This window comes from Orcinus orca, chromosome 3 (assembly GCF_937001465.1).
Source record: "Orcinus orca chromosome 3, mOrcOrc1.1, whole genome shotgun sequence".
NCBI lineage: Eukaryota > Metazoa > Chordata > Mammalia > Artiodactyla > Delphinidae > Orcinus > Orcinus orca.
Window position 1 is genome coordinate 58,343,228 of NC_064561.1, and position 107,567 is coordinate 58,450,794.

Genomic DNA, 107,567 nt, shown 5'->3' on the forward strand with positions numbered 1-107,567 from the left:
CTGTCCCTACCCCGTGACTGCTTCTGGCTATAAACAGCCTGTTTATTAACCCCAGGAAACTGGCTCCTCCGCCACTTAGCTTTATCTCCTGGAATGGGCAGCCTTGGAGAGCAGGGGCTGCCCGGCCAAGAGTTTCCAGACGGGGAGGAGCAGCTGCTAGGAACTTGATGATCCTTAAAGAACTGTGCCAAAAGCAGCCACAGACAGTCCCCACTCCGTCTGCACTCCACCCCCTTGCAGACTTGCTCAAGTCAGCACGGTGGGTTAATAGGCCGGAAAAGCCCTTGACCCAATGGTTGCCACTTTAAGGGAATTAAAGTTTGATTCACTCATTATCTTCCCTAATGATCCCCATCATTAGATCAATGTGGTGACACCAAGTGAAATCATGGCTCTAAAGGCACTTGGCAAAATGAACCCCCCCTACCTCCAGTCCAGCACCTGAGAAGTTGTTCCCTCACCCAGTCCCTTATACCTCCCCCATCTCTCTGACCTCCATTCAATCGCTTATGGATTTTGTCCTAACACTCACCCACTACATGCTTACCACTACACACCAAGTCTCGGCTGTGAAATGAGGGTTATAATTGTATTGACCTACTAGGTTGCTGGAGGAATCAAATGAGATACTTTCTATAAAGTTTAGTACCACACCCGGCACCTCTCTGTACAAAATCAGTGTTAGCAACATCTATTGCCAGGTGTCTCTTGAAAAATTCCATAAAAGGCCTCCCACAATGTTCTTGTAAGTAACCTGGAGTGGGAATATTTTTGAATGGGGGACAAGAGATGAGGCAGGAACTGTCTGGGATTGGAACAGGAGGAAGTGGACTTCACCAGTAGCTTGAAGGACTGGAATGAGAACACCAAGAATGCTGGAATTTCTGGGAAAGGGAGGGCGTGTGCAAACACAAGAATTGGATGAAAGGTCATAGGACATTTACAACTCAGGAGAGAACAACAAACACCGGCTCATTCCAAGGCTAGTGGTGGGACACAGTGACCTTTCCAGGACACAGGAGCTTGTGGCTATAATTGAAAGGTGTTGAAAACTAGCTGAGCTCACAGCGCTCATCCTGCTGGTTGCCTCTGCAGAGTCGGTGCGTGTTGTGGTTCCCCCCTCCACTTTGCACTTCCAGAAACTTCTCCCAGTGTTCCCAATACTATTTCCCTACTCCCCATAGCCTTGGAATATGTCCCCAGCTCTTCCATTCTCTCTTATTCCCATTGAATCTATATATTTTTTAGTACTTTTATTCACATAAGTCATTATGATTGCATTCTTCTTATAAAATTAAAACTAAGGCTAAAATCCCATTTCACCCCTCTTGCTCTTCATTTTTTAAAATGAATGTTTATTGGGGTATAGTTGCTTTACAATGTTGTGTTAGTTTCTGCTGTACAGCACAGTGAATCAGCTATAAGTATACATATACCCCCTCTTTTTTGGATTTCCTTCCCATTTAGGTCACCTCTTGCTCTTCATTTTTCTCACAACTCTTTTCCTCCAGCATAATTAACAGTATGTTTATCCTTCCAGAATTTTCTCTGTGTGCACACACACCCACACACAATATTTAAAATATATGTGACAACATTTTTTGTTTAGCTTCTTTTCTTCTTTTTTAGTAAGTAGCACTACACATTATTATTATTGTGCTATAACTTGCTTTTCTCTCCCACTCTATGTTTTGGAAATCTGTCCATGTTAGCATTTTTTTATCTACTTAATTTTTAACCACTGCACAATGTGGCTGTTTCATGGTTTATTTATTCACTCCTCCCCTCACCCCACTTTTCACTGCTACAAACAATGCTGCTGTGAACATCCTTCATACACTTTCTTGTGCACTTGGGATTTTTTTTCTCTACAACAGAAATCTGACAGTGGAATTACAGGTTATCAGGGTACAAACATCCCCTGCTGAATCCTAAGTATAGATTCTCCCTGGCCTGCTCCCAGTCATTTCCACTGATTCTCGGGTACCACATCTAAATCACCAGCTTCCTGCTCCTAACTCCCCACTGAACATCTCTACCCAGAAGTCCCTCAGGTTCCTCAATCCTATATAGGAAAAGACACCTTCTCTCCCCATGGCCCCCTCCTGGTGTACACGCTTACATTCTCCCAGTTGCCCAAACGTGTAAACCGTAATGATGGTTCTCTCCTCTCTCCCCATTGTCTAATGAGATGTCATATCTTGTGGATTTTATCTCAGTAATGTCTTTCAGTTCTCATTTCTTCTCCGGTTACCTTTGGCCAGGATATTATTTTAACAATCCCCTAATAGTCTCCTTGTTCCCTTATGCAACGCATCACATTTATCTTCACAAAGCACAGGTGATGTCATTCTCTTTGGTTGGTTCCCCCCGCTATGAAACACAGTAGGATCTCCTTGGCTTGCTCTTCACAGGTTTCTCCAATCTGGCTCAGTTTTCTCCCTCTAGTTTTTCTCTCTCCAGATCCCTCCTCTTTCACCTGGAGTAACCTGAAGTGGGAATATCCAGGCACACCGATCCCCTTGCATTCCCAAATGTGCCCGTATTTCTTGCCTCCAAGACTTTGTTTCTCTGTTTCCTCTCCTAGAAGTCTCTCTCCTAGCTCTGCCTATTGAAGGTCTACCATTCCTTCTAGGACCTGCCAAATACACATTAAGGATGTGGGTTCCAGGGTTCTGACACAAGTAGCCAGTTTCTTAACCTCTCTAATCATCCATTTTCTTCCCTATTAAAAGGACATTAACACCTTCCAGATCTGTGGGGAACTTTTAGTTAGATTATGCATATAAAGGATTTAGCACAGTGCCTCTTGAGTAAATGCTAAATAAACCTTAACTCTTACTGGCATCATGCTTCTTTTATAAAGCTGTGCTTGGTCTCACCATCAAAGGGACTTTCTTGACTTCCTGCGCTCTCTTTATTCTAGTGGGCATCTAGTCATTCAGTTTCTTATGTCTAAGTCTGTCCTCACACCTGATAATGACCCCCTGAGGATCAGGGATCCTCTAATTCTTTTTTTTTTTAAATAAATTTATTTTTGGCCGCATTCGTTGATACACGCGGGCTTTTCTCTAGTTGCTGTGAGTCGGGGCTACGCTTCATTGTGGTGCGTGGGCTTCTCATTGCGGTGGCTTCTCTTGTAGTGGAGCACAGGCTCTAGGCATGTGGGCTTCAGTAATTGTGGCACGTGGGCTCAGTAGTTGTGGCACACGGGCTTAGTTGCTCCGCGGCATGTGGGATCTTCCTGGACCAGGGCTCGAAACTGTGTCCCCTGCAATGGCAGGCAGATTCTCAACCACTGAGCCACCAGGGAAGTCCCTCATTTTTAAAAAATAAATTTATTTATTTTTGGCTGCATTGGGTCTTCGCTGCTGTGCACGAGCTTTCTCTAGTTGTGGCGAGCGGGGGCTACTCTTCGTTGCGGTGCGCGGGCTTCTCATTGTGGTGGCTTCTCTTTGTTGCGGAGCACAGGCTCTGGGCGCGCAGGCTTCAGTAGCTGTGGCACATGGACTCAGTAGTTGTGGCGCACAGGCTTAGTTGCTCCATGGCATGTGGGAATCTTCCTAGACCAGGGCTCGAACCCATGTCCTCTGCATTGGCAGGCAAATTCTTAACCCCTGCACTACCAGGGAAGTCCCTTTGATTCATTTCTGCATGCCTCAGAGTGTCCCCAGCACAGTGCCTAGACCTGAACTGAATGTAAGGAGAATGCCAGTGTCAATGTGGAACTGCTGTGAAGGAAAGAGAGCCAGCTATATGGAACCAGAAGACAGCTTTGAATTCCACCTTGGCACTCACTGGTTGGTAAGAATCCATACACACCACCCAGTTTCTGTATCCATAAAATGAGGAAAATACTACCACCAGCCTCACAAGGTTGGGGTGAGCTTCTGTGTGCCAAAGAACTTTCTTTCTTCCTTTTTTTTTTTTCTTTCCTGAAAGCAAAAGAGTAAGAACTTTTTAGTTGTTTTTGTTTTTTGAATCTTAGTTTGTCTTCTCACAGTAGCCTGCTTCCCCCTTGTGGAAAAAATTCAAATTACATGTTAAAATCAGTCAATATAAATAATCTGGGAGCCAGAGGTTGATCTCAGCACTGTTTATATCACTGAAAAACTGAAAACAAACCAGGCCTTCAAACAGGAGTTTGGCTACATATACATGCACACGGGGGAAATTATCGAGCCATTTGAGTATAAGGAAATAGATGTCTAGGGTGTCCTTCTAAGTAAAACCCTAATTATAAACACACAAACTTTGCACAGTTTTGTAAGTGTCTACACACATGTGAAAGGACAGTACATTAAAAGTTAATAGTGCTTATGTTGGGTAGTGAAATTCAGTTGCTTTTCACCTTCTCTACTGTTGTATGTCTGAGTTGTTAACAATGACCTTATTGCTACTGGAAAATTTTAATTGTGGGGGAAACTATCTGTAAAACAAGAAACCCCTTAGTTACCTGTTGTGACAGGCCAGTCTGAATCAGGGAGTAGTCTGAGTCATGGATTCTAAAAATATTTCATGCTCCAATGCAGTGCATGCTCATACACAGCAAACCAGTGCTGAAGTCAACCCCAGATATGCGGATCCCATTGAGAGGCAGCATCAACAGTCAAATGATAACAGATAAATGTCTGCTCCTTGGGCCTGCTGCATGCAGAGACCCAGGCAGGAGAGGGTGGGAACAGCAAGCCAAGGGGAATAAAGGATCTTGGGCTGGAGTTCTGGGAGCCTCTCATAAGTGGGCCGATGGGAGCTGTGCATCCACGGTTCTTGGCCAGGCTGATCTGAAGTCCTGAATCTGACCCTCTGTTCCCAGCCCCAGTCAGACATGCAGCCTAGACAAAATCCCAGAACCGTCCAGGCCCTGCTGGAGACACTGACCAGTGAGCAAGTGTGTCCTCTAAGGCTCTAGTCTAGAGTGGGGGAACACTGGAGCATGAAGAGGACAAATGTGGTAAGTGTTGGAGACCAGGAGGACCTTTGGAGCTCAGGGGACAGAAGGAAACTCCTGGGAGTCAGGCGGCTGAGGAAGTTCCTGGAGGAGGTTGCAAATAAGTTGGATACACATTTGTTCAGCATTTTACCCAGGGTTTTTCAAAGATTCAGCACCCAAGGGCCACCTAATGGATAGCCAGAGCATTATAATATGAAGATTATACATTTTACGTTTTTTGTTAGTCACTATTTAAAACAAAATTTAAATTATATAAAAGTAATACTCTCCTATCAGTGAGAGGGACGATACTACTTTTAGTCTTTAACTGAAGTGTGTATATCTGGCTCCACGAGGGAAGGTCAGTTTTACTTCTGGTTGTTTTCTTTTTCTTTCTGCTGTATTAGAAAAATCTGAACTTAAAACTGTGGGTCATCAGTCACTGTGGAAAACAGTATGGTGGTTCCTCAAAAAATTAAACACAGAATTACCATATGATCCAGCAATTCCACTTTTAGGTATATACCTAAAAGAATTGGATGCAGGGACTCAGACTTGTGCTCTTAACCAGTGAGCAATACTACCTTCCCAGCTGTCCAGAGAGCTTTTAAAACTTGAATGACAAAAGCTGATTCCAGTAGTACCAGAGGGCCAGTGAATGTCATAACTGACAGTTACATTCAGTGGCTTCAAGGAGAACAGCCATTTACAGAGCCATGAATATATGAGGCAAGCTTAAGTGTAGGTGCTTGGTGTCTTCACTGCAAACAGAACCTCATTCTCCATTAAACAGGAAGTGTGATCTCAGAGTTCCAAGTCACAGACTTGTACAAGCAACAGAGTTAGCCTACTCTCCAGAGCTTATGACGTAGTGTCCTCCTGCCCTTTGCTTCTGTCCAGAACACTGAGAAATCAAGATAATATCTGCAAGCCAGGGAAATCTTTTTGTGTGTGTGTGTGGTACACGGGCCTCTCACTGCCGTGGCCTCTCCCATTGGGGAGCACAGGCTCCGGATGCGCAGGCCCAGCGGCCATGGCTCACAGGCCCAGCCGCTCCGTGGCACGTGGGATCCTCCCGGACTGGGGCACGAACCCGCGTCCCCTGCATCGGCAGGCGGACCCTCAACCACTGCACCACCAGAGAAGCCCCAGAGAAATCTTATAGAGTTCATTCCCGAATGCAAGGCTGGTCCAACATTCATAAATCAATGTAATTCATCCTATTAACAGACTAAATCAGAAAAACCATGAGATCATATCTACAGAGGCAGAAAATGTATTCAACAAAATTCAATACCTATATATGATTAAAAAAAAAAAGGAACTGAAGAGAAATGGCACATCCAGACAATGGAATATTATGCAGCACTAAAAAGAAATGACCTATCAAATCATGAAAAGACATGGAGGGAACTTAAGTGTATATTACTAAGTGAAGGAAGCCAATCTGAAAAGGCTATATACTGTGTGATTCCAACTATATGACATTCTGGAAAAGGTAAAACTATGGAGACATTTAAAAAAGATCAGTGGTTTCCAGGGGTTGGGGGAGGGAGGGATGCATTGGCAGAGTACTGAGGATTTTTTAGGGCAGTAAAACTATTCTATATGATACCATAATGGTGGATACATGTCATTATACATTTGTAAAAACCCACAGAATATATAGCATCAGGAGTAAACCATAATAGAAACTATGGACTTTGAGTGATTATGATATGTTCGTGTAGGTTCATCAATTATAGCAAATGTACCACTCTGGTAGGATATTAAGAGTGGTGGAGGCTGTGCCTGTGTAGCGGAACTGTACTTTCTTCTCAATTTTGCTGTGAACCTGAAATTACTCAAAAGAATCAAGTCCATTAAAAATAACTGGGGGACTTCCCTGGTGGCACAGTGGTTGAGAATCCGCCTGCCAATGCAGGGGACATAGGTTCGATCCCTGGTCCGGGAAGATCCCACATGCCAAGGAGCAACTAAGCCCGTGCGCCACAACTACTGAGCCTGTGCTCTAGAGGCTGTGAGCCACAACTACTGAAGCCCATGCACCTAGAGCCCGTGCTCCACAACAAGAGAATCCACCGCAATGAGAAGCCCACACACGGCAGCAAAGAGTAGCACACCCCTGCACCTAGAGAAAGCCCGCACGCAGCAAGGAAGACCCAACGCACCCAAAAATAAGCAAAAAACAAACAAACAAAAAACACCTGGGGATTTCCTTGGTGGTCAAGCAGTTAAGACTTCGCACTCCCAATGAAGGGGGCCTGGGTTCCATCCCTGGTCAGGGAACTAGATCCTGCATGCTGCAACTAAGGGCCCGCATACTGCAACTAAAGATCCCTCATGTTGCAACTAAAGATCCCACACATGGCAATGAAGATCCCGCGTGCCACAACTAAGACCCGGCACAGAAAAATAAATTTTTTTTTTAAAGTTAAAAAAAAAATAACTGGCACATCCATATAATGGAGTATTATCCAGCGACAAAAAGAAATGAGCTATCAAGCCACATAAAAGCATGGATGACTCTTAAATGTATATTGCTAGATGAAAGAAGCCAATCTGAAAAGGCAATATGCTGTATGATCCCATTTATATGACATAATGGAAAAGGAAAAACTATATGGACAGTAAAAACATCAGGGGTTTTCAGGGATGTTGAAAGAGGAGGAGAGAGTTGAATAGGTGACGTACAGATGATTTTTAGGGTGTGAAACTATTCTGTATGATACTATAATAATGGATGTACATGACACTATGAAATTGCCAAAGCCATAGAACTTAGCAGCACAAGAATTGAACCTTATGTAATCAATTTTTAAAAATAATTTAGGCAGGGACTTCCCTGGTGGCACAGTGGTTAAGAATCCACCTGCCAAGGAAGGGGACACGGGTTCGAGCCCCGGTCTGGGAAGATCCCACATGCCGCGGAGCAACTAAGCCCGTGCGCCACAACTACTGAAGGCCGCGCACCTAGAGCTCATGCTCTGCGACAAGAGAAGCCACGGCAAGGAGAAGCCCGCGCACTGCAACGAAGACTAGACCCCGCTCACCACAACTAGAGAAAGCCTGCGCGCGGCAATGAAGACCCAACACAGCCATGAATGAATAAATAAATAAATAAATAAATAATTTAAAAAAAATAATTTAGGCAGTAGGGGGATCTCATGATGGAATTTAAACTTTGATAAAAGAATCTCTGTATGAAATAACTTCACCGTAGGGAGTGATGGGAAAATAATAAACTTGGGATATGAGTGGAGAAGTAAGACCAAAGGCAAGTAAACTACACATAAGTACTGTACTCTGGTTGCTAAAGTTGTTTTCCACAGGGGTTCAGGTTAATAATCCTGAAACTACTACACATGCATACTGGAACTGAACAATTAAATAAATGGGTGGCACATGGTGCGACCCACGAGTGAGAGGTTACAGTTAAGCTAGTGGGGAAGGCTAGAAAGATCTACGTGATATTGGATTAGAGTTGGAGACATCAGTATGAAATCATGTTTAGCTTAATGGAGGTAGAGACGGATACATATACAGATATTTATAGGTATGTGTATATCCATGGGTTAGTATAAACACGTATGTATCTTGCTCTCTCAGCTGGGAGGGCCTAGAAGCTGTGACACTACAATACCAACAAGCACACCCAGCACTCAGATCTTGGTTTCATTTTTATATAGCAGCTTTATTGAGATTTAATTCACATACATAAAATTCACCTATTTAAAGTGTACATTTCAATGGTTTTAGTATGCATATTTAGTATATTTTAGTGTATTGTGGTGTGACCATCACCATGATCAATTTTAGAATATTTTCATCACCCCCAAAAGAAACTCTGGATCCATTATCAGTCACTCTCCATACCTCCCCAGCCCTCCCAGCCCTAGGCAACCACCAATATACTTGGACTCTGGATTTGCCTAATTTAGACATTTCACGTAAGTGGAATATTGCAACAGGCGGTCCTTGTGACTCGTTTGTTTCACTTAGCATAATTTTTCAAGGTTCATCCATAGTGTGGTATGCATTAGTGCTTTACTTCTTTTCATAGCCAAATAATATTCCATTGGAGGGATATGCCATATTTTATTTATCTATCCATAAGTTTATGAACAGTTAAGTTCTTTCACTTCTTGGGTATTATGAATAATGCTGCTATAAATATTTTGTGTACAAGTTTTTGTGTGGATATATGTTTCCATTTTTCTTGGATATATATCTAGAAGTGAATTAATCTTTTGAGGAACTTTCAGACTGTTTTCCAAAGCAGCTGCACTATTTCACCTTTTTATCAGCAAGGTAGTGTATGAGGGTTCTAATATCTATACATCCTTTCCAACAGTTACTGTTGTCCATCTTTTCAACTATAGCCATCTTCGTGGATATGAGATTGTACCTCACTGTGGTTTTGATTTGCATTTCCCCCGATGGCTAGTGATGTTCAGCATCTTTTCATGTGCTTATTGGTCATTTGTATATCTTCTTTGGAAAAATGTCTATTCAGATTCTATATCGTTTTTAAGTTGGGTTATTTTTCTTTTCAGTGGGAGTTCTTTATATACTGTAGATACAAGTCCCTTATCATATATATAATTTGCAAAATTTTTTCTCCCATTCTTTTCTTCCGTATCTATTCACTTACACGATGGTATCCTTTGAAGCACAAAATTTTTAAATTTTGATAATATCCAATTTATTTACTTTTTCACTTTGTTGCTTGTGCTTTTGGTGTCATATTTAAGTATCCATTGTCTACGTAAGGTCATGAGACACACCAGGCAAGCTGCCACTAGACTGGGATTATAACTTGATTTCAGAAGTAGCGGTATTCACACCTCCATGTTAAAATAAAGTTCATACCTTATATGTTAAATCCAAAGGTAGATGAATGAAAGTCTTAATTATGAAGAAATTTCAAGGGAAGAGATGAAGGAAGTAGCTGTCTTGATCTCCTCACCCCACCTCATTCACCTTCAATTTCCACTTTCAGCACCTTCAAACCCTGATAGAGTAAATGCTTTTGACTCTTATGATCAAATAATTTTCCTTTTCCCACATAGCTTCTGTTTGTCAGGGTTTCAAGATTATTTTATTTTTTTCACCAAGCAACCAAAAAGATATTTCTATTCCTGTCCTGTGTATTCAAGTTCAGACAAACAAACAATTTCCATGGGCAAAAACTTCTTCCAATCAGTAAATAAGGATTTTTCGTTGTTGTTAAGGTGTTGGATTATGTGAGATTTCTGTCACCCAGATCCAAAATTCTGTGATTCTGTTTCCACGGTGCTGTGATTTAAAAAATTCTAATCCATCGGTGGTTTAGTTGTCAAGGCAGTTATAGGCAGCCTCACCCAGTTCTCTGGGCTCTCTTGTATCTGGAATTTCAGACATGGTTGGTTGGTATTCCCAAGCCAAGTGACATCTTCTTAGAGAAAGTGAATACAGCCCACCTGTAGGTCTATGTGACCTACTTTATAAGGAGAAGACCACAAAAACCATCTTTGTGTTCCATAAGGCAGGCAAATTCCAGTGAGAAGAAAGGACATGAATAAAGTACCCTGGGTAAGTTTTTTTTTTAGAAAGAGAAATAGTCTATTAGCCACTAGACTCAGATGCCTTTGTGGGGAGAGATGCAAGTATGAATGGAGTGGTCAATATGGCCTTATCCATATTAGAATATATGGGACACATATTAGAATACAAGATGGTGACTCTTTCCAAGAGCCAAGGCTGCATGATGGTATAACTCCCTGGGAGGGGAGAAGACTCAGCAGATTTCTGCCCTGCAGCAGACCAGGGCCAGAAGGCAAACTGGTCACTCGGGGGAGAAAGAGATGGAGGTCTGGGTCTTTCATCAAGGTTTGTCCTACCCCAAGGGATTTTTCTGTTCTATCAGGTGAACAGAGGGTAAGACCCAGGCTTCAAATTATTTCTAAAATCACTCTAATCCCAGACTCATGCACTCCCGCCCCCACATGCTTCCCCTGCCTCCCCCTTCACATGTGCATTCCATCTTCTAACCTAACAGAAATATATCACAGAAAACCTTTCCTGCTCATGTGTTCACCTAGACACATCGACCCCCCAACGACTTCATGCCGTTCTTCATACCATCTTCTACAGGTGTATCATGCTTTAATCTTCATACACTTAGGTCTCCCCAATCCTGCCAACTCTCTTTTTCCATCATGTCCTGTGTATGGGGAGGTGTCAGGATGCTTCTCAAGTAATTTCTGTTAAAGGAAAAAGGAAGGGGCCCAGCACCCTCCTACCCTGCCTCTTTTGTTCCACTCTACAGGGCTGTCTTTGCAACTTCTAGAGAGTGATTCCACTTGTGGATTCTCTAGCATGTAGATCTAAAGTCAAGACTTTATATACCATTGATCCCATTATTTTAAGTAGTTTCTCTACTATTAACATATTACATTACTAGGGTATATTTGTTACAATAAGTGGACCAATGGTGATACATCATTATTAACTAAAGTCCGCACTTTATTCAGATTTCTTTAGTTTTTATCTGATGTCCTTTTTCTGTTCCAGGATTCCACCTAGGATACTACATTATATTTAGCCATCATGTCTCCTTAGGCTCCTCTTGGCTGAAGCAGTTTCTCTGACTTTCCTTGTTTTCATAACCTCAACAGTTTTTTGTTTTTTTTTTTTGCGGTATGTGGGCCTCTCACTGTCGTGGCCTCTCCCGTTGCAGAGCACAGGCTCCAGATGCGCAGGCTCAGCGGCCATGGCTCACGGGACCAGCCGCTCCGCGGCATGTGGGATCTACCCGGACCGGGGCACGAACCCGTGTCCCCTGCATCGGCAGGCGGACTCTCAACCACTGCGCCACCAGGGAAGCCCCACCTCAACAGTTTTGAGAAGTACTGGTCAGGGATTTTGTGGAATGTCCCCCTGTTGAGATTTTCTTGATGTTTTTCTCATGCTTAGACTGCAAAGGGAGGAAGACCACAGAGGTAAAGCACCATTTCATCATATTATATCAAGGGTTCATGCTATCAACATGACTTATCAGTGTTGATATTGACATTGGTCATCTGTCTAAGGTAGTGTTGGTCCATGTTTCTCCACTGTAAAGTTACTATTTCCCCATTTCTTTCCATACTATTCACTTTGGAAATCGCTAGGCATAGCATACACGTAAGGACTGAGAAGTTAGGCTCTCCATTTTTGAGGGCTGAGTATCTATTGATTTTTAAACTATTTGTTATTTGTTGCTCTAGGATTTAGACAATCTCTCTGTATCATAATTTCCTTCAGATTAATACTAACTTAATTCCAGTGATATATAGAAAATTTGCTCCACTCTGCCCACTTTTGTGCTACTATTTAATATATATTTTGTCTATGTATGTTAAAACCCAACAGTACAGTGTTATAATTGTTGCTTTATATAATTTTATGTCCTTTTGGCTGCACCACGGGGCACGTGGGATCTTAGTTCTCCGACCAGGAATCGAACCCATGCCCCCGGCATAGTGGAAGTGCCGAGTCTTAACCACTGGACCACCAGGGAAGTCCCTAATTTTATGTTTTTTGAAGAAACCAAGAGAAGAAAGGATGCACACAAATAATCTTTAAAAAAAACCCCAAACGTTTATCATTTCTGGTACACTTCAGTTCTTCCTGTGGTTTCAAGTTACCACCTATTGTCACATCCTTACTCCCCTAGAACTTCTTTCTTTCTCCCTTCCTTTGCACTGTAAAATATATTATACCTCTATATGTTATAGACCCAACACTTCAATCTTTAAAAACAGATTTATAGAGATATAGTTCACACACCACACAATTCACCCATTTAGAGTATAAAATTCAATGGTTTCGGTATATTTACAGACATGTGCAGCCATCTCCACAGTCAACATCAGAACATTTTCATCACCTCAGAAAGACATTTGATATCCTTTAGCCATAATCCCCTCATCTCCTCATCTCCGCCTCCAACCCTAAGCAACCACTAGTCTACTCTTTGTCTCTGCAGAATTGTCTATACTGGACAGTTCATATAAATTGAATCATGTGACACATAGTCTTTTGTGACTGGCTTCATTTACTTAGCATGTTTTCAAGCTTCATCTATGTTGTGTTGTGTATTTCATTCTGTTTTATGGGCGAATAATATTCCATTACATAGATATACCACATTTTGCTATTCATTCATCAGCTGGTGGACATTTAGGTGGTTTATACCTTTTAGTTATTGTGAAGAGTAGTGCTTTGAGCATTTGTATACAAGGTTTTACATGAACATATGTTTTCTTTCCTCTTGGGTATATACATAGGAGTGGAGTTGTTGGGTGCTATGGTAACTCTATGTTTGGTCATTTGAGGAACTTGCAGAGTGTTTTCCAAAGTGGCTGCATCATTTTACATTCCCACCAGCAAGCAATGCATGTTGCCTACAAGAAACTCACTTAAATATAAAGACACAGAGTAAAAGATAATTCCTCCCTCCCATCCCTATGACATTGCTGTCATTCCTTTCACTTACCCATAGGCTGTAATCAACCAATATACTGCCATTATTTTGAACAAACTTATTATTTAGATCAATTAAGACTAAGGAAAATAAAAAATTGTATTTTGCCTTAATTTATTCCTTCTCCAACACTCTTCCTTCCCTTACGTAGATCTTGAGTTTCTTTTCTTTTCTTTTATATATTTATTTTTGGCTGCGTTGGGTCATCATTGCTGCACGCCGGCTTTCTCTAGTTGTGGCGAGCTGGGGCTACTCTTTGTTGCGGTACCCGTGTTTCTCATTGCCGTGGCTTCTCTTGTTGCAGAGCAAGGGCTCTAGGCACGCGGGCTTCAGAAGTTGTGGCTCATGGGCTCTAGAGTGCAGGCTCAGTAGTTGTGGCGCATGGGCTTAGTTGCTCTGCGGCATGTGGGATCTTCCCGGACCAGGGATCGGACCCGTGTCCCCTGCATTGGCAGGTGGATTCTTAACCACTGTGCTACCAGGGAAGTCCCGAGATCTTGAGTTTCTGACCTCTATCATTTTCCTTCTTTCTGGGGAGATATTTTAACCTTTCTTGCAAGACAGGTCTACTGGCACCTCAAATTTTATTTGAGAGAGCATTTCTCCTTAAACTTTTGAAGGGTCTGGTATCTTTTTTCTGACACGACTCCTGACGCCAAATGTGCAGGTTTTTTCTACACTAATTCTCCAACACCAATTTTATGTTTACCTGGCTAGCAGTTTGGCCGAGTTTTTTGTTTGCTGTAGCTGTAGATGTGAGAGGTAAAATTTCCTCCGGTGTCCTTATTTTTGTCTCCTGTGTTATCTTTAGTTTTCTCTAAACACTTCTGCTCAAATAGCATCTGAGCTTTGCAGTTATTTTAGCTGCAACCCACTGTTATTATACAGGTTGACTGATGTGATGGTAAGATGTGGAGGGAGGAGAGCATTCTATAATCCTATGATTAGGCGCCAGTCTTTTAGTGAGGCTGTGACTTTTACAAGTGTTCTTAGCTTCTCCTGCCCCCCAGGTGAGACATGAAGGTTAAAGGGGGCCCGTGTTGGATATTTCTTTTCCTCCATGTCAAAGACTAGAGAGGGGCGTAGTGGAATATTTTCCTTCCCTCAAGTTAAAATAGTTTGTTTTGATGCAATCCCCTTCTTAAAAATAGTTCTTCCCTTAGGCTCTAGTGAAAACAGTTTCTTTGGATGCAAGTCCTATCTTAAAAAGAACAGAATCCTCTGGGTTTATTTCAAAATGGTTACATTTTTGCTCCCTCTGTCAGAGGCAGGAAGGAACTTTTTTCTGATTGTTACCTGAAGAACTTGGGGGGGGGTTCCTGGAGATGACTCATGAAAGTGTGGAGGTCCCCCTAAGACTGAACCCTCAGAGTTTTTAACTCTCAGTCTACTTCACGCTGAGTCTCCAGCCATCCATCAATTACAATCTAAGTGTTCCTACCTATACTGGCTCCTCTGGTGAGCTTGTTCCTAGTAACCTCTCAGTATCTTCCATTTTCTCTAGTTTTCAGGGAAGGAGTTTGTCCTGTAACCTAAATTCTCTACAGGAAGTGAGAAGAATTGTTGATTTCCAACTTTATCAGATTTTTTTTTTCTGGTTGTGAAGATGATAGTGACAAATTCTAAGATTTTTCTGTCAGATAAGAAACCAGAAGTCTGCTCAGTTCATTTTACTTCATTCTTTTTTTCTCTCTGCTCTCAGATCGTATCATCTCTAATGGTCTATTTTCAAATTCACTCATTCTTCTGCCAACTTAAATCTACTGTTGATCCCCTACAGTGAATCTTTATTTCAGGTATTGTACTTCTCAACTCCAGAATTCGTTTGGTTCTTTCAAATAATTTTATCTATTAACATTCTCTATTCATGAGTTACTTTCATGAACATAGTTTCCTTTAGCTTTTGAACATATTTATAATAGCTTTTTTGGGAGTTTTGCCTTAAAAGTTTAACATTTGGGCCTCCTCAAAGGTAGTTTCTATTGCCACTGTTTTTCCTGTACAAGGGATATACTATTCTGTTTCTTTGCATCTCTCATAGTTTTTGAGATACTATATTGTAGGAACTTTGGGTTCTGACACATCCCCTTCAGGGCTTGTGAATTTGCTCTGTTTTATTTTGTTAGTTTTTTAAAGTACCTTGCCTGGACTAATCTTGTGACGTCTATTTTCCTCCACCGTGTATAATCTCTGATGTTACTGCTCAGTTCCCCCATCTCCCACCCCAAGCCTGGCTTCCAAGAAGTCACCCCTGGGCCCAAATTATTGTAATGTTCAGCCAGTGATTGGTCAGAGGTGTCCCTAAGTTCCTTGAGCCAGTAAAGCTTCCACTCTCTGCTAATGGATCTGTGTGTGACTTAGAGAATTCTTTCAAGTCTGGCCTATGTTCTGTTAGTGACTATACCTTTCAAGTGCTTGCTCTGGTTGGTTCTGAGTGTGAAACCTAGATGTGTGCTCAGCCTTCCAGACAGGGATAACTGTGATCTTCCAGGGCACTTTTTAAGCTATTTCTCTGGTTCCCTCTGTTAAACTTTCAGGTGGCCTGCTATTTCATTTGTTGCTACTTATTTTATGGAATAGAATTCTAATTGCTTGCCACTAAGATCTCTGTTTTCAACAATGTCTGAAGTCAAGCATTCCTTCACACTGTGTACTAAATAAAGTCAGGTCCCTCTGTGGAGCTCTGGAGCTTCCAGTCCTTCCTCTTGCCTCTCTCCCTGGACAGATGTCTACACTATTGCATTGGAGCTGAGGAAGCTTCTCGGTTTCTCCTCTTGGCATGGAAACTCCTCCCTGCAAGTGGGATTTGGGAGGAGAAATGGAAGCCCGAGGTCTTTTTGATTTACTCCTCCCCGTATGGAACCTCTGCTCTGTAAATGGGAGTTTGGAAAATAGCCTGCTGTCCTTTCAGCTTTCGGTCCCCCATCACCCCCTGGCGTGGAACATTTGCCCTACAAACATAAAGCCTGGAGGGGGGTGGATCAGGGCCCCAGTATTCTTGGCCTACCTTGTCTTGGGTAGAGCTACTGTATAAGAAACAGCTAGGCTGGGAACGGGAGCCCAAGTCTTCTCAGTTGGAGCTGACTAAAATTGAGCTCCTGTAACATGGAGCTGGGGTGGGCAGATCCCACATGCCGCGGAGCAGTTGGGCCTGCATGTCCGGAGCCTGTGCTCCGCAACGGGAGAGGCCACAACAGTGAGAGGTCTGCATACTGCAAAAAAAAAAAAAAAAAAAAAAAGGGGGGGTAATTTAGTCACCAAAAACAACTATTTAAATTGTAGTGAGTGTTGTAAGAGGCCATGGCTACTTTCTTTTGCTCACTCTCATATGATATCTATCTCATATATACTTTATGTAAATAACAATACATTTACATACTCTTATCACTGATCAAGAGGTAGCAGGAGTCTTATATATGCCAACAAACAACAGGAAAAAAGTTTATTTTATACTTTAGAATTCTTATTTAGGATGCCCTATGTTTTGTTACAATTCATACTTTGTTAAAAGAAGAAAAAATAGGGAATTCCCTGGTGGTCCAGTGGTTAGGACTCTGCACTTTCACTGCCATGGCCTGGGTTCAATCTCTGGTTGGGGAATGAAGATCCTGCAAGCTGTGCAGCACAGCCAAAAAATTAAAAAAATTTAAAAATTAAAAAAAAGAAAAAATAGTATTATTTAATGTGGAAAATAATTGGTAATGGCATTCTACATATATAATGCTTATTTTATATTCGTAATTGTTAGCTTCACGTAAGCAATTCCAATACCTATATGATTTACGTTATGTGGTGCATAATGTAATGTAGAACAGTTTGGAATATAATGCTTTCATATTTTGCAGACTGTCCATATATGATTTTCTAATTTTGTTTTGACTAGCCAACTTATTAATATTTCAAAAGTCTTTGTAGTCCACAGTAAGCATGTATCCTTTAACAAGGAGGTGTACTTTCTGTAATATCTTCTAGAAATACTTTGGCATCACATCTGAAATATGATTTCTACAGAAACATAGCTACATACTTTTCTAAATTTGTTGAATTAATAGGCTTCTTCTTAAGACTTCTTGATACATAATAAGGTTTGATTTCTAATGAAGGCTTTCTGTCACTGTAATTTTTAGTTGAAGATATTCCCACATTAGTTTCTCTTTTAAGAAACTTTTTCTTTATGAGTCCTCTTATGGCGACAGAGGGCTGAGCTATGTCTGAAGGCTTTCCCACATTGATTGCATTCATAGGGTTTTTCTTCTGTGTGAGCTCTGTGGTGTATAATGAGGTCAGACTTCTCAGAAAAGGCTTTTTTACACACATTACATTCATAAGGTTTCTCCCCAGTATGGATTTTCTTATGTCTAATAAGGCAGGACACTTCACTGAAAGCTCTCTCACACCTGGTACACACATAAGGTTTCTCTCCTGTGTGTATTCTCCGATGTACAAAGAGGTGTGACTTCATGCTGAAGGCTCTCCCACATTCATCACACACATAGGGTTTCTCTCCAGTATGAGTCCTCTGGTGAATACTGAGGTGTGATTTTTGGAAAAAGGCTTTCCCACACTCATTACATTCATAGGGTTTCTCCCCAGTGTGAATTCTCTGATGTTCAATGAGGTGTGATTTATGGGAGAAAGCTTTTCTACATTCAGTACACTCATAAGGTTTCTCTAGAGTATGGATTCTCAGATGTATAACGAGATTTGATTTCTTGCTGAAGCCTTTACCACACTCAGTACATACAAAGGGCTTTTCTCCTGTATGAGTTCTCTTATGTATAATGAGGTCTGACTTCTGGAAGAAGGCTTTCCCACATTCACTACATTCATTTTTTCTTACATATCTTCTGTTACCACTAAATAAGTCTAAATAGTTAAAACTTCTACCATACGGGTCATGTCTTTGGAGTCTTTGTTTTGAAGAAACAAAGGCTGTGCTAAGATGACATCTATTTTCATGTGCATTACAATTGTTATGCTTTTCCTCCGTCACAGTTTTCTGGTCAATGAATGCAACATGCCTGAAAAGTGTTCCTTGGTTCTCTCGGTGCCTCTCCATGTGGTCATCAACTTGCCAGACTTTTTCTAGAAGGAAGCATAATAAACTATATGTTGGTGAATATTTCTGCTAATGTATTATGACTCATAGCTTTTTGCCCTATTGTGAGATTGAATCTTTACTTGCAGACCCAGTATCCATATCTAAAAGAAATACCAAGGCTAAATGGAATCTATACCCCTGAGCTTAGCAGGAAAGCCACAACTTTTAAAAAGCCTGTAGTAGTAGTAAAAGAACTAGATAATATGACAATGAACATAAATATATTTGACTATATGCAAACAAGACTTTGTAAACTGGGGAGAAAAATGGAAATAATGCCAAGAAGTAGTAAAAAGGAACAAAGAAGAACAGCTGCTACAGGGTCAATGGGAAGAGCCCATCTAGGAGAAATAAACGTGACTAGGGTAAAATGGTGATTAGAGGAAATAAAGGAAGGACTGGATGAGGAACAGAGAGATTTGAGCTAGTGTCTCATCAACTCATTGTTGGATTGCTGTAGTTTAATCTCCACTTGTCTCTTTGCTTCCAGTGTCTTTGAGCTCTTGTCTATTCATCCAGCAGCATGAAACTGATTTTATAAAACCATCAATTCTACTTGTAAACAGGAACACTTTTGTAGCCAGTATAATGGTAATTCATTCTTGTATAGGTGTGAGGGCGCAGGAATTCCTATGTCCAGTAAGAGGAAAATATGCCATAGGATAAGCCAAGCTTGCTTCAGGATTAGAGTCACTGCTAAATTCTGATTACTGAGTGTATCATATTATTCTATAATAGTTCATAGATACTGAATCAATCCTGACTTTTAAATGTTCTCCCTAACTTGCTTTCTACCTACCACAGATGGAAAATGAATTGTCATTAAGCACGTGGGCTCTGAATCCAGATTACAATCTTAGTTTCATCACTAATTAGATGTGTGGCACAAGTCAAGTTAATCTCTTTGGGCCTCAATTTCCCCTTCTATAAAAAAGGATAATAATAGCACCTATCTTACAGGGTTTTGTGAGGATTAAACGAGTCAATCGCTTTAAGTACTCAGAATACTGCCTAGCATGTAATGTTTCACTAGTTAGATATTATTATATTTATTATTACTGATCCTCAGACAACTATGTTCTTGCCACTTTCTGCTTTATATCATGTTTTCCAAGCATCTGGATTCTATTAATGTAATCTTAAGCAGTAGATTTCTCACCCTGTGTCTAAATTCCTATCAATCTTCATTTTCATCTATTGATATTTTATAAACTTCTGACAGTACCTGACTACTGTTACACTTATGCTACCTATATCCAGAGCAATAAAGGCACCCCTTGGCTCAGAATTTGACATTCCTACCGAGCTTCCTGGCCCAGTTCCCAACATGTAAGTCATCACTCTTTAAAGAAAGTGAGTAAATTTCTATTCTATATCTACCACTGGAACCCCAGAGGCTTCAACACATATCTTTTATCCCAGTGATACTGTGATTTATAATAAGAAATATATATTTCATCTTTGTCCCTGTTTCTGGCACAGAGCTCCAAAAACCCTTGTAATTTCCTAAGTGATGAGAGTTATAAAGGTGTCTTTTGTTATGTTAATAAGTGACTTACGGGAAGCATCTTAGGATTGGGGCTGGTTGCCAGTGGAGCCAACAATGTGATTAGAGGACTGGAACTTTCAGTTCCATGCCTCAACTTCCAGAGAGGGGAGAAGGGCTGGAGGCTGAAGTACTCACCAGTGGCCAATGATTTAATCAATCGTGCCTATGTAATGGAGCCTCCATAAAAACCCTAAAGGAGGGGGTTCAGAAAGTTCACAGGTTGGGGAACCAGAGTGCTTTCATGTACCACCATGCTGGGCCCCAAACTCCATGAGGCCAGAAGTTCCTTGAATTTGAACTTCTGGCCTCCATACCTGTAAGACAATTAATTTCTGTTGTTTTAAGCCTAGTTTGTGGTAATTTTTTTTTTTTTTGCTGTACGTGGGCCTCTCACTGTTGTGGCCTCTCCCGTTGCAGAGCACAGGCTCCGGATGCACAGGCTCAGCGGCCATGGCTCATGAGCCCAGCCGCTCTGCGGCATGTGGGATCTTCCCAGACCGAGGCATGAACCCGCGTCCCCTGCATTGGCAGGCGGACTCTCAACCACTGCGCCACCAGGGAAGCCCTGTGGTAATTTTTAAATTGCAGCCCTGGGAAATTAATACAATGTTAAAAAAAAAAAAAGACACTATGACAATGCAAGGGTGATGGTGGGTAGGCTACAATGCTAGAGAAATGAAGATCAAAAACTCTAGGTCCAACTCCAGTGACTTTTTAGCAGAGATAGAAAAATCCATCTTAAAATTCACATGGAATCTCAAGGGACTCCGAGTAGTGAAACACTCCAAAGAAAGAACAAAGTTGGATAACTAACACTTCCTGATTTTAAAACATACTACAAAGCCACAGTGATCAAGACAGTGTTGTCATGACATAAAGACAGATAGACAGACCAAAGGAATAGAATAGAGAGCCCAGAAATAAACCCTCATGTATATGGTTAAATGATTTTCTACAAGAGTAGCAAGATCATTCAATGGGGAATGGACAGTCTTTTCAATAAATGGTGCTAGGAAAACTGGATACCTACATGCAAAAGAATGAAGTTGTATCCTTATCTTATGTCATATACAAAAATTAACTGAAAATGGAGCAAAGACTTAAAGAGCTAAAATGATAAAACACTTATTTGGGACTTCCCTGGTGGTCCAGTAGTTAAGACTCCGCACTTCCACTGCAGGGGGTGCAGGTTCGATCCCTGATTGGGGAACTAATTTCCCACTTGACCACAGAGTGGCCAAAAAAAAAAAAGATAAAACACTTAGATGAAAATACAGAAAAAAGCCTCATGGAGTTGGATTTGGCAATGATTTCTTGGATATAACACCAAAAGCATAGGCAACAAAAGAAAAAATAGGTAAACTGGCAGGCAGACTATCAACCACTGTGCCACCAGGGAAGCCCCTGGATTTCATCAAAATTAAAACCTTTTGTGTGTCAAAGGACACTATTAAGGGAAATTGCTGGATCATGTGGTAATTCTCTATTCTCTATTTACATTTTTAAGGAATTCCCATGATATTTTCCACAGCTACTGCACAATTTTACATTCCCACAGAATGTGAGAAAATACTTGCAAATCATATATTTTGTAAAGGATTAATATCCAGAATATATAAAGAAACAACCCAGTTTTAAAATAGGCAAAGAGGGGGGCTTCCCTGGTGGCACAGTGGTTAAGAATCCACCTGCCAGTGCAGGGGACATGGGTTCGAGCCCTGGTCCGGGAAGATCCCACATACCACGGAGCAACTAAGCCCGTGTACCACAACTACTGAGCCTGCGCTCTAGAGCCCGCAAGCCACAACTACTAAAGCCCATGCGCCTAGAGCCTGTGCTCCACAACAAGAGAAGCCACCACAATGAGAAGCCCATGCACCACAAGGAAGAGTAGCCCCTGCTCACCACAACTAAAGAAAACTTGCGCAGCAACAAAGACCCAGTGCAGCCAAAAATAAAATAAAATAAATACATTAAAATAAAATAAAATAGGCAAAGAACTTGAATAGACACTTCTTCAAAGAAGATATACAAATGGCCAATAAGCACATGAAAAGATGCTCAACATCACTAATCACTAGGGAAATGCAAATCAAAACCATAATGAGATACACTTCATACCAATTAGGATGACTATTTATTTAAAAAAACTAGAAAATAACAAGTGTTGGTGAGGATGTGGAGAAATTGGAACACTTGTGCATTGTGGTGGGAATGTAAAATTGTGCAGTAGCTGTGGAAAATATCATGGGAATTCCTTAAAAATGTAAATAGAGAATTACCACATGATCCAGCAATTTCCCTTCTGAGTATGTACCTGAAAGAATTGAAAGCAGGGACTCAAACAGATATCTGTACACCAATGTTCATAGAAGGAATATTCACAACAACTAAAATGTAACAACTCAAATGTTCACTGGTAGATGAATGGATAAATAAAATGTGGTATATACAACAATGGAATATTATTCAGCCATAAAAAGGAATGACACTCTGACACATGCTACAATATAGATGAACTTTGAGATATTATGCTAAGTGAAATAAATCAGACACAAGAGGACAAATATTCTAAGATTCCACTTATATGAGGTATCTAGAATAGTCAAATTCGTAGCTATAGAAAGTAGAATAGTGGGTACCAGTGGCTAGGGGAAGGTGGAACAGAGTTATTGTTTAATGGTTTCAGTTTGTGATGATGAAAGAGTTCTAGAGATGGATGGTGGTAATGGTCTCACAACAATGTGAATATACTTAATACCACTAAACTCTACACTTTAAAATGGTTAAAATGGTAAATTTTATGTTGTCTATATTTTGTCACAATTTTAAAAAAATATCTTCTCAAGGTCCTAAATGAAGTTGATAGGGATCACAGGCAGAATACACCTGAAGGAGAAACTGTAACTCTCTAACAGCCATGCAAAAAAACCCACATTAATATGTGAAGGTGGTACACAGAAATGGTGTTCAGGTAGATATGAAACTTATGTTAACTGTCCCAAGTTATTTCCAAAGGTCCGAGGCCTTTAAGAAGAGAATCTGAAGCATATTTCTCAAAGATGCCAGCCCTCATTAACCAACTGTGAACTTCATTTCATTCACTTCCATCCACACAACTCTTCACCTGACTCACCTGGGTATCTCCAACTTGAGATTTCTCTCTCCACCATCCATGGTTCTTCTCCTTGTTCCAATTTGTAGATCAGAGCAGGCTTGGTGGTTTTATATCCTGTCAATGAGAAATGATAAGGGATTTGGACCTAGCTACTTGGGCTTCAGGTCCTTTGAACTCTCAGCTTCATCAGGGACTGCCTGATAAAGGTGCTCACTTGTACCTTAAAAAGAGGTTTTTTAAACAAACGTGTAGCCATATCCCCCCAAAGATTGTCAGTTGTCATCAACTGAGACTCAGAGCCACACTAGTAAAAGTATTTCAGAGGGCTGGCAATTTGGAGCAACTGAGAAGGGAAAAGCAGTCAACCAGGTGCATACCAATCAACACTGGGAAACGGTCCTCACCCACTGAGATGAGGTTGATATAGTTTTCCAGCATCACATCCCGGTACAGATCCCTCTGGGGAGGGTCCAGATACTGCCACTCCTCCTGGGTGAAATCCACAGCCACGTCCTTGAATGTTACTGGTCTCTGTAACGACACATTTCTATTCCAACTACAATGATCTATGATGCATAAAATGAAAAAAATGCATGGCAACTTGTTTCTAACCATGTTCATTAGTTGACAATGCTTCCCAAAATTTAGTCCCACTTCGTTTTTGGGGATATTACACTAAACTGGTCTCATTCTGTTTCCCCAGCACTGTGCTTTGATGCCTGTTTGTCTAGATTTATGTTCTATTTTGTGCATGACACAAAACTCATATTTGAAATACTTTATACTTGTGAAATAATTACCCATTAGGCCATTCATTTAATAATAAGTCATTAAACAAATATTTACTGAGTACCCACTACATGTCCAGAACTGACTGTCCTAAATGCAAAGGATCAAATATTGGAAGCTGATCCAATTTGCCAATATGTCAAGCCATAGAAAAAATGCTTACTCAGTGTCAAAAGTTATACAATGAGAAGGCACTGTTCAAACCGCTCTTGATAAGCTTTTTAACGAAGAATAAAACACTTTCTCAATGTTTCAAATTACAGTGTACTAAATATTTGTTTTTATTATTTTTCATTTCCCTATACTTGTATAACCAAGAGAGGATTCAATGTTCTGACAAAAAAGTTTAAGGTCACAGAATAATTATAACCAATGGGGAAAATCTCATTGATTATTAAGATTGCTTTGAACTATTTCAGCTCATGTGGTCATTTTTACAATCCTGTACTACTGGTCCTGTATAGCAAAACAAACTAACTCACCTGGGACTTGGTCATTTTCTGTAACCCTTGGGTGAAGGCAGAGATCTATGAAGACAGAGATAGGTTTAAGAGAATGAGCCATGTGAGACCAGGTATGACTTGAAGATTCCAGAATCACTGGTGTAATAAACCCTGACACAGGTGAGCATACCAACCCATACACAGCTGCCTCAACAGTTGGGTTGAAGAAGCCACTGTGGGAGAATTTCCCCCGGGGTCCTCCAGAATTCATTGAGAGAAAACCACAGATTTGCACTAAGATTTAGCTACAAGGATATCTGTTGTAGCACTTTTTAACAAACTTAAAGTTGGAGCAAATTAAAGAACTGGTTAGTCAAATAGATATATACCCCCCAAGTAAATTTGTAATCATCAAAAATGATGTTGTCAGAAATTTATCAAAATGTAAGTGGTAGTTGATGTACACCCTTCTCTGACCCTCTAGTCATGTGTTCTGTGGACTCCAACCAGGGCTGTAGGACTACAGATAGGCTACAGTTTGAAAGTAGGATGCACCAGTATTGGGTTCTCAGTGGGACCAAGGATCTAGGCAAAGACATCTATAGACTTGGAAATATAGTGTCCACATGGTGAGATTCATTCAACAGTCTGTCTGGAATCTGCCCCAGGGGAACTGAGGTGCAGGTCCCTGTGGTTTAAGCTGAGGAGGAGCAGAGTTCAGTCAAATGCTGTGTTTTAGGCTGGGAGACATGTTGTAAAAAGTAGGAGAGTTGGAAACAAATATCTGGGCTTGAATTTACCTGCTGTCTATTTGACCTTGAGCAAGTCACTTCACCTTCCTGAGCCTCAGTAAAATTGGAAATAATACCTGTGTTGTACCAGTGACTTTACCCACCCACCCCTTTTTAAATTAAGCTAACAAATATATTTTACAAAACAACCTAATGTTAATGTAGGTGTGTGTGTGTGTGTTTGTGTGTGTGTGTGCACACTCACGTCCATGCTAGCCGTTCCCTCTGGCCAGCACCCACTTCCACTATTTCATCAAGACTTTCGTCAGATACCAAGGAGGGCTCCCTGTCTACCTAATTTAAAATTAACCCTTCTCCCATTTCCCTTACCCTGATCTACTTTCTCTTTGTGTATAACACATCACCTTCTAGTATACTACATAATTTACTGATTTATTATGCTTATTGTTTATTGACTGTCTCTACTTAACTAAAACTAAAATTTCGTAAAGGCAGGGATTTTTGTCTGAATAGTCAATAGCCAGCACCAGGAAAGTGTTTGGCTCATAGATGCTCAAAAAAATAGTCATTGAAAAAAATACATATGTAGCTATAGTAAGTTTCATAAAACAGTGCTTATTACATGGGATACATATGTGATATTTTACAGTATTTTATTTTTTTAAATGTTCACATACAAGAGTACATACTATAGAATTCCATTTATATGATGTTCTATAAAGGCAAAATTAACCTGTAGAAAGTGGAAAACTGGTTGTTTCTCAGCATACGGGGGGAATGATTGACTGGGAAGGTTCAGAACTTTCTGGGGGATTAAAATGTTTTGTATTTTGATGGTGTGGTTGTTAAATGGGTGTATACAACAATTTTTACATTTTTATTCTCTGTAAGTTACGTGCAAATTATTCTACGTAAATTATAACCCAACTTTTAAAAAGCACTGGCAAATAAAAATACTAGTCTTTACTAACTGAACAGATTTCATCACCCATACTCACGACCGTACTGGGTTTCAACCCATAGTTTGAAAACCTGACTTACAGGGTTGCTGTGGGGTTAAAGCTAGACACCTTTGGAAAAGCAGGCAGCATTCCACCGGCAACAATTCAGACCTTCAGTAAAACCTGGTTCTCTTTCCACACCCCAGAGGGCATTAAACACTTGTGCGCTCCGGCCACTGGTGGATGAGCTCCGGGTCGCCACACCTGCAGAGCCCCTGCATCGCCCGATCCCCGACCCGCAAGAACGCAGTCCCGGGAGCCCGTCCACCCGGGGCTCACGGACTCGGGCTGGGAAGGGTCACTGTAGCTTTTGACACACGCCGGTCCACGCCTCTACCCCGAAGTCCGGCTGAGCTCTATTATTCCCCACCCGCCTCATACCCACGCCATCTTCCTCTGCACGGCGCACTTCCAGCCCCGACCGAGGCCAGCCAGGTGAAGGGCTTAACCTCTCGGGCCTCACCCCCGCGCGGGGTCACCACCGTGAGGACTTGGAGCGCACACATGCGCAGAAGAAGCCGCCTCGCGCGGGGCTCGCTGGAGCGTGTTCCCTCCGACTGCAAACTACATCTCCCAGAACGCCCGCCCTGAGGTGCCGCACACGCGCAGCGAGAGGCCAGGCGCGCGTGAGGTGTGGCCCCGGCGCGTTCCACCTGATTCCAGCACTGCGTTTCCCGCCCCGGTCCCCAACCCCCTTCCCGGCGAAAGGTCCACTGGGGGATGACGCACAGGCGCACTGTGCCCGGAGGCGTCCGTACCTACCCCGTTTGAAGAACTCTCCCGGCAGGATCGGCTTTCACTAGAAATTTGAGGACTTAACTCTGGAATTTGAGTTTGAACCCAAGGCTTTTCTTTGTGGGCCTGTGAGTATGAAGTTACGACAAAATGGGAAATACATCTTACAGATTTTATTAAAATGCCTGCAAATTGAAGCTAACAATGGTTGAAGTTAGTACTGAGTGGGATAATTCCGAAGAACACAAACAAATTTATATTGATTACACAAATATGATGACCAATAGCTAACTCGTCTGGGTAATATTTAAAGAGAAAAATTTGAAAAAGCTTGGAGACAGATTTACTTCTCAGGGGAGTTCAATATTAAGAAGGTGTGTTCCCGACCCTTTGGAGTCGGGCCCCAAGAAGGGTCTACTTCAGAAGCAAAAGAAAGCTTTATTCTGTGGTCAAAGAATGGAGAGGTGCAAACTGGCGCTCTAGAGCACATGTTCTGGAAAGACCATTAGCGGGGCTGCTTTATAGGGTTCTTGTCAGTGGCGGGCGCGGTGGAGATCTCCTGGGTGAGGGTTAGGCGTGTTGCTCACGCACCTCAGACTGAAGTGCCGGGTACAGCGTCTGCACACGACGGGCTGCTGCCGCCGCCATCTTGAATTAAATGTCCTGCGCAGGCTTCCGCTCACTTCAGGCCAAGATGGGGTGTCCAGCACAGCGCACGGCGCTTCTGCTCTGGGAGCTCTGATGCGATGGGTTAGGTGCAAGGCCTCTGCACACGGCCCTCTACAGGCCAGTGAAACTAGACTAAGCACAAAAGAAGAGGTTAGACCTTATCACTTAGATTCCATCTTATTTTTCCCAGGGGACCCTAGTGGCCTTCGGCAAAGTGGCAAATCCCCTCTCTTTCTTTTGACCTGCCCCTCATTCTTGACGGGTGCTGAGGGGCGAGGGTCTGTCTTCTGCAACTGCTTCCTGCCGAGTTTGGGTGTTGTCATAACCCCAGGTGGAGGAACACAACTTCTCCCCTGCTGCCTTGAGATATGTTTGATTGTGGACTGGCCTCAGCCCTGACTTCGTATCCCTGAGCGACCACCATTTGAAGTTTTATAGATTCTAATCTTTTGGAGACAAAGGACGCCAGACAATTTAAACTACATGGCCCAAATATGTATCAGCAAGAGGACAATGGTTCTTAAGGGGCCCAGGAAACGTAGAAACCAAGGATGCTGGGGAGGGCTTATTTTACCCTGTTCCAAAATTTGTTTGGCCAGATTAGGCTGGCTGGCTTCTGTTAACCAAGTTGGTTTTTCTAGTAGCCTGTCTACACTTTCTTTAATCAGGCCACTTACACTGATGTAAAAGCAACATGTTGTATTGACTTGCACAGACCCCCTCCCTCGTCAGCCAACAGATAATCTAGGGCAATCCAGTTATCCTAAAATTCCTATTGCTTGGCATATACAATTACTTATCTTTTGCCTTTTTTTGAAAAAGGAGTTTTAGGTTGGAGAGAGGTTCCCAAGAGTAGTGTGGAGCGGGGGGGTGGGGGTGGGGGATGGTGTCTGTTGTCTTGGGTTATTTCTCCAGAGGTTGGGGCTCAGGAGCCCTCTTCATTGGAGTGTGATGTACCCACGGAGTGATCCCCTGCAACTTCAGGGCAGAATGGGTGGTTAGGATCACTAAGTGCGGTCCGTTCCACTTAGGAGTGAGTTGATGTCTTGGGCTGCCTGTTTTCCATGTTTTTAGGTACACCCACTCTCCTGGCTGGAAGGGATGTAGGACCAGGTCAGTGTGTGCAGGCCGCTCATGGTTACCATATTCTGTGAGAGCTTTCATGGTTTCTCCTACGTGGAGAGCTTGAGTTGTTTCATTCCAAGGGGGTTAAGGTGTCCCTTCTTGGGCTTGGGGAATGGCTCTACCATTCATGAGTTCAGGTGCATTTAAGTTTAACTTATCCCCACCGGGGACTAACCACACGTAGAGCAGAGCAGTCAGAAGAATCTTCATCCAGTTTTCTTGACAGGCTGAGTGTAAGGTCCATTTTATGCCCAGGGCACTCACTATCCCCTTCGTCACTTGTAGGGATCCTGGGAGCCCAAACCTGGGGATTATTTCTTTTAGTAATGCCTTAGTCGCTTCAGCTGCCCTTTCAGTTCTAGTGGGGAATGCTTATATCTGAAATTGTCCGATATTCTCAGTGTGACAGTGAAATCTATCTGCCAGTGTTCTCCAGGGTCTGTCCCTCTGGTTTGAATGGGTCTTATCTGGGGGCCTCTGGGGGCTCTGGTGTTGGGGTTATTTATTGCACCATTGGGGCAGGTCTCAACTACCCAACCGTTTACGTTTTTCGTGCTTGGGGTCACCATGATCTCCACCAGCTAATTATCTAGGACTTCCCTCCCATAGTGAGATCCTTAATGGTCCTCCCTGATGGCTTGGCAAGCTACAGTTTGGGGCATTAACTAGCCACCCAGGACTCCCCAAATCCCTATTGAAGCCCCGTTTTGGGGTTTTGTCTAATATTTCTTTTGTGTAGATTGGGGAATAATTGGATGGATCTGACCTTCAAAGTATGAAGGGTAGTTGCCAAGTTACTGGTTCTAGGGCCACCTTTCTGGCAGTTGCATCCACCGTGTCGTTTCCCATTATCCTCTGCATCCTCCTTTTGGTGACCCCAGCAATGAATCATTGCCACCTTTTTTGGAATCTGTACTGCTTCTGAGAGTTTCAATATGCTTAAGCCGTGTACCAGCTGTTTATTCTCTGCAGTAAGCATAACTCTTTCCCTTCAAATAGCCCTGTGTCTGTGTAGGGTGGCATATGCATACCAGGAATCTGTGTAAATATTTAAGGCCTTCCCTGTCCTGAGCTCTAAGGCTTGGGTGAGGGCCATCAGTTTCACCTTTGGGGCTGAAGTCCCTGGGGGGTAGGCCTCTTCATTCTATGACTTGAGTCTGGGAGGTTATTGCATATCCCACCAGGCTTTTTCCCTCCCTCATAAAACTACTCCTCTTCAGCGTTTGGGAGACGCTTGATTCCTAGGTCGGTGTGACTGGGATAGACTGTGTCTATTGTTTCTATACACTCATGTTCTAAGGGCCCTGTTTCTGTAGGTAGTAAGATGGCAGGATTTAATGTACGACAGGTTTGACAGGTTTTTTGTTTTGTCTTGTTTTGTTTCTAGGCTGCGCCGTGCCCCAGTGAAAGTGCTGACTCCTAACCAGTGGACCACCAGGGAACTCCCAGTGTATGACAGGTTTTCATAGTAACCACTAAGGTATCCAAAAGTGTAGCCTGGACTTGAATTGACCTGTTCCCTTAGAGCTTACTAAATGCTTGAAACTGGTGTGGAGTTCATATGGTGATTTGCTGTCTGAACATTAACTTCTCAACCTCCTTTAGCGGGGTTGCAGTAGCTACTACTGCCCGGAGGCAAGGAGACCGTCCCTTAGCTGTTTGATCTAATTGTTCAGATCTGTCCAGGGAAATTTGTCCTCAGCCATTAACATTACCATCTTGTGCCCCCTGTCTAGGGGAATGCCAATCTCCAGTTTGTCTCCCATTAGGTGGATAGTAACTCCTAATTTATGTAAGATAGCCCGTCCTATCAGGGATATAGGACATTTGGGAATGTGTAGGAAGGAATGGGTGACGTGTTTGTCCAATTTGCATTTTAATGGCGCTATGAATGCCCGTTCTTGGGCCTTCCCTGATACTCCCATAATTTTACAACTCTTATGACTGAGTGCCTGATCTGGTGTTCAGAACTGAGAAAGTGGCACCAGTGTTGACTAAGAATTCAACAGACTTTTCCCCAGTGTCCAGTCTCAGACGGGGCTTCTCGGGGGTCAATTGGAGTGCTGGCTTAGGAGCCCCTGGCCCCATTATTCTTCATCTATTTGGACCATCTGCCTTCGAGGGTTGTGGCCGGGTTCTGCCATTTCCATCCACCTTGTGGGGGCGCTGAGGGCATTGTCTCTTCTAGTGTCCCTCTTGTTTACATATGGCGCACTGATTGGGTACTAGTTTTCTTGACTTGCTATACCTTGGTGGGGGCTGGGGATCACTCACCAGGTCGAGAATCTCTGTGGGTAGTTAGTTCAAATTCCCATGCCGTCTGGTTGACACTGAAGGGCAACAACCAGTAGGTGGGCTTGCCTCCAGGCCTTTTTATCCTCTATATTTTGGTTTTTAAATACCCAGTAGGCAACCTCAACCAGGTGAGAAGTACACCTAGTGTCGGGGGCACTTTGGGCCAGTTGACAGGTTTCTTTTCTGCTGCCTAGATTCCCTTTAGGAGTGATCTGTCCAGTCGAATTCAACGGCCACTATTTTCAACTCAGCATTGGTGTCTTTTCGAGGGACCAAAAACAAACAAAAAACCCCTTTTATTTACTTAGAAGTATTTGTCTGTCTCATCCTTGACTTTTAAATTTAATTCTCCGTATGTGCTTTTATTCCCCTCCTCCACCATGCCCAATCCCAAATTCCTTTTTTCATCTTTTGCAGTTTGCACTGTTTTAGTTATTTACTTCCCTAATCTAGATGTGGATATGTCTTTACATCTGTTATTAAAATAAGAGTCTTTGTTGGTGATGTCTGGGTCATGCTGTCATTGGTATTAAAAATGTTCTCGTTTTCATTATCTGAACTCTTAGAAAACATGGTCATAATAGTCACACTGTTAGAAATTAAACTAGTACTATATCAGTACAAAGCACAACAGTTAATCCACAGACAAGGCCACAGACTAATTATTAAAGCTTATGATTGCAGTGCACTTAAATTGTACACTTAAATTGTATCACTCCAGAGTGATGCAACAGTGGATAAACCATTTTTGTAAACTGCAAATCATGACTGCCAGCATCAACAGCCAAGGGAAGAAAAAAGCAATAGTAAAGACCAGGAAAGGCATAAAATCTTTGCCTTATCCACTTGAGAGGATAACAGTGTTGCTTACACCTTTACTTTTGGGACCACCTTATGGGTTTTGTACTTATTCTCCAACTTTCCCCAGCCATCCTCCCAAAGCAGGACTTTTGAAGTCCCTGGGAGGGATTTCCTGGGGCAGTTCCAGACAAAACTTTATGGTGGTTCATTCCACCTTAGTCTTCTCCTTTCATTTCTCCTTTTTTCTATCTGTCAATCCCCCTTCTCCTTCATTCTCCTTTGCCTCTGTCCTCAGTCTCTCACTCTCAGTCCCTCATTCTCCCCCCTTTTGTCCTCTAGTCTCCACTCTCTGTTCTTATGCCTTAGGTCTTTTTGTTCCTTAGGCTTCCTTTCTCTTTTTCTCAGTTTCTCCTTTATTTTGTGTTTCAGTCTCCTCTTCCCTGTCTCAATTTTCTTTTTTTTAAAAAATAATTTTATTGAAGTAATATTGTGTTAGTTTGTGCCTTACAGGAAAGCAGCGAAGTGATTCAGTTATGCATATATATATATATATATATATATATATATACACACATACTCTTTTTCCTATTCTTTTCCATTATCGTTTATTAAAGGATATTGACTATAGTTCCCCGTGCTATACAGTAGGACCTTGTTGTTTATCCATCAATTTTCCTTTTTTTCGTCAATCGCCCCCTGCGATTTATTACCATAATTGTAATTTCCCCTAGGAGGATTTCGTATAATAATTAGCATAAGTAACTGTTCATGCCCCTCTCTGCTGCCCAAGTTTTCCATCACTTTGCCCCTCTCCCACGCTGGAATCTCCTGGACCATTTAGCAGACCTTTTCAGTAGACTCTCCTACGAAAGGATTGCACCATTCCAAATTCCTCTTACACCAGTTACAGTCTTCCAGTAAAGTACTGCCCTACTGCAGTTCTTCCCCAATCCTGTAAAGTCTGCAATAGCTTCTACCTTACGCATTTGTATAATTCTCCTTTTTGTCATCTTTTCCCCCTCCCCTCGCTGCCGCGGTGGTACAGCCCAGCCTCAGGTTCCGAATAAACTGAATTCCTCTGCTTGTACGGAACTGGCCGGCCTTTCAAGATGGCGGCTCCCACTGAGACACAGCGCTTGGGGCCGGCCATGTTGCCTCCTGAACAAAGCCGCTCAGGGTGTGGAGCGGCCAAAATGCCCGGTACGGAACAGCGAAGGCCCGGGAGCCTCGTGCTTTGCTCACCCAGACAGGAAGCGGGAGAGTTCGCCGCTATGAATGTGACATCCGTACTGGGATAAGCTGTGGCAGGCGTTTTGGGACCTGATAATCGAGCTGGGGGTCAGAAGGGGGATTTATGGGTTGAGACCTGAGGAAGACTGAAATTGTTATTGGGACGGCGGTCCATGAGGGTCAGTAACTGAAGGTCTATGGGGTCAGTGGTGGGGAGTCTCTAGTATGAGTGTTGGGTATGTATGTGGATCAGTCATAGGGAGAGCTGTGTTATTTGTGGGTCAGGGACCGCGGGCCTGTGCGCTGATGGGGTATCCGTGTGGCCAGTGATTTGTGGACCTATATGGCCAGTGCTGTGATGGGAGTGGGGGTGGAGGTGCTCTTTGAGATTTCTGATTTCTGCACCTGGTGATTCAGTGAGTTTTAGAGGTTATTAATGGGGCCCAGAGCTGATACAGGTTAGTCCCAGTTTACTGGGAAATGCCTCACTTTACAGTCTGTGTAGGTCAGAGGCTACTCTCAAGGTGAAGCCCCTCCTCAGATGTTGTTTTCAAGCCATCATCTCTTTCCATCATTCATATCGTCACAGAAGAAAACATCCTTTGAATGTAAGACCAAACAAATCTAAAGGGACAGGATTATTACTGTCAATTCCGTCGAGCCAAAAACTACCAGGAACACTCTGTAGTTGAATAAGTTGGGTTTATTGCTCTTGCATCTAGTTAGGAACACGTACACAGTGGGGAGCGTTAAGGGTGTCTCGATAAGAGAATGTTAGAAAACACTTGTTATAGGATTTGGCCTTGTGTTAGGTGATTTTGAGGAGGGTGTAGGGAACGGGCCTAGCTCTGAATTGGATGTTGTCAGGAAGTGGGGTAATTCAGTGAGTGGAAACTTTAATCTTATCTAGAGAGAAGAATGACTAGGTTGAAGCTAAAGGTGTGATAGGTAAAAAAGTAGCAATCCTTCATGTTAGTTGGGAGAGGGGGATGTTTGGTATTTTGTGAATTGGAGAATGTTGATGTTTTGTCTGTGTTCAGGTATGATTTAAGAGAGGTGTTGTTTTTGTCTAGATCTGTCCTGGTCAGGGAGTGGCCTGTCTGATATAAGTGTTTCTTGTAATTGTTCGTGTTAAATAGGAGAGTTATGAGTGCCAGGCCAGTTCTCAGATAGGAAGGGCTGCTTTTTCTCTTTCTCATGTAAGATTTAATTTCAGCCCTGCCTCTTCCTCAGTTTATTGCAGTCCTTGTACATTCTGTTCAACAAACATTTATTAAATGCCTGCTGTTTACTTGTTGCAGAGCTGGGCGTCCAGAGATGAGCATGACTGTTTGATTGTTTTCTTCCAGATTTATTTTGACAAAGCCTGGGATACCCTATATGAAACAGTCTTCCTATCATGGAGAGGACTCACTTCCTCTAAATGAGTTCAGCCCATGTCTGCATGACCCATCCTGGGACTGAGAAGATTACCAGGTAACTATCTTGCTGCATTGTGGTATGTTCATGTTTAACAGTAGTTCCAACCTATAACTATATATTTTTTAATATAGAAACTGCACTATTAAAAATTAGCAATAAAAATTTAAACAGAAGACATCTTAAAATTAATAAAATCAACAATTTTAATCCATGAATACTGACTTGGCAAGAGAATTTGCCAAGTTAGGGGAAAACATGAAAGAGCTCTTAGGATTTTACTGGCTGCTTCTGTTTAGGGAATATGGGAATGCATATTCCCTAAACAGAAGCAGTTTTCTACTTCATCATTCCCATTCTTATTGCCAGGGATCTGCTCCATCTTCAGTTAAATCTTTACATATATATCCATGATTATTGTCTTATGGTAGTTCTGCATATAGAATAACAAATATAATTGTTGGTCCAAAGGGGAACAATAAGGTGTTAGTAAGTCAACAGAAAACATATCAGCATTCATCCAATTAAAAATACACCTTGTCCAAGTTCTGTGTGATCATATTATAATCACAAGAGGGCTTCCTTCACATGGTGGTTCGGTAAGGACTCTTCCGTAGGACCAAATGACCTTCTTCTACAGGGTGGCCTGTTATCCACGTGACTTTTGGTGGTAGTGTTTCTAGACTGGTGAATGTCAGTTCTGGCTCCAGGAGGCTCCATTCTATCTCCTAGTCCTGATTCCTCAGACCTTTTCCCTTTTGGAAGAGAAGCAGAAGATGACCAAGTCTCAGGTGAGTTGCTTGCTTACTTTGTACTTGATTTCCATACAATGAAATAGAAAAGAGTGGAAAGTCAAAAATTAGGATTAGGGAAAATGTAGAGAGAACGAAAGATAAAGACTTGAAAAGAGTTACTATGTAATATGCAGATTATATATTTTGAAACCACATGAAACCACTATTAAACTATAGTTCATATATATATATTCGTTATATATAAATTTCGAGAAGACACAGTGGAAAGTTAGAGAATATCATATGCATGATTTGCATTTTCATGTACCATTTGTTGAATAATCCACTTACTTGAAGTGGATGCTGCCTTGATTAAATTTCCATTTGTGATTAGGTCTCTTTTGCTTTCCTGTTCTCTTGCTGTGTTTGATTCTTTTTGCTGAAGATAGATCTTTACATCATTTTTCTCAATAGGCATAATGTAGAATTGGGAATGTAGTTTTGTATACTATGGTAAAAATGATGAGAATGATCAATTCAGATTGAACAGGAGCATACTATTACAGGGTCCAGTGTCATTCGAGGATGTGGCTATAGATTTCACCCAGGAGGAGTGGCAGCAACTGGACCCTGCTCAGAGGACCCTGTACAGGGATGTAATGCTGGAGAACTACAGCCACCTGGTCTCAGTGGGTAAGGATGGCTTCCCAACATAACGCAGAGTTAGCCAATCCAGTGCCTCTCACTGGAATTTGATTGAGTTGGGTGGGTTCTTGACCTACTTGTGACTTTTTGCTCTCTTTCTTCTCTCCAGTGGAAGGTCATTACTGTTCTGAGGGCCAGCTGGACAACTTCATTGTAGGGCTCCTAAAACTATCTTTTCTTCTTTCTTCAGTGTAGTCAACTCAATTCCTCAATTTTTTTTTATCATAGGGTATCCAGTTTCCAAACCAGGTGTCATATCTAAGTTGGAACAAGGAGAAGAGCCATGGATTATGAAGAGAGACATATCAAATTGGATCTATCCAGGTGAAAATCTGGCAGATGGAAGACAAAGGAAATGAAATATCAGTTTGTTTTTGTTTTTAATTGGTTGGCAATTAAGACTTACATTTCCACCCAGATTGATAACTCCTTTTCCTTCTTGCTCCTGTGCTGTGCGTGTAGTAGGTATTCGACAACTAGTTAATTCAGTAGTAGTGAGCCATGTACAGAAGAGAAATTTCTTATTGATCCACTCAACAATCATATCTTTAGTACCTTTCTAAAAGAGTCAAAGACAATAGAAGGCAAATGCTTTTCAGGAACATAGGTTATACATAGAAAGACAAGACATCAAGATTTACAGCTATATAAAATTGCATGTCCAATATAGTTACTGCTTCAGGGGTTCAGTGAAAATTATAGTCTAAAGAGATGTGGCATAATTTAAGAAGGCATTTTTCAAAGCATGAACCAGTTACTTTGAAGCATATCTGAAGTGTGGCTTAGGCAGAAGGAGGAAGGTGAGGGCGAGCTCTAGGAAAGGACATGTACAAATCCTTCGAGTTAGAAATCAACATGGCTTATCTGATAGAAATTTTCTAGGCTTACTTGACTTTAAATAAAAGATATTTATTGGGGAATAGTGGAATATAAAGTTGGTTACATATTGTGACTACAGCTATGTTTCACTAGCTGTACCCTGAAATTTTCTGTTATTATTTTTTTTAAGCAGCTTTGAGATATAATTCATATGCCATACAGTTCACCCATTTAAAGTCAGCAGTGGGTTTTAGGATATTCACAGATTTGTGCAACTGTCACCACAGTCTATTTTAAGACAGTTTTATCACCTCCAAAAGAAACCCTATACCCTTTAGCTATCACACCCCTTCTTCCCATCTCCCCAGCCCTAAGCAGTCACTAATCTGCTTTCTGTCTGTATTGATTTGCCTCATTCTTGATATTTCATATAAATGTATTCATATAATAAGTGGTCCTTTGTGACTGACTTCTTTCATAATGTTTTCAAGGTTCATCCACATTTTAGCATGTATCAGTACTTCATTCCTTTTTTGGCTGAATAATATTACATTGTATTGATATACTACATTTTCTTAATCCATTCATCAGTTGTTGGATATTTGGCTTGTTTCCACCTTTTAGCTACATGAATAATGCTACTATTAACATTCATGTACAAGTTTTTGTATAGACATATCTTTTTTTTTCCTTTGGTGTGTACCTAGGAGTAGAATTGCTGGGTAATATAGCAACTGTATGTTGAACCAAAACGGTCCCTGAAGACTAATTAGGTTGAGCATTTTTTCATGTGCTTATTGGCCATTTATTTATGTTCTTTGGAGAAATGTCTATTCAGATCACTTGTCCTTTTTTTTTGAAGTATAGTTAACTTACAATATTATCTTAGTTTCAAGTGTACAACATAGTGATTCAACATTTTAATAGATTATACTCCATTTAAAGTTATTACAAAATAATGGCTATATTTTCCTGTGCTGTACAATATATCCTTGTTTATTTATTTTATATATAGTAGTTTGTATCTCTTAATCCCCTATCCCTATCTTGCCCCCCATCCATTTTTGAATTATTTGTCTTTTATTATTGAATTATAAGAGCTCTTTATATAAAGTTCCTATATAGAACTTCCATGTAAAGTTTGTTATATAGATATAATTCTTTGTATAGAATTCTTATTTGATATAAATCTCTTATCAGATAAATGATTTGCACATACTTCCTCCCATGTTTTCTTTTTACTTTCTTGATTGTGTCATTGAAGCACACATTGAAGAGTTTTTAACTCTTTTTTTAAAATTTTTAAAAATTTTTGGCTGCATTGGGTCTTCATTGCCGAGCTCGGGCTTTCTGTAGTTGTGGCGAGCGGGGGCTACTCTTGGTTGTGGTGCGCAGGCTTCTCATTGTGGTGGCTTCTCTCCTTGCGGAGCACAGGCTCTAGGTGCCCAGGCTTCAGTAGTTGCAGCATGTGGGCTCAGTAGTTGTGGTGCATGGGCTTAGTTTCCCTGCGGCATGTGAGATCTTCCTGGACCAGAGATCGAACCCATGTCCCCTGCACTGGCAGGCAGATTCTTAACCACTGTGCAACGACGGAAGTCCCAAGAGTTTTTAATTTTGATGAAGTATAGTTTATCTATTTTTTTTTTTGTCGTTTGTGCTTTGGTGTCATATCCAAGAATCCATTGCCAAATCCAATGTCATGAAGATTTACCCCTATGTTTTTTTCCTGAGAGTTTTGTACTTTTAGCTCTCACATTTAGGTCTTTGATCTGATATTTTGAGTTAATTTTTGGATATGGTGTGGGGTAAGGGTCCAACTTCATTCTTTTGCCTGTGGTAATCCAGTTGTTCCAGCACCGTTTATTGAAAAGACTCTCCTTTTCCCATTGAATGGTCTTGGTACCCTTGCCAAAAATCAGTTGGCCATAAATGAAAGGGTTTATTTCTGGACTGTCTATACTATTCTGTTGATCTATATATCTGTTCTAAAGCCAATATCACACTCTCTTGATTACTGTTGTTTGTGGTAAGTTTTGAAATTGGGAAGTATCATTCTTCCAACATTGTTTTTCTTTTTCAGCATTGTTTTGGCTCTTCTGGGTCCATATGAATTTTAGAATCAGAGTATCAGTTTCCACAAATAAACGTCTTCAGATTCTGAAAGGGATTGGTTGGATTTGTAGATCGATTTGAGGAGTATTGCCATGTTAACAGTATTAAGTCTTCTGATCCCTGGAACATGAAATGTTTTTCCATTTATTTAGATCCTCTTTAACTTCTTTTAGCAATGTTTTATAGTTTTCAGAGTATAAGTTGTGCACATCTTTGTTAAACATACTTTTTAGTATTTTATTCTATTTGATACTATTGTAAATGAAATTGTTTCATTAACTTTATTTTTGGATTGTCCATTGCAAGTGCATAGAAATGCAATTGATTTTTGAATATTGGTCTGGGATCCTGCAAACTCACAAAGTTTACTGGTTCTAATAGTTTTTAGCTAATTCTTTAGGATTTTCCATATAAATGAATTTGTCATCTGTAAATAGAAATCATTTTAAATATCCCTTTACACATTGGATGCTTTTTATTTCTTTTCTTGGTTAACTACCCTGGCTAGAACCTCTAGTACAATGTTGAATAGAATGGAGAGTGGACATCCTTGTCTTGTTCCTGATCTTATGGGAAAAATCCAGTCTTTTACCATTAAGTTATGTTAGCTGTAGGTTGTCATGCCCTTTGCAGGTTGTGGAAGTTCCTTTCTATTCCTAGTTTGGTGAGTGTTTTTATCATGAAAATGTGTTGCATTTTGACAAATGTTCTTTCTGCATCTGTTGAAATGATCTATTTATGTGATGTGTTAATGAATTTTAAATAACAGATTTTTGGACAACAAACCAACCTTGTATTTCTGGATAAGTTCTACTTGGTGATGGTGTATAATTCTTTTTATATGCTGCTGGATTTGGTTTACTAGTTTTATTGGGGGTCTGCAAGACCACCTTCAGTTCTGCTGATTTGCTAGAAGGACTCACAGACTGAGAAAAACTGATACATTCATGGTTATGGTTTATTACAGTGATAGAATTTACCAGTCTAGATATGGACATTTCTTTGTGGGAAGATTTTTATTTATTAAGTTTCTTTCCTTGATGTGGATCTATGTAGATTATTTACTTTTTCTTGAGTCAGTTTTGGTAGGTTGTTTTTTTTTCCAAGGAATTTTTCCAGTTCATCTAAATTGTCATATGTATTGGTATAAATTTTTTTCATAATATTCCCTTTTTGTTCTTTTATGTCTATAGGATCTCTAGAGATGTTCTGTCTTTCATTCCTGACACTGATACTTTGTTTTCTTCTTTCCTTATCACTAGCTAAAACATAACAATTTCATTAATTTTTTTTCAAATAATCAGGTTTTGATTTCATTTATTTTTCTTTATTGTTTGTCTATCTTCTATTGATTTCCACTCTGATCTTTACTGTTTCCTGTCTTCTATTTATTTTAGGTTTAATTTGCTCTTTTTCTAGCTTCTTAAGGTAGAAGCTTAGATCATTAATTTGAACGCTTTATTGTTTTCTAGTATGAACATTTAAATATAGATAGTCCTTACTTTGTATGGTAGTGAGGGGCCGTAGAAATTACCATGGAAGCCAGAACTTTGCCAAGTAATTTTTATAATTGACGGGAAAAATTGTAATTGATTTTGACCTTTAAACATTTTTCGTCAAAACATTAAAAGTTATCTTGGGGACTTCCCTGGTGGTCTAGTGGTTAAGACTTTGCCTTCCAATGCAGGGGGTGCAGGTTCGATCCCTGGTTGGGGAGCTAAGATCCCACATGCCTTGTGGCCAAAAAACCAAAACATAAAACAGAAGCAGTATTATAACAAATTCAGTAAAGACTTAAAAAAAGAATGGTCCACATCAAAAAAAAAAAAAAAAAGAAAATTGAAAAAAAATGCTATCTTCCTGTTGGTTATAACTGTTTATAGAGATGAAAATGTAGTAAAACTAATACTTATTTACTACCCTGCAATTCAAAACATTGGAAGCATTGAAAATGTCTTTTGTTTCTTTTAAAAAACTCTATGTAGAGTGGTTTGAACAGTGCTTGCCTTCTTATAATTGTATAACTTATGATAAGGAGTTAACATGTTCTCTGTGCCTTAGTGAATTGTCATATTACTTTCTAAGGTTGGGTCAGCTTCCTACATTTTCTCTTTTGTGCTTTCAGTGTTGTGAAATATGTCGAAGGTAATGTGAAAATTTAGGCATCACTTTCTTTGAAATATTTTTATCCTTTCCATCACAACCCAGAAATTTATGTTGATAAGTTTGCCTTCACTAAGTTCCTCTGGCTGCATATCTAAAGTCTCATAAATAGTGGCAATGCCAACATGGTCAGCTATTTTCTAATCACATCCAGTGTTGTTATGTGTTGTTTCTTTGCTGCATTTACATCTTTGTTGGTCAGTTCCCTCTTTCAGTTACGCATTTTTGGATGATTAGGATAATTTGGATAATGTCACGTGGGTTTATCAATGGGATACAAGGAAGAAACAAACTACACACTTTGCTGTCTGTATATATATTGGACAACAGATGTGAAGTTAATAGTCACCAACAGACTTTGAAAGAAGTGAAATGATTGGGTACTGATCATGATGTGTATCTGTTATTTATTTAGTGATTTATGGACTGAAGAGCTAGCAGTGAAGTTTGTACTTTATGCTGTTAGACATACTGTGGTCATTAAAGTGTGAACTATGTTGTTGGCAGACTGGTGTTATTTAACTAAACTGTGGTAACTAAATTTCATGCTTGTTGAAATCTTGCAAAATGAGGATTACCTGCATATAATTTGTCCTCTAAGCATGAAGCTGTGTCCCACAATTTTTGATATTTTGTGTTTTCATTTTCATTTAATTCAAGTTATTTTCTAATTTCTCTTTGGACTTTTTGGCACATAGTTTATTTACAAATATGTTATTTAATTCCCAAATATTTGGGGAGATTTCTGATATTTCTTTTTGTTATTTATTTCTAATTTAGTTCCATTATGGTTGGAAAATATACTCTGTATGATTTCCATCCTTATAAAATTATTGCAGCTTGTTTTGAAGCCCAGTATATAGTCTATTCTGATGTTTGATTAATGTGTTCTTGAAATGAATGTGTGTTCTGTTGTTGGATGGGGTATCTGTAGATGTCAGTTAAGTCAAGTTCATTGATATTTACTGATTTTCTTTGTCTACTTGTTTTTTTAAAATATATTTTTAAAATATGACTTGAATTTTATTTATTTGTTAATTATTATTTTTTAAAATTTATTTTTGGCTGCGCTGGGTCTTTGTTGCTCCGCACAGGCTTTCTCTAGTTGCGGCGAGTGAGGGCTACTCTTTGTTGCGGTGGGTGGATTTCTCACTGTGGTGGCTTCTCTTGTCGAGGAGCATGGGCTCTAGGCGCACAGGCTTCAGTAGTTGCAGCACGTAGGCTCAGTACTTGTGGCTCGCGGGCTCTAGAGCACAGGCTCAGTAGTAGTGGCGCATGGACTTAGTCGCTCCGCGGCATGTGGGATCTTCCCAGACCAGGGCTCAAACCCGTGTCCCCTCCATTGGCAGGTGGATTCTTAACCACTGTGCCACCAGAGAAGTCCTTAATAGACCATTTTCATTCCCCTGTTTATTTTTTAGTTGGTAGTTGTGTGTGTGTGTGTGTGTGTGTGATGTTGCTATAGGGATTACAATATATTTATTTTCTTATAACCCACCTTATGTTGATACTGCTTTTTTTTCTCTCACAAATTATAGAAACTTGCACTAGCATAGCTCCATTTTCTGCCCTCCTGAACCACCTTGTGCTGTTTTGTTCTTTTAGTCATGTATGTTACGTTTGTATTTGTCATAACTTTGACAATATAGTGTTACTGTTTTTGCTTTAAAAAGTCTTTTGAAGAAATTAGAAGGAAATATTTTTTAAATTATACATATTTAAATCCTTTTTATTTACCCAAATAGTTTAAAATTTTTCTGTTGTTTTGTAGATTTGAGTTATCATCTGGTATTATTTGTTCAGCAGGAAAGGCTTTCTTTAGTATTTCTTATAGATCAGCTCTGTTGGTAACTTTTTTTGTTTATCTGGAAATGTTTTCATTTTCCCATTATTAAAGTTTCACTGAATTTAGAATTCTTGGTTGACAGGTTGCTTTCTTTTAGTATTTTGACTGTGTGTCATTCCAGTATTTCCTGACCTCAGTTTTTGTGTGTGTGTGTGTGTGTGTTGAAAATTCAGCCAACAGTACTGTTATTCTTTGATACATGATGTGTCATTTTTTTCCTGCTGCTTTGAAGATTTTTCTTTTTGCCTTTATTTTTCAGCAGTTTAATTCTGATTTGGCTGGTTGTATTGGTATCCTTCCTGTGGTCTGTTGAGCTTCTTCTATGTGCAAACTAATGTTTTCCACCGAATTTGGTAATTTTAAAGACATTTCTCCAGATTTCTTTTGGCTCTCCCCCCCACCCCTTTCTAAACTCCAATTACACGTATACTGGAATGCCTAACTGCTCCACAGATCTTGAGATTCTATTTTTTAAATAATTTTTCTTTTTGTTCTTTGGGCTGAATAATTTCTAGTGATATTTCTTCAAGTTTACTGATTCTGATTTTGCCTTCTGCTATCTCAAATCCACTAATGAGCCCATCTGGTGAAATCTTCATTTCAACTTTAGAATTTTCATTTGGTTCTTTTATTTTTTAATTTACATAAAATAAATGTTACTCTTTCTTTAAATTTTGAAAAAGGCATAGAGTAAGTTAACTGCCACCACAATCATGATACAGAAAATTTCCATTACTCTCAAAAATTCTTCTTCCTGCCTCTTATAGTCAAACTGGTTCTTTTATATTCTTCTTTCCTCTTTTGAAATTGTCAATTTATTCACTTGTTCCTTAGAATATTTTCCCTTAGTTTTTTGAATATGTTTATAATAGCTTCTTTAAAGTCTTTGCTAAATTCAACATTTGCACCCACTTGGAGTCAGTTTCTATTAACTGATTTTGTTCCTTAGTGTAGGTCACATTTTTTTCCTTATATGTGTAGTAATTTTTGGTTGAAAGCTCTACATTGTAGACAGTACGTTATAGCGTCTTTGGATCCTTTTGTTCCTTCTGAGAGTTTTTGTTTTAGAGGCACTTGCTTGGGCTTAAACTGTGACATCTTTCTGTCCTGTGGAGTGTCATCACTAATATCTCTGCTTAGTTTTGTTTGTTTGATTAAGCCTGGCTATAGATGTGAACTAATGATTTGGACAGGTTTATTAGACACCTAAAGCCAGTATAACTTTTACTTTTTGCCACCTGGATTGTGCATGTCTCAGAACACTTTAAAAGCATAGGAAATTTGCAAGTTTCCCCAGCCTTTCAATCACTGCTGGGCTCACTAGGGTCTCTTTTCACAAATATTTTAGCAGTCAGATAGGAATGTATGGCAAATTCATTATCTCAACCTTTCTATGATTCTTTTGCGTACAAATTCTCCTTGTTAAATTCCTAGCTGCTCTACTATCAGCATAAAACTGTATCCTGTGGATTTGTGTTCTCTCTCAATGCCCCATAAACTAGGGGTGCAAGACAGGAAAACCTTAGGAAAGAATGCCACAAACTCCCCATTCTTACCTAATGAAGTAGAAGTTTTTGACAAGTAAACACTTTTCACCTTGTGGCCTGCGTTTGGTAGTTTTCCAGTGCCCTGAATTGGTTGTTTTTAAAATTATTTTATTCAGTTTTATACTTGTTTTCTGAGGAGGGGAAGTCCGTGACTACCTCATGCCACCATTATCAGAAGTAAAGTCCATCTTTAGTTACTCACCCAATAAATTTACATGTTTTGTTGTGTTTTAAATGGGCCGTTGCCCGCCCAGTTCTCTGTCTTCATGGACCATCCTGGATCATCCATTTGTTTCACCTCTTCTGTCCTCTACTCAATCTTTGTATCTGTTTGATTTTATCTCTACAATTTTATTCTTTCAGACAGGGAGACTAGACTTGACACACATCAATTGGATACACTTGGAGATGTTTACTTTCATAAGGACATACTGGAAAGTGTCACAAGGGATCATTCATTGTACTCCGTTTTAAAGGTCTGGCAAGGCGACCAGCTGGAGAGAGATCAGGAAAATCAAGACAGACTTCTCAGGCAAGTCACAATCATCAACAACAAAACAGTTATTGAAGAGTCAAACTATACATATAATGCATTTGGAAAAATATTTCATAACTGCACAGACCTAGATACTTCAAGACAAAGACTGTATAAGTGTGATTCATTTGAAAAGAGCTTGGAACCTACTGTAAACCTATTCAGTTGTAATAGGGGTTATGCAAGAAAAAACACAGATGAGAATTTTGGATGTGGGAGAACACCTAGTTCTTCCTATTCTAAGCATGAAAAAATTCATAATAGAGTGAAACACTGTGCAGGTAGTCAGTATGGAAAATTCATCAGCGATAAACAATCTCTTATTCAATATGTGAATGTTGAAACTGGGGAGAAGATCTGTGTATGTATTGAATGTGGAAAATCTTTTCTCAAGAAGTCACAGCTCATTATACATCAAAGAATTCATACTGGAGAGAAACCTTATGGTTGTAGTGCTTGTGGGAAAGCCTTCAGTGAGAAATCACATCTCATTGTACATCAGAGGACACATACCGGGGAGAAACCTTACGAATGTTCTGAATGTGGAAAAGCCTTCTCTCAAAAATCATCCCTCATTATCCATCAGAGAGTTCATTCTGGTGAAAAACCATATGAATGTAGTGACTGTGGGAAAGCCTTCTCCCAGAAATCACCCCTCATTATACATCAGAGAATACATACTGGTGAAAAGCCATATAAATGTAATCAGTGTAGGAAGGCCTTCTCCCAGAAGTCACAGCTGATTATACATCATAGAGCTCATACTGGAGAGAAGCCCTATGAGTGTACTGAATGTGGAAAAGCCTTCTGTGAGAAGTCCCACCTCATCATACATAAAAGGATTCACACAGGGGAGAAACCCTACAAATGTGCTCAATGTGAGGAAACCTTCAGCAGAAAGTCAGAACTCATTATACATCGGATAATTCATACTGGGGAGAAACCTTATGAATGTACTGCATGTGGGAAGACCTTCTCCCGGAAGTCACAGCTCATTATACATCAGAGAACGCATACTGGAGAAAAGCCCTATAAATGCAGTGAATGTGGAAAAGCCTTCTGTCAGCAGTCACATCTCATTGGACATCAGAGGATTCACACAGGAGAAAAACCTTATGTTTGTACTGAATGTGGGAAAGCTTTCTCTCAAAAGTCTCACCTCCCAGGGCATCAGCGGATTCATACAGGAGAGAAACCTTATATATGTGTTGAATGTGGAAAAGCCTTTTCCCAGAAGTCAGACCTTGTTGTACATCAGAGAATTCATACTGGGGAGAAACCTTATCAATGTGCTGTATGTGGAAAAGCCTTCATCCAGAAATCACAACTCACTGTACATCAGAGAATTCATATAGTGGTGAAATCATAAGAATGGACTAAGCATAGAAAAGCCTTCAGTATCTGTTCAAGCCTTAATAAGTACAACAAAACTCACAGATTTAATGTGTTTCTAGGCATCTTTGTTGGTACTATTTTACAAATGAAATCATATTTCTAATGTAATTAATTTTTTTTATCAAAGATAATACAAGAGAATAAAAAAGTTTTGTTTATATAAATTTTCACTTTGGCATGTTAAACTTTTAAGATTTGGAACTGAATGATTAGCATAACAGAACAAATTACATATAGTCTATTTTGAAGTTACATGTTCCTGATTATACTACATAATAAGTTAGGCATGTGGTAATATTGTTAATGTTAGCCTCTCGTAATTGCGGCCATGCAGTAATTCCCCAAAGAGGACATGAAGAAAGCATGAGTCAAAAAGTGCCAAGACCTAGAAACTGCACTAAGGGGAGGGGACTTGACCATCAGACCCTAAAAGTATATGTAAAATTCTTCTTATACAATGATGGAAAGATGGGTTGAAAAGGTTCAATAAATGTGGTCTTTTTGTGTTTTTTAATTTTGATAATATAAGTTGATTTGTGTCTGTGGATGGACCCAGGACCTTGGAATTGACACTGCTTGCTCATTTCTCCCTTTTACCCCGCCCTTCTAGGAGCTTGGTGTGGTGGAAAGACATTGGTTCTAAAGTCAGATGGCCATGAGTTTTAACCCTTGTTCCCTTATTAATAGATTGTGTGACATCTATGAAGACCTTTTTAACCCTCAGTGTCTGTTTGCTCATCTGTATGTGAAATCCTGGCAGACAGCACATTTTTTTTTTTTTAGTTACTTCTGATATACATTTTAAAGTAATAACTAGAATTATGACTTATAACATTATACCAGAACATATAAGATTTTTAGAAATTTCATGTAATGTCTGAAACATTTATATTAACATATTTACATACAAATAACCCAAAGAAAGTTTAATATTAGTTGTTTTTTTTGTTTTTTTATACTGCAGGTTCTTATTAGACATCAATTTTATACACATCAGTGTATACATGTCAATCCCAATCGCCCAATTCAGCACACCACCATCCCCACCCCACCATGGTTTTCCGCCCTTGGTTTCCATACATTTGTTCTCTAAATCTGCAGACAGCACATTCTTAGCTAATATTTGTCCTGTTTATCCCTCTCTCTTCTCTTGAAATAGGCTACTAATTCCAATGTGCACACATTTAAATTTGATTTGCATTTAAGACACACTGCTTCTGATCGCAGATTTCCTGTCCTCTCCTTTGTCCATTTCACTGCCTTTGTGTCTGGTGATATAACTCATGCTATGTTAAAGAGACCTCAATTACTTTTCATTTATTTTATTTTGCAAACACATACAAATTGTGATATATCTGTATCTGTATCTAGTTCATTCTAATATATATATGGAAATACTAAGGGACAAGAATAGGCAAGTCACTCATTAAGAACAAATGTTAGAGAATTGATCAGACTAAGGTTTCCCACAAAGCTGTAGTAATGTAGGCAATATAGTATTGACACAAGAGTGACAAAAATAGTTGAATGAAATGAGAGCCTGAAAATGAAAAAATTATATATGAGTAACTTTATGACACAAGTGGTATTGTAATCAGAAGGGGAAAAATTATCTTTTTAATAAATTGTTCTGGGTCAATTAATCTAAATATAAATAGGAAATGCAAAATGACAAAGTTTCCAGGTAGTTATATAGGAGACTTTTCATAGCCTTAGGATAGGGAAAAATGTTTAACACTGTGCATGAAGAAAAGATTGATAAAATGGCTTATATTAATATTAAAATTTCTTCTGTGTTAAAAGAAGTGATTAGTTTGGAATAAACTTGGATGTATCTAGCAAAATTACATATGCAATTTCTAAACATTTTTAGGAATCTTCTAAAGATATGTTGGAGAAATATTAAGAGATGCATGCTTGGGACTTCCTTGGCAGCCCAGTAGTTAAGACTTCGCCTTCCAATGCAGGGGTGCAGCTTCGATCCTTGGTTGGGGAGCTAAGATCTCACATGTCTCAGGGCCAAAAAACCCAAAACGTAAAACAGAAGCAATATTGTAACAAATTCAATAAAGACATTAAAAATAGTCCACATCAAAAAAAATCTTAAAAAAAAAGAGGTGCATACTTATGTTTATTCATCATAGCACTATTCACAGCAGAAAAAAGACAGTAAACAGCCTGAATGATTATTGATAGAAAATGTTTAAATATAGTGTATCTGCACACTGGGGACCGTGCAACTCTAAAAAGGAATGAGATATGTCTTTTTATACTCTCCATTCATGTTCTTAAATAAAACAAGGCACAGAGAATTACAGTACACTGTCTTCTAAGAAAGACAGGTAGTGGTGGGAACAAGTGGACATATTTTCTTACATATAAGTACAGATGCTGAAAGGAAAGACCCAAATATTAATTAAAATGTTTTGTTCTAAGGTGACTGAACATGGTGGAAAGGATAGTGATATCCCTTAGACCTCTCATGAATGTAACTTGGTTTTGTATAATTGACTTTGGAACCATGTAAATAGTATAAATAGTAACAAAACAAAGTCAAAATGAAGTGACACCTAAAAATTTAGCAAAATGAAACTAAACACGTATAGCATTGGTGGTTAACCATACCGAGAACTAATTTCAAGTAACTTTAAACTGTTTGTCTGTTTTTCCTGGTGGGATATATCATAAGGATAAAGGAATGGCAAAGAAGGTTTTTTTCAGTAAGTGTTCTGTTACTCATAATACTGGTATTGATAATAATATTGGATACATATACAGAGAGAAGAAAAAAAATGAAGGAATGGATCAAATAAATACAGTAGTCCCCCCTTATCTATCTGCGGTTTCGCTTTCTGTGTTTTCAGTTACCTGTTGTCAACCTCCATCTAAAAATATTAAATGGAAAATTCTGTAAATACTTCGTAAATTGCACATCATACTGAGTAGTGTGAAGAAGTCTTTTACTGTCCCACTCCCTGGGACATAAATCATCTCTTTGTCCAGTGTATCCTGTCTGTGAAGTCACTTAGTAGTAATTTCGTTTATCAGATCAACTGTCATGGTATCACAGTGCTTGTGTTCAAGTAACGCTTATTTTACTTAGTAATGGCCATGAAGCACAATAGTAGTGATGCTGGCAATTAAGATATGCCAAAGAGAGGCTGTGAAATGTTTTCTTAAAGTGAAAAGGTAAAAGTTTTTGACTTAGTAAGGAAAGAAAAAAATTGTATGCTGAGATTGCTAAGACCTATGGTAAGAACAAATCTGTGAAATTATGAAGATGGAAAAATAATTCATGCTGGTTTTGCTGTCACACCTCAGACTTCAAAAGTTATGGCCACAGTGCATGATAAGTGCTTAAGTTAAGATGGAAAAGGCATTACATTTGTACAAGAAGATATTTTGAGAGAGAGGCCACATTCAGATAACTTTTATTACAGTATATTGTTATAATTGTTTAATTTTTATTTATTGTCTCTTATTGTGCCTAATTTGTAAATTAAACTATCATAGGATGTATGTATAGGAAAAAACAGAGCTCAATTTCAGGCATCCACTGCAGGTCTTGAAACATCCCCTGTGGTCAAGGGAGAACTACTGTAGTTATGAATGTCTTTAGGAACCAAAGATTTCAGGTGTATGATAAAAAATTACATACCAAAGATGTTAAGTAAAAACCTTATAATCCTAAATTTGTTTTTCTCCCTAGAGTTATTGAGATATAGTTGACATAGCATTATGTAAGTTTAAGGTGTACAAAGTGATAATTTGATACATGCAATATATATTTATAATGTGACATTTACCACAATATGGTTAGTCAACACCTTCATCACCTCACATAGTTATCATTTTATTTTTGTGGTGAGATCATTTAAGATTTACCCTCAGCAACTTTCAAGTATATGATACAGTATTGTTAGCTGTAGTCACCATACTATACAGTATATCCCCAGAACTTATTTATTATATAACTGGAAGTGTGTACCATTTGACCAGCATCTCATCTTCCCTGGCCCTCAGCCCCTGGCAGCCACCAAACTACTCTCAATTTCTATGAGTTTAGCATTTCCATATTTTATATATGTGGGGTCATTGAGTATTTATATTTCTCTATCTGACTTTACTTACCATAATGCCCTCAGGGTCCATCCATGTTGTCACAAACGGCAGGATTTCCTTTTTTCCCCAGTTTTATTGAGATATAACTGACATATAACAAACATTGTATAAGTTTAAGGTATACAGCATAATGATATGCATATATTGTGAAATGATTGCCACTGTAAATTTAGCTAACATCCATCACTTCATATAGCTACAGGTTTTTTTCCTGTGCTAAGAACTTTCAAGATTTACTCTGTTAGCAACTTGCAAACATATGATGCAGTATTGTTAACTATAGCCACCGTGCTGTACAGGAATTCCTTCATTTTTTATAGCTGAATTATATATATATATATATATATATATATATATAGTCATATGTAGTTTTTTAAAATAAATTAATTTATTTATTTATTTTTGGCTGCATTGGGTCTTGGTGGCTGTGCACGGGCTTTCTCTAGTTGCGGTGAGCAGGGGCTACTCTTTGTTGTGGTGCAGGGGCTTCCTTGTTGCAGTGGCTTTTCTTGTTGCAGTGGCTTCTCTTGTGGAGCACAGGCTCTAGGCACACGGGCTCAGTACTCGTGGCTTGTGGGCTCTAGAGCGCAGGCTCAATAGTTGTGGCGCATGGGCTTAGTTGCTCCGCGGCATGTGGGATCTTCCTGGACCAGGGCTTGAACCCGTGTCCCCTGCATTGGCAGGCAGATTCACCACTGTGCCACCAGGGAAGTCCTGTCATGTAGTTATAAAAATGACTATTGTGATTAATGCTGCAGTGAACATGGGGGTGTAGGTATCTCTTCAAGTAGTGATTTCACTTCCTTTTGATATATATGCCCACAAGCAGGACTTTTTTAGAAACCTCCATATGTTTTCCATAATAGCTGTGCTGATTTACATTCATACCAGTAGTGTATAGGGTTCCCCTTTCTCTGCATCGTTGCCAACATGTTATCTGTCTTTTTGATAATAGCCATTCTAACAGGTATGAGGTTAGAATGGTTTTGATTTGCTCTTTTCTGATGATTAGTGATGTTGACAACCTTTTCATATACCTGTTGACCATTTGGATGTCTTCTTTGGAAAAATGCCTGTTCAATTTCTCTGCCCATTTTATAATCAGGTTGTTTCTTTGCTATTGAGTTGTATGAGTTCCTTATATATTTTGGATATTAACTTCTTACCAGATCAATGATTTGCAAGTATTTCCCCCCCTTCCATAGGTTGTCTTTTATTTTGTTGATTATTTCCTTTTCAGAAGCCTTTTAATTAATTAATTAATTTAGATTTATAATTTTTATTTTTAAAACTTTTTATACATCTTTATTGGAGTATAACTGCTTCACAATGCTGTGTGAGTTTCTGTTGTACAACAAAGTGAATCAACCACATGCATACATATATGCCCATATCCCCTCCCTCTTGAGCCTCCCTCCCACCCTCCCTATCCTACCCCTCTAGGTCATCACAGAGCACCGAACTGATCCCTGTGCTATGCTGCTGCTTCCCACTAGCTATCTATTTTACATTTGGTAGTGTATATATGTCAGTGCTACTCTCACTTAACCCCAGCTTCCCCTCCCCTGCCACCCATGTCCTCAAGTCCATTCTCTATGTCTGCGTCTTTATTCCTGCCCTGCCATTAGGTTCATTAGTACCATTTTTATTTTAGATTCCATATATATGCATTAGCATACGGTATTAGTTTTTCTCTTTCTGACTTACTTCACTCTGTATGACATATACAATGGAATATTACTCAGCCCTAAAAAGAAACGAAATTGAGTTACTTGTAGTCAGAAGCTTTTTAGTTTGATGTAGTTCCACTTGTTTATTTTGTTTTTATTTCCTCTGCTCTCAGTGTCATATCCAAAAAAAATCATTGCCAAGACCAATGTCAAGGAGCTTTCCCCCTGTTTTCTTCTAGGAGTTATATGGTTTCAGGTAAATTTAGTCTTTAATCCATTTTGAGATAACTTTTGTGAGTAGTGTAAGGTAGGGGTCTAGTTTCATTCTTTTGAATGTGGATACCCAGTTTTCCCAGCACCATTTAATGAAGAGATTATCCCTTCTCCATCGTGTGTTCTTGAGGAAGATTAGCTGACTGTATGTGTATGGGTTTATGTCCGTGCTTTCTATTCTGTTCTGCTAGTTTATGTGTCTTTTTATGGCAGTACCATTCTGTTGATTACTATAGATTTGTAATATAATTTGACATCAGGAAATGTGTTGCCTCCAGCTTTGTTCTTTTTCAGTATTGCTTTGGCTATTCATTGTCTTTGTGGTTCCTGATGAATTCTAGGATTGTTTTTTCTATGTCTGTGAAAAATGCCAATGGAATTTTAATAGTGGGTGCATTGAAACTACAGATTGTTTTGCTACTATAGACATTTTAACAATATTAAATCTTCCAAGCTATGAACACAGATTATCTTTTCATTTATTTGTGTCCTCTTCAGTTTTTTAAATTGGTATCGTATAGTTTTCAGTTTACAGTTTGAGTTTATACCTAAGTATTTTATTGTTTTTGATGCTGTTGTAAATGGGATTTCTTTTTTTGGCCATGCTGTGTGGTTTGCAGGATCTTAGTTCCCTGACCAGGGATCGAACCCAGGCCTTCAGCAGTGAAAGCACTAAGTTCTAACCACTGGACTGCCAGGGAATTCCCTGGGATTGTTTTCTTACTTTCTCTTTCCAATAGTTCATTGTTTGTATATAGATGAATAACTGATTTTTGCATATTGATTTTGTATCCTTCAGCTTTTCTGAATTTGTTTATTATTTTAACAAGTTTTTTGGTAAAGTCTCTAGTTTTCTGTACAAGCATACTTTGCTTTATCATGCTTCACTTTATTATGTTTTGCAGATGTTGTGTTTTTCACAAACCAAAGGTTTGTGGCAAGCCTGTGTTGAGCAAATCTATTGGTGCCATTTTTTCAACAGTATTTGCTCACTTTTTGTCTCTGTGTCACATTTTGGTCATTCTTGCAGAATTAGAAGTGGAGCCTGAAGATGTGACTGAGGTGCTACAATCTCATGATAAAACTGTAACGGATGAGGAGTTGCTTCTTATGAATGAGCAAAAAAAATGGTTTCTTGAGATGGAATCTACTTCTGGTGAAGATGTTGTGAAGATTGTTGAAATGACAACAAAGGATTTAGAATATTACTTAAACTTAGTTGATAAAGCAGCGGCAGGGTTTGAGAGGATTAACTGCAACTTTGAAAGAAGTTCTGTGGGTAAAATGCTATCAAACATTGCATGCTACAGAGGAATCATACGTGAAGGAAGAGTCAATTAATGTGGCAAACTTCACTGTTGTCTTATTTTAAGAAATTGCCACAGTCACCCCGACCTCCAGCAGCCGCCACTGATCAGTCAGCAGCCATCAACATTGAGGCAAGACTCTCCATCAACAAAAAGTAAGACTCGCTGAAAGCTCAGATGGTGGTTAGCATTATTTAGCAATAAGTTATTTTTAAATTAAAGTATTACATGCTTTTAGATATAATGCTATTACATACTTAATAGACTACAGTATATATATATATATTTTACATCTTTATTGGAGTATAATTGCTTTACAATGGTGTGCTAGTTTCTGCTTTATAATAAAGTGAATCAGTTATACATATACATATGTTCCCATATCTCTTCCCTCTTGCGTCTCGCTCCCTCCCGCCCTCCCTATCCCACCGCTCTAGGTGGTCACAAAGCACCAAGCTGATCTCCCTGTGCTATGCGGCTGCTTCCCACTAGCTATCTATTTTACGTTTGGTGGTGTATATATGTCCATGCCACTCTCTCGCTTTGTCACACCTTACCCTTCCCCCTCCCCATATCCTCAAGTCCATTCTCTAGTAGGTCTGAGTCTTTATTCCTGTCTTACCCCTAGGTTCTTCATGACATTTTTTTCCCTTAAATTCCATATATGTGTTAGCATACGGTATTTGTCTTTCTTTTTCTGACTTATTTCACTCTGTATGACAGACTCTCGGTCCATCCACCTCATTACAAATAGCTCAATTTCGTTTCTTTTTATGGCTGAGTAATATTCCATTGTATATATGTGCCACATCTTCTTTATCCATTCATCCGATGATGGGCACTTAGGTTGTTTCCATCTCCTGGCTATTGTAAATAGAGCTGCAATTAACATTTTGGTACATGACTCTATTTTGAGCATAGCTTTTATATGTACTAGGAAACCAAAACATTTGTGCGACTCACTTTATTGCGCTCTTCACTTTATTGCAGTGGCCTGGAACTTTACCCTCAATATCTCTGAGGTATGCCTGTATATAAGGTCATGTCATCTGCGAACAGAGACACTTTTACTTTTTACTTTTCAATTTGGATGGCTGTTTTCTTTTTTTTTTGATTAATTGCTCTGGCTAGTACTTCTAGTACTATGTTCAGTAGAAGTGTCAAGAGTGGGCACATATTTGTGAGCTTTTCAGTTTTGCTTCTGTTATTGATTTCTTGTTTCATACCACTGTGGTCAGAAAAGACACTTGATATGGTTTCACTCTTCATAAATATACTATGACTTGTTTTGTGATCTATCTTATGATTTATCCTGGAGGATGTCCTGTGTGCCATTGGGAAGAATGTGTATTCCTTTGCTGTTGAATGAAATGTTGTGTATGTGTCCATTTGATTTAAAATGTAGTTCAAGTTCCTTTGTTGATTTTCTGTCTGGATGATCTATCCATTGTTGAAAGTGGGGTATTGAAGTCCTCTACTATTACTGTAGTTTTATTTCTCTCTTCAGACCTGTTAGTATTTGCCTAATATTTAGGTAGTCCGATGTTGGGTGTATATATATTTATAATATTGTATTATCTTGATTAATTGACCCTTTTATCATTATGTAATGAACTTTTTTGTCTCTGTTTCAGTTTTTAACTTATAGTATATTTTGTCTAATATAAGTATAGCTATGCTTGATCTCTTTTGGTTTCCATTTGCTTGGAATATCTTTTCCCATTCTGTAACTTTGAACCTATACATGTTCCTAAAGCTGAAGTGAGTCTCTTGTAGGCAGCATATTATTGGGTCTTGTTTTGTTGTTGTTTTTTAAATCTATTCAGCCACTGTATGCCTTTTGACTGGATAATTTAATCAATTTAAAGTAATTGTTGATCAGCAAAGATTTATTGATGCCATCTTATTGTTTCCTGACTGTCTTGTATTTCTATTTTTCTTTTTTTCCTCTCTTGCTGTCTTCCTTTGTTAATTGATGATTTTCCTTAGAGGTGTTCTTTGATTCCCCTCTCTTTATCTTTTGTGTATCTACGATAGGTTTTTGCTGTGATTATCATGAGGCTCACATAAAATATCTTATTCTATTGTAAGCTGATGATAACCTGGTTGCATACAAAACTACCCTTTACTCCCCCTCATTTTATGTTTTTAATGTAACAGTTTATGTCTTTTTATTTGTATATCCATTAACAAATTATTTTGGCTACAGGTATTTTTAATACTTTTATCTTTTTTAACCTTTCTACTGGAGTTAAGTGGTTAATACACCATTGTATGATAGTATTAGAATATTCCAAATTTGACTATGTACTTACCTTTACAATTGTGTTTTATATTTTCATGTTACTAGCTAGTATCCTTTCATTTCAGCTTAAAGAATTCCTTTTGGCATTTCTTGTAAAGCTGGTATAGTGGTGATGAACCTCCTCAGTTTTTGCTGTCTGGGAAAGTATCTCCCCTTCGTTTCTGAAAGGCAGCTTTGACAGGTGGCTCTTGTTTAGGACCTTGATCCAGTTTGAGGTAATTTTATATATGGTGTTAGATAAGGGTACAAATTCATCCTTTTGCATGTGGCTATCCAGTTTTCCCAACGCTATTTATTGAAAAAGACTGTTCTTTCCCCTTTTAATGGTCTTGGCATCTTTGTTGAGATCATTTGACCATATATGCAAGGGTTTATTTCTGTCCTCTCTGTTCTATTACGTTGGTTTATATGTCTGTTCTTATGCCAATACCACACTCTTTTGATTACAGTAGCTTTGTAATAAGTTTTGAAATCAGGATGTGTTAGACTTACAACATTGTTTTTCCTTTGAAGATTGTTTTGGTTATACAGTGTTTCCTGAGGTTACATATAAATTTTAGGATGGATTTTTCTATTTTGGCAAAAAGCATTATTGGAGTTTTGATGGAAATTACATTGAATCTGTAGACCACTTTGGATATTTACATCTTAACAGTATTAAATCTTCCAGTCCATGAATATGAGATTTCTTTCCATTTGTGTGTTTCTCTAATTTCTTTCAGCAGTGTTTTGTAGTTTTCCATGTACAAGTCTTGTCTCCTTGATTAACTTTAGTCCCGTGTATTTTATTCTTTTTCTTGCTACTATAAATGAAATTGTTTTCTTAATTTTATTCCTGTTTTCATACGTAAATGTTGTGCAGTCACTCAAACTGTTCAATTATCTGTGTATTTTATGCCCTCATAAGATCATGGAAATTCTCTATATTCAGATATTCTATTCATACAATTCAAATCAAAATAAAATTCCCATAACTATCCTTGTACCTTTAAATATCTAGAATCCTGAGCTTGGTGGTAAGAACATAACCTCACGTCTTCATAAAACCCATCGAGAGAGAAGACTTACAATCCTTCTGGGAAAACACTCTTTCCCAACCCCAAAATAATCTCAGATAGGCAGTAGAACACAGTGACCTTCTAAAATGAGGGGGGACAAATTCACATTTTGTGTAATATACACTACAATCAGTAATGCAATTAGTGACCATAAGCTTTCCAATGTACAATTTATTCAAAAGTCTGAAATGTTCAGTGGATAAGGAGACAGTTACATGCTAGAAAGATGTAATATTTTTTGCATGGTTTAATTAAAATATAAAGCTATTTGTCCAAATAAAAGCCATATTCATTATGTACTTGGTTTTTTTTTTTTTAAAGGTCACTGGTACATGTATAGTCTGGATATGCTGGTAGTATCAAAGTCAGTGCCTCTTCCCATGGCAATAACAATGCATTTAACATTAACTCATGGGTTAAATCTGAAAATGACTTCATAGCATTACTTTGGCTAGCACAACAATTTTAGACAACACTCAGATAAATATAGGTATTTGAAATGTGAAGCATTTATCTATGCAACTTAAATTGTGGTTGAAAACTATCAAATGAAAACTGAAAATAAAAGCACTTTACAGTAGAAAAGTTTTGTAAAGATAGGGTACTTTTTAAAGTCTTTATATCACATTGTTAGCAAATTTTGCTTTTAACACTATTATGGAATAGCCTACTTGTGTTAACAGATTTTTGAAATAAGAAAATAGTCAAGTGTGCCACAGGGTTTTCTAAATATCAAGCAACACACACTTATATATACAGCATCACTCAGTACCTGCAAAATGAATGTGAAGATTACAGGGTCTAATCTCTTATTCTACAATAATAAACAACAGAAACAACATCCTACCAGTGAAGGCAGAAAGTAGGACTTAGAAGAATCTAATCTCAATTGACTTTAAAGCATTCATATAAGAAATAAATGCATATTGCACAAACAATGAGAAAAAACTGTTCCTCCAAGCAACTCAGTTCCAGCTGGGGGACAACACAGCATTAGCCTGCACCTAACAACAATCTCAGAAGAGCACATGTTCTTTTCTGTAAATGATAAAGGTATGAAAATATAGAAATGTCTGCCACATGAAGAGTTACAAAGAAAAAATACAAACCCAAACTTAGATGTAAAGCAAAAAAAACTATTGAAAAACTGAAAACTGGCAGATCAAAAAATGCTGAATAACTGTCTTCTGTGAGAGCCGAAAGTTTTTGTTGACACAAAAGTATTTACGTACAACTAAGGCTTGCTGGTTAAATATCTGAGGCATATCTGGCCTTGAACACTTTCTTTATATGCTGGAGTTGTACACAAGTTTTCTCAGTTATTTAAAATAACTAAATGAAAAACCCCACTTCTCAGCAGCTGCATTAACATGAAACAATGACCTCGATACAAGGGAAAAAAAAGAAAAACAAAATGAAACAGAAATCCTAGATAAGTAGGCAATTGGCAGCATATCCAAAAATGATAGCCTCCAAGGATCCTTTCCAGTTTCCAGTGACTTTCAGTTATGGTCCATGGGATTGCAAATATGTACAATTCCGTTACTTGCTGCTTTTTATTTAATTTGGAAAGTTTGCTTATGACTCTGCTCAAGTGCCCATTTTCATCCTTTAGCCTCTGGTTGTCTGCTTTTAGATCTGTTAACATTTTGAGCTCTTCTTTCACTTGAGATATTCTTTTTAGAACTCTCTGTCCCCTTTTTTCCCAACTTCCAATAGTGACCTATCTGCAAATCTTTCTTGTCTCTGGTGGCCTTTTCTAATTGCAGTTTAAGATCTGTCAGTTTCATATATGTATCATGTAGCTATGCTTTCAGCTTTTCATTTTCAGTTCGAATTTGTTCATAAAGCTTTTTAAAGTCAGGTAAGTCATCCTTTTCTAGCCTGCTACTGTAAGTCTTTCTTTTTTTAAAGTAGCTGTATGATCCAGAGCAACCCAGCAAGGAATTAATACCAATCACTAGATGACATAGAACTTGTTTCACATCTAGAAATGGAATCCACCTAAGTTTCTTTCTTATTGGATCTCCCATCTGTATCTGATTGTTGTTCTATTTCATTTTCATCTCTATCTTGTGTCCAAAATGAAACTCCTATAGATCTTCTTTTCTCTCTTGGTCACTGTTGCTCTCTGATTGATTTAGGGTGTGCTTGTTTTCTCCTTTTTCTTCTCTCTTTTCTCCCTCTTTTTCATTTCCTTTTTTTAATCTTCTGGAATACACAGAAGTTATACCTACATGATTGTTTGGCCTGTTTAGATGACTTGAATCGTAGAGTGAACTGTTCATGGTAGAAAGTGAACAGGATGCCCTCACCCCCCACCCCGAGGTCCGTGGCGCAGGGTGACTCTGGTCGCTGGGCCTGCTTGCTCTGCAGGCCACGTGCTGTGCTTCCACCTCCCGCTCCTTCGCAGCTGCCCCAGCTCAGGACCAGGGCCACATGGTGAGTGAGGCGGGGTCTGGGGAAGGCAGTGCTGCCCAGGGACCCTGGGTCATCCTAGTTTTGGGAGGGGGTGCTCAGGAAGCAGGGGCCTGCGGGTCCCCAGGTGCGGTGGGGGAGGTGGGTACAGCACGGACCTAGCTGGTGGGTCAGGCATGGAGGCCACCATCTTCAGGGTGGAGGTCGTGCAAGGTGTGGCCCTGGAGGAGGGAGAGGTGGCGGGGATCCGGGAGGAGTTAGGGCTGCTGGTGGAGGACATCTTGCAAGTGGTGGAAGTGGTGGTGGAGGAGGAGCAGGAGGAGATGCAGGCAGAGGAGCGGGAGGAGAAGCCCCAGGAGCAGGGGCAGGAAGAGCCAGAACTGGAACCCACGACTGCCCGGCCCCTGCTGGAGGCACTGGGGGCCCTGCAGTTAGAGCTGAGCACTCTGAATGCCCAAGCCAGCAGGGCAAGTGCAAGATGAGTCAGAGCCGGAATCCTCAGTTGGATCGCAGAAGGGCCATCATCCAGGGCATTCCTGGCTTATGGGCCGGAGCCATTATGAACCACTCCCAGATATCGGCCATGATCAGTGACCAAGATGAAGACACGCTCAGCTGCATGATCAATTTGGAGGTGCAGGAACTGGGCCATCCCAGACACCACTGCAGGTTGATGTTTTTCTTTCGGAACAACACCTGCTGCTGGAATGACATGATCATTAAGGAGTATCACCTTAGCATTGCTGGATATAGGGCATCTCGTTCCACTCCCGTCCAGTGGTTCTGGGATTATGAATGAGGAGCCCCCAACTGCAGGCAGGACACCACCAGCCTTAACTTCCCCAACTGGTTGTCTGACCACAACTGCCCAGGGTCTAACAGGATTGCTGAGATCATCGGCGAGGAACTGTGGCCCAATCCCCTGCACTACTACCCTAGGGAGGAAGGCCCCACCAGGACAGACCCGGAGATGAAGGTGCCGGGGGAGCCTCAGAGTTTGGCCAAATAGCACAAGAGGCAGGAGGCATCTACAGATGCGGGAGACGCATGGATGTATCTACCTATGCGGTTCTGGTGCCCAGGGGAGAAACTAGGAAAAGATGGCCAGTGAAGGTTCCAGAGAGCTGGGCCCCACATGTGGGGAATGATGCCCAGAGAGACATAAACAAGCTAACAAGTTACAAAAAAAAAAAAAAGAAAGAAAGAAAGTGAACAGGATGGAGTGGTTGAACTTGAAGTGAGTTCTTGTCTGTAAGGCTGATAAATTTTTTTTCTTTTCCATTATGTTTTATTACAGGATATTGAATATAGTTCCCTGTGCAATACAGTAGAACCTTGTTATTTATCCATTCTATATATAGTAGTTTGCATCTGCTAATCCCAAACTCTCACTCCATCCCTCCCCACCCCTTCACCCCCGCTTGGCAACCACAAGTCTGTTCTCTATGTTTGTAAGTCTGTTTCTGTTTCATAGATAAGTTCATTTGTGTCATATTTTAGATTCCACATATAAGTGATGTCATATGGTATCTGTCTTTCTCTTTCTGACTTACTTTACATAGTATGATAATCTCTAGTTGCATCCATGTTGCTGCAAATGGCATTATTTCGTTCTTTTTTATGGCTGAGTAGTATTCCATTGTGTGTATATATATATATATATATATATACCACATCTTCTTTATCCATTCATCTGTCAGTGGACATTTAGGTTGCCTGTCTTGGCTATTGTAAATAATGCTGCTATGAACATACGGGTGCATGTATCTTTTCGAATTTAGTTTTGTCTAGGTATATGCCCAGGAATGGGATTGCTGGATCATATGACAACTCTATTTTTAGTTTTTTGAGGAACCTCCATGCTGTTTTCCATAGTGGCTGCACCAATTTACATCAGCAATGGTGTAAGAGGGTTCCCTTTTCTCCACACCCTCTCCAGCATTTATTACTTGTAGACTTTTTAATCACGGCCATTCTGATTGATGTGAGGTGGTACCTCATTGTAATTTTGATTTGCATTTCTCTAATAATTAGAATGTTGAGCATCTTTTCATGTGTCAGTTGGCCATCTGTATGTCTTCTTTGGAGAAACGTCTATTTAGCTCTTCTGCCCATTTTTTGACTGGGTTGGTTTTTTGTTATTGAGTTGTATGAGCTGTTTATATATTTTGGAATTAAGTCCTTGTCAGTCACATCATTTGCAAGTATTTTCTCCCCATCTGTAGGTTGTCTCTTTCCATTTTGTTTATGGTTTCCTTTGCTGTGCAAAAGCTTATAAGTTTGATTAGGTTGCATTTGTTTATTCTTTTATTTCTATTGCCTTGGGAGACAAGGCTGATAAATCTTATCATATGTTCTGGAGTACTTTTGTTCATATTTATCTTCTCTAGATGTTTCTGCTTCTTTCCTTCTTCCTTCTCTTTATCCTGCTTTCCTTTTCCCCCTTTTTCTTTTTCTTGTTCTCTGATTTGGGTACAATGACTTCTTCATATTGTTTTTTCAGCTTCCTAACGATCCGTCTATGCTGTGTTGATCTTCTAGACTGTCTTGCTTGTCTAGATCTTGCTTTTCTTTGCGTTTCAGACTCTTCATCTTTAATGGGGTGAAATATGACCTTCATGTCTCCTTGACCTCTACTGTGGAGGAAAGTGCCCCCAACAGTTGTAGTCAGGGTTATGTATTGCGAGGTTTTTGATTACTTATTCAATCTCCTTACTGGTTTTAAATCTATTGATTTTCTATTTCTTCATGATTTAGTACTGGTAAGTTTTGAGTTTCTAGGAATTTGTTTCATCTAGATTATTCAATTTGTTGGTGTACAGTTGTTCATAGTACTCTCTTACAATCTTTTTTAGCTCTGTAAAATCAGTTGTAATGTCCCCTCTTTCATTTCTGATTTTAGTTATTTGAATCTCTTCTCTTTTTTCTTAGTAAGTCTAGTTAAAGGTTTGCCAATTTTGTTGATCTTTTTGAAGAACAAACTCTTGGTTTCATTAATTTTCTCTGTTGGTTTTTATTGTCTATTTTGTTTACCTCTGCTCTAATCTTTATTATTCTTTTTCTTCTGGTAGAGCTAGGGAGCATACACTCTTAATTACCATTATACAGTGTTCTATCACTGTAGAATTACACTGTATTATGAGTCTGAGTTCTTAGATGACTGGTTAGATCAGAATTCTCTAAGAGTAGCAGACCTCCATGTGTGATACAACAACACTCCCCTAAGCATTCCTAATTTTCCTTGTTTTATTTCACTTTTTAAATGGTACTTTTGTCATATTGTAATTTATCTTGTTTATTGTTTATTGTCTATCCATTTTGGTAGCATTTAAGTATGAATGGAACAGGAATATTTAGCTGTATTAAAATGATATAGCTGAAGCTATAAAAGAGTGCGTGACACATTGTAGATGTTCACTGAATATTTGCTGAACAACTAAATGATAGAGTGAATGAACAGTTTTACTCATTTAATAACCTGAGTGGAATTACCCAAATTTTTTTTTTTTTTTTTTTTTTTTTGAGGTACACGGGCCTCTCACTGTTGTGGCCTCTCCCGTTGCGGAGCACAGGCTCCAGACACGCAGGCTCAGCGGCCATGGCTCACGGGCCCAGCCGCTCCGCGGCATGTGGGATCTTCCCGGACCGGGGCACGAACCTGTGTCCCCTGCATTGGCAGTCGGACTCTCAACCACTGTGCCACAGGGAAGCCCTACCCAAAATTTTATACATCAGAAAGCTTTTAAGGTGTGGGTAAGTTGGGAGTAAGAAAGATGAGAAGAGAAGGGAAGACCAGAAGAAAAAGGTATTTTCATTTTGGGGAGATAATCTAAATATTTCTTATTTGCTATAGTAATTGGTGAGAGTAGTGATAAATCTGTATACTAGTAAGAGGAGCATTCTCAAAAGCCCTAAAGTGAAAGTGAGTTGAAGAAGAACAAGAATGTCTGAAGTGGAATGAATGAGAGAAAGTGGTTTATAATGATGTCAAAAAAATTGAGGAAGATAATGTAGGGCATTTTAAGGCATGCTGTAGGGTTTTTTAAAAGCAGGTTTATTGAGGTTTAATAGACAAAAAATCGCACATATTTGGTAACATTGGTTTATGTATACACCAGTGAAACTATCACCACAGTCAAGAGAATGAAAACGTCCATCATCCCCCTAAGTTTCTTCTTATCGCTTGGAAATTAATTCCTCTTCCCCAACTGGCTCTCTGCCTCATCCCCAGGCAACGACTGACCTGTTTTCTGCCACTATATTTTCATTTGCATTTTCTAGAATTTGATATAAGAAGAATCATAACGTATGCACTCTTGTTTTTACTGATTTCTTTCACTCAGCATACTTATTTTGAATTTAATCCGATTTTCTATGTGTACCAAGAGTTCATTCCTTTCTGTTGCTGATTAGTATTCTATCGTATGGATGCCTGTGATGGACATTTGAGTTAATTTTAGTTTTTGGTTTTTACAAATAAAGCTGCTATGAACATTCCTGTACAAATGTTTGCATGCACATGTATTGGATGTTGTATGTTGTATTGTGCACATGCCTAATACTTAATTCTCTTGGATAAACATTAGGAGTGGCATGGCTGGATCATAGAGTCAGTGAATACTTAACCTGAGGAATTGCCTGTTTTCCAAAGGGATTGCACCATTTTACATTCCCACTAGCTGTGTGTAAAAGTTCATTTCTCTACATCCTTGCCAGTATTTGGTAATATTAGTTTTTAAAATTATAGTCATTTTAGTAAGTGATTAATGACATCTCATTATGATACCATAGCATTTCCCTGATGACTAATGATGTTGGGCATCTTTTCCTATTCTTATTTGCCATCAGTATATCTTTAGTGAAGTGTCTGTTTAAATCTTTTGGTCAGTTTTAAATAATTTCGTTGTTAGAGGTCTTCATATATTCTGACTGATGGTTCTTTATTAGATATATGACTTGGAAACAATTTCTCCTAGTCTGTGGCTTCTCTTTCTATTCTCTTTAATTGTGTCTTTTGAATACCAGAGGTCCAATTTATCATTTATTATTTTATGATTCATGCTTTTGGTATCAACTAAGAAATCTTTGCCTCATCCTAGGTCACAAAGGATTTCTCCTACATTTTATTCTAGGAGTTTTAGATTTTATATTTAGGGCTATGAGCCATTTTGAGTTAATTTTTTTGTATGTAGTATGAAGAATGGATTAAGGTTTCAATTTAAATTATGGATATCCAATTATTCCAGCACTATTTGTTGAAAAGGTGATTCTTTCCCCCACAGAATTGCCTTTGTTATTGTATCAGTTGGATCTATTTCTGAACTATCTATTCTGTTTCATTTATACATTTTTCTATCTTTACACCAATACCACACTCTTGATTATTGCAGTGTGTGTATAATAAGCCTTGAGATCAGGTAGTGTTAAGCCTCAAAGTTAATTTTTTTTTTTTTTGCTAAGTTGTTTTGGCGATTCTTGGTCCTTTTCCTTTCCGTGTGAATATAAAACTATCCTTCTCATACAGTGACAGTTTTATTTCTTTCCTTGTCAGTTTCTCCTCTAAAGCTTGCTGCTGTTTTGAATAGATTGCACTGAACTTATAAGTCAATTTGCAGAATTAGACATTATAAAAATAATGAGCTGACACATGAATGTGATGTAGCTCCTTTAAGTCATTCATTTCTGTTAGCATTGTTTTATAGTTTTCAGTGTACAGGTGTTTCACATCTTTTGTCAGATTTGCCCCCAAACCTTTCATACTTAAAAATTCTACTGTAGATGTTTTAAATTTTAATTTCTGGTTATTTATTGATTGTATATGGAAGTACAACTAATTATTGTATATTGATCTGGTATACTTCAACCTTCCTGAGCTTACTAATTAGTTCTAGTACCATTTTTTGGTAGAATACATTGGGTTTTCTGCATGGAAGATCATGTTATCTACAAGTGAATGTGGTTTTACCCTTTCCTTTCCCAACCAGACGGTTTTAATTTCTTTTTTGCCTTATTGCACTGACTAGAAACTCCAGTACAATGTTTAATAGAAGTTGTGGGAGTAATTCCTTCCACTTTTTTCTTCATTGTCAAGATTGTTTTAGCTATTCTAGGGCCTGTTTCTTTCCATGTAAGTTTTTTTTTCAAAACAAGCAACTTTTTTTTTTTTTTTTAATGCAGTACGCGGGCCTCTCACTGTTGTGGCCTCTCCCGTTGCGGAGCACAGGCTCCAGATGCGCAGGCTCAGCGGCCATGGCTCACGGGCCTAGCCGCTCCGCGACATGTGGGATCCTCCCAGACCCGGGCATGAACCCGTGTCCCCTGCATCAACAGGCGGACTCTCAACCATTGCGCCACCAGGGAAGCCCAACAAGCAACTTTTTATTGAAGTATAGTTGATATACAGTGTTGTGTTGGTTTCAGTTGTATAGCAAGATGATTCATTTATATATATATATGTATTCTTTTTCAGATTCTTTTCCATTATAGGGTATTACAAGATATTGAGTCTAGTTCCCTGTGCCATACAATAGGTCTTTGTTGTTTATCTGTTTTATATATAGTAGTGTCTATCTGTTAATCCTAAACTCCTAATATATTCCTCCCTACCTTTCCCCTTGATGACCATAAGTTTGTCTTCTATGTCTATAAGTCTATTTCTGTTTTGTAAATAAGTTCATTTGTATCTTTTTTTAGATTCCACATATAAGTCATATATTATGATATTTGTGTTTCTCTTTCTGACTTACTTCACTTAGTATGATAATCTCTAGATCCATCCTTGTTGCTGCAAATGGCATTATTTCATTCTTTTTTATGGCTGAGTAATATTCCATTGTATATATGTGCCACATCTTCTTTATCCATTCATCTGTTGATGGACAGTTAGGTTGTTTCCATGTGTTGGCTACTGTAAATAGTGCTGCTATGAACATTAGGGTGCATGTATCTTTTCAAATTAGAGTTTTCATCTTTTCTGGATATATGCCCAGGAGTGGGATTGCTGGATCATATGGGAACTCTATTTTTAGTTTTTTTAAGGAACACCGTATAAATTTTAAAATAATTTTGTCTAAGTCTACAAAAATCAAAACAAAACTTGCTGTCATTTTTAAGAGAAATTGCTTTAAGCCTATAGATCAATTTGGGCATCATTAACATCTTTATTGTTTATAGTCTTCATATCAGGGACCATGGTATATCTCTATTTATTTGATTTATTTTAATGACATTTTGTGATTTTCTTCCTAAAATCCTACATGTTTTGATAAGCATAAGCCTAAGTGTTTCAATTTCTTTGGAGTGATTAAAAATGGTACTGTTTTTATTTGTGTTTGCATGTTTTTATTAGTATAGAGAAATGTGATTGATTTTTGTGTTGCTCTTGTATCCTCTTACTTTGCTGAACTCACTTAGTTTTAGGCATAATATTGGTAAATTCCTTTGGATTTCCTACATAGACAATCATTCATGTCATTTGCATATAGGGACAGTTTTATTTCTTTCCTTTCTGATCTGTATGCTTCTAATTTTTCTTTCTTGTGTTATTTTGGTGGGTAGAATTTCCAGTATTATGTTGAAGGAGAATGGTGAGAGCAAACATCATTGTCTTGTTCCTGATCTAAGAGGGGAATCATTCAATCTTTCACCATTAAGTATTATATTTACTGTGGGCTGTATTTTTTTGATTTTTGTTTGTTTGGTATATGCTTTTCATTAAGTTAGGGAAATTCCTCTCCATTACTATTTTGCTGAGAATTTTTTTTTTATCATTCATGAGTATTGGATTTTTGTCAAATGCCTGTTCTGGGTCAATTGGTATAATCATTTACTTTTTCTTTGTATCTTGTTGGTTAATTTTCTATTTTGAGCCAGCTTTGAATACTTGGAATACATTTCACTTAGTCATAGTGTATAATTTTTTTTTATAGATTGTTGAATTTTGTTTGTTAATATTTTTTGAGGATTTTTATGTCTACGTTCATGGGAGATATTGATCTGTAGTTTTCTTTCACTGTACAGTCTTGGTATGGTTTTGGTAATAATTTCCTGATAAAATGATTTTGGGAGTATTCCCTCCTCTTCTATTTTCTGGAAGAGATTGTGTAAAATCAGTGTTAATTCTTTAAATTTTGGTAGAATTCTCCAGTACAACCATTCTTCCTTTTTTGTGAGGTCTTTAAAAATCAACTTTTTACATAGTTATAGGACGATGCAGATGATCTATTTCATCTTAGTTGAGTTTTGGTGTTTGAAGAAATGGTCCATTTCTTCTACCTTGCCAAATTTATGAGGCTGAAGTTGCTCATAATATTCTCACATTATCCTTTTAATGACTGCAAGATCTATAGTGACTTGTTAATATTTATCTCTACAATTTCCAACATCTTTTTCAATTCTGGTCTGTTTTTTCTTCTTTGACTGATTTTTCTCTTCATTATGAGTATCATTTTCCAGTTTCTGTACATGCCTGATAATTCTTGATTTAGTGGTAGACATTGTGAATTTTACCTTGTTGGATGATAGATACTTCTGTGTTCCAATACATATTTTTGAAACTTTTTTCTGTAGTTCAGTTAGGTTACTTGGAAACAATTGTTAGGTGGCACCAGAGCAAGATTTAAATATAGAGCTAATAATTTCCCACTATTGAGGCAAGACCCTTCTGTGTATTCTTCCCAGGGAATTGTAAAGTTTTCCAGTCTGGCTGGTGGGGACAGGCATTAATCTTGACTTTTTGTGAGCTTCAGTTACTGTTTCCTCCTTCCTTTCTGGTGTCTCTTTTCCCAGACTCTGATTTTCCTTACATATATGCACTGACCAGTACTCTCCTAAATACTAGAAGTGGACCCTCTGCAAGTCTCTGGAGCTCTCTTTGTGTGCAGCTTTCTCCTCTTTGGCTTCTGCTCTGTGAATAGAGCTGCCTTGGTCTTTCTGTACTATTAGTTCTTTCTCCTCCACTCTGGAAGTCTGTTGGCCCCTGCCTGGACTCTCTTGTCCTGTGTCATACCTAGAAGTGTTCTCAAGGCAGTAAACTAGGCAATCAGAGGGGTCACCTCAATTTGTTTCCCATCTCTCAAGGGTCACTGTCCTTCACAGCCTGATGTCTAATACCTTTAAAGCCATTGCTTCATACACTTCTCTGGTTTTTCCATTGGTTCAGGTGAAAGTTCCCATCCATTCCCTATTACTTCACTTTGATCAGAAACAGAAGTTTGGAATTGGTTTATAAAATTTAATTTTGTTTTATAATTATGTAAAATTTTTTGTGGTTACAAAGTCAAATCAACAGAACATGGTATATTCAAAGAAAATTAGGTATGATTTCTGTCCCTTCTATCTTATTTCCTTCCTCCCTGGGGTAGGAAGTGTCTAAGGTAGCCAGTTATTCCCACCTCCTGATATTCATGGCCTTTTGTAATACCCTCTGCATAAGTAAGCAGCTTCTAACCAATGGCATATGGCAACATAGAGGGGATGTCACTTATATATTGATAATAAGATTATAAAAGTTTGTGACTTCCATCTTGCTTACAGACTCTTCTCTTGACTCCATAGATAAGCAAGTTGTAAGTTGGATGGCAAAGTACTGTGGGTGGCTTCCTCTCAACATCCAGCAAGGACATGAATGCCCTTAGTCCAACAATCCTTGAGGCATTAAATTGTGCCAACAATCATGTAGTTGAGCTTGGAAATGACTCTCTCCCCATTTGAGTCTTCAGATGAAAGAGACCCCAGCCTGGGCCAATACCTTGATTATAGATTTGTAGAAGACCCCGAAGCAGAGGACTCAGATAATCCATGTCCAGATTCCTGGCCAACATAAACTGTGAAACAATAGATGTGTGTTGTTTTAAGCCACTAAGTTTTGGGGTAGGTTGCTACAATTCAATAGATAACTAATAATACCTTTTGTAGATTATATTTTATTTGATGGCTTATTCTTCCATCATTTGCTTTTTATTTTTAAGGTAAACATATACAGTTGATTTTCATTATTCACAGATTCTGTATCTGCAAATTCACCTACTTGCTAAAATGTATTTATAATCTCAAAATCGATACTCACAGTGCTTTTTTAGTCATTGGCAGACATGCACAGAGTAGCAAAAAACTTGAGTTACCACATGCGCACATTCCCGGCTGAGTTTAAACAAGGGGATGCTCTGCCTTCCTGTTTCAGCTCTCATACAGAGATGAACAGATGACGGGGATGGTAGGGGCAATTCAGTGTAGTGCAAGAAACTCCAGCTCTGGAGTCAGTTGGATAGGGTTTGAATCTAACTCTGGCCTTTGTTACTGGACCTCAGGCAAATTACTTAACTGTTCTGAACCTTGGGGTTGTTTTTTGGTAAAATAAAGAAAATAGAATCCACCAACATAAGTTGTTTTTAAGGTTATAATTTTAATTATACAAAGTTGTAGTTTAAGATTATAATCTATTTTATGTTGATTTATTCCCCTTTGGAGAAATGGTTCAGTATTCACTAATTCTGTGTTTGCAGCAACTTAACTGAACATAGCTACCATGAATAAGTAGAATTAACTGTATACATATTCACATTTTTAGAAAATAAATGGTAATAACAAACTATTTTCATTTTTTTCTACTTTTTTTCCCCTCATATAACATTATATCCTGAAGTTACCTCCATATTAGTACATAGAGACACTTCTCTCTGTCTCTCTCTTACAGCTGAATAGTACTGTTTTGTGTGTATACTGTAATTTATACAGCTAGACCTGTTAGTAGATGTTCGGGTTGACTGATGTCTTTTGGTATTAAAAATAGTAGCGCAATGAGTAACTTTTTTTTTTTTTTTTTGCCAATGTGTATTTGGGATATATTCCTGGAATGGAGTTTCTGAGTTAAAAGGCAAAAGCTTACATGTAGTGTTGTGGTTTTAGACGCTTTGATAATCCTCCCCTTAAGAGGTAGAGCTCAATTCCCATTCATTTGATTGTGGGCACCCTTAGTGATTCACTTTCAGGAAATAGAATACAAAAGAAGTAATGAGATGTCATTTTTAATTTAGGTTATAAGAAGACTATGGCTTTTATCTTGTGTGTGCTCTCTCACTATCTTTCCCTTGACTCACTGGTGTGGGTAGAAGCCCGCTTCCATACTAAGAGGGAGGCTTGAGAGGGAAGACCCCTACCATGTCATGAGGATAATAGAGTAGCCGAAGGAAATTCCCCCACGGTGAATAACTGAGCTTGGAAATTGAAATTCTGAGGCTTGTCATCAGCTACTTGATCGAGTTTAGAAGCATATCCTCCTCCAGTTCAGCCTTGAAATAATTGCAGCCCTGGCTGACAGCTTGACTGCAACCTCATGACAGACTAGACATGAACCACCCAGCTAAGCTATTCCCACATTCTCCAATCACAGAAACTATGAAACAGTTAACTACAAAAATGTATATAGTTTCAGACTGCTAAATTTCAGGTAATTTGTTACACAGCAATAGATAATGAATACATATAGTTTTGTTAACTATTGCTAAATCTTCTGTATAGGGGCTTCCAGGTTCCCATGACTCTGCTAACACTGTGTATTTCCAAACTAAGAATACTTTTTTTTTTAACAAGGTAATAGATGAGAAATAGTAAATTACTGTGGCTTTAATTTTTATTTCTTTTATTATAGGAGAGGACTCCTCTCTACCTTCTTTTTAAATTAAATATTAAAATAAGGACAGCTTCCCATCATGCTTAGGATAAAGAGCTAACATTTTCACAATTTCTACATGGCTCTGCACAATCTGATCCCTTCCCATATCAACTTCCACTGGTATCACTGCTTTAGGATTCTGAATTAATCATTACTATACCCTTAGTGCATAACACAGTGAGTGACTACAGTGTCTTACGCACAAGACGTTCAATAAAGATTGATGTAACTGTGGAAGTTTAAATTGGAGTGCTGTTGGTTGCCCATTTCTTACCCTCTTCTTTGTCTTGACGAAATTTAAGGCCTTTTTCCTCCCCTCATACTCCTAAATTTTGGCTTGCCCCCAAGTTTAAACATACATTAAAGGGTAAGGATATGTGCAACATCCTCCCTCAGCAGCTTACTCTCAGAATCCGAAGACCCTAGAAACATTTCCTGTTAAAGTACCCTGGTTTTGCCACTTGCACACCTCCATCTCTTGAAAGTTCCTGCTAACCCTTCTTACACCTCCCTACTAAAGAAAAGCCTTTTTCTGTTTGATTTGTTTGATTCTGTTTGATTTCTGTGAGGTGCTTGCAGCTTTCTGAGATTGGTGCGTACTCCCTATTGCAATAATCTTTCTGAAAAAAATCTCTTCATATCTAAATCCAGACATGTTTTTATTTGACATGGGAAACAAAACTGCTAATGTAAAATTGCTGCTCACTTAATTACACACAAGCCAGAAATCATGGCTGTTGTGAAATCTATGATGATTCAAAATTGTATCTATTTATGTACAGGAAACATCACTTTGTTAGTATGCCTTTTTTTTTTTAAGTAAAAAAGCTTGATGTAAGGTAAGGGTTATGATAAGTGTTTCGTTGGTTCTTTTTTTTTTAATCAAGTTATTTTTTTCCCTGAAGTCTAACCTCCTCACTCTCTTCCTCTCTTTTCTTTCCTTCTGTTGTTTTAGTCTCCTCCTTCTCGGTCTCAGTCTCCCGTGTTGTGTCCGGTTTCCCACTTCTGTTCCTGTGCTTCCATTTTTCACGCTTAAGTTTCCCATCTCTCTGTCTCCACAAGCTTCTCCTTCCCCCATTATTCTTGTTTTCTCCTAGTCTCTGATTCTCATCTCCTCTTCCCTCTCACTTTATTTTCTTCAGTCGACCTCTGCAACTTGTTACTGCAGTTGTAGTAGTTTCCCCTAGAGAATTCCATATAGTCGTTTTTAGCGTAAAGTTCATTATTTCTGTGTGTCCTCTTTCTCTGCTCCTCAGTGAACTCTTCCATCACTCTGGCCCCTTTTTCCCACAGTGGAATCTCCATTCCACGTTTTCACCCCTCTCAGCAAGTAGAATCGCCCGGTAGAGGGCTGTGCCATTTACAAACACTTTTAGGTAAAGTCTCCAATGAGAATATTTTACTGTTCTAAATTCTTCCTCTTCCACCAAATGAAGCTTTCTAATAGAGGACATTCACTCAAACTTCTTACCCAGTCCTCCTATAAAATCTCTCTGCAAAATTTTGCATGTTACTGGTTTGTATAATTCTCCTTTATGTCATCTTTTCCCCCTCCCCTCGCTGCCGCGGTGGTACAGCCCAGCCTCCGAATAAACCGAATTCCTCTACTTGTACGGAACCGGCCGGCCTCTCAAGATGGCGGCTCCCACTGAGACACAGCGCTTGGGAGCGGCCATATTGCCTCCTGAACAAAGCCGCCCAGGGTGCGGAGTGGGCAAAGCTGCCCGGTACCGAACAGCGCAGGCCCGGGAGCCCAGTGCTTTGCTCACCCAGACAGGAAGCGGGAGAGTTCGCCGCTATGGATGTGACAGCTGTCCCGGGTTAAGCCGTGACGGGCGTTTCTAGATCTGATAACGGAACTGCAGGTCAAAAGGCGGACATGTGTGGTGAGGAGTGAGTCTTTTGAATTGGTAATGGGACGGGAGGGGTCCGTGAGTGTCAGTGATTGGAGACTGATGAAGTCACTGGTGGGGAAGGTATGTAGGATTAGGGTTGGGCTTATTTGGGAGTCAGGGATGGGGTGAGCTGTGAGGTTAGTAATTGGATAACGGTGTGTCAGTGACGGGGTTGTCTGTGGGATCAGAAATGGTGTGTAGGGGGACTGACTGGTGATGACTGGCTCAGGGATTTAGGGGACTCTGAGGAATCAGTGATTGGTGAGGGAGGCTGTGGACTAAATGATGAGGGCATCCATGTGGCAGTCAGTGATGTGGTGGGCATGGGGCAAATCTGTGGGGTATGTGATTGCTAGGTCCGAGGATTCAGAGATTTGGAGGGAGCAGTAACGGGATCAGGGAATCTTGATGATCAGCCCTACTATTTTTACATACATTTTTTTACATACATTAAAATTTCCACAGGTCATACGCAACCTTAAAGGTCAAATCTCTTCTCAACCATTATGCCCTTAGTCTGGTGCCCCGCATAAAAATGATCATTTTGAAACAAGACCAAACAAATCAAAAAAGATAGGATTATTATGAAAAGTGTGATTTTCGTCCTACCTCTTTCTAAGTTTATTGAAATCATTTTATATTTTATTCAAGAAACATTTATTGAACACATGTTGGGTGCCCAGAGATAAGTATGACTATTTCTCATGGTTGTTTCCTTCCAGATCTATTTTGACAAAGCCTGGAATACCCCCTATAAAACAGTCTGTCTATCATGGGAGCACCCACTTCCTCTGAACCAGTTAAGTCTTACCTTACCTGACTTCTTCTGGGACTGAGAAGGATTTCCCAGGTATGTAACTTCTTACGTTAGGGTATATTCCGTTGTATCAGTGGTTCCAACATACCACCATTTTTATATGCAGACAACCATACTGTTGAAAGCAGCAATAAAAATTTAAACGGAAAACATCTTAAAATTAACATTTTGGTCCATGAATATTGATTGGCAGGAAAGTCTGCTGAGTTGAAGGAAAATATGAGAGCTCTTGGGAGATTATTAGAATTCAGCTGCTGATTCCTTTCTGGGGAATAAGGGAATACATTCCTCAGTTTTTCATTTGCTCATTACCCATTCTTATTGCCGGGGAGCTTCATCTTTGTGTGTGTGTGTGTGTGTGTGTGTGTGTGTGTGTGTATTGCCTTATGAAAACATTAGAGTGGAATTGCTGGTTCATAGTGGAGAAAATAAATTGTTAATAAATCAACAGGAAACATATGTTCACATCTATACAATTAAATTAAAAAACCTTGTCCAAGTTCTGTATGATCATAGTATGTAGTCACAAGAGGACTTCCTTCACATGATACGTGCTGATCTTTGTATAAAGACCGAACAGTCTTCTCCCACAGGTTGATCTACCTGACTTCTGTGGTAGTTGCTTCTAGACTGGTGAATGTGGAACCTGCAGTCTGCGTCTGATCTGTGAAAACATCCTTCTGATCACCAATTTTGCCTTTTCAGGCATCTACCTTTTTAGAAGAGAACAGAAAATGATGAAGTCCCAGGTGAGTTGCTTTAATTTTTAATTTCTTAAATTTCTTATTTTGGTTCTTCATACAATCAAATGGAAAAATGAAGATAGCTAAAATTAGGATCAGGGAAAGACAGCCAAAATAAAGATCCAGACCTAGAAAGAGTTGCTAGGTAATATGTAGACAGATACTTTCCCATGGGAAGAAATTATTTCTTGCCATATAAGACTAAGATTTCATTTTTGGGTCTTTCTCTAGGTGGTGGAGTGTGCAGTGTTCTCACCAACACTCCTGTGGTAAATGCAATTATAAATTTCTTGTAGTTGTATCACAGAATGATTTCTTTTAGAGGGAAGTTATCATAATGTCATAGCCAAACTCCTTAACTTTATCCTTTAGAGCTGGAGTCATCAAACTATTGCCTAAATTCAGTTCTCCAACTGTTTTTGTAAATAAAGTTTTATTGGCAACACAGCCATGCCATTTGTTTAGATATTGTCTATGGCTTTTTTTGTAGTACAATGGCACCATATGGCCTGCAATGCTGAAAATATATACTTTACTGAAAAAGTTTGTTGACCTCTTCTTTAGAGGACCAGATTGATTATAGAGGCTTCCTATTGGCCAGCTTTCTCTACCGATAAAGTCTAGATAATATAGGATGGATACGTTTTGAATGGTCTTCCAAAATACATATTTCTTTCAAAAAGTAGTTCTTGAAATATAATTGTCTGGCAGAGCTTTGGAGAGCAAGGGTCACTGAAGCTCTGTACCCTTTACTATGGTTTCAGAGTTTGTAGGATTACTATCTAACTTGGGGCTAGTTCCTTCTCTATGTTTCTGTTTTTAACAGTCTGTTATTTTTTCTCCCTGCCAATATTCACTATATATACGGTATAAAAATCTTTAACTATATAAAAAGATAAAAATTTAAACACTGAGGGACCTTTTAACTTAAACTCCCCTCCTCCTGAGATTATCAGTATTAACCATTTGTTTCTAACCTTGTGATGGAGCGTACATGTGTAATAGTACCAGTGCCAGGGGTGTCTCTTACTTTCTTGTTCCTTTTTTGGGGAAAAATAATGTTATAGTAAACATTCTGTTTTGCAACTTGATTTTTAACTTTACTGTCCAGTATAAAAATTTTTGTATGCATTTTGAATATCTTCCTATGCTGGTATATAGAATTCTCCTTTATTATTTTAGCAGATCCATAATATACCCTGTGGACTGGAATTGTTTCTTCATCTGTAAAATGGAGATTGTAATCCTCATAGGGTTGTTGTGGAAATTGAGTAAAAACCACACTTAGAACAGTAACTGGGGATGGTTTGTTTTATATTTAAGTATTAGCTATTATTATTATATCATCATTATTATTGTCAAATCTTGGAATCAGCTTTTGCATTAGGAGTTCTTATGTATATTTTACAGTGGAGCTTAACAAATGAGTTCTATTGTGAAAAGACAGGTTTTTTTCCTTTTTGGGTCTCAGTAGCTTTGGAGCTGTGCTGTCCAATATAGAGCCACCAGCCTCATGTGGTTATTGAGCACTTGAAATTGGCTAGTCTGAATTGAAGTGTGCTTTGAGTGTAAAGTACATAGTGGGTTTTGAAGATACAATTGCAGAAATTCATTAATAATTTTTAAAGATTGATTACATGTTGAAATGATATTTTGAATATACTGGGATAAATGTATATTATTGAAAATAATTTTTTGAATGTTGCTACTAGAAAATTTAAAATTACTTATCTGGTTGGCTTTATATTTCTGTTAGAGCTGCTTTAAAGATGAAAATGGATTTTTATTGGCCCAATAAATCCAACTATCATGGCTAATTAACTTGCTTATTAGCTCAGGAAGAAAGATTTATATTTTTTCCATACAGTCCAGAAGTGAAGTCATCATTTTCACACATATCTATCTTTCTTTTCTCCCTCTTAACACCTACTCCCCTTCCATTTCCTCCATCTCTTCCATTCTTCCAGTCACTCAAGCAGTAAAAACTGCTTGTAGCTGATTGGAAAGTACAATTTTCCACTTATTATGCACTATTTTACTCAAAATTAACAAAATTTATACATATTTAGTATATTAAAGCATTCTAGTATCATTGATAAAGCAAAGTTAGAATGTCAGCATTACGTTTATTAATTTTCTTATCAGAATGGTTTCCCTCTACATTCTACATTTATCTTCCTCATGTTACTGTTCTTTAGATCACAAGAATATTATTGACAGTGCACAAAACTGTTCTTAACTAAGCATGAAATTTATTTTATTCTCTATAATTTTCATTCATTCCTTTTTAGCAAACATTTCTTGAGTAGTCAGTATATGTCACAGGTGCTGGCTGGCTGTGAAATATCTCAAGAGTTACACATGGTTCTTTCTTGGGAAGAATGCAGAGAAAAATTGGGTGAACAGATGTGGAAACTAACATTAACACATAAAAGCTCTATAATAGACATGGGAGCAAGGGACTTTTATAGTCGATAAGGGGGAGCAGCCAGCTTTATAAATAAGTCAAGGATAAGAGTCTTAAAAGATTATTAAATTCTGGATCATGAAGGAAGTAGGATGAGGACAGGAAACAGCATTTGAAAAAGTAGAAAAGGCTGAGAATTTGAAGAAAACTAAAGCGGAGGGTGTCTCATGGCAAGTTTGTCTGAAGGCGGCATTAAGGTAATAAAATATAAAAGGTCTTGTTTACAGTATCAAGGAAGGCATTGTGGAATAAGTACAGTGGTCAAGAACCCAGCTACTGAGTCAGGACACCCGCTTTTAAATCTGACAGTTAATCAGTCATATATTCAGTGTAACCTCTGGCAAGAAGTGACTTAACCACTGTAATCCTCAATTCTCTCATATGTAAAGTGGGAAAACTAAAGGGGTTGTTATGGGAACAAACTGAATGCTTGGCAGCTTGATGGTGTGAATATGAGACTTGATGTGGGGTGAGAGAAACCTTAGCATTGAGATGATTGAGATGAGACTAATTATATATGCAAGGATGGACCCAAAGGAGTCTTTTAAGCAGGGGAATGTTGATATTTAATTTTTTTTTCATTCTGAAAGCAATATTTGATAATAATGGAATAATTAGGGGAAAACCCTCAAAAGTAGTTTAAAATAATACAAATCACTCAGATTCCACTATTAGGTGACAACTATTATGAACATACATAATGGTGGCATAATTAAAATAGTCAGTTTACCCTCCAGAAACACCTCTGGCTCTGCAGTTACCCAAGTCCTTTATTTCAGTGTCATGTCAATAATTTGTTATAGTTTTCTCGTGAATGTTTCCTGCATATTTCTTAAGTGTGTTTTTCAATATTGCTGTTATAATTGATGTATTTCATTATATTCCTAGCTATTGCATATATATAGGAGAACTGTTAGATTTAGAAGAAGCTAAGATTTCTTTCCTATGAAATGAGGGGATTGGATTAGAATCTTCAAGAACTCTGACATTCTCTGATTCTCTAAACGTGGCTTTTCTCTTTTTTATATGTTATACTTTAAAAATCCTTCTCTATAATTATTAATAAAGGGCTTCTCTCGTGATGCAGTAGTTAAGAACATGCCTGCCAATGCAGGGGACATGGGTTCGAGCCCTGGTCCAGGAAGATCCCACATGCCACGGAGCACCTAAGCCCGTGCGCCACAACTACTGAGCCTGCGCCCTAGAGCCTGCGAGCCACAACTGCTGAGCCCACGTGCCACAACTGCTGAAGTCTGTGACCCCTAGAGCCCATGCTCCACAACAAGAGAAGCCACCACGATGAGAAGCCCGTGCACCGCGAGGAAGAATAGCCCCTGCTCCCAGTAACTAGAGAAAGCCTGCATGCAGCAACAAAGACCCAATGCAGCCAAAAATAAATACATTAATTAAAAAAAATTATTAATAAAAAATCTTCCCAGCCAGGTTTTGTTTTGTTGTTATATAATTTTGGGTATTTTTAGAGTTTAAATTTTTACTCCATCCAGAATATATATTTTTCTCTTTTCCAAGACATAAGATATCATTGTATTAGTTATAATTGATGTATTTTATTATGGCAGCGAGGGCTGCCCTAACAGAATACCACACTGTGGGTTAAACAACAGAAATTTTTTGTGTCACAGTTCTGCAGACTAGAAGTCAAAACTTAAGGTATCAGCAAGACTGGTTCCTTCTGAGGGCTGTGAGAGAAGGATCTGTTCCAAGTCTCTCTCTTTGGCTTGTAGATAACTATCTTCTCCTCATGTCTCTTCATACTGTCTTCCCTCTGTGTGTGTGTTTCTCTCTGTTCAGATTTCTCCTTTTGATGTGGACCTCAGTCATATTGGGTTAGGGTCCACCCTAATAACCTCATATAACTAATTACATCTGCAGTAACCCTATTTCCAAATAAGGTCACATTCTGAGGTACTAGGGGTTAGGACTTCAACTTATGAATTTTCAGGGTATACAATTCAGCCTTTAACATATGGCTTCAACATTATTCTTTTCCTCTTAACTGTCCAGTTGTTTCAGTACTATTCATTGAATAATACATCTTCCTCTCAGCTGTGTGTTTTTTTTTATATTAAACTCAAATCTTTATGTAATGCTATTTCTTTTCTAATTTATTAGTGCACAGAGATACATTTTCATAGTTATATTCAGTGTGTACATATTAACTTATGCTGTTTTTCTTCATTTATTCTTTCATGTAAGTATTTCCACATGTTGAAAGAGCTGTATATTATTCCATCAAATTTAAGTAATTGTTTCCTTATTATTACATACTTGAATTGTTTTCCAAAATTCCTCTCAGCTGCTTTAATGCTGCCCTTAAATTACCATTTGTATTAGGTAGGCATTTTATGATTTACCTCTTCTGTTTTCCTGTACTGTCTGGGTCTTCTTGCCAAAGGCAGGATTTTACATTGGTTCTCCCAAATACTCTGATACAAAACTAGATGTAGGTATAGTTTTGCATACTATATTAGAGATGATAAGAATGATCACTTTAGATTAACAGGAATATACTGTTACAGGGGTTAGTATCATTCAAGGATGTGGCTGTGGATTTCACCCAGGAGGAGTGGCAGCAACTGGACCCTGCTCAGAAGACCCTGTACAGGGATGTGATGCTGGAGAACTACAGCCACCTGGTCTCAATGGGTAAGGATGACTTCCCTGTATAACTCAGACTTGTCCAATCAAGTGCCTTTCCTTATCAGTCTCTGTGGTTAGGTGGTTCCTGACATATATAATGACTTTCATGATCTTCGTACCTTCCCCAGTGGAGGTCATTACTTTGCTGAGGGCCAAATGTACTACTTCATTGTAGACCTCCTTAAACTGTACCTTCTCTTTTGCCTTCTGTGCAGTCTATCCCAGTTCCTCTGATTTCCATTTAATAGGGCATCCAGTTTCCAAACCAGATGTCATCTCCAAGTTGGAACAAGGAGAAGATCCATGGATCATGAAGAGAGACATACCAAATTGGATCTATCCATATGAAGATCAGGCAGATGGGCGACAAGGGAAGTGAAATATCAGGTTTTTTTTTAATTGATTGATGCCTGAGGCTTATGTTTCTCTCCTTAGTGAATTCTCTTATTCTTTGTTCCTATGCTGAGAATTTAGTAGGCATTCAACAAATAATTAATCAATTAAATAACTGTGAACCTTTATAGGGGATAGCTATTTTTTTATTGATTGTATGTGTATATATTATGTATTCAATATATATTTGTTTAATATATTTAATATATATTTAATGCATTTTATGAAAAGGCTTAATAGGCAATAGAAGGCAAATTCCTTCTAAGAACACAGGTTGCATTACAGAATTAAATGTCAAATACTGCAACTGTTTTTAAAAGTTCAGAGAAAATTAGAGTCTAAAGAAATGAAACAGAATTTGAAAAAGCATTTTTCAGAGCATGCAGCTGTAGCTGCTTTGAAAGATATATTGAGTATTGATGATGCTGAGAGAGGGAGGTGAAGACAAACTGTTGATGGGGGGTGGGCATGAAGAGTATATGAACAAAACCTTGAAGTTAGGGAAATATGCCTTTTCTGGGAGAACTTTGCTAGTTTTATTTGATAATGTAGAGAAAGAATTTATGGGGAACTGTGGAATTCAAGCTTGGATTCTTGGTGTGAATCTGATACTGAATCCACAGCAGGATTTTGGGTTTTTCTATTGTTTGTATTAGTCGTTATTTAAGAAAGTAGACTGAGGAGAGTTAAAGTATTTTGAATACAGAAGAGACCTTGTTTCTTTGGCTAGTGGTGGCAGGATAATACTAGTCAAGTATATATAGCAAATTATAAAATAAACGCATTTGAAAGGTGAAAAGCATTTCCCTTCAGAAAGCAGGAGAAATGGGAAGACTCTAGAAGAGTAATCCAAGATTAGAGTGATAATAACTCAGATAGTTTTCTATCTCCTTTAGGTATAGTTTTTCCATAAATATTTTGCTTTAACATCCTTGTCTAACCATTTCCCTCATCATACTATTTGCTGTCTGTCTTATGAAATGGCCTGTCTCATCCCTGTTTTGAGTTCATCACCTTCATTGGATCAGTCATTTTTTATGCTCCTCTGCATTCTATTAATTATTCTTTATGACTATTTTATTTTATCTTTCTTTCCTTTAGACAGGAAAAGTAACCTTGACAACACCCAATCATGTATTTTGGGGTCTGTTTCCTTCCATAATAAGATACTGAAAGGAGTCACAAAGGATGGTTCATTTTACTCCATATTAAAAGTCTGTCAAGGTGATGGCCACCTACAGAGATGTCAGAAAAACAGACTTTTCAGGCAAGTAACAGTCATCAACAACAAAACAATGACTGTGGAGTCAGACCACAAATATAACGCATTGGGCAAAATATTTCAAGAATGCATAGGGTCAGTTACTTCAAGACAAAGACCCCATAACTGTGATGCATTTAAAAATGACTTGAAATCTAGTATTGACCTACCTAGTTGTAATAAGAGCAATTCAGGAAAAAACCCTGATGAGAGTTTTGGATGTGGAAAATCATCCATCCATGGTGTGTCCAATCCTGATCTTGAGAAAATTCACAATCGAGTAATTCCCTGTGATGATAATGAGTGTGGAAACATTTTCAGCAAGAAACAATCCCTTATTCAGTATCAGAATGTTGAAACTAAGGAGAAAACCTGTGTATGTATTACATGTGGAAAAGCCTTTGCTAAGAAGTCACAGCTCATTGTACATCAACGAATTCATACTGGGAAGAAACCATACAATTGTGGTGCATGTGGGAAAGCTTTCAGTGAGAAGTTTCACCTTATTGTACATCAAAGAATTCATACTGGGGAGAAACCTTATGAATGTTCTGAATGTGGAAAAGCCTTCTCTCAAAAATCATCCCTCATTATACATCAAAGAGTTCATACTGGGGAAAAACCATATGAATGTAGTGACTGTGGGAAAGCCTTCTCCCAGAAATCACCCCTCATTATACATCAGAGAATTCACACTGGAGAGAAACCTTATGAATGTAGAGAGTGTGGTAAGGCCTTCTCCCAGAAGTCACAGCTGATTATACATCATAGAGCTCATACTGGAGAGAAGCCCTATGAGTGTACTGAATGTGGAAAAGCCTTCTGTGAGAAGTCCCACCTCATCATACATAAAAGGATTCACACTGGAGAGAAACCCTACAAATGTGCTCAATGTGAGGAAGCCTTCAGCAGGAAGACAGAACTCATTACACACCAGTTAATTCATACTGGGGAGAAACCTTACGAATGTACTGCATGTGGGAAGACCTTCTCCCGGAAGTCACAGCTCATTATACATCAGAGAACACATACTGGAGAAAAGCCCTATAAATGCAGTGAATGTGGAAAAGCCTTCTGTCAGAAATCACATCTCATTGGACATCAGAGGATTCACACAGGAGAAAAACCTTACGTTTGTACTGAATGTGGAAAAGCCTTCTCTCAAAAGTCTCACCTCCCAGGGCATCAGCGGATTCATACAGGAGAGAAACCTTATATATGTGCTGAATGTGGAAAGGCATTTTCTCAGAAGTCAGACCTTGTTTTACATCAGAGAATTCATACAGGGGAAAGACCTTATCAGTGTGCTGTATGTGGGAAAGCCTTCATCCAGAAATCACAACTCACTGTACATCAGAGAATTCACAGCAGTGGTAAAATCATAATAAACTAAAAACACAGACAAGCTTTCAGTATTAGCTCAAGCCTTAATAAACAACAGAAACGTGATTAGTTTGATAAATTTGTGGACAACATCTTTATAGAGAAAATTTTACAAGAGAATTCATGTCTGTAGTGTGGTGATACCTAACTCAGCAAAGATGATGGGAAATAATTACATAAATGAAGGACATTTCACCATGGCATGTAAAGCTTTTAAAGTCATGAACTGAATGGTCAGTAGAACAAATTATGTATATAGAATATTGTCAAATTACATATTCCTTATTATACCATAACAATAAACACATTGTGAAATTGCTAATATCAGCTTGCCATTATTTTGGCCATGTACAGTAATTCCCTATAAAGGACATGAAGAAAACTTGAGTTAAAAAAATCAATTCCTAGAAACTGTATTAATAAGGAGGGGCTTGGGAGTTCCCTGGTGGTAGGACTTGGTGCTTTCACTGCTGTGGCCCAGGTTCTATCCCTGGTCAGGGAACTAAGATCCTGCAAGCTGTGCAGAGCAGCCAAAAAAAAAAAAAAGGGGGGGGGTTGCTTAACATGATCCCTAAATATACATGTAAAATTCTTATACAAAGATGGAAAGATAGGTTGATCAGATTCAGTAAAGGTGATAATTATACATTTTCCCATCTCAAGCATATAAGTTGATCTGTATCTCTGGAAGGACCCTGGACCTTGAAATTGATGCTTCTTGACCAAATCTCCTCTTTACTCTCCCTTACTGGGAATTTGGTATAGTGGAAAGACTTTGGTACTGAACCAGATGGTTTGGGTTTTAATCCTGGCTCAACTACTCAAAAGATTGTGTGACTTCAGGCAAGCCTACTTTACCCATCTGAATATTTTTTCTTATTGGTAAATAAATGTACAGTGTAGAGCACACTTTCAGTTAATATTAGTTCTTTTCATTTTTCTATTGTCCTATAACAGGGTGCTAAGAATAATATGATACATCTGAACTTGCTTTACAGTCCAGATACTCTGTTTATGTACCCCATTCCTATGATTGATTGATTTAACTGTCTTTGACCATGGTAGTCTTGATTCCTGGTATGTTAAAGTGAGATTTTATTATACTTTTATTATTTTTTACATACATTTATATAAGCCGTTGTGTTTGCATATAAAGACCCTGTCTAATGTCACTTTAGTTCCTTTATGACCCCTGTCCTGCAGCTGCAACTGTTCTCCCCGGAACTGAGGACACTTAACAAAGGAAAACTCTTGGGGTAAGAATTCATGCCTGCCATAGATTTGAGAACTTAATACCTCTAAAATTTCTCCTGCCCTCCTTCCTGTGGTCCCACATATTCCTGCATGAGTGACTTAAAATGAGGACTCCTGCTGGAGCTGCTCTGCAGGAGAGCATACCTGGCAAGGATGAGGGTGTCTATATGGTAAAACATGGTTTACCCATGTTCACATTGTTCTTCCCTTAGTTCCTACTTGATTCCTTCACATTTCATGCCCACCTTATCCCCTTCCTGCATGGCTGAACTATCTATTATGAAACTGGGTGAGAATCTCTGCAGGGGAGAGGGCATACCTGATGGAGAGGGATGTGGGAACCTGTGTGGGCAAATTTCTGGTCTCATTATTAACACTGAGTTGATAGCACTGTCATCAAATATAACTGGCCATTCAGATCTGGGATAGAAGGCCTAAGAGTACACCTCATGGGTTGAGCTACTCTGAGGGTTCCTCATAGAAGATGTCCTAACTGGCTCTTATGGAGACATGAGAAGGACAAGGGATCATATTGGGAATATAGAGAAATTTAGTGAAGAGGGGGTTTTATATAGTGACAGGTATGGACCTTATATAGGTTTAACAAAGATTCACAGTTCCCACCTCATAGACTTCCCATTTGATCCTTCTACTGTTACAGCTCCTACGCAGCCTCATTGATCTGATAATGGGTTTCTATAAAAATCTCATTTCAGATTTAGCACCTCCTGGTTTAACATTTCACCAGCTTTTTTTTTTTCCCCAGCTTTTTACTAGAGGAGCTAGCCAGTGCAATGAGGCAAGAAAAAGAAGCAGTAGGCATATTCAGATTCTAAAGATACTTAAAAGTTATTGAAAAGATATGAATACAACTAAATTAAAAAGAAAAAAGCCAATTCTACAATATCTATTCCAGAAAAGAGAAGAGGAAGGATCCCTGACATATTTTATGAGTCTACCATTATCCTGATGCTAAAGCCAGACAGACATTACAAGAAAAAAAAAAATTAGTGACCAGTATTTCTCCTGAACATAGCCACAACTATCCTTAACAGACTATTTGCAAATCAAGTCTAGAAATATTTTGAAAAAAAAGTACATCATGGCTAAATAGAGTTTAATTCAAGAATGCAAGTTTGGTCCAATGTACAAAAAAAATTTGGTATAATTCAACATACCAATAGCCTAAAAAGAATAACTATATGGTCATTTCTATAGATGGGGGAAAATTATTTGACAAAAATTCCACATCAATTTAGAATAAAAACTCAGCAACTAGGAATAAAGGGCAGCTTTCTCAAATTGTTGAAGGACATCTATAGAACATCTAAAATTAGCATATTTAATGGTGAAAGACTAAATGTGTGCCCCAAGATTGGGAAATGTTAAAGATGTCTGTTCTGCTCTTCCTAGTGAATATTGTACTGGTGATCTTAGCCAGTGCAGTAGGGAAAACAAAATAAGGTGGGGGGTGGAGTGGAGTGGGGGGATGTGGAGCATACAGTCAGGAAAGGAAAATAAAATTGTCTTTATTTGCAGATAACATGGTCTTCTACACAGAAGATTTCAAAGACTACAAAAAAATCTACTAGACCTGATAAATGGGTTTCACAAAATATCTAAAAAAGTGAGGAGATATACTGTATTTACAGATAGAAAGATTCAATATTGACTGTTAAGATATCAGTTTTCCTCAAATTGATCTATATATTTATTGCAATCACCCACAAAAAATCTCAGCAGACATTTGTGTAGAATTCTACAATCTGATTCAAAAATGTACATGGAAATGCAAAAGACCTAGAATAAACAAGACATCTTTGGAAAGAAAGAAGAAGACTCATATTACCTGATTTCAAGGCTTATTATAAAGCTAGAGTAATCAAGTATATAGTATTGGCATAAGAATAGACAGGTCAATGAAACAATATAGTCTAGAAGTCAAACCACACATATGAATAACAGACTTTTAGCAAAGTTGTCAAGGTAACTCAATGGACAGAAGGTAGTCTTCAACAAACAATGCTGGAACATTTGGAAATCCACATGCGAAAACAAAGCAATACAAAAAACTCTTGATTTCTAGCTCATACTCATACTATATCTAAAAATCAACGTGAAAAAGGTCATGCGCATAAATGTAAACGTGGAAACTATAAAGTTCTAGAAGAAAACAAAGTAATTGTGACTTTCATTATGCGAAGATTTTTCAAAGACAAAAACCCCACAAAACATGACATTAAAAGCTGATAGAGTTCATTATAATAACATCTATTCTTCTAAATACAGTGTTAAGAAAATGCCTAGTTATACTACCCCAGTCATTAAGTTTAGACCACCTTCAGTGGACTTGGAAAGGGATCAGAACATACTGTTTTAAATTGTGAGTCTGTACTGTTCCATTCATACTTTTCATAAAGTCCTTAATATTTTACTAGTATTTCATCTTACACTGAAAAGAATGTTCCCCAACCACGTTAGCAGAATTACTAAATTATTTTGCTTATAGTATGCTTAAACAAACTTCAAATTTTCAACACTAATATTACTAAAACAGTAAAAACAATAGATGAACAAAGTCTGTTCTTATGTTGATTCCTTAGCTTTAATATTTTTCCATTGCAATGGCTATAAAAATTTAACCAAATTAAAAATAGTTACATTAATAAAAAAAAATAGTTACATTAATAAGCTAAAAATGCCAACAGGATAAGTATTCAAGGAGATATAGTCGGAAGATCTGTGAAAGCTCAACTTCCTCTTCTTTTATATATATATTTATTTATTTATTGGAGTATAATTGCTTTACAGTGTTGTGTTAATTTCTGCTGTACAACAAAGTGAATCAGCTATATGTATACATATATCCCTATATCCCCTCCCTCTTGAGCCTCCCACCCTCCCTATCCCACCCCTCTAGGTTGTCACAAAGCAACAAGTTGATCTCCCTGTACTATGCAGCAGCTTCCCACTAGTCATCCTTTTTACATTTGGTAGTGTGTATATGTCAATGCTACTCTCTCACTTCGTCCCAGCTTCCCCTTCCTCCCCTGTGTCCTCAAGTCCATTCTGTACGTCTGCATCTTTATTCCTGCCCTGCCACTAGGTTCATCGGTACCAGTTTTGTTTTGTTTTTCTTGATTCCATATGTGTGTGTTAGCATACGGTATTTGTTTTTCTCTTTCTGACTTACTTCACTCTGTATGACAGACTCTAGGTCCATCCACCTCATTACAAGTAACTCAGTTTCTTTCCGTTTTATGGCTGAGTAATATTCCATTGTATATATGTATCACATCTTCTTCATCCATTCATTTGTTGATGTACATTTAGGTTGCTTCCATGTCCTGGCTATTGTAAATAGTGCTGCAGTGAACATTGTGGTACATGTCTCTTTTTGAATTATGGTTTTCTCTGGGTATATGCCCAGTAGTGCGATCATATGGTAGTTCTATTTGTAGTTTTTTAAGGAACCTCCATACTGTTTTCCATAGTGGCTGTATCAATTTACATTCCCACCAACAGTGCAGGAGGGTTCCCTTGTCTCCACACCCTCTCCAACATTTATTGTTTCTAGATTTCTTGATGATGGCCATTCTGACCAGTGTGAGGTGATACCTCATTATGGTTTTGATGTTCATTTCTCTAATGATTAGTGATGTTGAGCATCTTTTCATGTGTTTGTTGGTAATCTGTATATCTACTTTGGAGAAGTGTCTATTTAGGTCTTCCACCCATTTTTGGATTGGGTTGTTTGTTTTTTTTGATATTGAGCTGCATGACCTGCTTGTATATTTTGGAGATTAATCCTTTGTCAGTTGCTTCATTTGCAAATATTTTCTCCTATTCTGAGGGTTGTCTTTTTGTCTTGTTTATGGTTTCCTTTGCTGTGCAAAAGCTTAAGATCCCACATGCCTCATGGCCAAAAAACCAAAAAACATAAAACAGAAGCAATATTGTAACGAATTCAATAAAAGACTTTAAAATTGGCCATTAAAAAAAACTTAAAAAAAAATGATCAACGTGAGGAAATATGTCAAGGGTTCATCTGCAAAGGTGACTTAGAAAGAGAATTTTGTGGGTAGAAAAAAACAGGAAGTTAAGGATTCTACATTTTAATGGCTTGTGCTCTAACTGGACTACAGAGGTTTTGATACATTTCTGCGATAGAGAAATACTCTATTTCTGACTTGGTGAGGAGACTGAAAATTTACAAAATTCTCTAGGAAATCATTGTTACTGTCCAGGAGCTAGTTTTGCAAATCTGGAGCTGTGGGGGATCTCAGGTAATCCTTGAGATGGTTATCTGTGGTCATTTCCAGTCTCCTAATGGACTGCACTTCTTTCTCACCATGAGGAGCTTCATCATCTTGTTGGTAATAGGCAGCACACCCATCATGGCCTATCTCTTTACCAATGCATGCTATTGTCATCACACCCTCCTCTCAGAATCTTTTCACCAGACCGAAGAGGGCATCTTTATAGAAAGGCTGATATCAACATTTTAAAACCAGAAAGCTGTTTTGAAAGTCAGCACACACTTTCCATTGTCAAAAGAAAACAAACAAACAAAAATTGTCTTTAATTCCTTTCCTTTATACCTAAAAGAAAATCAAGATACCAAAAATAAAGCAAAACAGAAACAAAGAGTAACTTAGTTTCCATTCATCAGAAATCATAATTCAAACCCAAATAGTCTGATGCCAGAATCTACACTCTTGACCACTGTGTTATGCTGCCCCTCTTGCCTCACTCTCCATTGTAGACTGTGTTTTGAACTAGTTCATGATTTGTGATGTCTGCGCAAAGGTGCTCCTTCTGTTTATTTATTTATTTATTTTTAAGTGGTTCTTGTGTAATCTTTTTTTTTGGGGGGCAATAAACCATACTCACTTATTATTAAAATTCTTTAAAGGATTTAGAATCTCTGGTTTTGAAAACTTCTACAGCATTGCAAAGCAAATCTCCACAAACTTAGATACAGGAATTAAAGACTGTTAGTCAACAAAAAAGAACATTATTCTCACATGAAGCTTCGGATAACTAGCCATTAACAAGGCAGACAATTTTAAAATCATTTTTCCCTTGTAACTGAATATTTTATAATATATAAACAAATGTTTGAATTGTATATAAATCTTGAAGCCATTTTTTGTTTTTTTATATGACCTCTGCAAGTTACAGGAAATGTTTGAGAAAACAATAAAATGCCATTGTGTATATTTACATTGAAAATTAAATTCAGACTTACATGATGTGTATAAAAAGTTAAATCTTTTCTAAAAAATTGTTCTATAAGAATCATCAGCTCTAGATGATTTATTCCAATGTTGTCAGTCCATAAAATACTATTAATAGCTCCAGTAACAGTTGCATCAACAGAAAAATTCTTCTTAAAATGCTCCTTCTATTTAGCCAAGATTTATTATTTAAAAAAACTCCTTTAAAAATCACTATTTTAATTGATTTAAAGATGTAGTCTTAATTCTTAAGTTTTGGTGTTCAGAACAGACCTCTCCTAGGTCCTGGAAATGAGATAGCTTGTTGATAAACATGGAAATCAAGTAGGATTTTTAAAAGAGCTCAGAGAATTGGTATCTGAAGAACATTGGGGAAGCCATTGATACTACACATTCAGTGAACTCCCTAAGCTCTGGCCCTCTAAGATTGAAGCATCTAGAAATATAGTCCCTTAGGAGGTGTGTACTGATTGATGATACTCTCTCTTTGTTGCAGGTGGTACCAACAGACACTGGCTCCAGATTTTGTTGAGATGATCAAGAGGAAATCTAATCTAATGCCTCATATTGCTTTGGGATTCCTTATCTAAGGAGATCCTTGGAGAGCTCCCAGGTATAGCTGTCTGAAGAGTGTCACATCATCCACAATTATACCTGCCAGAGGTAGGTCAAGCCAATTTTTGGAGGAGCCACGTGGTCATATAATGGCAAAACATGACCATGAACATATTGTAAGGCTCTTATACTATATATGAAGTTGTATATTACTTGTAGGTAGATTGGGGTGAGCTAAAGGTATATAGTACAAATGCTAAATAAACCACTAAAACAACAACACAATTATAGCTAATAATCCAAAACAGGTTAAAAAGGAATCAAAACAAACATTCAGTTGATCCAACAGAAGGCAGAAAAAAGAAAAAGAACAGATAGGACAAATAGAAAATAAAATGGAGATGATAGACTTAATCTAACAATGTAAATTATCACATTACATATAAGTCCAAACACACCAATTAAACGAAGAGGTTGTCGTATTGGCTAAAACAGCACAGCCCAACTATGTACTGCCTACAAAAAGCGTGCTTTAAATATAAAGACACAAATAGGCTATTTTTTTCCTGTACAAATGTTTGTTTTAAAATTTTTATTTTATATTGGACTATAGTTGATTTACAATGTTGTGTTAATTTCAGGTGTACAGCAAAGTGATTCTTTTATACATATACATATATCTATCCTTTTTCAAATTCTTTTACCCTTTAGGTTATTACAGAATATTGAGCAGAGTTCCCTGTGCTATACAGTAGGTTCTTGTTGGTTATCTATTTTAAATATAGTTGTGTATATATGTTAATCCCAAACTCCCAATTTATTCCTCCCCACCATCTCTCCCCTTTGGTAACCATAGGTTTCTTTTCTAAGCCTGTGAGTTTCTTTTTGTTTTGTAAATAAGTTCATTTGTATCTTTTTTTAGATTCCACATATAAGTGATATCATATGTTATTTGCCTTTCTCTGTCTGACATACTTCACCTAGTATGATAATCTCCAGGTCCATCCATGTTGCTGAAAATGGCATTATTTCATTCTTTTTAATGACTGAGTAATATTCCATTGTATATATGTACCACATCTTCTTTATCCGTTCATCTATCGATGGACATTAGGTTACTTCCATGTCTTGGCTATTGTAAACAGTGCTGCATGAACATTGGGGTGCATGTATCCTTTTGAACCATGGTTTTCTCCGGATATATGCCCAGGAGTGGGATTGCTGGATCATATGGTAGCTCTATTTTTAGTTTTTTAAGGAAGCTCCATACTGTTCTCCAGAGTGACTGTATCAATTTACATTCCCACCAACAGTGCAAGAGGGTTCCCTTTTCTCCACACCTTCTCCAGCATTTATTATTTGTAGACTTTTTGATGATGGCCATTCTGAATGGTGTGGGGTGATAGTTTTGATTTGTAGTTTTGATTTGCATTTCTCTAATAATTAGCAACATTGAGCATTGTTTCATGTGCTTCTTGGCCATCTGTATTTCTTCTTTGGAGAAATGTGTATTTAGGTCTTCTGCCCATTTTTTAATTGGGTTGTTTTTTTTTTGATATTGAGCCGAATGAGCACTTTGTAAATTTTGGAGATTAATCCCTTGTTGATCCCATCATTTGCAAGTATTTTCTCCCATTATGTGGATTGTCTCTTTGTTTTGTTTATGGTTTCCTTTGCTGTCCAAAAGCTTTTGAGTTTAATTAGGTCCCATTTGTTTATTTTTGTTTTTATTCCAATTACTCTAGGAGATGAATTGAAAAAGATACTCCTCTGATTTATGTCAGAGAGTGTTCTGCCTATGTTTTCCTCTAAGAGTTTTATAGTATCCCATCTTAAATTTAGGTCTTTAATCCATTTTGAGTCCATTTCTGTGTACAGTGTTAGAGAATGTTCTAATTTCATTCTTTTACAAGTAGCTGTCCAGTTTTCCCAGCACCATTTATTGAAGAGACTGTCATTTCTCCATTGTCTATTCTGCCTCCTTTGTCATAGATTAATTGGCAGTAGGTGCGTGGGCTTATTTTGGGGGTTTCTATCCTGTTCCATTGGTCTATATTTCTATTTTTGTGTCAGTACCATACTATTTTAATAATTATAGCTTTGTAGTAGAGTCTGAAGTCAGGGAGCCTGATTCCTCCAGCTCCATTTTTCTTTCTCAAGATTGCTTTGGCTATTTGGGGTCTTTTGTGTCTCCATACAAATTAAAATTTTTTTTGTTCTACTGTGAAAAATGCCATTTGTAATTTGATAGGGTTTGCATTGAATCTGTAGACTGCCTTGGGTAATATAGTCATTTTAACAATATTGATTCTTCCAATTCAAGAACATGGTATATCTTTCCATCTGTTTGTGTCATCTTCAATTTATTTCATCAGTGTCTTATAGTTTTTGGAGTACAGGTCTTCTGCCTCCTTTGGTATGTCTTTTATCCCTAGGTATTTTCTGCGCTGGGTCTGCATTGCTGCAGTTGGGCTTTCTCTAGTTGCAGGGAGCAGGGGCTACTCTTCGTTGCGGTGTGGGGGGCTTCTCATTTTGGTGGCTTCTTTTGTTGTGGAGTGCAGGCTTCAGTAGTTGTGGCACGTGGGCTCAGTAGCTGTGGCTTGTGGACTCTAGAGCGCAGGCTCAGTAGTTGTGGCGCACAGGCTTAGTTGCTCTGCAGCATGTGGGATCTTCCTGGACCAGGGCTCAAACCTGTGTCCCCTGCATTGGCAGGCGGATTCTTAACCACTGCGCCACCACGGAACCCACTGTTACCTTTTTGTTTCACTATTTTGAAGTGGGCATTATGCACAACTATTACCAGTCTTATTTATGTGCCTATTGATGTGGCAATATGTAGTCTTTGTGCATGCTGCTAGACACTACTTTTCCAAGTGAAACTCTGTTGTGTAATTTTTACATTTATAATTTTAATGTGATGATCACATTAAGGATTATATTAAGATGTAAATTTAGAACCTAATAAAATGAAGCATTTAGAAATTTGATGTTCTACACTTAACCTAGAGAGAGAAAAATGCTTATTTCCTTGTGAAAAATCTAAATTCCATCCTAACCTTCTGTGGTACATTAACTCCATGCTCTGAGGCACACTCTGTGGTGTCTAAGACATTCATAAACAGGTCAGGGTGTGTGTGTGTGTGTGTGTGTATGTGTGTGTGTGTGTCTGTGTGCACACACGTGTTGTTTGGTGGGGTAGGGTGTGTCATGATTAGTGATGATGAAAACGTTCCAATTCTTTCCCACTAGCTGGGTTATTTTTCCTCCCTTCCCACTCATTCCCCAGCCTTTCCCCACTCTTGTCCTTATTCTTCTGTAGATGCTGTATGACTGCCCCATGAATCTTCCCATCACTGAAGGCTGTATGATCCCTTTGCCCTGCAATGACATCATCAAGTCAAGCATTGTAGAATGGGGCTTCCTTCCATAAGATATCTACTCAGCAGGGAGAATTCACAGAGTTTAAAGGTTTTTTTGAGACCAATGAATACCATAGACTCAGGCAATCCTTAATTTGTTCCTTGGTCTTGCCATACCTGTCTGATGATCCATCTTAGCATAACTCTCAAACAACTGACACCTTCAAGCTCATCCAGTTCTGTGTACACTAGATGGGCCTAGTTTCTCTAGCATTCAAAAAACACTGTTTTCTGGAAAACGGTCTCATTTCCAAACACTTTCAGAGTGGGGCTATCTTCTGCAGGATGGGTGATCGTGATTCAGGACATGCATCAATTTTTATGTCTCTCAGTTTGAATTCAGCTCACTTCCTGAGTGCTACCTGGAGATGTGAGGAGATTTCTTTCCCAAGCCTGATAAAACTATGTTCTCCTTCAATCATCAGGTTTGCTAAGACCTTAACCCTCCTCTACTTTCCTCCTGTCTCCCACTTACTATAAAACAGCCAGGCATTCTGTGTTTCCTGCTGCTCCAGAGCCTTTTGCATGGAGAGAGGAAAGGAGAGTTAGTGGTCCATTGTACATTTTAAGGAAGATATGAGAAGTAGAGAGCAATTCTTATTCTCCCAGCCTACATCAGGAATGTAAGGGGGTCTGGAGGGCAGGTGGAAGCTATTCTACACCAAAATATTCGGGGTCACGGAGAATTCTTCCTTACCTTTCTAAACTTAGGACTCTCAAACTCCAGTTCCATTTTGGGGACATGAGAAGTTTGTTGCTTACTATTCCTGGAGGTTCAGTGGAAAATTCTGGCCCTTTGATGCCTGTGTAACCCCAACCATTCCAACCATGGCAGTATACAGTTCAAAATAATGATGGAACAGGGGGAGGGCTAAGTCCAGCTCCTGGGCATGGTATTTATCGGTTTTATCATTTTTCAAAGCTTCTGAATATATTTTTTTGGTTTTATAAGGGCGTATTATAATAAGTATTAAGCAGGATATCTTCAGAGAGATAAATAGAGCAACTTGAGATGGCAGTAGGTGCCATGCCACCATCACTGGCCCTTCCTAACCCTCATCAGCTTTAAGAAGTCAAAGCCAGCTCTCAATAAGAGATAAAACTGGCCTCTTTTTTTCTCCAAGCTCTAGATCTTCGGATACTCTAAACTTCTCACAAGTGCAGCAGAGACAAAGGACATTATTCTCCTTTTAGAAGAAACAAACATATTTGAGATCATGAGAAACTGAGCACATCCTCTTCAGTAATGAGAAATCCAGTTAATTTTCTCTAATTGTATGGAAACATTTGAGAGAAGTTTTGCTGGCAACAGGGAGGGAATAGAGGAGGAGTTTATGATTGACCAGAAGAAACACCCACCCCCAGAGACAGATCCTGGGGCAGGTATGAGGATGGTCTGTTAGACCTGGCATTCTTGGTCCAGGCTCCCTGATCAACTTCAAACACAGTAGCTCATTCTGCAAGCTCACAATTTTCATGAGTTTTATTATTCTGACTGTGACCTGCCTATTGTTTAGAGCATTTAGCAACTTAAGAGTCTACTTGTAGGTATCAAGATGTGTTCCTCAGCCCTTTCATTTCCACAGGGATGTTGGGATCTTTGTAATCACAGGAAAATATATCTTTGAACTCAGCCTGGGCCTTGAGTTCCTCAGGCAGACTTCCTTTCCTTGATTCTGTACATAATCCCATTTTTTCTTTAGGATCTAGCCAGTGACTGACTTATTCTTCTGAGTTTCAATATCCCCTTTGCCCATAGAGGCAGTTCTGACTTCTAGTGGATCTGAGCTCTGCACAGAAGTTGACAGTGTCTTGGTTTTGTGCCATGAATCCATGTTCTATCCAGTGGATGAAACCACTGGAGCACACACTTATTCCTGTTTTCCAAGTACTGTTTGGTGGACCCTATGATAGGTAGTAGGATGACTTGTTCCCAGGAGTCTCTGCAATTGGCTACCTGAGCAGACTCTCCTCCTTGGGGTCTCCAGTCTGCATTCCCTTCTTGCTCGTCTCCAGCTAAGGGTTTCCTAGGATACTTAGGACCTTTTCTCTATTAAGCTGGTGATAGATTCTTGTCCTGTTTGCTCCCCTCCCCAGCCTGAGCCTATGAGCAAAATTTTAGGGGGATGACCTCATGGCCATCTGGCCCTCTTCACCCACAGGTAAGCATGCAGAAAACTGATTTTTTCTTCTCCTTGATCTGCTTGAATGTTTCCTCCAAGGGACTTTGGAGCTTCAGCTATTTAGTCAGCCTTTTAAATATAGATGACTGAAGAGGGAAAGGTATCTTCAGAAGTGTGGGGTCAGGTAAGGAGATATGGTACAGAGGCAAAGGGGGCTTAGTTGTGAAATAGGGTCCAGGATCTGAGTGTTCTCTAGGGGTACAAAGGAAAAGGGAAGAGATGGTGTGAAAGAAAGTCCATGGATATTGTTGCATTCAGCGTTTAATGGAGCTCTGATGGAAGTAGGCCACCCAGTGTTGATGGTGAAAACAAGGAAACTGAGAAGGTGGTTCAGTCCAGTGGGAAGTTGGAGGCCAGAGTGTGTGATGACTTAGTGAATCCCAAAGGTGGTAGAGTCAAAACAACATTTCCCCCAGCTTCTCCCATAACAGAATATTTGCTTCTGTGCTTGCTCTGTTACACTCCTCAGAGCAGGATCTTGCTCTGACTGCTCTAGAAAGCCACATCAAAAGAGAGCTTGAGCAGGCGCCTGTAAGAGACCAGAGGTAAAAATAGCATCCAGGAGCAGAATGGGGACAAGCTGGCTTAGCAGGCCTGGCAAAGGTCACGTGTCTCCACATTCCTGTTCTCTCATTCCTATATCACTTAACCCAAGGCTTCCTTTCACTTTCCATTCTCTATGTGTCCCCTTTTTGTGCCATCCCCAGACTGCTATGGGGTCCTGGAATTCCAAGAAGCAAGCCGGGAAGAGGGATATGTGGAAAAATAAGAGATTAATCATTTCCAAAGAGAAAACTGGTGCCTTTAAGGGAAGCTCTCAAGTTAGGAAAATAGCCTATTGGTTGAAAGAAGGAGTAAGGGATCTTATAGGAGGCTTTGTAGAATGTTCAACTGAGAAAAGACTATTTCAAAATTTACCCTAAGAGCCCCAGGAATTAAGACTTAAGGTCAAAAGGTCAGTGAGAAAATCATAAGGCTGATATAGGTCCAATGCTGTCATTTACAAAGTGCTTCCATGCACATTGTTCCCAACTGATTATCACAACATTGCTGTGCTCTTGGCAAGCCAGATGCTCTCTCAAAGGATGAGTCTGAATATTAGGGAAGATAACAACTTGTACAAAGTCAGGCCCCAAAATGTTGCCTCCAAAACAACCTATATTGCTTCTACTATCTCACATCACCACCCTACCCCATGGACACGACCCACTGCCCAGCTCCACCAGTTTAAATTCTTGTGGAGGAGAGAGAAGGGATTAGAAGTGTCCCCAATTCTGATTTACTTCCAATGAGCTCTCCTCAGAGGGCTATGTTTTTTGAGGATTGGCTTTAGGAAGTGACATCCCAACAGTTGTGGACCTGAGACCATTTGCTCCACAATGAAAGGAGCAAAAAGGATATCAATGGGAGAGGCCTGGGTTGAACAGCAAAACCTTAGCTCTTAAAGTTCCCACTTTCTCTTCCTGCCACTGAGTTGATGCTGAAAGATAAGACAAGAAAAAAAATGAGAAGTGGGACTCATTTCTTATATTCCTTATTCTAAGCAAGCAGCAGACATTCATTAATGAGTAAAGTGACATTCTATATTGATAAAGTTGAGTCCTGTATTGTTTCCATGTTATTTATTTGTAAAGTAGATATGTTTTCTACTGATTCTCCTTTGTCAAAGAAGAATGACAAAGAATTCTTTGAGAAGAATCTTTCTCAAAGAATGGGCTTACTGCCTTTGGTCCTCAATTGGTATTTCAGATAGTAGTCCTCTACTGTAAAGGGGCACAGAAACTCACATTTTCTGGAACATGTTTGCTCCATTCTATAGGATTCTGCTCCATGAATAGAATCTGTATCAGAGGCTCAACATTGCTCTCTGGGTCAGCCCAAACACAAGAGAGAGGCTTGGCCAGGTAACACTATAATGGGAAAGCAGCTGCTGAACAAGCATTGAAGGCCTCTTCTCTTCATGTGCCCTGAACTCTCTTTATGATCCAATCCATGACCCATGAATCACAGCGTTTGGATTTTAACCTGGAACTCTTTACCACATCTAGGTAGATGGTCTGTGAACTTTGGATAGAAACTAGTCTCCACTATACCCCTTGTCCACCCAACCAGTTTTCCTAGTCAAATGATGTGCTAATCTCTCCTGAGAATTCCCATTCCTGTTATCTCTCCATTCCAATAATTGATTTAGAATAGTGGGAGTAGGAAAAGGAAAAATAAGAGTCAAGTTAGTCTCTTTTGTGGGCTGAGCCGAGTTCCCTTACCTGATTAATGTCTCTGCTTTTATTCAAACATTGGTAATTATGCACACCACTGGGTGCAGTAACAAGACAAAAAGGTGACCCCAACTTTGTACAAAAGTAAAAGATGGAACCAAGGTCCCAGGACTCACTAAAATGCAGAAACAACCAGCCAAAGTTCTCCATCATCTAAAACGCACTACCACTTCAGGAAGCTGAGCACAGAGACTACCCACTCCAGTCTGGAGTTCCAGACCTGCATCACAGAGCTATGGAACAGTCACAAAGGGTTCTGGAATGTGGGGGAGGGGAAAATGAGGAAGATGAACCCAATCCCCATCCCCTACTATCTAACCTAGCAGATCCCATCATGGCCCCTATATCTCTCCTGGTTTTTCCATTTTCTACCAACAACTTTTCAACCTATTTTATATATATGTGAACTGATTACTTTTGCTAGGCACACTTTTATGCCTTTCATGTGTATTTACTCATTTAATCCTCATTATAATCCTATTGTTTAAATACTATTACTGTCCCTATGTTAACTATAAGGAAACTAGGGAACATAGAATTTATGTTATTTGCTAAGGTTACACTGATAGCAAATAGCAGAGCCAGCATCCAAGCTGGGAACTCCAGCTCCAGTCACATTCTTTACCACCAAACTGTGTTGTGTAAAATATCATGGCAGTCTGGATCAACAGTCCAAATCAATGCAGTCAGACTTACCTCCATTTAGCACTTTGCACAGGATTTCAAACATACTCTTAATTGATATCCTTTCACCTGTGGCTCAGAACACTGTTCGAAGGCGTGAGACTCTGAGAGGAGGGACTTGCCTAGGGTCACAAATGTTAAAGAGCAGAGACAGATTTGAGCCCATGGCAGATTAGGGTACATTATTTTCTTCTGCATTTCTCAGAAGACAGGAGGAAACTGAGGCCAGGAGAGGTTAAATGAGTAACACTGTCCTGTCTCAAGCTGGTCCAGCTTGGCACTCTACATGTGATTGTTGCTAAACTTGTATAAAGTCCTAGTTAGTCCTTGTCTCTGTATTGAACATTTAGGTGAAACTTTACTCTTCAGACTCCTTGGGGGATAGGAGATTTTCTTACAGTCCAGGCAGATGCTATAGGAAGATAAGAGAATTAGGGAGATGAATGAGGCAGAGGGTGAGCAGGACAGAGGCTCTCTGTGAATTAGGGGATCTGGTAGGAGTGACTAGTGGACACGTTACCTGTCCTTACAGCTCACAGTAACTTTTGGGGAAGAGTGAACAGCATCCACTTAGTGCTATAGGCTTAAGAGTTTCCATCAGCACAACTGGGTTCAAATCCTAGCTCTGCAAGTCACTGAATCATAGATCATTCCATCTCTCAGGGTCCTGCTTTCTTTGTTTGTAAAATAGTGTTGATAGTATGACTGCTCACCAAAATGACGGTTTCACTAAGTAAGGTCGTCTATTATTTACCTTATAGGTGGTATAAAAGTTGCCGTCAATACATTTTATTTCTCTTCCCTACATCCTGTCTTTGTTGAACTCTTCCCTGATACTGATCTAGGGTAAGTATCAGTGAGATATTACTTCTTTGCAAAAGAGAAATGAAATGAAAAATAGTGGTTTTTTTCCTAAGACCACTTCATGACTGAAAAAAAGCTGTGCATATGTAATATATACAACTGGATGAGTTTGGAGATAATAGTGATGCTTTCTTTGAATGTCTTCTTAGCGTTGGGTGGTTTTATTAATCTTGCATGACTGGCAACAAGGCCTAACTTAGATATATTCAACAGAGAGAAAAGAACATTGGATATACAGGCAGAATGACTGTGAAAGAGAATAAAGATGTATTATGTACTGATGAGCAAGGATAAGAATGACAGGAAATTCATCAGTGGAAGTAATGCAAGTCAGAAGACAGCGGAGTAACTTCTTTACAGTACTGAAAAAAAAGAAAAAAGAATAACTGTCCATCTAGAATTCTTGATGCATCAGAAATACATTTTAAAAACAAAGGTGAAATTAAGATGTCTTCAGACCTACAAAAGCTGAAAGAAAATTTATCACCAACAGACATGCACTACAAGAGAGCTTAAAGAAAGCCCTGCAGTTGCAAGGAAAATAGAGGAGATGCAATCTGGATCTATAGGAGAAAAGAAAAGCATATAGATAAATATAAGACTTTTCCTCTTTATTTAAAAATCTCTTCAGAAGATAATTGACCTTTTAAGGCAAAAATAATAACAATGTAGTGAGGGTTTTCTAGCATATGTGTAAGTAATATGTATAACTTAATGTGTCTGCATAAGAGTGATACAAAGGCAAGGAGAAGATAAACGGAAGTATATTCTTGTGTGCTTCTTAAACTGTACCTAAAGTGGTACAATAGTTCCTGAATATAGTTTAAAATAAGTTAAAGATGTATGCTATAAATGTCTGGTTAAGAATACAAGAGCAAAACAGAATCATAAAAGAAATACTTGATTATTCCAAAAAAGACTGAATAAGAGAAAAAAAATAAATTGACCAAAAAGAATGAATAGTAAGTTGATAGATTTAAACACAAACATATCATTAATAGTATTAAATATAAATGATCCAAATGACCCAATTAAAAGCCAGAGATTTTCAAATTGGATAAAAAAACAATGCCCAACTATATGTTGTCTATAAGAAATTCATAAAGACCAGATTGATTAAAAATAACAGAATGAAAAAATATACCATGTGAACACTAATCCAAAGAAGGAGTAACTATATCAGGCAAATCAGATTTCAGAGCATGGAATATAACCAAGGATAAAAAGGGTCATTTCATAATGATAAAGGGGCCAATTTATTAAGGAAATGAAATAATACTAAATTTTTATGTACCAAATAACAGAGCTTCCAAATGCATGATGCAAAACTGATAGACCTGCAAGGAGAAATAGACAAATCCACAATTAAAAATATTTTAATAGCAATCTCTCAGTAATTGGTAGAACATGTAAAAAGAAGTTCTTTGAGAATATTGTAGAACTAAAAACACTCAACTATTTTAACCTAGTTGACAGTTATAGGACACTTCACCAAACATTTTTCTTACGTGTGCATGGAACGTTTACAAAGACAAATCATATTGTAAGCCATAACATTGAGAGACATAACCTTAGTTTATACTCTGATTAGCATGAACCTACTGAAAAAAATCAAGAGGCAAAGGAAGAAATCTAAATAGGTACTAAAATGATTATATTAAGTAATGATTGTTAACTTTCTGGATAGTGGTATTGTGGTTGAATTTTTAAAAACCCCTCTATATTTTTTAGAGATATATAGTGAAATATTTATGGTTGGAAAGGTACTGTATCTTCATTTGCTAGTATTTTGCCCTGACAAGAACCATAACTATAGGGTTGAATAGAAGTGGTGAGAGCAGACATCCATATCTTGTTCCAGATCTTAGGGGAAAAACTTTCATTCTTTCACCATTAAGTATTGTGCTTGCTGTCGCATTTTCCTAGATGACCTTTAGCAGGTTGAGGAAGATCTCTTCTATTTCTAGTGTGTTGAGCATTTTTATCATGAAAAGGAGATGAATTTTTAAAATGCTTTTTCTACATCAATTGATATGATCATTTGATTCTTATCATTTATTCTATAAATATCATGTATTACATTGATTTTCATATGTTGAGATAACCTTGCATTCCTGGGTTAAATCCCACTTGATCATAGTGTGTAAACCTATTTTATATGTTGCAGGATTCAGTTTGTTACTATTTTCTTGAGGTTTTTGCAATATTCATAAGAGATATTGATATATTTCCTTTCATTGTGGTGTCTTTATCTGGTTTTGGTATCAGGGTACTACTGGCCTTACAATTACAGTGGATTAGGAAATGTTCCCTCCTATTTTACTTTTAGAAGAATTTGAGAAGGATTGGTGTTCATGCTTTCAACATTTGGTAGAATTCACCAGTGAAGCATCTGGGCCTAGACTATTCTATGTGGATTTTTAAAAATTAGTAATTCAATCTTTTACTTGTTATAATTCTATTCAAATTTTCTATTTATTCTTCAGTCAGTTTCAATAGTTTGAGTGTTTCTGAGAATTTTTTCTGTTTCATCTAGGTTATCTAATTTGTTGGCATAGGTTATTCATAGTATTCTCTTAAAGCCATTTTTATTTCTGTTCAGTCAGTGATAATAGTCCCACCTTCATTCCTAATTTTAGTAATTTGAGTCCTTTTTTTAATCAGCCTAATTAAAAGTTTCTCAGTTTTATTGATCTTTTTAAGAATGAACTTTTGGTTTCATTGACTTTGTTTAATGTTTTTCTGTTCTCTATTTCTTCTGTAATCTTTATTATATCCTATGATTTTCTTGTTTTGCATTTAATCTGTTCTTTTTCCTCTGCTTTTTAAGGGAGAAGGTTACATTATTGATTTAACATCTATCTTTTTAAAAATATTAAAAAAATTTTTTTATACAGCAGGTTCTTATTAGTCATCCATTTCATACACATCAGTGTACACGTCAATCCTAATCTCCCAATTCATCGCACCACCACCACCACCACCCGCCGCTTTCCCCCCTTGGTGTCCATATGTTTGTTCTCTACTTCTTTGTCTCAGTTTCTGGCCTGCAAACCAGTTCATCTATACCATTTTTCTAGGTTCCACATATATGCGTTAGTATACGATATTTGTTTTTCTCTTTTTTTTTTTTTTTTGCCGTACGCGGGCCTCTCACTGTTGTGGCCTCTCCCGTTGCGGAGCACAAGCTCCGGACGCGCAAGCTCAGTGGCCATGGCTCCTGGGCCTAGCCACTCCGCAGCATGTGGGATCTTCCCGGACCGGGGAACGAACCCGTGTCCCCTACATTGGCAGGCAGACTCTCAACCACTGTGCCACCAGGGAAGCCCTCTTTTTTTTTTTTAACATCTTTATTGGAGTATAATTGCTTTACAATGGTTTGTTAGTTTCTGCTTTATAACAAAGTTAATCAGTTATACATATGTCCCCATATCTCTTCCCTCTTGTGCGTCCCTCCCTCCCACCCTCCCTATCCCACCCCTCTAGGTGGTCACAAAGCACCAAGCTGATCTCCCTGTGCTATGCGGCTGCTTCCCACTAACTTTCTATGTTACCTTTGGTAATGTATACATGTCCATGCCACTCTTTCACTTTGTCACAGCTTACCCTTCCCCCTCCCCATGTCCTCAAGTCCATTCTCTAGTAGGTCTATGTCTTTATTCCCGTCTTGCCCTTAGGTTCTTCATGACCTTTTTTTTTTTTTCTTTTTTCTTAGATTCCATATATATGTGTTAGCATACGGTATTTGTTTTTCTCTTTCTGACTTACTTCACTCTGTATGACAGACTCTAGGTCGATCCACCTCACTACAAATAACTCAATTTCGTTTCTCTTTATGGCTGAGTATTATTCCATTGTATATATGTGCCACATCTTCTTTATCCATTCATCTGTTGATGGACACTTAGTTTGCTTCCATGTCCTGGCTATTGTAAATAGAACTACAATGAACATTTTGGTACATGACTCTTTTTGAATTATGGTTTTCTCAGGGTATATGCCCAGTAGTGGGATTCCTGCGATGTATGGTAGTTCTACTTTTAGTCTTTTAAGGAAGCTCCATACTGTTCTCCATAGTGGCTATATCAATTTACATTCCTGCTTGTAAATTTTGGAGATTAATCCTTTGTCAGTTGCTTCATTTGCAAATATTTTCTCCCATTCTGAGGGTTGTCTTTTGGTCTTGTTTATGGTTTATTTTGCTCTGCAAAAGCTTTTAAGTTTCATTAGGTCCCATTTGTTTATTTTTGTTTTTATTTCCATTTCTCTAGGAGGTGGGTCAAAAAGGATCTTGCTGTGATTTATGTCATAGAGTGTTCTGCCCATGTTTTCCTCTAAGAGTTTGATAGTGTCTGCCCTTACATTTAGGTCTTTAATCCATTTTGAGTTTATTTTTGTGTATGATGTTAGGGAGTGTTCTAATTTCATTCTTTTACATGTAGCTGTCCAGTTTTCCCAGCACCACTTATTGAAGAGGCTGTCTTTTCTCCATTGTATATTCTTGCCTCCTTTATCAAAGATAAGGTGACCATATGTGCGTGGGTTTATCTCTGGGCTTTCTATCCTGTTCCATTGATCTATCTTTATGTTTTTGTGCCAGTACCATACTGTCTTGATTACTGTAGCTTTGTAGTATAGTCTGAAGTCAGGGAGCCTGATTCCTCCAGCTCCGTTTTCCATTCTCAAGATTGCTTTGGCTATTCGGGGTCTTTTGTGTTTCTATACAAATTGTGAAATTTTTTGTTCTAGTTCTGTGAAAAATGCCAGTGATAGTTTGATAGGGATTGCATCAAATCTGTAGATTGCTTTGGGTAGTAGAGTCATTTTCACAATGTTGATTCTTCCAATCCAAGAACGTGGTATGTCTCTCCATCTATTTGTATCATCTTTAATTTCTTTCATCAGTGTCTTATAATTTTCTGCATACAGGTCTTTTGTCACCTTAGGTAGGTTTATTCCTAGATATTTTATTCTTTTTGTTGCAGTGGTAAATGGGAGTGTTTTCTTAATTTCACTTTCAGATTTTTCATCATTAGTGTATAGGAGTGCCAGAGATTTCTGTGCATTAATTTTGTATCCTGCTACTTTACCAAATTCATTGATTAGCTCTAGTAGTTTTCTGGTAGCATCTTTAGGATTCTCTATGTATAGTATCATGTCATCTGCAAACAGTGACAGCTTTATTTCTTCTTTTCCAATTTGGATTCCTCTTATTTCTTTTTCTTCTCTGATTGATGTGGCTAAAACTTCCAAAACTATGTTGAATAATAGTGGTGAGAGTGGGCAACCTTGTCTTGTTCCTGATCTTAGTGGAAATGGTTTCAGTTTTTCACCATTGAGGACGATGTTGGCTGTGGGTTTGTCATATATGGCCTTTATTATGTTGAGGAAAGTTCTCTCTTTGCCTACTTTCTGCAGGGTTTTTATCATAAATAGGTGTTGAATTTTGTCAAAAGCTCGATTGAGCTTTGTCAAAATTGCATCGATTGAGATGATCATATGGTTTTTCTCCTTCAGTTTGTTAATATGGTGTATCACATTGATTGACTTGCATATATGAAGAATCCTTGGATTCCTGGGATAAACCCCACTTGATCATGGTGTATGATCCTTTTAATGTACTGTTGGATTCTGTTTGCTAGTATTTTGTTGAGGATTTTTGCATCTATGTTCATCAGTGATATTGGCCTCTAGTTTTCTTTCTTTGTGACATCTTTGTCTGGTTTTGGTATCAGGGTGATGGTGGCCTTGTAGAATGAGTTTGGGAGTGTTCCTCCCTCTGCTATATTTTGGAAGAGTTTGAGAAGGTTAGGTGTTAGCTCTTCTCTAAATTTTTGATAGAATTCACCTGTGAAGCCATCTGGTCCTGGGCTTTTGTTTGTTGGAAGATTTTTAATCACAGTTTCAATTTCAGTGCTTGTGATTTGTCTGTTCATATTCTCTATTTCTTCCTGGTTCAGTCTTGGCATGTTGTGCATTTCTATCAATTTGTCCATTTCTTCCAGGTTGTCCATTTTATTGGCATAGGGTTGCTTGTAGTAGTTTCTTAGGATGCTTTGTATTTCTGTGGTGTCTGTTGTAACTTCTCCTTTTTCATTTCAAATTTTATTGATTTGAATCCTCTCCCTCTTTTTCTTGATGAGTCTGGCTAAGGGTTTATCAATTTTGTTTATCTTCTCAAAGAACCAGCTTTTAGTTTTATTGACCGTTGCTATTGTTTTCTTTGGTTCTATTTCATTATTTCTGCTCTGGTCTTTATGATATCGTTCCTTCTGCTAACTTCAGGTTTTGTTTGTTCTTCTTTCTCTAGTTCATTTAGGTGTAAGGTTGAGATTTTTCTTGTTTCTTGAGGTAGGCTTATATAGCTATAAACTTCCCTCTTAGAACTGCTTTTACTGCATCCCATAGATTTTGGATCTCGTGTGTTCATTGTCATTTGTCTCTAGGATTTTTTGATTTCCTCTTTGATTTCTTCCATGATCTCTTGGTTATTTAGTAACATATTGTTTAGCCTCCATGTATTTGTGTTTTTTATGTTTTTTTCCCTGTAATTCATTTCTAATCTCATAGTGTTGTGGTCAGAAGAGATGCTTGATATGATTTCAATTTTCTTAAATTTACTGAGACTTGATTTGTGACCCAAGATGTGATCTGTCCTGGAGAATGTTCCATGAACACTTGAGAAGAAAGTGTAATCTGCTGTTTTTGGATGGAATGTCCTATAAATATCAAATAAATCTATCTGGTCTATGTGTCATTTAAAGCTTCTGTTTCCTAATTTATTTTCATTTTGGATGATCTGTCTGTTGGTGTAAGTGAGGTGTTAAAGTCCCCCACTATTATTGTGTTACTGTCAATTTCCTCTTTTATAGCTGTGAGCAGTTGCCTTATGTATTGTGGTGCTCTTACGTTGGGTGCATATATATATTTGTAATTGTTATATTTTCTTCTTGGATTGATCCCTTGATCATTATGTAGTGTCCTTCCTTGTCTCTTGTAGCATTCTTTATTTTAAAGTCTATTTTATCTGATATGAGTATTGCTACTCCAGCTTTCTTTTGTTTTCCATTTGCATGGAATATCTTTTTCCATCCCCTCACTTTCAGTCTGTATGTGTCCCTAGGTCTGAAGTGGGTCTCTTGTAGATGACATATATATGGGTCTTATTTTTGTATCCATTCAGCAAGCCTGCATCTTTTGGTTGGAGCATTTAATCCATTCATGTTTAAGGTAATTATCGTTATGTATGTTCCTATGAACATATTCTAATTGTTTTGGGTTTGTTTTTGTAGGTCCTTTTCTTCTCTTGTGTTTCCCACTTAGAGAAGTTCCTTTAGCCTTTGTTGTAGAGCTGGTTTGGTGATGCTGAATTCTCTTAGCTTTTGCTTGTCTGTAAAGCTTTTGATTTCTCCATCGAATCTGAATGAGATCCTTGCTGGGTAGAGTAATCTTGGTTGTAGGTTCTTCCCTGTCATCACTTTAAGTATATCATGCCAGTCCCTTCTGGCTTGTACAGTTTCTGCTGAGAAATCAGCTGTTAACCTTATGGGAGTTCCCTTGTATATTATTTGTCGTTTTTCCCTTGCCGCTTTCAATAATTTTTCTTTGTCTTTAATTTTTGCCAATGTTCTTATTATGTGTCTCGGCGTGTTTCTCCTTGGATTTATCCTGTATGGGACTCTCTGCACTTCGTGGACTTGGGTGGCTATTTCATTTCCCATGTTAGGGAAGTTTTCGACTATAATCTCTTCAAATATTTTCTCAGGTCCTTTCTCTCTCTTCTCCTTCTGGGACCCCTGTAATGCGAATGTTGTTGTGTTTAATGTTGTCCCAGAGGTCTCTTAGGCTGTCTTCATTTGTTTTCATTCTTTTTTCTTTATTCTGTTCCGCAGCAGTGAATTCCACCCTTCTGTCTTCCTGGTCACTTATGTGTTCTGCCTCAGTTATTCTGCTTCTAGTGCAGTTTTCGTTTCAATTATTGTATTGTTCATCTCTGTTTGTTTGTTCTTTAATTCTTCTAGGTCTTTGTTAAACTTTTCTTGCATCTTCTCGATCTTTGCCTCCATTCTTTTTCCAAGGTCCTGGATCATCTTCACTGTCATTATTCTGAATTCTTTTTCTGGAAGGTTGCCTATCACCTTTAGTTGTTTTTCTGGGGTTTTCATTTAGTTGTTTTTCTGGGGTTTTATCCTGTTCCTTCATCTGGTACATAGCCCTCTGCCTTATCATCTTGTCTATCTTTCTGTGAATGTGGTTTTTGTTCCACAGGCTGCAGGATTGTAGTTCTTCTTGCTTCTGCTTTCTGCCTTCTGAGAAGTGGTGC

At 38.5% G+C, this 107,567-nt stretch overlaps 3 protein-coding genes and 1 pseudogene across 19 annotated transcripts; 2 read left to right on the forward strand and 2 right to left on the reverse strand.

Moving 5' to 3' along the window:
• Nucleotides 1-11,897: 11,897 nt before the first annotated feature.
• LOC101284857 (zinc finger protein 569-like) lies at nucleotides 11,898-26,731 on the reverse strand. 5 transcript variants are annotated; one of them, XM_049707823.1, is made up of 5 exons: nucleotides 26,605-26,731; nucleotides 24,482-24,526; nucleotides 23,588-23,741; nucleotides 23,229-23,324; nucleotides 11,898-18,527 (listed from the first exon to the last, which is right to left on the reverse strand). In XM_049707823.1, exons 2-5 carry the CDS (start codon nucleotides 24,494-24,496, stop codon nucleotides 17,599-17,601), a joined length of 1,194 nt encoding a protein of 397 aa, XP_049563780.1. In that variant the 5' UTR covers nucleotides 24,497-24,526; nucleotides 26,605-26,731; the 3' UTR covers nucleotides 11,898-17,598. The 5 variants fall into 5 exon arrangements, with proteins under 5 accessions (XP_049563780.1, XP_033262610.1, XP_049563779.1 ...); XM_033406719.2 differs by lacking the exon at nucleotides 26,605-26,731 and adding an exon at nucleotides 26,236-26,567; XM_033406718.2 differs by having other exon boundaries at nucleotides 11,921-18,527; nucleotides 26,577-26,723.
• Nucleotides 26,732-26,771: 40 nt separating this feature from the next.
• On the forward strand, nucleotides 26,772-83,684 carry LOC101285118 (zinc finger protein 300). Of its 13 annotated transcripts, none has more exons than XM_049707815.1 (13): nucleotides 26,855-27,058; nucleotides 30,112-30,204; nucleotides 32,866-33,020; nucleotides 34,400-34,526; nucleotides 35,770-35,896; nucleotides 36,137-36,232; nucleotides 53,421-53,852; nucleotides 72,727-73,035; nucleotides 73,767-73,894; nucleotides 74,491-74,610; nucleotides 79,612-79,738; nucleotides 79,981-80,107; nucleotides 81,231-83,091. In XM_049707815.1, exons 10-13 carry the CDS (start codon nucleotides 74,596-74,598, stop codon nucleotides 82,777-82,779), a joined length of 1,818 nt encoding a protein of 605 aa, XP_049563772.1. In that variant the 5' UTR covers nucleotides 26,855-27,058; nucleotides 30,112-30,204; nucleotides 32,866-33,020; nucleotides 34,400-34,526; nucleotides 35,770-35,896; nucleotides 36,137-36,232; nucleotides 53,421-53,852; nucleotides 72,727-73,035; nucleotides 73,767-73,894; nucleotides 74,491-74,595; the 3' UTR covers nucleotides 82,780-83,091. The 13 variants fall into 13 exon arrangements, 10 of the variants coding, with proteins under 10 accessions (XP_012392400.2, XP_049563777.1, XP_049563772.1 ...); XM_049707812.1 differs by having other exon boundaries at nucleotides 26,856-27,058; nucleotides 72,727-73,042; nucleotides 74,442-74,610; XM_049707811.1 differs by having other exon boundaries at nucleotides 26,856-27,058; nucleotides 74,442-74,610.
• LOC125963935 (protein phosphatase 1 regulatory subunit 12A-like) lies at nucleotides 57,268-59,502 on the reverse strand (annotated as a pseudogene).
• On the forward strand, nucleotides 59,630-60,657 carry LOC117196796 (testis-specific Y-encoded protein 1-like). The gene is given in 2 exon segments (XM_049707844.1): nucleotides 59,630-59,949; nucleotides 59,952-60,657. Coding segments are annotated over 2 exon segments (831 nt in total). The 5' UTR covers nucleotides 59,630-59,654; the 3' UTR covers nucleotides 60,488-60,657.
• Nucleotides 83,685-107,567: the final 23,883 nt, after the last annotated feature.

Coding starts and splice junctions, on each gene's coding strand:
- LOC101284857 (XM_033406717.2), bottom strand. CDS start 24,713: ATGAATTCTGGAGGACCCCGGGGGAAATTCTCCCACAGTGGCTTCTTC. Junction 23,777..24,481: donor AGAAAATGACCAAGTCCCAG/GTGAGTTAGTTT, acceptor TATGCATCATAG/ATCATTGTAGTTGGAATAGA. Junction 23,325..23,587: donor CCGTTTCCCAGTGTTGATTG/GTATGCACCTGG, acceptor TCTCATTGACAG/GATATAAAACCACCAAGCCT.
- LOC101285118 (XM_049707820.1), top strand. Junction 35,897..36,136: donor CAGCCACCTGGTCTCAGTGG/GTAAGGATGGCT, acceptor TTTTTATCATAG/GGTATCCAGTTTCCAAACCA. Junction 46,227..81,773: donor AAACCTTATCAATGTGCTGT/ATGTGGAAAAGC, acceptor TGTATGTATTAC/ATGTGGAAAAGCCTTTGCTA.